Raw genomic sequence first — 130,939 nt, forward strand, 5'->3', positions numbered from 1 at the left:
TAGGAATGTAAAAATCCCCCTCAAAACAAAATTTTAAAACAGGAATAATCATCCGGAGCAGGTACAAACATGACAATGACTAATGCTGTCCTCCAGCCTTTCATCAACTGCTGTTATGTCATTTTGTTGAATTAATAAATGCTAAACATAAAAACTGCCAAACAAATCAGTCTCTCTGCAATGCGATGAAAAAACTGGCATGGTCGCTTAAGAAGAGAAAGGTTCCACAGATCTTCTGACCTGACATGAACTATTTTTGTCAGCGATTTCCAGTTTTCTGTCTCTCCATGATGTGATTTCTGTTTTCTTTAATGAGTGAACCAAGTGCTGACTGCAGGAGGTTACTCTTTACACACCCATAAGTCCACACATGTTCACAGGACAAGACAGTTAATGGGTATGGCTGTTTGTTACTGTCTGTTCTTCTACTTATAGCAAGTCTTGTTGTTGTTCAGATTTTGTCTGTCTAACTTTTTAATCATTGCACTGCTTGTTTTAACACTGGTTTCATCCTGCACTTCTCTGTTGGATCAACCATTTGAATGTTCGGAACTCATTTACTAGAGTTGGTGATCATACATCAAGACACACGCTTTCCCTTTACACTTTGATCCCAAATTAATCCAAGAAAAGTCAAATCAAGCCTTTACATTCAGCTGAATGACAACAGCTTTGTTGATCCCATTAAATGTGTGTGTGATGTTTCAGTGGGCCATACCTTTTTCAGTTTTATCATTGTGTTGATAAGTTTTCTCTCATGTGATGAACAGGATCACATAGCTAAACATCAGTCCTTATCCAGAGGAAGGTTCAAAGATGAACCTGGTACGATATACCATGAAGCCAGTTCAGCATAGCCAGGCTTTCTTTGCATTAATTTCCCTGACAAACCCTAAAACCCCAGTTGGAGACACTGATTTATTACTGATTTATTACTTATTATAACAGTCGTTATAGACTTTCCTAACTCATTATTTCTGCTCCAGGCTCTGTGTGCATATGCATGAAAGGGGTTATTTGACATGCTTTTTGACTCTTCTTCTACACAAAATGGATTAACTGAGTACTGCCTGTCAGAGACTTTATTAGTAGAACAGGTGACAGAGATCCATAAAGAATATAAAAAATATAACCATAAATTGCAAAACTCTTGCTGCAAATATAAGTCAATATTTCTCCAAATGATCGCTAATTTGGTAACTTCATCACCACAAGCACACAGAGCAGTAAAAAAAAAAAAAAAAATCATATATTTATTTTACTGCTCAGCACACTCTCCATCCTTCTGTTTATATCCAAAGTGAGAATTGTGTCTAAGAGTTGTGACTTTATAGACTTAAAGCTGGTCTCCTCCCCAGCTGGACCAATAGTGACACACTTAGCTACATGTTCTCCTTAAACTGCTGTCTTTCCGAGTGTCCAATAATGGGCTTGACAGATAACTGGAATATTTTATGGGAAAAACCAGATGTTATAAGGACAGATGGCTTCAGAATCACATCTCCTTTTGCAGATGATTTGATTTTGTTCGTTTCATCAGGTGGTGGCTTCCAACACGCACTGGAGAGGTTTGCAGCTGACTGTGAAGCTGTGGGAATGAGAATTAGCACCTCAAAATCTGCTGCCCCTACAGGAGGAGTTTAAACATCTCAGGTTCTTGTCCATGAGTAAGGGGAGAAGGGTGGGAAGATTGACAGACAGTTTGGGGTGGCATCTGCAGTGATTCGGGGACTATATTGGTCTGCCATGGTGAAAAGAGAGCTGATCACAAAAGCGAAGCTCTCGATTTTCTGGTCGATCTACGTCCCTACCCTCACCTATGGTCATAGACTCGGGTAGTGACCAAAAAGGGACAGAATAACTAAGCGACTATAGGACGTCTGGGAGTCTGTTCTTAGGCTGCTGCCGCTGAGACCTAGACCCAGATAAGCAAAAGAAAATCAATGGAAGGATGGGTCTTACTTGGGTTGGCTGTAACTCAGGAGGTAGCATAGCTCATCTATTAGGTGGAAGGTTGGTGTTTAAATTCCTGGTTGTTCCGGTCTGCGTACCAAGATTCCTTGGGCAAAATATATTGGCAATATTTATTTTACAAATATAAGAGATCTGTTTTATGACTAATCCAGATTTGTGTGATGATAACCTAAATATGTGCATTTCTCACACGTTCTGTCATCTTTTAGGGCATCTAGTTTTACTCCAGATGCCAGAAACGAACTTTCTGAGTGCAGTGTTACGATTACAAAGAGGGATAATGATGAAAACCTAAAAATGAGTCACAAGTAGTGACTGTGTCCTTCAGGAGAAATACTTTGATGGAATGAAATGATTGGATGATGGTAGTGATAGAGCCCTCACCATTGGATGTAGTGAGGAGAAGAAGGCAGCACTCCAACTGAAGCCTGCCACAGTTTTCTGCTTCTCCCCTCAGAGTAGAGGAGGAAGGTTGAAGGGGATGGGAGAGAGTGCGGGGGACAGCCATTCATCCTGAACTGAGGGAAGCTTTCCAAATCTCCCCCCTGACATTCTTCTGGGCTCAAAGAAGCCCAGGGACAGAAGTGGGCTAAAACTGGCACAGACCGCCTTGGTGTTGCCAAGGGCAGCCACTTTGCCGAGACGTTGCTGGGGCCCAGTGATGTTTTGTCTTCCCTTCTCACCTCACTTCCTGGTTTGGAAGTAGGCTGGAGGATCATTAACCGCCAGAGGCACCACATACTATACTGTATGTCCAGACCAACACAACTTCATTCTGTTAGCTCTTTATTCTTCACTGGCAAACAGCGGTGTGGCTTTTCTTATTTCACTAGAGACAAAATCTATTCAGGTTTGTTCTCAGGTTGTAACCTGAAGCAAAGAATGTTCATAGCTGACGTAGTTACACACACCCGTCAGTTAATAAACAGGGTCCCACTGTTCCATGTGTGCGCTCCATCGCTACAGTTTACAGAATACTTTTGAGATTAAAATTGTTACATTCTAACTAGTCACTGAATCAGTGGTGTGTTTTTATGTATGAAAGGTGCAAAGTGCAAAAGGTGTCACCCATCAGATTTTATAAACAGTTATTGGGAGACCTGTGTAAAAATCAAAACATTTATTACCGTAGAATCAAAGTTTTACCGTAATCCTCGGTCTATCTCTGCATCATGCTTCCAAGATCAAGTAAACTAACACCTTTTAAGACTTTTTGACTTTTTTAGTTATCGTGCCTGTCTATACCATGAGTAGGCATTTGCAGAATGAATTATTTAATTATACTGATATCTGAAACTTTTTAGAGTACAGGGTATGAAGGATCAACAGAGCTGGAAGAAAAGAATCAGACACTATCACAGCCAACTGTCTAACATACCACTGGGATCAGTTTGTCAAAGACGATTAGCTCAAATGTGTTGCTAATTGAGTCTGATACTGAGATTATAAAGATAGTGTCTGCGTGGCTGTTTAAAATGTGAGCCTAAATCTTATTCATTTATACAAAGTTTTCACAGTTGACAACCATGCACCATTCATTTTACACTTACACATTACACAAAGGCATCTTATTCATATGTCTGTGAAGGTTCTCAGTTATCCAGGTCATCGTAGTCAAAGGAGCTTGCAAAGCGTCTGGACTTCTTTAAGTTACTTGAAGACGTTTCACCTCTCATCCGAGAAGCTTCTTCAGTTCTTTGCAAGCTCCTTTGACCATCTTATTCATAGTATAGCTCTAAGTTATATATTTACACGGTTCTTACACAGCATTTAAACACTTGCCAGATAATGTGTAGGACTGCCTTACAGTTTCAGTTGCTTTCCTGTGAACATGGATATAGCACATCTAAACACGTGCTGTGGTTTCCTGTATTGGGGCTTAGGCAGAGGTGCCTTTGGGTCTTCAGGTTCCCGTCACAGTGTAGTAAGGTTTGGTACCAAAACTACAGGGTATGGTTTAAGAAAAGTTTATCCTCCATTCTACCACATTAACCATATCTCAGTACGTGTCTTTGATTGACTGAGAGATAGATGAATAAAGTCATCTACAGCTAAACTAAGAACTACAGGAAAAATGAAAAGAAGGCAGTAACACGCATCAGAAAATAACAAAACGCACAAGCACAAAGGTACAAAATAACACCCCAAAGAAAACTATAAAATAATACAGAACATGAATTTTAATCACTTCTCAAAACCTAAAAAGAATTGATGAGCTAAGAGAAAACCAGAAAACCAAGGGCCCCAGACTCAGGGACCATGACAGTTGCTCTGTGTAAATCTATGCATATTTTAGGTGGAGATAATCAGTGACGGTCAACACAAGTTTCTGAAATCTGCTTTTCCCTCACAGAAGCATCTGAAGCTGCTGCACCAACACAAATGAACTTTAATGCCTTTCATCATTTTGTTCTTAGACTGCACTATGGCAATACTGACAATATAAAGTACACAGTTACTACAGTTTAACAGATAATAGGCTGCATAGCACGTTCTATTAGGATATATTTATGTTTGTTTTTGTTTTTCAGATTTGTAGACATTTGTTCTGACAAATCTCTGTCTGAGCAATTTCAGGTGTTGAATAACTGTTGTCACATGATTCTTTGTCAGTTTCTCTTCAAATACCAAGGCAGAGTCACCGAACATGACTCAATGTGTTGGCCTACACATCTTCACTGTAATCACATAAATATACAGTCTGCCATTCTTTAGAAAACATCTTTAGATTCACTGTATTAACTCAATGTTCTGCATCATGTGAACTAAATCTAAGAATGAATCCTCTTAGCTCCAGAATCCTCTTAAGAAGTTTCCATTCTCTCTGCCTGCCTGAGCAGCACCAGACCATTGCAGTGTCAACTCCACTATAAGCGATAAGAGTTCAGTATCAATTTCAGGAACCTTCAGGAGGTTAATAGGAAAGGAATTAAGGAATCAATTTAACAGAAAACCAAATTTACAATTAAGAAACATTTCCCAGTACCACAGTCTGAACTGTCAGTCCTACAAGAATAACTGCCTTCTGTATGGATCCAACTTGAATTGGTTTGTTTCTAGTATGAAATTATTTTTCAGATAGTTGCTGTGTTAAAATGCCTGTGATAATGCCTTCTGAAGTCTCCTATAGTTCAATTCTGTTTTATTTATATAGTGCCAAATCACAAGAACAGTTGCCTCAAGCTGTTTTACATTGTAAGGTAATAATACAGAGAAAACCTTAACATTCAAATGATGCCCTGTGAGCAAGCTCTTGGTGAAGTGAAGGGATTTAAACAGGAAGAAATGTCTATAAGTCATCAGAGCATTTTGTAAAAGGAAACAAACGAAGCCTAAGCTCTGATTTTCAACTCTCACATGCTGAATCAAAACTGAATTCTAATAGAAAATAGCTGATTTTCTACTTTTTGTTGGGCACCAAACACAAAGGTTACATGTATTTCACTAGTGTCACTTCAATGAGACACATTCGTTCAACAACTAATTGTGTCAGAAAAGAAAAAATATCACTTTCTTTAATCACGAACTGGAATATTTTAATACGCCTCTCTAAAATAAAAAAAAGTGTCACTTTCCTTTGCTGCATCAGTAGAATTTCAAAATGTAAAAACCGATGGGCTCCATCAGCCTGATGGGCTCCATCAGTCAGCCTGTGACCCTGACTGATGAAGTGATAGAATTTAAAACACAGCAATGAAGCGTGACATTGAACCACTAAAGGTAAAATTTCTGTAATTTGAAATAAAATAACTGTAATTGTAAGATTCTTGGTTAACAACAATAATTAAATTTTACCATTAAAAATATAATTTTGTTTCCTTGTGTAAGGAAGCTTGTGCTTATTGGTGGATTAGCCATTACAGAAACATAGCAAACTATTTTAGTACTTATCAATGCTCTGCACTAAACCTTATATTAAGCAGCGGCCTGATACATTTTTTAATGACTCTAATGTGCCACTTTTTAAAATGCAATACTCGTGAGTGCAAAAAGCTGACTGACTTTATTAACCTCTAAGTGCAACTGCAGTGCTGAGTGATCATTCTGTGAGGTCTGATTATTGTTAAATTTAAAATAAATTATGCAAGAAATGTGTCAGACAGTAGTTAGACACAGCCTGTCTGTTTTAGTGTTATATTAATTTAACAGTGTGTTAAAGAAAACGGAAGCGCTATACACTATCCGGTTGTTCAGTCTGACGTCACTAGCCGTGTCTGGGCCTAAACTCTGCTGCAGGTCCATATATCAAACGATCACTATGGCATTACTGAGAGTTGAAAAACTGTCTAAAGTCTTTCATCTTTAATAAAATGATCAGCGTTCTCCTCTACCAGGTGTAACAATTGAGTTTAACATCCAGGCATCCATGAAAACGGAATTTATGACATTTAACGGAGTTAGAAGTTAGCAGGAAGTTAGCTCGCTAGCTTCTATCTAAATACAATATAGCATGTCCTGACTGCAGGGTTTTGGAAACAAATTCAAACGTACTGTTATCACTTCCAGCATAAATGAAGACAGAAAACTAAACAGCAGTGATGTTTGTAGGGTTACTGAAGTTTGGTTAGCTGGTATATAATGATGTGCTACGTGACCGCTAGCGACACAGCTATGTTAGCATAATATAAACAAGCTAACTTTTTTTCCACTCGATAAAAGTTAACGTGAGTGTTCTCGGTCGTCAGGAACAAATGTAATCGCATGGCAGGATGCTGTAAAAGGACCAAACTTCAGCCAGGAGAGCAACTGAGATAATCCATCCACAATACGAGGTTAGTCATTCATATACTGCTGCATGGGCTGGGCTGTAGTTACATCCTAAGGTTTTAAAAACTGAGCTTAAATAAATGGTTAGCGGTAATAAAAGCTGAGGGAGGTCAACAGTGATCACTGACTGTTTTAGGAGCTTTTTGAGATTAAATAGAAGAAAATACAAAACATTAAACATGTTAACAACACAAAAGCCATATTAAACGCAGACTACTTTAGACCCGGAAGTAGGATTCGTCACGTCATCACTTAACAATTGGATACACAATCATCCACCCATTCACACAAAAATGTAGTTTAACTTTAAATCACTTTTTTGTAAAACAACACTTTTCATTGGTAGCCTGCCACCACAACATCCTGTTTGATCAATGAATAGATAGATGCTCAGCAAAAACTTCGCTTGACAGAGAGAACGTGTGTGCGTGTGTGTGCGTGTGTCCAGTCTTGAAATGGTAAATCTGGTGATTTGTATTGTTTTCACTATAAATAACGTAGTGGCCAGAATCAGATACAGATTATTGTATAGAGCGCTGTTGTTGTCTGACTATTAAATTCATGACATAGTTCCAGTAAATCCCAAGGAGACCAGGTGAACCGATAGTAGGAAGTAGCTTAGGCTTCATGGTGTAAACTGCTGAGTAGCTGTAGCTTAGGAGGTGGAGCAAGTCATCTACTGATTGGAAGGTTGGTGATCCAATTCCTGGGTGCTCCCATCTCCATTCAAGATACTAACCCCATATTGGTCTCAGATGCATCTGTTGCAATGTGAATGTTACATAAAAAATACTCATGTACAAAAAGTATAGAAAGAATATCCTTTGAGTTCTCAAATAGAATATAAAAGTCCTATTTACTGTTATTTTATGATATTCTATTGGAAAACCACATGTAATACCCAAATCATATGTTCCATCCATCCATCCATTCGCTACCGCTTATCCTTTTCAGGGTCGCGGGGGGTGCTGGAGCCAATCCTAGCTGTCATAGGGCGAGAGGCGGGGTACACCCTGGACAGGTCGCCAGTCTGTCGCAGGGCTAACACACAAGGACAGACAACCATTCACACTCACACCTAGTGGCAATTTGGATTATCCAATTAACCTATCCCCACAAACTGCATGTCTTTGGACGGTGGGAGGAAGCCGGAGTACCCGGAGAGAACCCACGCAAACACGGGGAGAACATGCAAACTCCACACAGAAAGACCCCGGCCTGATGGTGGAATTGAACTCAGGACCTTCTTGCTGTGCAGCAACAGTGCTAACCACCGTGCCACCGTGCTGCCCCTCCAAATCATATGTTACAGAACAAAAACATGGTAAGGACACCCCCAGCAGGAGTGGTCTCCCCAAGCAGGACAATACTGCTCGACAGTGTACGAAGGCAACTGCTCAAGAACATCTTGGACGCACAACAAAGAAGCTAAGGCACTATGCTGACATTCAGAATTGTAATATTCTGCTGTGACTTTGCATCTGCTGGATGAATAGGAACATGTCTGATTCACAGAGGCCCGGCCCCAAACCTAAACAAACAAAAGGTTCCACAAAGTCATGGTGTCAAAAAACACCGGATACCTATCAAATCTTTTTCCATGCCCCTATGGGTCTGAGCTGCTGACATGTATATAAAGCAAGGGTGTGCTTTAATAGTGTGGCTAAACAGTGTGTCTTTATACTGCATAGCTAAACTATAAGCAATATATCATTTGTTAAAGAGCTGTCTACAACATGTTTAACAGTGTAAATCAGTACAATGACTCTTTGGAACTATTAGTCTGCATCCTTAATAGTTACTCACCCTCACTCAAGCTTCTATTATGAAATCAGATTGTTTTTAACACAAATTCAACTCAACCAAATGATGTGTGAGCATTTGAAGGTAATGGCTACAATAAAAAAATGTGTCCTTCATGGGATAAATGCTATAAACCAACAGCTGCTTCATGAAAATGGAAATGAAATGTATGCGTCATTGCTGACAGAGGGACAAACACAGGGTTGTGATTTCATTTTTCAGATTTTTTAACATCTGAAAAATGAAATCAGATCTGAGTTCTGGACTTTTGGTAGAAGGAAATTATCCCATTTATGTTTTGATCCAGGCTACAGTTTAACACTTCTGTGTCTTGTTTGTCATATTTTTCTTTTCATGAGGCTCCAAATGTTTTCAGTTGGTGAAAGGCGTGAACTACAGGCAGAAGCTCGACACTTTTACCTACAAAGCCATACTGTTGTAACAGATGCAGTATGCAGTTTAGGATTGTCTTGCTGGAATATACAAGGCCTTACCTGAAAAAGCATCACCTCTAAAAACCTGTCAGCAGTGATCCTGTCAATTCTATAGACATTAATGGATTCTTATACTATCAGAGATAGAAGATTTAGAACTGAGTGCTGATAACAAGCTGGATGATCTCTCTGGTCTCTATCATATTGAGACTATCTCTGCAGTCTGTTACATTTTCATATGTATGGGGAATGACCCCCCCCCCCAGGTCATGTCGCGTGGATATTTCTCCTCCTAGGACATGGCGTCCACATATGGGGACATCACATTTTGGGTTGTCAAGATAACAATACTCAGTTTTGCACTTTCAAATTTCTTTCAATTGAGCCATATTGCTCAAAGGGACACAATTGTTGTTTCTCATTTTGTTTTTGTACTCAGGAAAAATGCTGCTGTGTTCAGACACCAAATAAAAAGTTTTCCACATGATTACTCAACTGAAATAGCAAAGAGAAATTAAAAATGCATGCCATGAAAGAGTTTGGGTCTTAGGAGGCTAAGACACTTGATCTGCACTTGTTCCAGTGAGTGGTTGTGTACTTTGTGCGGTACAGGGTTTGGTACAGTATGTGGTTTAGTGTGTGGTGACAGTGTGTGTGGTGGGGAGCCTGTTTCAACAGTCTCGCAGGATTTCTTTTACCCCTGGCAGGTTCTGGACACCCCAGCGATATAGGCAATCTGCAGGTGCCTCCGCTCACCTGGCTTCCCTCACGAAGGAGCCTGCTATCGCTACAGGTAGTGCCTTGGCCTCTTTGTGGGTGCTGCGGTGCCATCTTTGGCTCTCAGTCCCAGCTCCAGCTGGACGACCAGGACTTTCTGATGAGACTGTCTGTCGACTCTGCAGTCATGTTTGGCCCAGGGACAGCCCAACTCCTGCAACAGGCTCGAGACAGCCACGGTGTTGCACAAGAGATAACAAGTGGCCTGCTCAGGCGCTCTGCAATTAGAAGGGAGCCCAGGTCTTCCACACACCAGGTGGCTTCTAAGGTTCCAGCATAGGGCCCTGGGGACCTCAAAGGTGGAGATCTTTTACAGACATAGCATCTGCATGCACCAGAAACAGGGAGGCATGTGCAGCTGAGGCTCAGCTTTCCTCTGGCCGTTCCCTCTCTGCCGGGCAGCACAGGGTGGCTTGATCTGCTCTGGGGGTGTATCTCGCGTCGTGCTCATGACCCAGGGCATCCACCTGCAGTTTCCCTCTGCTGGGAGGCCGGGCCTATTCTCCAGTGGCCCCTACCTTGCCCCTGTCCTTGGGCAGGAGACAGTAGGGTGGATATCAGGAGGAGGATGCTGACTCTGGTCTCCACTTCCCTGACATGCCTACGGCAAAGATGGGAAAAGTGGGTGTCTCACAGGCAATGGTGGATCAGCAGGATGGCTGTAGGACCCTATCTATCCAGTGCCCCCCCCCCCTGGCTCCACATATTCTCTGTTTCGGCGTTCTGTTGCTTTTGGCCGGGACATTGTGGGAGCTCCCAGTTCGGAAGGACATATTTGTCCCAGGCGAGCGGATCTCTGTCCTATCCCTTCCCCACAGGGCTCTGGCAGCTGCCTAGCCCCTGAGAGGGTGAAATTCCATACCCAGGGCTGCCAGCCCATGTGCTAAAGCTGCAGGAGCCCCGTGCAGATCCACCAGGGCTGCCTACTCCCTCGCTCAGGATTGTTATATTCAGGTGCACGGTCCACAATTGGACCCCCAAGAGACTACAGCGGATGCCATCCTGCAGTTCCTGCAGTCCCAGCCAGAGGCGGGCCGTGGCCTCGGTTTCCCCGTGGGACCTAGGCTAGGTCCTTGACGCCCTTCAGCACCCTCCTTTGAGCTGCTGAGGGGCACTGACCTGAAGTCGCTGTCCCTGGTAACAACCTTCTGCTGGCCATACTGTCTACCACATGGATTAGGATCACTGCAGGTGGTTTTCAGGCACCTGGTCTCCCTGCTGTCCCCTCCCACCTGTCCCAGTCAGTGAGCAAAGCTCACAGTTTTTGACTGTTTTGACTGTTTTTCTTGTGAAAACAGTCAAGATATAAGGTTTACCTTTTACTTTAACCTGAGTTCTAAATCTAAAGCCTAACTGTATTTGAAGACAGGCAAAACAGACTCAACCAGACTTAATCTTGTTTGTCTGTGAGTTTTTAATTAGACTGATTATTTCCTTTGTTCCCTGATTGCCAAGACTTGGGAGAAATATTGGCAATCAACTAAAATGACATCCTCTGATTGGTCGGGGATAAAGCTAGGGTCGACACCTTACACTTCATATGCTAAAGATCTTCTTCCCCATGAATCACCGTATCAGACTGCTGCTGTCATTGTTAGTCCAGTGGTGCAAAAAACTTGACCTGAGTCTTATTAAATATAGTAAACAATATAATATATAACTGTATTTCATTATTTTAGTTACATAATCACAATTACCTATTTTATTACTTTTCACACAAACACATGGAAATATTCAAAGAGGCTCAACAGTAATTGGAATCATCATACAATAATAATAATAATAAAAAAAAAACGCATCTCCACCAAAACACAATGAATTTCAAGGCATTTCAATGGGGGTTAAGGATATCTGCACTGTGGCTGTGCAGCAAACATATGCACGTCCACGTTATCAACAGTGTTTCTGGTCATTTTAACTGAACAAAAGTGAAATAGATTTCTTAACAGCAATTAAATATTTTTTTAAATGTCAAGAGGCTATTAATGTGTCTCTATGAACAAATGGACCTCGACCGCCTGTGATGCAGCTGTAATGTGCTGTGTAGGCTCAGAATGATGTGTCACCACTGCCATCTTGTGGGGAAAAAGGTGTAATACAAACTTTTATTTCACTGAATATAACAATATGACATGTTTACACTATAGTGTGGCATGATCGGGTGTAGGAACGATGACTGATCATGATCACGGTGCAGACTGAGATAACATTTTGCAAAGGCTGAACTGTCATCACAATTAATATAAAAACTCCACAGATTAATCATCTGTCACAGAACATAAACCAAAGAGATGATTTTGTTGTTAGCTACAAGAACAGACAAACAAAAGTCAACCTAGAACATAACCTGAGTGAGACGACTACAATATTACTGCACTACACAACATTATAAAACGCAGAGAAAGTGTATTGCTGCAGGAATAAAATGTCTACAATCATCCTGTAAGTCCCACAGGATTCCTTCCTTTGCTTATAACAGCAATTCAGTAACTAGTTTAACCACAAAAAACACGGTTATTTAACACAAGTCTCATTTCATGGATGCAAAGTGTTACATTTGGCCACAAATGTGCACTATTACAGCACGGAGGAGTTTTATTACAGCATTCTGAGTGTAATTACTACAACACATTACACTAGAAATAATTGAAGGCAAAGCTCCCACTCAGTGTTGACTGATTCAGTGCAAATGTTGTTACTGAATATTTTATTAACCAAACACTCAACTGTTTCTAGATCATATTAAATTAGAGATAAGGATTGCAGTTGTGTCATTTAGCTAAATTGAAATCTACCCTTGCTCAATAGTCGGCAAGCTACACGTAAATCAAATGAATGCAGATATGAAACCGCTATATATGCAATATAAATACATCTTCCACGTATCTTCTGTCCACAGGAATAGACACGATAGCTACAAAATAGTTCCTTCCTCAAGTATGCACTACAGTGTACAATGTAGAAGTGTTGCATACATAAAGGTATCAAGGATCAGCTCAGTAAAAAGAAAGAGCCAGCTCCTCCATTGTGCATCTGTGTGCTGACATGTGGGGCTCAGTGCCAGTTACGCCCAGCAGGGGGCAGTCTTATCCGATACATTACATCAGGCAGTCAGACTTGCACTCATTTCTCAGTGTTTGTGATGGTTCTTAAATATTGCACTACAGTCACAACGGGTGTTCGGGAAGGAGGAAGTGGAATCACGGCTCATCTGCGATCATCTGCGATCATCTGGGCGTCAGTCGCTACAGGCTACAGATACTCTTCTTCTTTAATGTAGAGGATCTCGTGTGCCGAGCTGGGAACCTGAAAGAAAAGACTGGCCGTCAAAGGCTGAAGAGATGTCTCCATAGAAACTAAATCCAGATATATGAAATAAATTAAAATACACATTTGGTCCCTGACTTCAATGTAATAATTTACTTTTCTTCCCATTCTTAGTAAATATGTACAGCATTTTAATGTAATATGATCTTTTTGGATGTGTCACAATTTCTAAAATGTCCAATATTGTCTGTCACGTGGATGAACCATTTTCACTTTCAGGTAATTGGTAGCTAAACAGAAACAATGTTTAGCTAAGGCTCAGCTTGCACTTACAAAACTGGGAAAGAGACATTTTATACACAAAACCTCTCCAACAGTTTTACACAGTGCTCCATTTTTCTATGTACAGGCTGACTTTCTTAAGCCACTCGAATCTGTCATCAATGACTGACAGCGTCTGGAAATGTGTGAATGAATTAATCTCTAGACTGGTCCAAAATTTCAACACAGCAATAAAACCCTCAGTTTTTAGTGCTAGTAGCTAAAAACAAAACACTAAAAATGAAGAAAATAAACAAAAACTAGCTAAGATATGTGCTGCTGTTTTAGTGAGTTGCGTCAGCCAGTCTAAGGAGTATTTATTGCTTATTTCTGTGACTGTGTATGAAGCACTTGTGCTGTTGTGTTGTTTCATTGTCAATCTCTTCATCTATTAACTGAATTGGAAGCATACATTTAAATCTAAACCTTCAGTACGTAGAAGAGGACAGGACTTTACATTGCCCCTTGGGGATAAATAAAGTCTTTTTGACTTTGACTGAAGCTCCTCATCAGATTTGGTGATACACGGACTGTTGAAACAGTTGAAAGCATATATGATGCTGGCTTGAACTTTGTGTATGTGCTGCTACTGAAGCGTCGCTCGTTCTTGCCAGCAGATGGTGCAGCTTGGACTGCAGGTATGAAAGTGCTGATGATGTGGCTCTGCTGTTGTCGGCCTGCCTTCACTGACATAATGTGCCCCTTTTCCATTTAGTGATGCTATGTTTATTAAATGTACTCTTTCCAGATCCTATCTCCTCCATCCAGGATTTAATCAAATGGTCAAAACTGATCAATGTCTGTACCTACCATGCCATTCTGAGTCTAACCTTTTCCAAGCGTAACCTGGAAACTGGGCATAAAAATAGATACGACTGTGTTGACTATAAATTTGTTATTGACTGCTACCTGACCCTCCTCCTCCCTCACCTGAAATAAACTTACTACCTTCAGCGGACATGTCCGCTCCTCCTAGCCTGCTGGTAGCGCGGTCCACTTCAGTGTTGACAGGCTATCACTCGTGAATTGGAGCTGCTTTTACAGAGCAGGTTACTGCTCAGGACCACAGACAAAGCAAGAGATGGACTTATTTTAAAGGTAAATAGAAGTAATACTGTGGCCTTTTTCCAGATCGGACTCAGCCTTCCGATGGGGCTGGCGGGAGCGTGACTGCACATGCAAGTCAGTCATTTTGCGTCGATCAGTGAGTGTATTACTTTATTTAACAGTTCTATGTGTCTCGCTGTCTTTTATACTTGAATACATCAAGAGTACGATTTAAAAAACTGGTTATTAAAAAAAACTGTTGGTGTTTTTTGTTCTGCTAAAACATCTTTTAGGTCTTTCTCTACGCAGGAAAAACACTGCACTGCTGTTTAATTGGAAATAATTGGAAAAATGCTGAATACTGAATCTCACAATCTGCTCCACTGACAAATGGTTCCCATTAATGTGCAGTGTACATTTGCTTATTATCAGCTAATACTATTTTCTTACTCATATTAACAGAGGTTGAATGATTTGGAGTCTACATATATTCTCAGACAGATTATTTAAAAGTCAAATAAATACTAGTGGAGTACGTGATGTAATATAACACCGCTAAATTAAAACTACATTTAAATGCATGCTGCGGTTAATAGATTTGTGGTGTTTGAAAACGAAACCTTTTCCTTGTTAAATACAGAGTTAGGCCCCGGTCACACAGGCCTAGAGGTGGGTCAACCTTTTCACTACCGAGGATCCCAACCCCAAATGTGGATGACAAATCCTCCAATACCTCTGAGATGGTGACATCGGAGAAGAGGGGGAGGGAGGATGGAGCAGTGAAACAAAAATAAATGGACGTTAATTAATAGATGCATCATTCGAAGTAGAGTGTTTGGAGGGCAGCCCAGCTCCTGAAATTCAGATAAATGATCTGCAGTGAAAAATGTTGGTTTTGCTTTGTTACTTTTACACTGAAGTTCTACATGCTCTGTTTCCGTCGTGTGTCAAACATCTTCAAGTTCCAATACAGCTTGAAGAGTAAAAGGTGAGTCCGGTCTGCATCTTTCATGCAAACTACAAGTTAACACTGCAGTCTTATAACAACCAAAGCAATCAGATGAGGGATTTTATTTGGCTGGTCTCTAGGCCTCTAAGGCAGTGAGCTCGTTCACTATGAACCTGATATTAAATAGTATAATTCTGCTTTCACTATTTAAGCAGTGGAGTTCCTGCCAGGGGAGCTTTTGCTGCTGTTTGTGGATTTGAATTCAGAACCTGACACACAACAGAGATCTGCTTGTTTTTCTGTTCACATTACTTCAAAAAAGGCTTTTTATAAAGTGCGCTCGAAGGGAAACTCCAGAGCTTTTACACATCAAAGTCTGTTTACAGGTAACAAGGAGTACTACTGCATGTGTGGAAAAACTTTGTAAAAAGTCATTTGAGGTCCCAGAGGGAGCTGCGTGAAGTCTGACAAATGTCCTCAGGTGATGCCACTGGAGCAGGAAAAGCAAAAAAAATATGGCTGCATTGTGGGTAATGTAGTCACCAAGTTTTGACAAGAAGAAGAATGCATGGAAATGCAAATAAAGATCTTTTTAACTGGATAGGGAATCTGCTAATAATACCAGTGTGAGCGGGGATGTTATTTTCAGCCCACTTACAGCTATTTTGTGTAAAGCAGGCTCAGATCAGCAGAGGCTCTATCTCAATGGGACAGATGTGCAGTGAGCAGGTAGTCAGACTGTTAAGGTCCTTTTCAGAACGTATTACTCACTAGTCCTTCACCACAGAGTGCCGCTCGGCATGAAATCACAGCTGCTTGCTGAGGTTTAGAAACAAATAAACAGGTGAACTGTGGGTTGCTTATGAGAGACAGCATCTGTCACTATGGATACCAACAGCTGTCCTGATTGTTCAGCGGTGAGGTAATGCAACTATTCTCTGGTTTACTCTACAGACTATACATAACCCTTCCACTTATACTAAGTCCATGTGTACCTGGTTGACTCCTCCCACTACCAGGAGGCGGTCTCTGATGACGATAAAAGAAGCGGAACATCTGGGGAAGTTCATTGGAGCCAACCTTTCCCACTTCTTCTTCTGAGCATGAAAGGCCTCCACAGTGTCTAGTGCTGAAGGCTCATGACCTAAAGAATGGAGAAGAACAGCTCAGCTAATAATCTCTATGCTTTATTCTAGTCCTCTATACATCCAGTTTACAAAGCTAAGACTAAAATGTATTTAGTCTGCAACCCACGTCCATCCCAACATGTCCTTTCATTCTGTTTCTGACTGAATGTCTTATCTGTGTCACTGATGGCTGCTCTGTACTGTGTTGGGATCTTCTTACTGCTGTCCTGGTATTTGGCTTTTCATGTATGCATGTGGAAGGGCATGGAGGTCCCACAAGAGAGCCATGCCAGTATAAATTACAGTATACTTTACTGCAAATGGAGATAATAATCTTCTCTTGATTGTTACAGTAAAATGTATCAAATGTTTGAACTTGCTTGTGAGGCCTTGTTATACTTGCTGGTGTGCAGGAGATTTCTCAGGGGGAAGCTCATGTTTACAGAGAAGTTTCAGGATTTTGCTTAGTTAACAAAACTGCCACTGATAATTTATTCAGACTATCTAAAGCCCAGCAATCCAAAGTGTTCAGGCAGTAAAAAGTGATTACAAATCATCAAGTCCTTGTGTGTAGGTTTTTCAATCAAGCTGATCAGCAGAAATTAGTTTGCAGTTCATCTCTCTTACCAAGTCCTCCTGCGACCACCATCCGTCCACGCAGGAAGGCAGCAGCAAAGTCAGCTCTCTTTGTTTTCATCGCCACTGTCTCCTCTGACTTCAGCCAGGTGCCTGAAAAAAGGGAAAGGATAACAAGCGACAGCTGGGGTGAGCATGTTTGTGTGTGTGCACAAGCTCATAAAGTAGATGAGGTGAAGTCTGGTGGCACCGTAGTCCACCTTCAGCGAGATAGGATGCTGCTGAGTTTTCAGAGGATGACCTACCCAAACAGGTCACCCACAAGGCAGCTGCAGCCAGGACAAGGATCGCACACACACAGGCAACAAGGACAGAAAAAGGTTATAACGAATTCAAAGTACAGGAAGGGAGAAAAGGAGGGTCAAAATAATGTTGGGAGGGAGTCTAGTTGAATGTGTGTTAGGACACTGAAAAAGTCAACAAGAAAAAACATTTATCATTTGGGCTGACGCTGCCGGAAACATTGTCATAGCCGTCATATCATCATATTTCACTGCAGAGCTGGTAAGGTACGTTGCCAAGCTTTCAAGTTGCTGGGAGACTTTGTTCTGTTTCAGTCCTCAGTGCATCTAGGAGGCCTTATCGGGCTGTAGCTCAGGAGGTTGGTGGAGCAGGTCATCTGCTGATTGGAACATTGGTGGGTACATCCCTAGCTCCCTGCCTGTATGCCAAATATCCTTGGGCAAGAAACTAACCCCAAGTTGCTCTCCAATGCTTCCATCGGAGTATGAATGTTAGTCGGAAGGCACTGAAAACAGTGATATGGCATGCAGTGAGTAGAAAAGCGCTATATAAGAATCAGTCCATTTACCATCTACACATATATTTATAATTGTGGTTGGTATGATCTGAATGTATACTAACCATTCAGACCATTTAACCAGATGCTTTTTAAATTTAACACCTATTACTTGTGTAACAAAATTACATGTAATCAAATGACTTAAAGTCAGCATTTTGGACACATTTGTTTGATTGTGTCAATAACACCACTGCATTCAAAACTGAAGCCTCACTGCTGGGAATTGAACGCAGGTGCAGGGTTAATTGAGCGCTAATTCTTATCCACCATCAAACAGCTATTGGCAGCTTTAATCCTAAAATATTGGTAACAACATTAAAATCATCAGACAGGTCACAGGTGGGAAAGACTTTATAATTTAATCTCCTTAATCACCAAAACTTAAGACGGACAGTGTTTTCTTCAGTGCTGTCTGATGTGGTTGTCACGGGGAAGTGACATCTGCGGCACTCACGATGATAAAATGTGTAGTTGATAGTAACAGGAAATGGAAATTCAGCCATGAAAACAATGTTTCTCTTTCCCCAACAGATTCTGCAAAAACTTCTCATTTTACTTTCAGGCTTTGTTGCTGCCAAGCTTTGTTTATCTGAAGAAAACCCAGACAGGAGAAAATCGTGACAGAGGAAGACAGATAACTTCATTAGGGAGTGAAGGAAAGCGAGGGAGAATTAAAAAGATAGAGACAGAACAGGAGAGAAAAGGAATGTCTTACACTTTATCTTTGTCTATCTCACCTTTCTTCTCTCTCTGCTTTTTCTTTGCACTTGTTTTTCCCCCCATTCTCCTTCTTTACCTTCTCTTCCGCATTGCCTTGTTCCTACCATTTTTCTTTCTCCTTTCTCTCTCTCTCCCTTTCTTCCTACTCAATCTTTTTAAGAGGTAGAGACAAGGTCGAGAGCGACAAACAGAGGTAGAGAATGAAAACGAGATAAGAAGCCAGATGGTGAGTCTTGCTGTGTGTTGCAGCAGTGTGTAATGAAGAGCCGTGCTTCTCTTTCCAGCCTGGTTAAGTTAAACTAAAGGGAACAGAGCAGAGATCACAGCTGGCCGTCCACTCTGTTCTGTTTTCTCCATAGCAAAAAAATCCTGTCTTGGTGTTGAACATCATCTGTGCAATTCAAAAAAACCCAGAAGTTATTTATAGTTAGGAATCAGGTTAGACCACCAAAACATGGTTGTAATGTTGAATAATGTGATGCATAATAAGCAGATAAGCTTTAGCTTCTTTATGTCGCTTATTATCAAATTGCTTGTTAAAAAACGTTCACACACAATCACAGCTTTAAGGCTGTATGTGAGTCATTTCATAACACTAATGTCCAACAGACTTGGATCAGATGTTAATGGAGCTTTAGTGTTCCAGCTCTACAGTACTAAGTCAGTGCAAATTTCAATAGTCTGACTGAGCTTTCTTGCTGAAACCATTGATACTCAGGTACTCATCACGACTAAAAACAGCTACTGGATTAAATACTTATTTGCAACAGTATTGATATCAAGAGTGGCGCCTCTGCCTCCTCCAGCTGACATACAAACACATAAACAGTAGCCAGCAATTACTGACAGTCACAATAGCAATCTATTATTATTAAAGTAGTACGATTAATAGACGGTGTTCATTAAACAGGATAATACAGTTATATGTGTCTACAGTGTGACTGAGGCAGGAAAAACTCTCCCAGCCACTAACGACAGCCTTACCAACTCTATTTGATCAGCAATGAGACATGACGAGCGCGGGACAACCTCTGACAACCTCACAATATTGTTTTCAATTTGTTGTTATTTTATTTTATTCTTTTGGGCTGTACTTATGTTACTGTATTTTTTGGCACTATGTCAGACAACTTAAGTACAGTCCTGTGACTGACATTGTTGTTATTGGTGGTTTGGCTGTATTCAGGAGGTCGAGCAGGTCATCCAGTGATTGGAAAGTTGGTGGTTTGATTCCTGGCTGCTCTGTGGCAGCATGCCAGAGAATCCTCAGCCAAGAAACTAACCCAAAGTTGCTCTTCGATCATTGAAGTGTGAACGTTAGATCGACAACACTTAGGCATAAAAAAAAGTGCTTGTATGAATGGGTGAACGAGGCATGGTGTAAAAAGTGCTTTGAGTCCTCCACGAAAGTAGAAAAATGCCATATAACATCCAGACTAGTACTATTTTTATCTTTGTATTAAGAAAAAACATTCTTCCCCCGTGGTGTCAAAATGGCATCAAGTAGTTTAAGTGTTGGTACTGGGTTTGATATTCTAGTATTGTACCAACCCTACCAGTGCAAAGACATCTCAAGCAGATTATTTCCTGCTGTTTGCTGCATGTGAGAAAGGACAGTTGTGGAAAATATCCTGACCTGATTCACCAGAAATTGTCCAAAGCAATATCTAAAAACTGCTTGATTTTTGCATTGTGAAAGATTCTGGATGTATGCTCTGAATCATCGACATTTAAGCTGCAGCAACAGAGTCTTTTGATTAAACTAAACCTTAAGAAGATTAGTTATTTTGGGAATTGATGGTAATTTAGTCCAGTAATACTGGGTCATTTTTGTAGGATGTATTTTGAAATATTATATAACAAAAGTGCTGTATGACAGCAAAACAATCTCATGTAGTGATATGTAAATCGTCTTTACAAAACGAGCCACTTCAGAGCACAGTGCATTTCCTGTGTCTGCTTTTTATTTTTAGCGGTTGAATAAAAATATCTCTCGTCACTGCACTACATCGTCTGTTAAAGACTTCATTACAAAAGGGCAGTTCTATAACCTCGTCTTTGATGTTTTCTTCTATATTTGTATTCATAAAAACAGGCATCAATCTAGAAAGAATTCAGACAGTAATAGCTGATTTTCAAAGAGTGCTTACAGTGTTGCAGGCTGGGTTTTTGTCTTTAAATTACAGCTGTGTCAACACATCCTTCTACAGACTTGTGGTTCAATCCTTTGAGACTGAGCTGCAACTGCAGGCCTCGTTCCTATTTGCTTTGGAGGGATTACACAAGTCTTCACGCCAAGATTTTCTTTGTAGGATGCGGGGAAAACACCAGCATGCATTATTCTCCTCTGGTGGGAGACTGCAGAGGAGAATAAAGAGGCGAGAACGAGAGAGAAAACACAGAGAGAGGATTTCAGATAGAGAGAGAGCGAGACAATGGAATGAAGGAGATGAAGCGATTCTCTGAAGACTGGGCTTTGTAGTCTGTGTGGTGGTAATTTCGTCTGTGGCTCTCCTCTGTAATTGTCCCTCATGATTAAAACTAGAAAGGGATGGTGATTGGTTCTCGCTCTTTGATAGCTTGGGTATGTCACGTTTGAAATCTTACAGACTGCTGACCGCACAGATGATCCTTTTGGACAGAATGTATCTCACTATGATGTTCTGTCATTTCTAATAATTACAAGCTGGTCTAAGAAGCCAGTCTACTTTAGCTCTATTCTCATTTCTGCTTCATTCCATCTGCTTTGTTATGTTTTAGTCCCTTCTGTTTTTTTAAATTATCTCAAGCGGGACATAAATCACAGTCACAACATGGGAGTTCGTTTGTTATAAGTAGGTCTCGGGGGGGACTGCATCATTTGTGGTTATTGTTCATGTTGCCTGAGCTGTACGAGCTTTAGCAGAACAAAGGAAAGTGCTGCTTTGTTAGATGCAGTAAAAGCAGCAGAATTCATTATTCCAGCTGAAGGTTTGTAACAGAAAAGCAACTGAATTTGAAATTTTCAATCACACTGAAACACCAGCTGAGGTTTATCTGTAGCTCACAGCTTTTGTGCTTACTGAAGATTTAAACTTTTACCATTGGTGAAGACTCAAGCACAAATCTCGACTTATTATTTGGTTAATTTAGGAAGAATCAAGAGGTTTATTGTCATGTATGCCGCACAGCAGTGGTGCTTAGCAATGACATTTTTACTTTATGAGTTCCCCACACACAAATAAATGAAAATAAATAACTAAACTAAACAAAAAATAAAATAAAATTCAATACAAAATACTATACACACAAGGCTAGAGTGTAGTCAGAATATAAATTGCAATTAGTATGCAAACTACTTTAATTCAAAGACATCCAGAATGTTTTAGCGTTGTTATATAAACTGTATTATTTAATAACATTTTATAAGTGACAGTAGGAATCAAACAAACATAGAAAAAGGTGTAGGCCACACCTACTACTACTAGAAATATTAATCTCAGTTTTTTTATGCCCTCTTTTCTGTCTCCTTCCACCGTCTCTCCTCACCGTTCTAACTGACCCATGGCAGATGGCTGAGCCTCCCTGACCTTGGTTCAGTTCCTTTTAAATGAGAGTTCTTCCTCCCCACCATTGCCAAGTGAACAGGCACCTTACAAAGTTGTTGTCAACTGATGTGATATAAATAAAGCTGAAGCTGAAAAGCTGATTGGATGGTTCATATGCAGGCTGAGAAGCCCACAGATGTTGTTTTTCCACCCAAAGTAACTTTTTCCCTTCAGGTTCTCGTATGTCTGCATTTCTACTGCAGTGAAGATCCGTAAAGATTAGACAAATTAGTCAACTGGCGTAGTGACAACTGTGTTTACAAGCAGGATTATAAAAACATAACAATCACATTAAATCTCAGCTGTCTGCATCTCTTTTTCTGTTCTCCAATTTCATCACTTTTTTTTGTTAACATCACTCTCTCTCTCTCTGTTCACTTTCTAGCTTGCTTAACCACCGCCACTCATCTCTCTCTTTTATTTTCACTCACTCTCTTTCTCTAAAGCTAAATCTCTCGGGATTTGACCAAAGTCATATTAAGCAAAAAAACAAGAAAGATGACTCGAGTCATCCAGCACAACAACACTACTGATTTACCACCGGGCAACAAACTGTTTTGAAAGCTCAGTCGCTGCTAACCAGCTAGTTCTACATCGTCCAAAGTAGGGAGACATGAGATTCAGGTTGGTACTGTTAATGTTCCTTGTGTTGGACTGAAGTCATTCTTTTCCTTTGGAGAGCCACTGTTAATAGGGGACCAATGCTGGAGCTCAGTGGGAATGCACAGCAGGAGAAGCACTACCACAACCTGCTGCAGTTCTAGATTGTAACGTTGGGGTCCATCTATAGTATAAAGAACGTACTGGAGAGGCATCTGCTCATCATTCTGTTACATACTGTAAAAATGTTTTGCTTATTAATAGGTTTTAAAAAACATGTTAGCCTCACTGGGTTGCACAGTGGTTAAGACTGTTGCCTCACAGCAAGAGAGCCCTAAAGGCAAAATGGGGTCCAGGTTCGTATTAGCAGCTGATGACAGGAGGGTGACTGGAATTCTTTGGGAAATTGTCTTGTTTCTGGTATCTGGATATTTTTAGTTGCATCTTGGAATGGATGTTTAACCAATCATCCTCAAGAGTTAGTCTCAGAGTTTGTCACCTTTAGTTTAGCGTATCTTTGCACAAATCATTTATTTGAACAATTCTGTTTCACAGAGCTGCTGTTAAACGATCTCCGATAGCTCGCCATCATCAGCTGCACCTCACCTCAGCACATCTCTGCTGAAGTTCAAACACCAGCAGCTCTGCAGCCAAGTATCACCTCACAAGCAGGGATTGTAAGAATGCTACATAAACTTAAGTTAGAGGATATTTTTCAAGTTGAATTCCATGAGAAATTGCTCCAGTAGCTCCAGGACCCTTGCAAAATATTTAAACAGCTTTTTGTCCAGTTTCTAAGACATGAGCCTGGGCCTTTACCCTTAACAATACTGTTAAAGTGAGATGAACGGAATTTTCTTTGTGTGGTGCACAACACTGAAATCAACTACTTTGGAAACTAAACAAAAAAACATGAAAAAACCTAAACTTCGAAAAATAAACTGTCCATATCAGGAGTTACCACTTGAAGAAAGTGGGAAAAATATTTCCTGAGTAATTTGGGTGCAACATTACTCAGGCAGCATGGTTGCCTCACAGCAAGACGGTCCTGAGTTCAACTCCACCATCAGGACGGGGTCTTTTTGTGTGGAGTTTGCATGTTCTCCCCATATTTGCATTGATTCTCTCCAGGTGCTCCGGCTTCCTCGCACAGTTCAAAGACATGCAGTTAGTGGGGATAGGTTAATTGGAAACTCTAAATTGCCCATAGGTGTGAATGTGAGTGCGAATGGTCGTCTATGTGTCAGACTGGTGACCTGTCCAGGGTGTACCCTCCCTCTCGCCCCAAGACAGCTGGGATAGGCTCCAGCCATCCCCGCGACTGACAAGGATAAGCAGAAGAGAATGCATGGGTGGAATTTGGGAGAACTGACACCTTAAATATTTTTTCTAAAACAAAAATGTGTCATTTTCAGGCAATTTTCTTGCCACAGCTTCGTTCTTTGCATTTCCTTTGTACTTGTTGCGTCTTGCCCACATTGCGACATTCGCTAACAGGCGTGTGTCTTAATACTGGCAATATGAAATGGAACAGTAATACAATATCACTGTGTGACAGCAGATTGCATGGTGTGTGTGTATGTGTGGAGAGATACTGCTGCAGATGGATGATAAAGCAATCTGTTTCTGGATCTTGTAATTTAAAGTGCTTCTCATCCCCAACCCTCCCTCAGCAGCTCATCTCCCATCTCATCTCCACCAAAATTAGATTGGAGAAACGGGGTATGGCTGTGTGTGTGTGTGTGTGTGTTCGTGTGTGTGTGTGTGTGTGTGTGTGCATGCACGCACGTCTGCCTGGATCAGTATCAAGCGTTTGTGTGTGTTGGAAGTTATTTTATTTTCATCTTTCCTCTTCTATCTGTCACACATAAGGCAAACTTTCTCCCCATTATCATACATTAACATTATCACGCCCATGTTCTGCTTTATTTGGCTTTCATTCGACCGATCCCAAAGTGTGACCACTTTTCCAGCTGTCTAAAATGACTTATTGATTTTTCTTCTCCCTTTTCTCCTTCCGGTCTCTTCTCAATTTGTTCACCTGTTACTCTGGGGTGCCTTTGCTGGATAGAGGGATAAGTCATGTCACTGTGTTTAGGGACATGGAGTGTGCACAGAATTAAGCAAGGAAAGAAACCAGCTATCTGCACGGTGAGGTTGATGTTAATCACTGCTTTGTAAGAGAGCAGGGTCTAATTGAAGAGGGACGCAATTGCAAAAACGAGATAATGACTTTTATTTTTAGGTAGAAGACTTGATGAAACCTCTGAGTGCTATGAAAACATCCCTCACGTATCAAGCTGAAGTCAAGCGGTGCTCAGTCCTCCAGTCTTCATTGTGCTCTGTAGGAATTAGCATTTCTTTTCTTTTTTGAAAAGCAAAATAAAGACAGGAAATGAGAGTAGAAGGATGGATGGAAGGTAATGTTTGAATGCATTACATTTTTCAGTAATGCAGTAATGTAACAAGTTACTGTATCGAAGTAACTGAATTACATTACAGCTACCATTATTTTAATTGTGACACAGAGGTCCTCCAGAAATTAGCTGCAATCAGCTGATTTCAGTTTGTGTGCAGGGAGGACAAACAGCATGATAACACAAAGCTAACAAAGATCCCAGAAGAATGTTAAAGCTGAGCGAATACTAAATTGAGCCTAGGAGCCGGAACCTTCCAGGTCTGTGTGTTCTGCCTTCAACGGCTTTCACTGGTTTTCTGTAGACACTATAAAATATCCTATGTGTCCTCATTAGGATAGGGATTGGTGTTAGCGTTTGGGACTGTAGCATTGGGTTTATATTATTAACTCTTCATTATATGAGAGTGCAATGTGGAAATAAGTGAGTAGTGTAATGAATTACTTTAATAGACAGATACCGCCTGACTGTTAGTTGTCAGCTAGCAGTCAGCCACTGGGAGTCTGTCCTCTTATCTACTTTCCACTTTAAATACGTCGTTTCACTCAGTTGCAGACTAGAAAAGTTAGCTATAGATGGTTTACTCAGTATAATTCTAGAGTCTTTACCTAATATATATATAAAGCGCATTAAGGCCACTGTTTTGATTTGGAGCGATATAAATAAAACTGAATTGAATTTCACATTCTTCTGATAGCTTTTGTTGTAAACCTCTTCACCGATTAAAATATAAAAACTTTGATTCAAGTTTTGAAAATGTAAAATAAATGGATAAAACTTCACAGTCAATTTGGGCATCATCATTTGCAGATCATCAAAACTATTTCCAGTAAACAGTTCTTCATTCATCCATTTCAATATAATCTAATAAATAGATGCAATTTAAAAGAAAATTAAATACACAGATGTGCAGACGTAGAGGTTAATTAATTCTGAGACAGGCTTTATGAAGGTGTTTCTTTGGACACTGGCTGCTTTGTAAAGGATTTTCAGTCCCGTTCTTGTATCTTAGAGGGGAATGTTTTTTTCAAGCTCTGTTTTAACCAACCATACAAATTAAAGTGTATTCAACCAGCGTTATTGTGATACATATGCGTAGGACAGCTTTTTGGGCAGAGTTTGATTGAGCAAATAGAAACAACCTGTCATGGTCCTGGGTCGGTGACCCAGCGCTTTTAGTTATCATTTTCTAGTTTATGATGATGATTATTATTGTTTGAGTTCTGTGTGTTATATTTGGTCTGCCTTTGAGTCTGTGTCTCTGTCTATGGTGTCACCCCATCTGTTTGTGAATCTGTCTGTTTAGTTCAATGTCTTGTCTGGTTCCATGTATCTGAGTTTCCTGTTTTATTGTGAAGGTCCGTGTCGTATGTGCGTGTGATCAGTTTACGTTTCCCCTGTCCCGTCAGCCCAGATTCCTCCCAGCTGTGTTGCCCTCCTGTCTCTCATCCCCTGATTACTGGTGTGTGTATTTAAGCCCTGTGTGTTCTCCTGCCTGTTGCCGGTTCGTCTGTATTACTCAGTGTCAGTCTGTGTATCCACCGTGTCTTCTCCCTGTTGTTCATCGTCATCCTCCTCTGCTCGTTTTCATTCAGGTTTGTGCTCTGTAGTTTAGTTGTTTCCCAGTTTAGTTTAGTTCGAGCCCCGTTTGCTGTTTGTCCACATTCTTTTGTGTTCAATAAATCACCTTCACTCCTGTACGACTGCCTGCGACTGGATCCTCATTTATTCCACACGGCTCGCCTCGGCAGCCGTGACACAACCTCATGGTGCCTTTGCGAAAACGGGACATTAGAAGACTACCAAAAAATGCCATCCATACTATGTGAATTCTGTAAATTTATGGTTTTCCTGATATTCAGTTTTTGTTGTTTCAGCTGAAACCGTCAATTTCTTTCAAGGAGGAGATTACATGCTCTCACAGTTACCACAAGATAAAAGAAAAAGAATGATATTCTTTTCAGCTGTGCGCTAAAAAAGGTTTCTCTGACTGAGTGACCTAAATAAACTAACCAGGCATGTTCTGGTTTGTCAGATCATTGCACCAAGTAAAAATTACTTCTATATATTTTTAAGTTACACTCTGTTATAAATTCAAAATGATGTCACAAAGTTTGCAGATGTATTACCACAGTTTTAGTACATATTCTGGACTGTACACTTTTAAAAACAATAATGTAAAAATCGAAAATCTTTTGTGATTAATTTTATTAACGGACAAAACACATCAATGGCATTCACTAAGAAAGTTTCACAGACAGGCAGAGACGGGTCTTGCTGCTTGTCTGTAGAAGGCTATTTGAGCATTAAGAGGTGCCAATAATTCCAGTGCCAATGAAGAGCGGCAGCTGAACAACAAGCAGTATAATAAGAAAAGCAACAATCCCTCATTTAAAGTTTGTATAAAAAGTTTGTGAACATACATTGAAAACGATGTAACTTTCTGTCAGTGATTCCTGGAATACCGCTTACATGTGTTAAAATCACGGCTGGCACAGAGAGGGTTATTTGGTCTGGAGGTCGTTGTCCTTCTGTGGGGAGAGATGTTTGAGCGATCACCTAACGCGTGACAAAGGAATCCGCTGTAACGCTAATGACGGTCTGCACTCTCTTACCTGTCTGTAAAAGTTGGTTTGGGCATTAAAATCACTGTAGCAACTTTTGAGAGATGTGCAGAGCACGAAAGGAGAGTTAAGAAAAAATCCAAAGAAATTATATAGAAACTGTATATAAAAGGATCAGCTGTGGAGTTTTTCCACCTATAACTAAATAAATAAATAAATAAATACTGCAGGTTGGATCTATTAGCTGGACATGTACTCGTTGTTGGATTTGAAGTGTCCCTTTCACAGCGCAGTATTTTTGAACCAGAGCATGCAGGCATTACTGCATGCGTTTAAATTTCGATTTCACATTTTATATAAGTACATTAGCAGTGCAATGAAATCATTGTTTTATGCCTTCATGTTTAAAAACACAAGCCATCAATAATCACAGAATGCAAGAAATGACAGTGTGAAGATGAGAGTGCACGCAGGGTCATGTAAATGGAGACGAGTGTGGTCAAAAATATGAATTATGATACGTTCATATTTTCCAAGAGGCTCTGTTCAAAAGTCCAGCAGATACTCTCCTCAGGTCGCTGACATTCACAGACTGATGTTACTTTTGTGTGCGATATATATAAGTCTGGTGACAGTTTGGCAGTCAGAGTGACTGACGGAATAAATTATAGCGTTGGGATAAAACAAAGCAAAAATGCCTGATTGACAGAACTTTATTTCTATACTTTGTGTTTTAATAGAACAACAACAATTTGTTAAGCTAACAAAAGAAACTAATCAAAACCCAAATGGATTTGCAGATTACATGGAGTAGTCTTGTGTGTGTGTGTGTGTGTGTGTGTGTGTGTGTGTGTGTGTGTGTGTGTACATATGATCTATATCCTGCATGTGCATGCAGCCGAATTTGTGTAGGTTCACCATTACAAACAGTTGTGTTTTAGAGCTGTCCATGGTGCTGAAATTCAAATAGTTTGAGTGCAATAAAAGTTTATGAAGGAAAAATGTGTTATTTCACGCTCCTGCCTGGACTTTTACGTGACTTGAAATTGATGTAAGTCTGTGTGTGCGTGTGTGTGTGTGTGCGTGTGTGTGTGTTTGGGTCTTTTTTAGAACCAGAAATTGGAATGGCACTATACTTAGGGGGCCCAACAGTCACTGTGGGGATCAAATGCCAGTTCTCATGAATTTGAAGGCATTTTTGAGGCCTAAAATATGGTTTTAGGGTTAGGTTACAAATAGGTTAGGGTTAAGCATTCATTTCTGGTGGTTAGGGTTAGGCTATAGAGCTGAGGAAAGCGTTTTGTCAATTCTTTGTCCTCACTAAGACATGAAAACGAGTGTGTGTGTCATTAAATAATAGAATGATGTGAACATTTTCTATCATCAAGTGATAGAAAAGAGGAGGTTATTTAAATTACAGTATTATGTGATGATCTTGTTTATTTCTTCTTCACTTTTTTCCTGCTGAGTGTTTTTGACAGCGAAAATCTCTGCTGTATGTGGGGAGGACAGTAAAGAGTGGAGCAGATAAACAGGAGATACTTTAAACACACACAAAAAGACTGGATGAGTTAGTAGAACTGCTGGTGTGAGCTAAAAGGGTAAAGACCGAAAATGTGTGACTTAACACTGTTTCAACTGTTCAGCTGAGATTCATCCACTTATGCTAACTAATTACAGTTAAGCTAAATCATTCATTTTTTGTGTGTTGCTCCTTCACCTGCACACTACTGAGTCTTTTAGCTTTTGAGCCCAATTGTGTGCAGTATGGAGGGTTGATAGCACTACCCTGGTGGGCGTACATTAACCTCTGGAGCCCTGGTGGCAATTCTATCAGTCAGTCAAAAAAGCAGGATGACTGGACTATAGTGCATATCGCCCAATCCTACTGTGTGTGTGTGTGTGTGTGTGTGTGTGTGTGTGTGTGTGTGTGTCTGTCTGAGACACCAGATGCAGCTGACAGAACAGTAGTAAATGATGCTCTGGAATGACAACATATTGGTTTAAACATGACTATAGGAAGTAGCATGCTGGAAGTATTTCTTGGCAAACATTAGCTTGACACAGTGACTGCATGCAGGAGTCTTGCTGTCAAGCTGGAGTTAACAGATTTCTGATATAATGTTGTTCGTTAAGAAATATTTCCCCCAGTCATAGTCATTTTGACATTAGGTTCAATCAAACGTGAGATTTCACACATTTAGCTGTCAAATGTTTTTAGGTTAGAAAATTCTTTTATCCATTCTATGCACGCATAAGGGAAATGATAACGGAGGCAATGAAGGGACTTGAGGACAGATTGGAATTGCTATTTCAACACTGAACTTTTCATCAGGCTCTCAGAAGGAAAGCAAATATGTATAATTTGCAGAATGTTGAATTATTCTTTCACAACCTGATAAGTTTTGGATACAGAGCTGCATGTAAAAGAGTATGACGCATACTTGCCTTTGAACGCCTCAGATCTGTTTCATGTTTTGCTCTCTGTTCAGCTCTGAAGTTGAGCCCCGCTTAAGTTTAGTGAAAGATTCAAACTTGAGCTGGTGTGTTCTGGATGTGCAGTTCTAATACGATTATCTGTCCTGATATGCAATGAATCCTGATATGCATATGGCAAGAATTCTTTCTACTTTTACTACATGTGAAAAACAAATTAAAAACTAGCATACAGGTTAAAATCATTAAGCGCTGTACCTTGGTTGGTGTCAAAAATATTGACGTTCTTGGTGAACTTGGAGCTTTGGTGTCCCCCGCCCTGCCGCAGTCCTCCTAACAGGCACAGCCTGCCAGCTGGGTCCCATATCACACCCCCATAGGAACGTTTGCATGGCATCATGGGTAGCGTAGTCCAAGATCGCGTCTCTGTGTCGTACACCTCAAAGGCCTTTAACGGTCGCTTACACTGACGGCCACCTTAAGGGTAAAAAAAAAGTTGTCTACTAGAGTGACAAATAAAGTGCAGACATAATAGCTGTGCTCGTGTGTTAGTACCTGCCACATAGAGCTTATTGCCAAGCAGATGTGTGTTAGCATCGTAGCGTGGGGTCGGCATGGAAGGAAGTAGCGCCCACACGTCCTTTCGAAGGTCATACTGCTGCAGGATACTACGGGGAAGCAGGTCTGCACACATTCCCCCAAGAGCCAGAGCACGGCCATCTAGACACATGCACAGAGACAGGACATTTCAGACATTATATCACGATGATTACAAAAGTGGAGCTACACTTCTCCACCGCATCCTAGCTGATGGAAACAACTTGTGGGCACTTCATGAAGTGCTAAAAAATCTGCTCATCCACAGGCAGACACGGATGAGAAGTTAGCTTGTGACAAGGCAAGAAAATCTGACAGACGAAGGACAGAAAGTACAGCAGTAGAATAAAAATGCAAGAGTCCACGTCTGGCACTTTGGCATGACACCCCAAGCATAAGAATCGAAAGCGAAGGCGAGTGTCGAAGCGTGAGAAAAGCAGCATTAATCGTCAAAATGAAGAGGAAAAGAGCTGCAGGGAAGCAATCTGCATTTTTATTGTGTGTTTACTTTAGTCAAGTGTTTCTTTACAAAGCCACTTGACTTCAGATTCTAACCTCAATGCATCTGCATTAGTGACAAGAGGGGAAGAAAGTTTGCAAAAACACTTTATATTCATTTGGGGAAAAGAATGTCTCATTACCACAAGTTCATTATTAAATATCCAGAAAATAACGATCCCACAAACGTCAATAAAAATGGCATCATTTAGTCAATGTGGTGGCTGACGCTCCATTCAGAAATACCAGATTTGTTTTAATTTGCTATTATTGATTATTTTGTCAGACGATCTGTCTCTTTTTCAGCTGCTCGGGATGAGCTGGGGGATGAAAGTGCGAGCAAAGGGCAGAGGATCGAAAAGTGGTCAGGGAGATAGAGGGAGCACAATGGAGCCCATACACAGCCAATAAGTCTATGTGTATACAGCATCTATCTGCGTTCCCTCGGACACTGACAGATGCACCGGAGTCATAGAGAAGCTCCCTGAGAAGACCGGTCATACTAGCTGCAAAATGTAGGAATAAATCAGAGCCCCCAAATATCGCTCCAATGACTTCAGACAGCAAAACAGAGCCGACTTTTTGGTAAAAATTAAAGTGCACCCAAGTGTTGTTCTGAAGTTCACACTGGAGAGCAGCTACTCTGATTATCTTCTTCACACTTTGCACAGTTAATTCTTGATGGATGCATCTTGTTTGTTTTTATTGCTCTCATTTTTAGGCACATAAAATTAGCCATAACTCTTTTATTTCCTATGAAATTTCAGAGTTTGAACTACACATGGGCACAGAAAATGTATGGTTTTAATTTTGACTAAAGTTATTCTCCACTGATGACAATAGATAACGTGACAATTGGGAGATTAACAAGGTGACAGATAGCTATTGTATAACTGAGCTCAGGGTGGCAATCATACATATGGACCTGGCATATGTGTGACTCACTCAACACCAGGAATAATACCAAGCAAGCACCACACATTGATGGAAATAGTTTTTCTGTCCTTTATTTACCCCAAATTACTCATTGAAAACTGGGTTGTTTAGTCTGAATAACGCTATAAATAACGGCCTACATTAGACATCAGTTTAGACCATATATAACCCAATACAGCCATAAAACAATCACCTCCAGCCAAAACCTATTCAAAAGATAACTTCACCAAACTGTGACTGATTCCCATTCATGCACTTAGCAACTTTGATATGTTTCCTTGATTGGCTGATGATGACCAGTGCACATTACAAAGGCTAAAATTGGGTTAAATTTGTCTTAAATGGAACGTTGAGTGGTTATTTTAGCCATTGTTTCAAAAATATAACTGTATCTTTCTTTGTTTCACTTAACATGATTAATTTTTTGCCCACATGCTAATGCATTCATATTTTCTGTGAAACAGCTGTGATCAGACAGCCGCACGTGAGTGATGTTTCTCACGGGTTTGTGTTTCATTGTATGTTTCAGGGAGAGCGTATTTGTCCTGAGCTGAGCCTCTGGACATCCATCATCCAAACACTGATGATATTCATTCAGACCTGCAGTCGACTTAAAATTGCCAGTTAACCTAACGTGCATATCTTTGGACATGCATGTGCGAGGAAGCCAGAGTACCCGCAGAGAACTCATGCAAACTGTGAAGCCCCAGCCGGCTTTGCTGTTAAGCAAAAGTTCTAATTACTGTGGTGTCCAGCCTGTGGGTAATAAAACTGTACCCACGTGCTACCGGAGTCAGATTTGAGTAGTCTGCAGAGTTTCTGGAGGTGTCAATGTGAGTGTGAATGGTTATCTGTCTCCCTCTGTGTACACTCTGAAGGAACAGTCTCATGTCCCCAGGGATTAGCTGGGCTGAAACCCTCCAGCTATCACGAATGTCTTAAACAAACACTGTCATGGTCCTGGGCCATGTGGGCCCAGTATTCTTAGTTTCTTGTATTTTTGTATTTCGTTCCCTGTTTAGGTTCTGTTTCCTGAGTTGCCCTGTTATGTTGTTCCCTGTGTGCTTTCCCTTTGTGACTCTCACCCCCTGTGTGCCCCTGTATGTATTCATGAGCCCTTGTCCCCTTTCGTGTTTTATTCCATGTTTTCCCCAGCCTGTTATGTCTGTGTTCTCCCCGTGCTCTCTCCTCCTGTCTGAACCTCTGTGTACTTCCTGTTTGACTCTGCCCGTCTCCCGTCAGTGTTATGTTCACCCCGCCCTGTCTCGTTATGGTTATCTGTGTCAGCTGTGTTCCCCGTGTGTTCCCACTTTCCTCGTTAACCCTCTGTGTATTTCTGTCTGCGTCTCCCTCTGTTCGGCGTCGCGTTCTCCCTCATGTTGTGTGTGTTCCTCCCTGTGTCTCTTGGCGAGCTTTGTATTTAGTTTTCCCAGTTTAGTTTTGTATTTCCTACGTTCTGCCTCTCCAGCATTAAAGCTGTGATTTTTTGAGTTCATCCCCGTGTCTGTGAGTTTTGCATTTTGGGTCCTCCTCCTGCCTGCCACACAACGAATCATGACAGAAGAACGCGACCACGAACTGGACCCAGCAGCTCACAACCCCTCCGCGGACCTCCAGGAAGACTTGGTCTACACGGTGGAATACCACTGTGAGGAATGGGCGACGCTGCCTAGAGGCGAATACCGGGAGACCGTAGCCGTCCGTCTTCAGCGGATGGTGTCCGGGCTCCCGTGGCTATTCGGCGCGCTGCGCCCCCACATCCGGGACTTTCTTGTGTCCGCCGTGGGCATCCGCCCGGGGCAGCTGTCCCAGAAAGAACCGGAAACGGTCAGGATCGGGGCCATGGGGCTCACCACCGTTACGCCGCCTGTTCGCTTCTCATCGGCTTCTACATCTTCGCCACCGCCTGTCTACACTGCGTGGCGCACGGAGATGCCAGAGGCCAGCGACTTCGGTGAAGAGGAGCGGCAGCAGGTGTTACGGGCGTATCGGGAGGACGAGCTCCGTTGGAAGCCCTGGCTTATCACCGAGGAAGAGCTCTCGTCAGCTGTCCCACTACAGACCGACCACCCACCCTCGCCGCCGCGATAGGGCTACTCGTCTCCTGCTTCCTGCCTGGCACGGATGTGGTCTGAGGGCGAGGAGCCGGTCGCCACGGAAGGCCAGGCTGAGCCCACTGCTGCCCCTAAGAGGAAACGGCGTTCCCGCCGCTGTCGCGCACCGCCACGGCCCGTTCTGCCCTCCACTGAGCAACACGAGGTGGCTGTGGGGGGCGCGGATTCCGACCTCGAGGAGCGGCAGCGCGCCGTATGCGCGCAACTGGAGGAAGAGCTACGAGGGGAGCCATGGCTCGCTCCCCCCTACGATGAGGTTTTCCGCGGGACACAGCTAGCCCTTGGGGGCCCTCGGAGTTGCCTGGGACTCCCGCCTGCCACTCCGCTTACTACCGCCTCCTCAGCCGCTGCGACGCCTCAGGAGCCTCCATCTCCCACGTCTACGGGGCCCACGGCCAAGAAGAAACGGCGTTCGCGTCGCCACCGCATTTCCCGACGCTCGGAGGTGAGTGAACCAGTTCTGTCACCCCAAGTTTCCTCTGAGCAGACAGCATGTGAAGTAACTACAGACTTAGCCGGTGATATGGCTAGCAATGAGCTATTCACCAAGCCACAGGCTAGAGACAGTCCTTCTCAGTCGATCACGACTGCTTCACTCAATCCTGCAGGGACCACAAAATCTACACATAGACTGAAAGAGACTTCCACTGATTCTCATGTTAATAGTGTGAGTAGTGGGGTGAAGGAGTTTCCTTTTGTGTCTTTTACCATGTCTGAGATTCCATCCAAGTCTGAGCTATCTGTTTCTGAGCCTGACCTCAAGAACTGTGTTTTCTCACCTCCGGGGCCCTCTGAAGCCACAGTAAGCAAGGATATTGCAGAGTTGGCAAATCATGAATTAAAGTGTAACATGACTAGTGATCCTGTTTTCCCTGCTACTCTTGTGTTTAATGAACTGAAAACGGTGAATGCCGATCATGAACTCACTCTAACCTGTCAAGATGAAAACATAAATGCTGATCATGGTAACCTGGACTGTGTAACGTCACTATATGAATTCTGTCTTCCTGAAGGTCATACACAGGGTTATTCTGAACTGTTTTGCTCCAGCACCATTACCTCCACTCAGGAGTTTGAGGCTGAGATCAGGGTTAATGTGACACCGTTTTCTCCTGTCTCTGTGAACTCATCACTAGATAAGATTTTAGCCTCGAACAATGGTGTTACCTCCCACTCTCAGCCTGAAGTGTCACCTGCTTCAGTTAATGGTTCAAGTACCGTTTTACCCGTATCTGTCTCTCCACTCAATATAGTCATCACTCTGACGCCACAGATCACTGCGGGTGCAGGTTCCAACAAACACATCCATCCAACACACCACAGTCATGCTACCACGGTGACATTGGTTAGGTCCATACCTGTGTATTTACTGTTTTTCCAGGAGTCAGCTCCTGATGATCTGAGCCTTGTTTTTGTGGATCGAGTGGCAATTCTTGTTTTCCGTATGGTTGTACCAGCTCCTCTGAGCCGCACACTACCATCGGTCAAGTCCAATCAGCTTATGTTGACCTCTCCTGGGGTTACAGAGACAGGGCCATTAACCTTTGAGCCACTTTGGACTGATGCAGACTCTGGGTACCCTATGATTGCTGGCTCAGAACTGGTGGTCACTACCACTGTTCACTTCATGGTTTTTCGTGCCAAGATGTTAAGCCCTATAGACTGTTTTCTACCTGCTTTCTCTCTCTCTGGGTTTGTGCCTCAGCAGCCTGTGTTTCCTCAGCTCCTAGTCCAGCCAGGGGCCTACATAACTGTTTGTCCTGCAGCTGCTGTTGGACTCCCAGGTGTGCCTATCCGGCACCCTGCGGCGACACCACCGCTTCACGTCACGTTAGCTGGAGGGTCCGAGGGGCCCGTCCAGCCACCCGTCTCCGCTGGGGGGTCCGAGTGGCCCGTTCAGCCTCCTGTCTCCGCTGGAGGGTCCGAGGGGCCCGTTCAGCCTCCTGTCTCCGCTGGAGGGTCCGAGGGGTCCGTTCAGCCTCGCGCCACGTCAGCTGGAGGGCCCGAGGAGCCTGTCCAGCCGCCACCTGCGGCCGCCTCATCCTCGCCTGCTGCAGCTCCAGCCGGTGCTTCGCCTGCTGCAGCTCCAGCCTGTGCTTCGCCTGCTGCAGCTCCAGCCTGTGCTTCGCCTGCTGCAGCCTCAGAGTCTTCGTCCTCGTCTGGTCCTGCCTCGACTGGTCCTGTGCCCACCGGGCCATGGCCAGCACGCCTAACACTGGAGAGCCGCCGCTGCCTTCCGCGCGGCCGGCCTCCTGAACTGCTCCGTCTCCTTCGCCCCTCCTGAACTGCTCCGTCGTCTCCTTCGCCGCCGCCGCTGCCTTCCGCGCGGCCGGCCTCCTGAACTGCTCCGTCGTCTCCTTCGCCGCCGCCGCTGCCTTCCGCGCGGTCGGCCCCCTGAACTGCTCCGTCGTCTCCTTCGTCGCCGCCGTTGCCTTCCGCGCGGCCGACCCCCTGAACTGTTTCCGTGTCGCCGCCGTTGCCGTCCGCACAGTCGGCCCCCTGAACTGTTCGGACTCTGGTGCTGCTGCCCTTTGGGTTGGCCCGCTGGACTGATTTCTGGACTGTCCCCTGTGCTTCTGGTGGTAGTTTTTGTTTTGGCCTTCCGTCCTGGGCCCCCGCCGCCCGCCCTGGGTTGTTTTCCGTTTGGTTTTTTCTGTGTTTTGGCTGTCTGGTGCCAGCCCTTAAGGGGGGGGGTGATGTCATGGTCCTGGGCCATGTGGGCCCAGTATTCTTAGTTTCTTGTATTTTCGTTCCCTGTTTAGGTTCTGTTTCCTGAGTTGCCCTGTTATGTTGTTCCCTGTGTGCTTTCCCTTTGTGACTCTCACCCCCTGTGTGCCCCTGTATGTATTCATGAGCCCTTGTCCCCTTTCGTGTTTTATTCCACGTTTTCCCCAGCCTGTTATGTCTGTGTTCTCCCTGTGCTCTCTCCTCCTGTCTGAACCTCTGTGTACTTCCTGTTTGACTCTGCCCGTCTCCCGTCAGTGTTATGTTCACCCCGCCCTGTCTCGTTATGGTTATCTGTGTCAACTGTGTTCCCCGTGTGTTCCCACTTTCCTCGTTGACCCTCTGTGTATTTCTGTCTGCGTCTCCCTCTGTTCGGCGTCGCGTTCTCCCTCATGTTGTGTGTGTTCCTCCCTGTGTCTCTTGGCGAGCTTTGTATTTAGTTTTCCCAGTTTAGTTTTGTATTTCCTACGTTCTGCCTCTCCAGCATTAAAGCTGTGATTTTTTGAGTTCATCCCCGTGTCTGTGAGTTTTGCATTTTGGGTCCTCCTCCTGCCTGCCACACAACGAATCATGACAAACACAGCTGAAAGCAAGACAAATGAGCAGCCCGCTGATCAATGAGGTCCATCAGCAATTTGACCTATTAATGTATGTTTATATACAAGCTGTCAGAAAAGGTTTTAAATGGCTCTTTGGCACACACACACTTATACACCCCAACTAAGGATGAGGAGTATGTCTATGTCTGTAACAGATCTTATTAATGTTCCCTACTTCACTGTGAATGCTCACTACTTGTTTTTTTCTTTATTTCTTTTACAGTGTAGGGATATACTAAGAAGATCAAAAGAGAATACAGAACAGTGAAAGCAGAGAGAAGAGTAAACAAACCTAAAAGCTCTTTTATATTATATTTCAGATTCTTCAAAGCAGCCGACTTTTGCTTTGAAAACATCTTTGCACACTCTTCAGTCTCATGAGGTCATCATGTGGAGCCTTTCCAACAGTCTCCAAGTTTTCTACATATGCTGAGCACTTACTGGTTGCTTTTCCTTCACTCTGGACTCATTAAACTCATTCTGAAATGTGTTGTTAGGGTTTCGAACACTTGTTTGTGGCAGCCAGGTGAGCTAAAGCTGCTGTTCATCACTATCCTACCTGTCCAAATGGCCCTGAGAGTATTTTGGTGATGAGTTTTGGTTATTGTAATGTTAAACCACATTGCTGCCTGGAATGCTGAATAAATCACCAGATGTGTCACCAGTGAAGGGCTATTTGCTGTACAATAACACTACCTAAGCAGAATACAACACATGAACACAGAAACATTAAGAAGCCAAAACTTCCAGGAGTTACTGTTAGCTTATCTGTCTAATGGTAGATCCGTAAGATAGCTTACCTGTTAACTGAAAACTATTAGGTGGTAACCTGATGAAACTGGTAAACATAAGGCCAGCTAGGGCTAAACTGTCATCAAAGCTAACAGTGGCCACTTTGAAAAACAGCAGCTAATCAAAAATATAATGTACGTTTTTACTTTCAGTATTTGGTTTGACTCTTTGTGCAGCAAAAGTTACAACTAAATTTTTCCAAGAACGCAGTGTGGCCTGGCAGCTTGGAGGAAATTTAAATGTGTTAAATGTGTTCTGAATTCTGTGTTCAGAACACATTTAACTCCAGGATGGTGTTTGGTGGTATTCTTCACATGTCTGCTCTGCAGCTGAAATCAACAACACTTACAGATTTTCTGAGTGGGATGGTTTAGTATTCAAATGGCATCATTGTGTTATTACAGTTCTACAATATCAACAATTCCCATGGACTGTACATATTCTCACAAAGAGATATAACAGTACAATCCCGATGTATGAATCTTGATTTTTTTTTTAATTGTTTGTTGTTTTTCCCTCAAAACTGCTGATTTCATTTCATTTCACAATCAGTCCTGATCAATAATACAACCTCTACTGCCAGTATGTAGTCACAACGTAGCTATGAGATGTTTACCAGTCACCATTAAACAGAATCCACAGAAGAACATGTTGGGTAATACAACACAAAATGACAAACAAGCAAAGCCAAAGACCTTTACAGAAGTCAAAATCTCTTAAAAGTATATGAAACTGAGGCCAAGTGCAAACTCTGGAGTAAAAGCTAGCATGTTGCAAGTCTACCATAACTATGAATAGTTGTTTGTAAGGGGGCAATTAAGGAGGAATATTCTAATTATTTTCAGTAACCATTACAAAGTAATTTTGCTTAAAATGCATAATAGAAACTTGCTATAGAAACAGAAACAGACGCAGTGTGTGGTGCATACAGTTTCTGTATAATCCATACCTTTCACTGTAATGGATACACCCATCAGTGCCTCCCGTAGAGCACTTCTCTTCCTCCACCTCCCCTCCTCTGTGTTATACATCTCCACCACCTTCAGAGGGCTCTGGTCCTCTCCCACTCCTCCCACCACCAGGATCTGCTTTCCCATAACTGCCACAGCTGCCCCAGCACGAGGAGTGGGCATAGGGGGCAAGCTTATCCACCGGTCCCCCTGAAAATTGCGAGGAGGAAGACACGTCAGCTGTCAAAGAACTGGGTTGTATTTAACTTTTTAAATTAGAGTTCTGTGTTCAGATAAAGTCCATGGCTCCTTTAGTTCAGGGTACATACACATCAAACAGATTCAATGCTTGCGTGTTTCTTATAAATTCATATCTGTTTCATTTCTAGCTTAAAAAAGTGTATTTGTGTCTTTAACGGACTGAAAGATTTTTATGTTTATTAATTCCTGCTCAGAAAACAGTAAACTATCAGCTCCGCTGTCCACATTGTTTACCTCTGGGGAGTAGAGCTCCAGAGATGGACATGGCCTTCCTGCAGCGTCACAGCCCCCCAGCATGTACATCTGCCCCCCCACTTCAGACAGAGTGTGATAGACACGGCCGCTGGGCAGTCGAGCCAGGCTCTGCCAGTGAAACTCTTGGGCACTGGGCACCGCCATGACATCGGCACCCAGTCGGAGACTCTCTGGGGAGCTGGGGAGCAGGTAAGCGGAGGCCCAGATCCAGAGAAGAGTTAAGGGCAGGATTATTCAGGGAACGCTGAGAAGATGAAAGGTGTGTTTCCTCACCTCTGGATGGTCTTCCACCTCACACTGGGCCCTGGAGCGGAGACAGCATCAGGCAAAAATGGTTTTAGTAATGCAACATAGCACAGCATAAAGATGGGAATCAGTGGCAGTGTTTAATGGTAGTGTACATGTAGCTTTCAGTTGAGTTACCAGAATGAATGTTTACAACAACATGTTAATTTTAGCGTCTAACATGTTAGACGCTATCTAAAATAAGTTAAGGCTTTCATGCAATCAGAGTCAGATCTGTTGTCATTGATGAACTGTACTTATCATGTTTTCATTTTTCTCACCCCAGTGGGGGAGTATGTAATCGATTCAGTTTGTTTGTCTCTCTGTCTCTGTTAGTGTCAGCAGTGCAGTCGTCCACAGTTTTCAAGAGAAAATAGATGCCAATAACAGCTTGAGTTTATTTAATTTTGCTAAAAAACCGGTCAGGTTCAAGGTCACACCAACTGTGAAAATCAGTAAAACTTTATATTACCCACAGTTCGTTATGGACCGTCATCAAACTTCACAGCAATACACAAGACCTTGGGGGACATGAATACCTCTGTTGGCTAAGCATCTGATCTTGTAATATATCATATGAAAGGGCATTGACAAAGATGTACAACACACTTAATATTTTTTTAAATGACAACCTATGATGTCATATGATGTCACAACGACGCCATAAAGTTTTTTTATTTGATAAAACAAAGTTTAGTGAATGGAAAAAGAAAAAGATTGTTGTTTACATTAGATTAGTGATAAGAAGTTAAAGTCAAGACACACAATTTAAGCAAATGTTATGAGTTAAATTCATTCAGGGATATTTCTTGCAATAGAATTTTGACATTTTTCATAGATTTATTCTTCCTTCTGCTCCTCGGTTTGTGTGTACTGTGTTATACTTAGGCTGCAACAAAGAACGAAGTCACACTGCCAACTGAATAAAGATTTACAAAGATTTATTAAACTTTAATTATGATGTGAGGAAAAATGGATCACTTGTGCAAAGAAGTCCATGGATAAATTGGCAAATGTATTGCATGTGACATATGTGCAAAAATCAAATTAAGATAATTAGATCAGGAAGAACAAAACAGTCGTGCTATCATGTAGAGACGGTGCAAGCACCTTCACAGGGAGGAGTAAAGTTGCAGCAGGAGAGGAGATGGGGCCACGGCCTTAAAAGGAAGAATTTAAATAGCCATGCATCACCTGCATCACACATGAAACTCTTGTAAGACTAAGCGCACACACATAGCAAACCCTGCATTAAGGTCTGAAGCCGTAATAACTGACATAGTTTAGAGCAGGGATGTCAAACTCAAGTCCTTGAGGGCCGGTGTCCTGAAACTTTTCCATGTGTCCCTGCTGCAAGACACCTGAATAAAAGTAGGTCAATTCCAAGTCTCTACAGAACTTGACTGCATGCTGAGGTGGCAACCCCTAACCCTGCTCAAGTACATTTAAATAAATGTAAGTGTTTGAAAAATGTACTTTTATTGCACCATGTTCATTCACTCATGAGCTGCTGTAACATGAATCAAATGGCTGAATCTTGCTAATGACCTAATAATTTTATTCAGCTGTGTTGCAGCAGGGACTCACGTACAAGTTTCAGGACACCGACTCTTGAGGACTGGAGTTTGACACCCATGCACTAAACAAAGTCTGTTGATGGGAAGCAGAATTTGTGACCTGGAGTCACTTTAATGTGTTTGGCACCCGATTGTTTTTGTTTCAGTGTACTTTTTGCCTTTCAATTATCCTTTCCACTGAGATGGACCCAGCAGTAGGTGGAAGAGTTTGGTTCACCTTAGATGGATTCTAATGGATATAGGCGGTATGCCACTGCCCTGCCAGCTGGACTACATAATGTATATGTATATATGGCTGGTTTCAGTCATTATGCAAATGTACTGTTTATAAGATTGGGGAAACCTGCAGTCAGCTGAGACTGAAGAAGTCACTTGGATGAGTGACGAAACGTTTCTCCCACAAAAAGCTACGTCCAGATGAACAGAATCAACTTTTTGGAGATACATAATGTATAGTTTTGTCAATTATGGGAATCCCTCTGTTTAATGTTGTGGTCAATATTCAAATAGGAAGATTGTAACCTTCATTTAACTTTATTTTTTTAACCTATTAATGCTTTTTAAGGTTTTGCTGTTTTCACTGACACTTCCAAGTGCTTCCAAACACGTTATGATAAATACCTAAAAAGCACACTTTGCTGATAATATGCTCATCATAGGCTATTGTGAATAGAATTTTGAGCTGAAAAATTAATTTAATCCATTTTGCAACAAGGTTTAACATGACACAATGTGGAACAAGCTGTAAATACCTTCCATATGCACTATAACAAGGTGTTGATAATCAACTTAACTTGATTAATTAATGATGACCTCTGAGAGCCTATATAAAAGCACAAGTTATAATAGTTTGCTGATGTCTTTCCTTCTTGGCACTGTGCTTACACAGGCCTGAATGCTGTGGACTAACAATGAGAAGCATCTGCTGCTGCTCATTACTCTAGGAAGGGTTACAGGGCCATTACCAAACTATCTGAAGTCCATGATTGTATAGTGAAAAGGATTATTGTCTGAGGAAAACAACATTCCAAATAGTTGCCAGTCTGCCCTGGAGCCGATGTCCCAACAAATTCATCCTAAGGTCAGACCACTGAATGCTCAGAGAAACTGTCAAAAACTGAAAGATTGTCAGGTAGTGGTCAGGTCACCACGGGGTTTGCGTTTAAAAGGGAGACTGACCCACCTGTTCTCTGCTCAGACATTGGTTCCCTCATGTCAGGAGCTCTAGAACCCTTGCCACTGTCAGCCAGCGCGCGCCTCAGGTGCCATAAGTGTTATCCAGCTTTGTTCATTCTTCCATCCTGGTTCCACCGCTTCCAAAGCCATGATCAGTGCACCAGGAGTTAGCCTAACTTCCCTCTTGTCTGCCTGTGCCCAGGAATGGGCAGCGGCCCTTTACAATGCCAAGTCCCCAGCCTGCAATGATTATGCCCTGTTTGCGGAGGAGTTAAAGAAGACCTTCGATCCCCCTTGTAGTGAAGTGGAGGTGGAGTTGCAACTATATCATTTACGTCAGGGTAAGCAATCCATGTGTCACTTTTTCTCAGAGTTCCATATTGTAGCCACTACGTTAAACTGGGGCAATGCTGCTCTCCTTTCAATATTTATGGAGAGTTTGACCGATGACATCTGAGATAAGATGGCAGGACATGAGGCTTCCAAGACTCTTGATGAGCTTTGAAGATAGACCAACCAGTTATGTCACGACCTCGTACTTCTCTAGAACTCTTCCAGTTCCAGAGAGGTACAGCTCAGCCGCTTCACGCCTGGTTGACCATTTCATTCTGGCCACTTCAGTAGACGGCCACCTTCTCCAGTCCTACCCTATCTGGTTCCAGACCCAGCCGATTCGCAAGTCCATCAGGGACCACCAGGAGGAGCCAGATCCTGGGCTGGGGTACTCAGTGTCTACAGCAAAATGGATTCCACAGAACTCCCACTTCCGGAGTCCATTGATTTTTCTACCACAATCTCTCTGAGGTCGGGTGTAAAAAGGGATCCTCTAATCTACCCCCACATCGCTCCTACAACATGCCCATCGAGCTCCTCCCTGGAACGGTGAATCTCCACGTCTCTCTGCTCTTCATTCTCTTCACTCATTATCCCTTGTGTAGCCCCCTTGTGTTTTTCTCTGTGTGTCATTCTGTGAGTTTTGGTTTCAGGTTTTGTTTGTTACTAGTTTTCCCAGTTTAGGTCTATGTTTAGTTCTGTCCTCGCCACTCATACCATCAGCCTTTGCCTGCATTTTGGGTCCTCCTGCACTAACACAACATGGCTTGCCCCGCAAACCGTGACACACATTGGACCAGGAACTATTCCTACGCGCCCCCATTGGTTTTCAGCACCCTTTCGCTGGCCCCTGGTGGAATCCATTTGTGCTGCCCTGTCTGCCGAACCAGCACCTCCACACACCTCTGCAGGTTGGCTTTACATTCCCTCCAAATGTCGTCAGGAGGGCATGGTCTGAGCACACTCCTCCCTGCTTTTGGGCCATCTGGAACCCAACACGACCCTCCAACTTCTTTGATATGCCTTCTGGTGGATCTCTATGGGTTGGGCCATCCGTGAGTTCGTTTCTGCTTGTGACATCTGCTCCCGGGTCAGATCCTCCACCCAACATTCTGCTGGTGACCTTCAGCGCCTCCCTGTTCCCAGACATCCGTGGTCCCATGTTAATGATTTTGTCACTTCTATCTGTCTGTTAACAATCTCAACACCATCCTTACCCTTGTGGATTGATTCTACAAGGCGGTACATCTGGTCGCGTTATCCGCCCCCCCTTCTACGAAATGGACGGTCAAACTCTTTCTAGAACATGTCGTCTGGCTACATGGGTTCCCCAAGGACATCATCTCCGATATGGGGTCCCAATTCACCGCCAGGTTCTGGAAGGCCTCTTCCAGTCTCACATCTGGCTACCACCCTCAGAATAGGCAATATGGGCCAACCAACAATTGGGATGCTTTTGTGATGCTTCATCTCCACCTAATTGTCTCTTTGGCCATGTTATATACTTTCAGTGCTCAATATACCAAACAACATGGCTGTCAACATTTCCTGGACCATTCATTTCAACCACAGGACCGGGTCTGGCTCTCCACAAGACACCTGAATAGACATACCGAATCCAAGAAGCTCAATCCAATGTTTATTGGCCCATACGAGATCGCAGCCAGAGTCAGTCGGGTCATTTATCGGTTACATTTTTTATGAAGGTCCACTTGTCACAGCTTAAACAACACATTACGTCCCCGCTGGCACTACGGTCTCCAGCCCCCACCCATCCAGAATCATCAATTGGGGTTAAACTGTCCATGGAATTCTGGACTCTTGTCGCCGGGGCCAGGTGGTTCAGTACTTGGTGGATTGGGCTGGCTATGACCAGGAGAAATCCTTGTCAGATGCCTGAACCCTCAACTGGCTCCTTTTGATGTGAAGGAGCAGCAGCTATACTCTGAGCCTCTCCCGGATAGCTGAACTCCTCACCCTATCTAAGGGAAAAGCCAGCCTTCGGAGGAAGCCCATTTCCGCCTCTTGTATCCATGATCTCGTTCTTTTGGTCACTACACACAGCTTGTGACTATAGGTGTGGGTAAGGATGTAAATTGAGAGCTTCGCTTTTACACTCAGCTGTCTCTTCACCACAACGGACCGGTACAGCATCCACTTCACTGCAGCCACAGCGCCAATCCGTCTACCAACCTCCTGTCACTCGTGAACAAGACTCCAAGATACTTAAACTCCTCCACTTGTTCCTAACCCAGAGTGCCCACTACCCTTTTCCACCCTTTTCATCTTAAGTTGTATTTATTAAAAAGAACCATCCACCTGTTCTTATCTTCTTACATAGTAAAAAATATTAATTGCTTGCTTGAGTCATCTTGTCATATAATGTACAAGCCAATGACACAAAATACCTTGCTTCCATGACAGACTTTTGCAGAACGGGGATAACTGACTACAAGTCACACACCTTTCCCTGCATCACTTTGCTCATGTGTAACTGTGAATTTAAATATCCACCTCTTACAGGTATCCTCAGATGAGCAGCAGCTGTAGTCTGAAGTGAGTCAGCATCTCTCATGTTTAACTTTCCTTCCTTGTCGTTGTGAAGCCAGGCCCTGCTGTTGTTTTTTCCTATGTCATCCCTCAGGAGCTTTCTCTTTCCTGCGTGTAACCCACTTCTCCTGCCTACACACAGTTTCCAGCGAGGAAAGGGGGAGGAAGTCTGTGACAGACGTGGGAGGAAGCTTTCCAGAATAAGCCCACGATGCACTGCAAGGCTAATTTTGACTACATCACAGAGTACATCACCTTAAACGCACTCTGTCTCACAGACCACAGATGGTTATTGCTCCCAAACTCAGGTGTTTTGAGGTCACACAAAGGCAACTGTTAAATTATCCAGCTGTGATTAAACACACTCTCTAAGCAGTTTATCCTTTAAAGCTTTACATCTCCTTTTAAAAACATGCCCCCTCACCTTGGAAAGGTACACTCTCCGCCTCTCTGTCCATTTTACTGGCAAGCTTTATCTGTCACACCTTTGATCACCTCACAAACAGAGACGATAAAGGACAAAGGGTGAAAATACAGAGGACCATCCTTCAAAATAAAATCTCCCACATTTTATTGTGCAGGGATATGTTGCCATAGCAACAGTTAGGCTTTTCTCAAGAGGTGCTGCTTTTGTTTTTTGGGGTTTGTTTTTTTAACGTCGTTTGCCTGTGATTGCTTATCGCTTGGTTTGCTGTTAATAATAGCTTATGAAAACGGATGAAAAACAAATAAAAGCGGTTGTGTTCCTATAGTCTGACCCCAGCGGGGGGCGAGGGGGATTTGCTAACAAGGCTGGGTAGTTTTCATCCAGCCCAGCTCACAGAGTGCATTAATTGCAATCTGTAACCAATTTGGTTTGCCATATCGTTTTTGTTTTTTTGTTTTTCAATTAACTGCTTGAACAGCTTGAGATCAACAGTAAGCCTACCAGCATCATCTGAAGTCATTTACAATCAGCATGCCTCCAACTTGAAACTTTTAATTAGGTTGCCTTCCTACTATCCCTCTGCTGTCACTGTGCAGGGACTCTAATCTGAATGTAAAACTAGTGAAACCTTCATTCGTTAAATGAAACATACTGAAATGCATTTTAATGAAAAATTGTGTCTTACGAGTCATTATTGTGTTATCAACCATCCATCCAAGTTTGAATGACAATGAACATAATTTGTGGCAAACAGGTTATCACGAAGGAGAAACATCTGAAGTCTCTCCGCTGGTCGTTCTGCTCATAGACCTCAGAAAAATGAATATGCAAATACTGAGATTGCAAAAGCTAACCTGAAGCCAAGGCATGGATCCAACTGCTAATAACATTTGATACAACAAATTAGAATACTTGAGATGACTAAACTGGATCCAACTGTGCCGCCATGCGAGTTAATCCCTTCTTAATCAAACTTGCAAGGAAGAAATCCAGCATTACTTTTCCTCAGGGACTCTACTCACTTTACTTACACATTTATTTTCACATTATTTATTTATTTATTTCATTTTTGCTTTAAAAGATTATGTAAATCATTGATTTAATTATGTCCTGTTATTGAACACTGGGGCGAGCTCTTTATTCTCTTGAGGACAACCAAGGCTATGTGGGACCCAGCCCAAACATGTTCACATGTGTTTTGTAGACTTGGAGAGAGCATTATTACTGGCTATGGAAATCGTGTACATCATTGTTCTTTGTATGCTGCTGCTAAATGTCCATCTTTGCATATTCGCAGACTATTCCATTGGTTGATCTTTATCTATAAATCTCTCCTTGGGCTGGTTCCATCTTATTTATGTGTTTATATGTGTAAAAACCACAACCAATACAACCTTCGTTCGAACAAAATCATACAATTGATTGTCCCAAAAATCAGAACAGAACTGGGGAAAAGGGCTTTTAAATACGCTGCCCCTGCTTCCTGGAATAATCTGCAGAAGGAACTGAAATTATCAGAATTGGTTACCTTGCACACTCAGAAATTAAAGTACAGAAATGTACCTATAGGGGTACAATGGCTTGTCACTGGGGTGGTACCCTCTAAGGTACCGTTCTGTACCCTAAACTGTGGGTACTGATTTGTACCCTTGTAATTTGTACCTTTTACACGTCAAACCTGTACTTTAAAGGGCAAAGTTGTACCCTTAGTATAAAGTACAAAAAAGAACCCTTAAAAGGAGTACAAAAATGTATTTCTAAAGGTTCAGTATCTACACACAGATTTCCTATATTTTTCTTCTCAAGATTTGAAAAATTGAAGATACAAAGTCAAAAATACTTGTCACATTTATTACCTTCTTAAATACATTGCTTAACTGTTACATACAAACTGTTATCAACAGAGTATGTGTCATAAGCTGCAACATCAATTTCCTGTCCAGGTTTTAGCAACGTCCATTCACTATCAACTCTAACACTGTATGAATGAAAATGGTTGTCATATAACAGGAATGAGAATTTTTCCACAAAAGACCCACATTGTGTCAATATTAAATATGTACTTAATTTGCCAGAACAGAGGAATCTTCTCTGAATGCAGTACATCAATGACAAACACATCTCTTACACAGTATTTGACACTGTTCACAATTACTTCTGACACGCTGGAAAACTTTCTTAGCACTATCAACTTCAGAAAAGCCACAATAGACTGTCAGTGCTTGTTGCAGTTCCAGTGGTAATGACAAAAATGATGTAGTCACACTTTTTCCAAAAACATTTTCAAATTCACCAAGTAAACTTTTGTTAGAAAGCTCCCAGCACTGTCTGAACTGATGTCTGTTGCTCAAAGTTGTAGCAATGTTCATAAAATTTCTACAATTGCGGGACAACGTTTTGAAATACTGGTGCTTACTTTCAAATCTCATACACCATAACAAACGTAGAGGGCCGAACATTTCAATCAGTCTTGCATAGTGGATTAAATAATGACACTTTGGTGTAATTACATCCCCAAATACACTTTTCAGTTTTGTGAGAAACTCATGGACAAGCAACTTCAACAATAAAATATTCTCTTTTCGCACTTTTTTAGCCATTACAATCTCTGTTATTTCACGACATAGAAGAAAAACATGCCAATATTTACAATTAGGTGGCACACGGTCTGCCATCAGAAATGGCAGCAATCTGAACAGGCACCACTTTTGAGATGCTGATCCAACAATACCAACACTCTGAAGTCTCTCTGATAACTGTACTGGTTTGTTTGTTTTGTCATTCTGACCAATGGACATTTTTTGCAATTCTTCATTGATCTCTCTAATTGTAATATGCTTCTCAGTGTGGGCTTTACAAATCACTAGTTTCATAACTAGAGGAACTACACCTTCCAACAGATCATGCATCACATCAGGTGGTAAAGCTTGCGTAACACTGAAATAACTCAGTCTGTCAAAAGGACATGAACTATTTACACCATATATTGTTTTATCATCCGGAAATTCTTGGATTCGTGCAAGATGATACTGGTGAACCTCTGATGTTCTTAAAACAAAGCTTTCTTCCTCAAAGGATTGTTTCATATCTTCATAAGAAGCCATGCAATACCGACAAATTCTACCAGTGTTAAATGACATAGAAAAACCACCAATCATGTGAGCTGATAAATTATCAAAATTATAAAAAATTATAAAAAATTCATTTTCAGTACAAAATAACAGTGTATGAAAATGAAATAATCTAAAGTTGATATTAATTATGTATGGTGCTGCATAATTTTTTTTTTTATAGAATTTAACAACAATACTGTAAGAAGTTACATGAACATACAAAAAAAGGAAAGAGGGACAGATGAAGAAAGCAAGGTCAAGGGCAAATAAAATTTACTACTATAAACATGTTAAATGTGACAGCTATTTCCAAGTTCAATTCAGCTTTCTGACTTACACCAGTAGGCATCCCTAAGAAGGGGTACTTCTTCAACACATCTTCCACAGGCATACCATCTGCAATTTCTTTTTGCCGCCAAGCAAACGTTTGCTGCATACGGTTATGAACCACCATGGTATCTGGTTGCATCTTCTGATATTGGCACTGTAAGACCTTTAAGTGGGCGTCTATGGATAATAAATCCTCTCCTTGGACGCATGGTCCCTTGAAAGAAAGCAAGAGTGAGAAGAGAAAGTCAAAACAGATTAGAAACCCAACATAAGACTAAATATACAATTAGAGCTGACACGATCTGTGCATCACAAAGAACTCGTATCGTTTAAAGTTAACCGATACCATGAACCAATATTTAAAATATGGAAACTCTGAAATAATTTCACATAAAATCTTAATTGTTAACTTGAAATTTTAGTTTTGGAGTCATATTTAAAATGTTTTTTAAAATCTAGTTCACCCTCTTTTAGCGCCTTCCAATTAATAATATTTTGTGAGGTAGAAGTATTAGCACTGGTACTTTGTATTAGCAAGTGCTCTAATCCAAGTATTGGTATTGTTTCGGTTTGAAAAAAGGGGTACAGTTGCATCCCTAATCCTTAGTTTTAGATGCAATAACAGATGCAAGAACATTTTATAGCTCAAGATGTCCCTCACACCAACCTGACAAACATTTCTCTGACTTGTTCGTTGACATTTATTAGGCTGCCCTCTCCTCGTAGAACCAAACTTCTCCTTACAACGTCTCACTGTCTCACTGTCGACTAGTGGTGCCCGCTCTGATTTGAATTTACGTCTCAAAGACATATGCCATGTGTGCTTGTTAAACAGAAACATAAGTTACTGTAAAAACAATCTACACAAAATACACCCAACAAAGAATCAGTAAACATACTTCATACAAACCTACTGAGAAGGCTACAGATTGTCTTACTAACAAAACAAGATCGAAAAAAGCTTCACTTTTACTTTGTAATCTTGAAGGAACCTTATGCAAATTTAAAATTTAACTTACATAACCATTTCCCTCACGATCCTTGAGGAAAGGATACTTCATTACCAGCGTCTTCACAGCTTGCACATATTCAGAATTTGTGGGATACCTGTAATATAAGAAGAAACATAAGTGTTAGAGCAACTGCTGACAAACAAACTTTATCAAGTGTGAGTTTATTTTCAATATGACAGATTCAGCTTTTTCTAAAGCAACAAGCTAACATTACCCTGATTAACTTACATAGTATACTGTGCCACAGCTTCATATAGAACTCTGATTATTGTGTGTCTGTCCCTTGGATTTTTATGGCACGGTTCTTTGTTGTCCAGTTTTAGTTGCAGATTTTTGGAAAATCTTGGAATTTCAAAAGAGGCTGGCAGTCTCAAAGTATTTTCATTGCTGTGAAAACAGTTAAGTGTTTGTTTTTATTGTATGAATTGAAGTATAAAACACTACAGTAACAATACATATGGTAGAAACAATGATCATATTAACTAAATCCTAAAAGTGCATAACGGCCAACATGTATGCTTCAGACATACTAACTTCATTATAAATAAGAAAATACCTTATTGAAGTTGACGAAGTAGATGGTTGCCAGTCTTCTGGAGAGACAGTCTGTAGAGTCAGCGTCACTGAAGATTCCTTCATCCTTGACACAAATTGGTTGAATTTAACCTGCTTTTTGAAGGATCCTTGGAAAAGGTATGCAACCATAGTCTCAGTAAGACCGCAGTCAACTGTGTCACCATCAACCTCATTGTCTGCAAGATAAATGGTAGTACAAACTTTAAATTCAATGTAAGGATATTTATCACCACATTTTTACATGGGTAAAAACCGTATATCACACACATTAAAACCTTTTGTACAACTTCTTTCAGTTCAAAGAAATATTCATTAAAAAAATCTGTAAATTAAATAAAATAAACCAAATTTTTAGAGTGAATCCTCTCGATATGCAAAGTTTTCATTTTTAAATTTAGATGTTTGTTTGGGACTACTGGACACAGGAGAGCAGAGTCCTGCATGCTTTTGTGCCCTTTCAAGTTTGGAAGAAAAAAAAAAAGACTAGAATGCTGTAATGTGTTAATATTCACTACTAGGGATGGGTATTGATAAGATTTTAACGATTCCGATTCCATTTTCGATTCTGTTTAACGATTCGATTCTTTATCGATTCTCTTATCGATTCTTTTTTTTTTTAAAAAAAAGGAGAACACTAAGGTCGATTAGCTCAGAGCTTTGTTTTATATCTTCTCTTTGAACAAGATAGAAATTTAGGAGTAACATGGCCTTACAAACCCAACAGTGAGATCTTGAGAGATCCAGCCTACGGCTCTTCAATGGGGTGTCACAGGGTCCCCAGGAAAAAAAAATTGTAAATGTAAAATAATAAAATAAATATTCTTGTGAGACATATCACATATTGACGGGGTCGGGTTATGTTAAAAAGTATAAATTGTTATACTTTGTTCATTGGTTCAAAGGTACCCCACACTTCTTTTTTTGTTTGCTTGTTTGTTCTGGTGTATTTTTCATTTGAACTGTTACTCTGCCAGAGTACTCATATTTACAAGATGGCATTGAACGCCCCATTGGTGTATCAGGAAAACTATTTTGTACGTATGTTCCTTGAAGGGGATTGAAGTCGTTCTTTTTTCCACCGCAGCGAAGGGCTAGGAGTAGGAGAGGAGCTGCTGTATGTTTTTGTTATCGAATCGATCTGATTGTGAAATAAAGCATATGCAGTGAGAAAGCAACTCCAGGAGTCATCCCTGCCTTAAAGCTGCAACATTCTTCTGTAGCAATAACAAAGTATAACATAAATTGTTCTGTGGCAATTACACAAGAATATCCAGTAATGTCCCTGCCTACAATTAAACACATTCACTTACCAAAAATCGGGGGCATCTGCTGTGGCAAATGGGTGCAAGCCTTTGACCACAAACTTAGACACTGCTCGGTGACATTAGTCTATCCTGGCCTGAAAGGAGACGCTACCGGTAGACTGCAGCGAGAACTGCCAGCGAGCGCCAGCCAGACTCTGTCTGTCTCTCTCATCATGGTCACCTACATGTACAGTAATGGCAGGTCTTGTAATAAGGCAGATTGCACTAACATAATATGCACTGTTAGTTGATTATTTACCTGCCGCATTAACGGGAGAGGACGTGCAAACGTTAGCGCTGCTGCTGGGTTGAGAGTCACGAGTCCGGAGCGGAATTAAAAACGCGTGTCATCGCGTGTTTTGTGAGCAAATGCTTTTGCATATTCGTAGTGTTTCCTCCCTTAAATGAAATATCTACTTTGCAAGTTGCCCTGTTGTCATCGGTTCTCATAAAGTATAATCAAACTTTTGAGCGTTTGAGCCGCTTAGGCGCCATGTTTCCTGCCAGGTAAATGACGCTCCGCAACGTGGTGACGTCATTCGGGGCGTCTGGAATCGATAAGGGAATCGTTTGCAAAAATGGCAAACGATTCCAAGGAATTGAAACAGTGGGAACCGGTTCTCAACAAGAACCGGTTTTCGATACCCATCCCTATTCACTACTAAGGTGACTCCTTTCTCCAGATTTCCGACAGTTTTTGCCGTCTGTTCTTTCAGACCGATTACTTATAGCGATAACACCCGCAGGACCGTATTACAAGCTCAGATTACATGCTGAAAAAGTTCCCACATTGCTTAAAACGCGACTATCAAACCCCAGCTGCAACACCCTTGTTATATTTTAAACAAGTGCGGCGTCAAGATATTTCCTTTAAACGTTATATTCAGCCGCCCATGTGTGTTGATGGCCTTGGAATGGATGTAAAAACGTGATTTTATTAAACCATTAATACACTAATGGTAAACTGCATTCAGCTACCAGGGAATCAAATTTCGCGCCGTTCCGCTGCGCAGGGGTTACCGAACCCATAGACTGTGGCCGAACCACATATATAAGTTCAAACTTATACAAATACTATGTGTACACATTTTTCATTTTTCAGAACTGTGACCTCAACTTTACACATGAAACGTTTGTAAAAACGTTTGTAAAAAGACATAATTTGAGCTAAGAGAGTGCCGAAACTAGCTAAATTGCTAATATACGTTAAGCTAGGCTAAACCAATAATTAGTAATTACGCTACATTTTTCTTTAAATAAAACTTACCTCTGAAACGCTGAGCTTCACCTTCGGTGACATCTAAGCCCCACTCTTGTATTTTTGTTAAGAGTTCCTCGGTTGAAAGTGAACAGAGCACACCAGGACTTGCAAGTTCGTCATCCATCTCCGTCCGTTGATAAAACAAAATGGCACCTGCTGCATTTACAGAAAATTCTAGAATCCACCAGCTATTCGTTGAGTTTCTTCTTCTACTTTTTGTTTGATGTTGTGAGGATGGGCTCAACTCGCACTCCGAGTTCAATAAGGGTGCTTTTTTGTAATTCATCCAAATAGTTATACTTTTAAAAAAAACACTCTCTTAAAAAAATGTTTAAATGCATTTTTACTTTTTTTTCTTTCAAATAAATTCATTGCTCTTAAAGCAGCTTAAAAATAAGGGGGGTTCAGGGAATACAAAAACAACAACAGCAATGAAAATAATAAAAAATAAAATAAAAACACTAAAATATATGCTTAAATCAATACAGTTGCAAATAAATTACTGTCAAAAAGAATAAAAAAAAACTCTAATCAAAAAGAGCTTAATCAACCTGTACTTTATCTTTTGAAAGAATGGGTACAAATAAGTACTTTTCACAATTAAGGAACATGTATGTACCTTTCAGATGCTAAAAAAGGTACAGATAGTTCCCCCGAGGTCCAATATTTGTCCTTAGACTGTATTAATGCCATTTTTGTACCTTGGGGCACAGTAATGTACCCCTTCCGTACCCCTATTTCTGACTGTGCAGTTGTGTGTCTTATTTTGAAATAAATATTTACGTGTTACCATAGCAACCAGAGAGCATTAAGGGGCAGAGAGGAGGATGTTATGCTCAATGTTGTTGGCGCATTTCCGGAGGACACTGCTAATAAAGTTACAGAATTACACAGTGAATTCGGCCTTTATTATTATATTTACAAAATAGCACAGTTTTTGTCTTGGTCGTATCATTTTATTTTGTTGGATTTATCTGCAACACCCTAAAGGCTGGTCTGTGAAAATATTGTCTGACATTAAACCGGTACGTGGCGCAAAAAAGGCTGGGGACCGCTGGTGTAGAGGGTTGCTGCGACCCATGAAGATTCTAGGAGTAAGGTGAGATGAAAACACAGGATTTGCTGTTTTCATTATTTTCAAAACTAAAAAAAAAAACTAACTAAAATCTAAATTCTACCTAAAACACTTTAGTAGAAGTTAATTAAAATGTTTTATCACTCTTAATTCTAGTTTTCAGCTTGGTTTCAGTTAATTGTAATAACCTTGGGTGTTAGCCAAGTAGATATGTATGTATCTATATGTATCTATAGTAACAGTTGACCACTGACCCTACCAAGCAGTTCCTTCCTGTCTCTCTCTCCATCGCTCTCTCTCCCTAAACTCTCACAGTTTTCAGCTATTTTAGGGCCAATACATCAGGACAGTCATTGGGAGTTTATAGAAGTGTACCTACTTACTTACTTATGTAACACTCTCATTTTAACATTTAAGCAGACTGTTCAGAGCTTACACTTCACAAACCATTTTCCTTTAAAGCTTTTAATATTCACTTCTCATGAATCTCCACAGTAAAGACAGTAGTTCATGCAGAACTGATAGAGGGAGTGAAAGAACAGTGTATATGAATGAATGTCAAAAAATAAGGTTTAAATATGTTACAAGCACAACTCTTAGTGATGGAGGAGGTAGTCAGTTGTAGAAGTAGCAATAAAGCAGTCAAGTTTCAAAGATGAAAGTGCCTACTGAGCAGCAAATGTTTCCTAGGGGAATTTTACTTTTATGTTTTTGGGTTACTGCAATAATATGTGTACTGCATTTGACTGCTGCAGATGTTAAAGGTTCAGTTCAATTTTTTATTCCTCTCACATATTTGTTACGTAACATTTTTAAAAACTGTCTTATCTGTCAAATTACACCTATTAGTATGACTTAGGCAGATGTGAAACATCTGGGTCTAAATCTTACAATGACACGTTTCAGGCATCAGTAAAGTTTTTTTTAGGATTTTGCATTAGACGGACTGATTTCCTCTTATTACTTATGGTGAGTAGTGTGTCAGCTTCTTTAGACTACATATTTGCAGCAGCATCCAACAAGCAGGAAAAGTGGCAGTGGAACAGCAGAAGTAACTACATAAATGTTGTATTTGTCAGGATGGAAAATAATGTTCAAAGTTCTTTTACACATTTGACACAGGCTTCACATTTATATGGTGGACTTACTCGTAGTAAAGCAGCCCTCCTTTGGATGAATCCTGTGCTCCATCTCAGCTGTCAGGATTCATCCACGCTGCCCTCACACACTGACGGGAAACAGGTAGGATAAAAATTTCATCTCAGTGTCTGACTGAAGTTTTTGCTCGTGTATCAGAACATATCAGTTCTTTTTGGCTGCCCTCTTCGTCTGAGTGGGACAACAAAATACCCTTAGTCTGTATGATGTTTGCCAGATTAAGCAACAAGCTCTGTGTGTGTTTGTCGATTATTCGCACTCTGCTTGTTTGCAGCCCACATATTTGTACTGTCTTGGTGGACGGTGTTGGTGATTTCTGATCTAGCTGTCTAGGTTCATATACTGGTGACCACACACAAAGTCTTTCACATATACACATATTAGTGCTTGGTCTTTTTCTTAGGCTAAACTAACCACATGAGTTTCAAGCTTTGACGGTCTCACTTCTCATTCACCTGATTTGGTGTGACACTTGCTGCCAACCTGAAATTTGCATGTAAAAGGCTTAACCTTTCAATCACCACCACAGGCACCAGCTGGTACAATCCACATCAGATCATTTAAATACTCCAGCTTGGTCGCTTGATGAACAAAGCATTCTCTAAGAGAGAGGGTTGCTTCTGTAAGCTGTCATTTAACATCAAAACAAATGACAAGTTGATCAAAAGAGTGATTAGCCTGTTTCATATGGTCAAGGACAGCTACATTAACGTTAGCCGCTAATTGAAGCTTTGTTAGCTTACCTCTGACTCTCCACATGTTGCTGCCATTGTCCGTATCTCCAGCACCTGTGGTACCGTTAAAAAAAACAAACAAGCGCTGCCACACTTTCAGAACTTCGTCATCAGCTTGGTACCAAAGAAGCAGTTCCCTTATCCGTGTTATCAAAAAATCCTGTGTTCGACCATATGTCTTTCACCCAAGAATCAAACCACACATTTTAACTGAACCTAATGGTTGTAAACACACCCATGGATACGCTGGCATCCAGAATCCAATAAGCTCAGAATAACAACTGCCTAAACACGTCTGTCACAGAGACACTCCTTCACCGTGACAAGGTGCCGCTAGGACAGACTGACAGGACACATTATCACTATAGACAACGGCATGTTGTTTCATGCTGTGCTGGGAAATCACAGCAGTTAGCATGCACACATACTATCTAGGTTGTTACCACAGTAACCAATGAAAATAGTTACACGATGCCTGAACAATTGAATCTGACGTGATCGCACGCTGTAATGTGGCACGGCATGCGTAATCACATACAGTACATTCACAGCTAAATGTATGTGGGTGTGACATGCAAATTAGATTAGAAACTGGTGTTGGGGAGTTTGTGTTTACCAGGGAGAAAGGGTCTAATAAAAGAAATGCATTGAAGGAAATACAGGATGCAACAATCTGGTGTTTAAAAGTCAGGGATCTTGTGGATCCTGACATTACATAAATGCCATGCTGAATTACTGGAGTACCATGTTAAATGTATGTGAAAATGTATGTGAAAAAGCCAACTGGATGCCAAAACAAATGCCAACATCAAGCAGCTCCTGTGCCTGATCTGCATAAATATGTTTGCTTCAGCTTGTTTTTACAGGATAATCTGCTTGGGAGAAATCCTGCAAATAGACTAAAAACATCTATATTCATCACCATCATGGTCCTGCAGATTACAAACGGGTTGTACATTTAGAATGAAAGAGACTGTCATCTTGGCTACTGCACCAACAACATTACAAGTGAAATGCAGCAGCAATCTTTGAATGTTCTGAAAAAACACATCATGTGATTTCTGCTTTAATCCTCCTTTCAAGTCTGTCTTAGAGGTTGGGCTAAAATCTGGGAAAAGGCTTCAGTAACCTCCTACACCAGGTTGTTTTTCAGTGGAGTAACCTATTTTTCATTATTTAGAGGTGAGATCAAACACATGGTGTGTTTATTCTGCTCTACAACTGACCCCGTGTGTACCCTCCCTCTCTCTCTGTGGGTGCACATAGGCATTTAAGCAAGGCATTGTTTATTGGCCAACAGCTCTCCCAGCACAGTCTGAATCAATCAGGGTTTGGCTCAAACAAGCCTTATCTGGTAAAATCCTCTATTGATATGCATGTTTGAGTTCAGAGAAGAAAAGACAAAGAAAAAAGACACCTCAGGAGAGAACCAGCTATTAGCAGGAGAGCTAACTTAACATGGAGGAAGCTAACAGCAAATAGTCAGTAGTTTATAAGTATTTCACCCGCTGCACAAACAGCTTTTCCTTCTATCCTCTCAATACTTTTTGAAGGATGCACAAACTGGACTCAAGTGAGATGATGCAGCTGAAAAGGGTGGATTCAGTCGCTGCCCTCTGGAATGCACTCATGCTAATGTTAAGTCTAATACTTTCATTACACTTATAGTGCCTTAATTTGCTGTCAGTCAACTCAATTAATATTATTTCATATCATCTCTCTTGTTAGCTCCGGTGAATACGAGGACTGCACTCACAGTGAGACTGAGAACAGGGAAATAGTGTGGCTATGCTCTGAAACCCATTCTTCTATATAACTCGGGCCACACAATAACAGTTTAGTGCTAGGGGTGGGTTTTAATAATCGATTCATCGATTAAAATCGATTCTGGCTTGGATAACGTGATATCGATTCATTAAAATCCTGAATAGATTTTTTATATAAATGTATTTTGCCCAGAATTCCAGAATCTCAGGTGAAACGTCACAAATTTTTGACAACCACCAAACATTTAAAACAGTAAATAAGAGCAGGAGCACGGCTTCTGCACAAAGACGTAAACACAAAGCGTGGACCTGCGGATCAAAATCAGTGAGATGTCGCCTTTCTCACCTGACAGCACGGACACGGTCGGGGCTGAAAGCCGACAGCTCGCTGATTCTGATGTTTCGGCGGGTCCGTGCTTTGTGTTTACGCCCTTTTTGCACTGATTCTAAAGCTGTTAGTTTGATCTCTCTCCAAACAATATTGATTGAACCAGCAGCAAAAGAAGATCCAAACTAAGCTTCACATAAACATTGTCATGGACTCCCTCTGACTTTTGCTGTTTTGCTTCCACCACAATAAAATCACACTTCATGCACAGCTCTCTCTCTCTCGCTCTCTCTCTCTGAACAGTTTCCCGTCTATCCCCGAAATCAGTTTTCTGCATTATTTTCTTGCTTGTTACGCACAAGTCTACCGTTCTTACAGCGCTGTCGGCCGCTTTTTTTTTTTTCCTTTTACTTACTTCCGAAAAGAAAACCTAATTTCTCCCGTTCAACAGGCTTCTGAACAAATTTAAACTTTTTAAAATTATGCAAAACGCTTAGCTGTGTCTCTAATAAAACTGCTGTAACTTCAGAGGTAATATTCATAAGTTGATTAATAGTTTTCTTTCGTTTTTGATCTACTGCAGAATATTTTTATAAAATCCCAGAACAGGAAAACCACCTACATGTTTTTCTGTGTTTTATCTTCAGCTACTTTGACACAAAGGCATCTGCTGTGATGCTCACACCTTTGATAAAGTCTTGCGTGTGTCAGCTTCCTTTTTATAGATACAAAAATATGTAAATGTACTGATCTGAATTATAATATTTCTGACTGTCTGAGGCAAAATTTCCCAGATTAAAATCAAATTGAATCGAATCAAATCGAATCGAATTGAATCGAATCATGGATCGAATCGATTCAGGACCATGTGAATCGGAATAGAATCGATTCTAGAAATCAGTGATGATACCCAGCCCTCTTTAGTGCAGCGTTGAGTGCAAGCACGTTTTTGGGGAGCACTCCTACATACTGTGAACTTAATGACACCAGTTCACATGCTTATAGGGACAGCAGTACTGGTGAAACATTTTCCAGTAAATTGGGCGGGTTTTGTTTAAACAGAGATATAGCTTGTTGTATCGTAGGCTAGTATGTGTAGTTTAGGTTTGTGAACTCAAATGACACTTAAATACTTTGGTTGATATTTGAAATAATATAAATGTTACAATGTTATAATGAACACACTTTTTTCAGCTATAATAAAAAGACATGTCAAGAAGGCCCCAGACATTCAGCATCATTCAGTGGTTCCAAATTCCACCACCAGGAAAAGGTAGCTTGAATTCATAACAGCCAGAAGCACTATCGAGTATATTGCCTTGTAATTAAAATACTGGGAAACCTGGGTTATGTGGTGCTTGGATCACTGCATGTTTCATATCTATTGCCCCATCACAGTTGGGGAGATTCCACTTCTCTCAAAGCCCAGAGCAATCTCCTTTCAATCAGGAGCTTTTGGCACAGGAAGACATTCGTCCACCAGTGTCACAATGTTTGAAACGGACTCAGGCGCAGACCAGAAATCCTTGGCAAAAGAGAGTGCGTTTATTTACAGTGAGACACCAGGTGCAAATATATATACAGTGTGGCAGGGAAAGGGATCCGGGGCTCCAGGGTCCAGGGGAAACAGGGATTAATGTTATACAAGCTCCTCTCCTCGGCAGATTCCAAAAACACACACGCTCTCTCGGGTCCAGGGCAGATCTACACACACACACACACACACACACACACACACACACACACACACACACACACACAGAAAGTCTCCAATCAGCTGGGATTGGCTGCAGGTGTGCCGGTGAGCACAGGTGCGTGGGCCAGGGGCGGGAGCCCGTAATGAGCACCGCCCCGGCAGAGGAGAGAGAGAGAGAGAGCAAAGCAAACAAACAAAACATGTTGCCTATCACAGAGTCAGCCAGCGAGGCACGGGGACCATGATAGCCAGGGTTTCCTATATCGCCTTGGTGACATCTGGCACAATGTATATCACAGTGGAGATGCCCACCCCGTAACTGGAGCCAATCATGTTGAAGGAGTCACCAGACTAACAACATCATTCAAGTTCAAGTTTAAAAGCTTAGAAAATTGTTACTTTGTTATACCTGGAGTCACCAGTATTATTACCTTAATAGTATCAATGAAACTGACTCCTACTAACCACAGTCATTTAGTAGCGTTTTTATATGGGCTATTTTATTTAGGCCTATTAAAAAAATAAAATCACAAACAAGTGTAACTGCTATTAAAACAGAGCCAGAAAGTCTTGGTAAACAATTTCAATTCATGAATAGCTTCTCAGTCGCCTAATGCTAAATGCATTGCTTTATTCTAAACAGACTTAACAGGAGTGTTCGCTTTTCACATTTTATTTTTACATAAATTACCCACCTCAGACAAATTGCTGAACGTTTCTTTGGAGAAATTGCCTCTCAGAAATTTGACCGATCCCGACAAATCCCAGTCCAACTCTCACCAGCAGAATGTTTATTGAATCGCTCATTGCTAAGTCGAGAGTACACTCGGAACCTGTCGGAGCTCCTTCACAAACCTGAGTGGCTCATGCAGGAGCTGCAACCTGTTTCTTGTAATTCACCTTCTTCTTTATAGATGACAGGTTCATGTTGAAAGTAGTGGTTGTTCTCTTCAATATTTCAAACTTCCACTTTATGTCCTGGTAACAGATGTTTTTTGACTGTACTTAAATACCATGAGTTTATTGCTTTAAGCTTCAAACTGTCGTCCCTCACCGTGAGTGTCAGCATCACAGCTGCTCTCTGTTTCTTTTACCTGATGTTGCCATGACTATTATTTCACATTTAGCTCAGCAGCTTGGTATGCCTGCTGATCAACATGCCAGGTATAAGTAACAATCAAACTTCCATTTTTTGTCCATCGTCTGACAACCGAAACGGTAAAATATGTTATGAGAACAACATCACCGTGAATCGGACTCCATTAAATGATTTCGTAAATGATCACAGAGCTTTGGGACATCTTACTCCTTCACTTTTCTGTTCTTTCGTATTTATTCTGCTATGTATGTAGAAAGACATAGTCCCAAACTAATGAGTAGAATCATTAAGATCCAAATACTTCCTCAACCATACTTTAATTTTAAGTCCAATGCCTACAAAAGGGAGACAGTCGTCATGGCCCAGGTTGGCACACACTGGCTAGAATGGCAGTGCTTATTTCCTGTAGTGCTGATTGAGTCTGCAGATATATACAGTATCCAAGATGTAAATACAGCTGAGCATTTTGCCATATCCATCTTGGTGTTTTGAAACTGGATATCAACAGACAAGGTCTGACAAACCCACAGACACTGCACACTCAAATGCAAGCTAGTAGATAGAGTCACCCCAAAGCACAGCCTGCTTTAGCCTCCTTTTTGACCCTAATGGGACCATCAAAAACATTGTGCTGTATTAAATAAGCCTTGCGATTGATACCATTAACTCATCAGAAAAGGCTTCTGATACTGCCATATTGAAGGGTTGTGCTCTCACACACTTCTTGACAAAGACTATAAATAAATAAATACATTCAATGTTTAATTTCAATATCCAGCTAATATTCATTCGCTGTTCCTTGATTATGCTAGGCTAATCATTAACCACTCTCCCTCTCTACATGCAGTAAGAGCTGCACAGGTGGATACAGGTGGATGGTGCTACGTTAGCCTCACAGCAGTGCTGGCTACTACAACTTTTCTGGTGGGAATCCAGCTGATTACAGCTGAACAGTTTTTAAAATATTCAACTTTACAATTGAATTTTGAGTATCAGTTGAAAGCACTATTCGGCACACCTAAAGAATAATCTGTGCATAAATCATTTGCTACTGTAGTTTATACATAAGATTCCTTCTTTTCTTGCATTGTACAAATGAATAGCACCTTCCTTAAAATTTCACTAAAATAGTTGTATCAGTAAGGAAAAGTCAAATATCTCATATACAAATTCTGAATGATAAAGAGTTCAACCAAAATTGTAGTTAGTCTCTGCTGCCTTTACAGCATAAACTGTGACAGGATGGATAACTAACCTGTGATTGGGTTTGAAAAGCAAGAAGTGTACCTGATAATGGTTAACAACATGTGACGTGATGTTTTTGTGTAATGTATGTATGGTCGGAGGGTAAGATGGCGCCACCATTGCGTGCAATAGGTCGGCAGCCTTAACCCTCTCAAGGCAGGCATTGCAGATTTGCAACAGTTAAAAACTAACAACCTGATTACCCCACATACATATTTTATGAGGTTTTTTTACTCAGAAGTATCACTGCAGGACTGTGCATTAGCAACAAAAAGTTTAATTTGAGCCTGAGAGGGTTAACCTGAAATTTCCCCTGTGGGACTAATAAAGGTATATCAAATCAAATCAAACTCTTTCTATCCATTTATAATGCAGCTGGTGACATCCTTCCTGTCTTCTTACACCTATCGTCTAACTCAAAAGCACTCTGTGTGCTCACTGGATGAAACTGAACATTTAAACGCAGCAGTAGGGCTGTGCGATATGACCAAAATCTCATATCCTGATATAAGACATCTATCGTCCTGATAACGATATAAATCACAAAAAATTTACATTTTCTGAAAGTTCTGTGAATCTCGGGCAGCTCGACTTGCGTGAAGTGTTTCCAGCTGGGCGTTGTATACCTGGAGTCGAGTGTTTTAACCGATGCATGAAACTATACATTTTTAGACATAAGTTGTAACGGCCGCCGTTTTCTTTGTATTTATTACACGGCGTACTGCGGGGTAAAGCCTGTTCTAGCGTTTGATTCTAAGGTTTATTTTTTGGCACCTGGCGGCTCTTTTTTACTTCTCATCCGTAAACACTCTGCATCTTTCACGTAATTCAGTTTATTTTGAAAAGTCTCAACAGGATCTTGAGCTTTATTGTGAAAGGTTTATGTGGAAAATAAACAAGCGGAGACGCGATGGTTTTACGGTCATTGTTGCAAACTACAACCCATAAAAACAGGCGCTTGTCCGTCTGTAGTGTGGTTATATTAAATATAAGAGAAAGAGAGAACTTTAAGGAATTAATATAACCACTACAGTGACCATCAAAACCATGAAAAAATATTGCCGTAAACAGTTTATTTTGCGACACCACAAAACAAACGATAGTATAAAATGAAACGATAGATGTTTTTATATTGTCATCCGATATATATCCTTATATCGAACAGCACTGCACAGCAACACACAGTTCTCACTGTGACATTTTAATAAAACCAGTGCTGTTCCATATTCAACTGCTAAACTTGAGCAGCACACTACCTAAAAGCCTCTTTTAGCACTTTAAGTAATATTCTGAGGATCTGGTTTCAGAAGCTGATAATGGGTTTTATGTTTGTGGCTCCTTGTGGGATGATTAGAAGGACTGGCAGTAAGAGCTGCCATAGCTGAACTGACACTGACAGAGAAAGCTAAAGAAGCTCCGACTTCACATGAAGAAAATGCTAACACAAAGTGTGAAACACACTGACAGGTAATGTTTGGGGAGAGCCATGTAAAACTGCCATATTGAAGAGAGGTGCACACTTTGGAAGGAGTTAGTTAAAGAAAGTTAAAGAGGAACTTCCTTTGGATAGGAGTTTCCGGACAGCAGGGCCTTTGTCTGCTTTACTTCAAGCCAGCCACAGTATACTCTATCTGACATTTACATAGCCTCTTAGCTGTAATAGCTTGAGGTGCAATAGCTCTTCTCAAGAGAACATGTGGCAAATTCCAGTCTTACTATATTCAGCCTCTCCGGCTGACAGATCCACAGCTCAGCTCCTCGCAGCCGGCTGAATCACCTTGTTGTTCCCAGCTGAAACCCTGCCACTGATCAGCCTGAAGATTAGATGGGGCTCTGGCATTCCTGGCTGCCCAGCTCCATCTGATTTAGTGCTCCAGACAATAACAGGCAAATGTGCTTCTGCACAAAGCAGGGAAAAATGAACATGTCTGATGGCTTATGGGTTGCACTCTATTGTGTGAATCTGAGCTGACCTCTAGATCAATAGGCCAGGAGGAGGAGAGACTACATCCCTCAGCCTCCAGAGATGCAAAGGCTGCTCTCTTCACTAATCTTATCTCCGCTGTATGCAAACAAACACACCATGAGCTATCATTATTAAAATGCTTTCAGCAGACAGAGACTTCGTGGTAGGAAATCACAATGAGGTGTAATTATCTTGCTGCTGTCACCAGAGCTTCTTTAAACTATGCTGCTGCTTGCCATCATGCTATGCTATATTAGCATTTACATATTTTACACAAGACTGAAATTACAAAATGCTCCAGCGCAGCTGTTCCTGTGTCTGTGCTCGCACCCATGAAGTCAACTGGCAGCCTAAATCTGCCAGCACAGGGTCCAGGTCCTGTAATGAGCGAGCAGAGACTAAATCAGTTGTGGCTGATTGTTGGCTGAGGCTGTTGGGGAGCAGTTGGCGTCTCTCTTATCTGTATTTAAAAGGCAAACAGATCGCTTGTGTTTCCCTCCCTCTGGCTGTCCTTATGGTTTTTATGTGTCATTTATTCGAGTGTGTTTGGGCGTGTCTGTGTGCTCAGCTGGCAGATGCAGTAAAAGTGAGAACACTGCCGCTTTTAAGGGGGAGAAAATAGAGCACCTTTTTCTTTCTCCTGCTCTGGCTTTCACAACACTCCACCGGTCCATTAAAACCCAAACACACTGACCACCTATCAAGCAGGAAAAAGCTGCTCCATTGTGATGAATGGAGAAGTCACCTAACGTCAGGTTGCCTGCCAATTTTACCTGTTTAACGACAAAACTAATCCTTAGTGTCAAAGCTGAAGTAAATCCTTATGTGTGGTCGACAACATGACAAGATGCTCTTATATCAGGATGCAGCCATTCACAGCATTTTCCAGTATAGTATAACAGCTGGTTATAGCCAGTATCCGGTTGTTCAGTGATGACGCGACGAATCCTACTTCCGGGTCTAAAGTAGTCTGCGTTTAATATGGCTTTTGTGTTGTTAACATGTTTAATGTTTTGTATTTTCTTCTATTTGATCTCAAAAAGCTCCTAAAACAGTCAGTGATCACTGTTGACCTCCCTCGGCTTTTATTACCGCTAATCATTTATTTAAGCTCAGTTTTTAAAACCTTAGGATGTAACTACAGCCCAGCCCATGCAGCAGTATATGAATGACTAACCTCGTATTGTGGATGGATTATCTCAGTTGTTCTCCTGGCTGAAGTTTGGTCCTTTTACAGCATCCTGCCATGCGATTACATTTGTTCCTGACCACCGAGAACACTCATGTTAACTTTTATCGAGTGAAAAAAAAGTTAGCTTGTTTATATTATGCTAACATAGCTGTGTCGCTAGCGGTCACGTAGCATATCATTATATACCAGCTAGCCAAACTTCAGTAACCCTACAAACGTCACTGCTGTTTAGTTTTCTGTCTTCATTTATGCTGGAAGTGATAACAGAGCTGTACGTTTTAATTTGTTTCCAAAACCCCGCAGTCAGGACATGCTATATTGTATTTAGATAGAAACTAGCGAGCTAACTTCTAACTCCGTTAAATGTCATAAATTCCGTTTTCATGGATGCCTGGATGTTAAACTCAATTGTTACACCTGGTAGAGGAGAACGCTGATCATTTTATTAAAGATGAAAGACTTTAGACAGTTTTTCAACTCTCAGTAATGCCATAGTGATCGTTTGATATATGGACCTGCAGCGGCGTTTAGGCCCAGACCCGGCTAGTGACGTCAGACTGAACAACCGGATAGTCACAGGATTCCATGAGTTTTGTCATTTCTTCTTATTTTGTGGTCTGCTTCCTTAAGAATTTGGCTAGGTGCTGGTCACCAAAAGGTGGTGGATTTTCTGTTAAGCTGTGTTGAGCAACAGTCAGAGCTGCACACAACCATCTGGACACTGCTCTAACACAGAGCATCATGTATGACTAGTAAGTGTAGCGTCATGTAGATCTAGTATCACAGAAAAAGGACATTCTTGTGTTGGACAAAAGGTTGAGCTAACTTAGCTAGCTGACTGTGTTTGCTAGCTCTTTACCAACACCAATACCATCACTTAAACTGACACATTACAGACTGGAAACCGTGCTTATTAGCATATTTTACCCTCACTTTTTGTTCAATTTAAAACAAAACTGACTGTTGGACTGACAGTGGCTGGTTCAAAACTGTGAACATAGTCTCCAGTTTCCAGTCTCATTGCTATAGGTATATAAAATTAAGCACCTAGTGATGCAACAGGTTCTCATCCCAACGTGTAAAATAGCTACGATTGTGACAAATCGTCACTATTTTACGCATTGGGAATGAGAGTAGGCGGGAATAGGGCTGGGCCATATCATATCGTTCACGGATATCGAATATCGGTATAATGTTGCGCAACGATAAGAAAATGAAATATTGCGATAGAATATGGGTAAAACGTGCATGAGCGCACTACACATACTCGTTTTCATACGCACATTTTCGCACATTTTCATACATGCATGGCGGCGACAGAGAATGAGAAGGGTGAAAGCAGATCGTTGAATGAAACGGATGAACCAGAATCGGTTTGTAAAAATGCTGCAACTGCTGCTGGAACTGGTTTAGCTTTCGTCCGTCAGATACACAACAAAGCACTATTTTTGGTAGAGCATGCTAGCGGGCCGTCGTTATTACCGTGTTTTTTGGAAAATGCGGCACACTTAAAATCAATCCTTTGATTTTTCTGAAAATCGGCAGTGCCCCTTATAATCAGGGGTGCACATAAGTGGTCCGCAGGTGCGCATTCACTGTCAAAATAAAAAACGTGCACAAGATAAGAAGTTGCAACGCGCGTTTGTGTACATAAGATTTTCTGGAGGAGGACAGACATTTGTTTAAAACTCTTAAAGATGTCGAAGAAGCTCCTTTAAGCAGTTACTTTGGTGTTCCTCCACCTCCAAAGAAATGTCAGAAGGAGTCCGAACCGCAAAAGAAGCGCGTATTCTCGGAGAAGTGGTTGCAGGAGGTGAGCTGGCTTCAAAAAAAATGATGAATGCACAGAGATGTGGTGCAGAATATGCCGTGAAAATCCCACTCTAGCGGACAAAAACAGTGCCTTTTATGTGTACGCAAACGCGCGTTGCAACTTCTTATCTGGTGCACGTCTTTTATTTTGACAGCGAATGCGCACGTGCTTATAATCCCGTGTGCCTTTTGTATGAATTCTGGTTGTGTTTACTGACCTCGAAACAATTGTATGTACACGGCGCTCGAAAATCTGTCAAATGTTTTAGTACGACTTTGCTAAGCTACAAACCCGCACCGCTTGATGGATTGTCGGAGCATTATGGCTATCGTAGGCAGGAGCCTCGCGGAGTGATACGTACTGTGTTTCAACATAATATTACCGTATTGTGTGTGTATAACCTCTTTGTAAGTTTTGTGGATATTATACATGGTTATGCTGAGGATATGTCGGCCAATTTCCACTGGAAATGCCTTTTGGTTAAACTGTCAGCAAAGAATTTGCATTTGCACTGTTACATTTTTATATAACTTTAATGCACATAAAAATCAGCTGCTTGTTTAAGTGAAAATACATTGATGTTTTTTTTGCACTAATAAAGTTGTGGAGTTGTAAAGTATTTTGTCTAGTGTCAATTATATCGTCAGTTATATCGTTATCGCAAATTTTCAAATTATATTTGAAAAAAAAAATTTTTGGTCATATCGACCTGCTCTAGGTGGGAATTAATCTATACATGAGAAATAAAAATAATAATAATAACAAAGCACTATTACCTTAATCTGTTCACTTTCAGATCCTGAATCAGCTTGGAATACACTTTGTAACGGCCACAACATGAAGCTATTTTACTGTTGATTTATCATGTGTTTGTGTTGGAATGGACAGCTTGAGCCTCTGCTATATTGGAGTATAGTGAGAACCCAGGGCGCTTTATAAGGACGTGGACGGATACCTTTTGCGTTACTATGAGACGCCTCGGGTGTGACAAATCGTCGGTATATTACGCGTTGGGAATGATAATGCCCTGAGTCATGCAGTCTAAAAACTGTGAAAGAATGAAACTGCTTATGAAATGATTGAGGGTGAAAGACTCCTGAATACCAGTAAGTTGCAGTGAAGTAGAAATTCAGACAAGGAAAATGTCAGTCAAAGCAAAGTAGAGAGCAAATGAAAAGAATGAAGGGATAATTAAAATGTACATAAAACAAATGAAAACAAAAAAAAACAACAAATAAAAACAAACACAACCCTAGAAATCGGTACACATTTCCTGCTTTTTCCATTTTTAGGGTGTTTTTTTTCCAGTTACAGAGATAGAGCTACACAGTCCTTAGAAAAGAATACTTTTCATTATCTTCATAGGTCAACTAATAAAGATGTTTGTTTTTAACTGAGCTATCAAGACTCAAATACAACAAGGAACTGTTCAAAAGCCACCAATAAGGAAACAGCGGACTATGGAGTCAACAAAGAACAGGACACAGATCCCAGGGGACGTTCATCACACACAGTCGTGCCTTGATGCTCAGATGCACAAACGTCTCAATGTGTTTTCAGCTGAGAGTTGGAGTACGCTGAAGCTGTGGATCAACTCATCTGAAGATGCAACTGCATTTTGTATGTGGCTGCGACCGGAGCCATGGAGACAAGACGGAAATAGACGCAGGCACTTAGGAAACAGCAAACATGATCAGAGCTGAGAAAACGAAGCACGATGCATGCTTGGACATGATGTGCCTGCACCGAAAAACGTGGCTGATTACGTAAGGCCAATGCATATTGAATTATCTCTGTACTGTATTGTGTCAGTGAAGACGCACCCCCCACCCCGAACCCCCACTCCCCGAACTCAAACACGGGCATATTCAGGGCATTGTGGTTCTGCTTCCTTTCACTGCTGTGTAGGAGTAGAATTAGACCAAGCTGATGCAGTGTGGCAGTGGTGTGAAGGCTTGAGTGAAGAAAAGAGCAGGAGCGAGAAGCACAAAAACAAGACAGGAAAACTGAAGGAGAAGCGAGAGGGGGGAGGGGTTAGTAATGGTGAGGAGTGGGTGAAGTGGGCTAAGTTAATAGTTGGAGGATATTACATACAGCGATAATGAGAGGGAGGGACAGCTTAATTAGGGGGATGATAGACACTGGGAAGCAAAGCTAAAGGGTTATATGGAGCAAGAGCTCTATTACAGAGGGGAGTTGGGGACATCATAATCCCTGTGGCCTTATAAGTAATTACTATGTGATAGTGAGAGAGAATGGTAAAACCTATCTACTGTCAGCAGAATTGGAATTAACTCCCTAACGGTTCCTTTACTGCAGCATCGTTTAATATGTGTGTGTGTATGTGTGTGTCCGTGCGCGTGTGTTAGCTGCACTTCTAGCCTTTAAAGATTTAAGTGGGTGACTTTCAGAGTGAGCGCATTTGTGCATATTGAGGGCATTTTTTTTCAGGCTGCACTTCTATAAAGAGTGAAACGGTTTAGGTGTAGGAGATGCGTTTAAGGGTGCAGGACTGTGTAACACCCCTCCTCTGGGCATATGGATATAAAATCAGCAGGAGGTAAGGTTAGTGTACTTGAAAATTTTAACCCAGCAAGCAGGCTGGCATGTTTTTTCCCCCTGTCCCACAGACCGATGCGCAGTAACACGCTGCTCACCTGCTGTGGTACAGCAACATTCACCTTGTTAGGCAGAAGAAGGCTTAGACTAACATTACAGGTCCCTGACGATCACTAGCTCCAGTGCTGCACACAGTAATTTAGCAAGCTGTGTACTGTGAGTTCAAGCAGACCATTTTTACTCACCAAAGTAAGTCTCTGACCTGACCTGAAGAAATTCAAATTTCTTCCACTTCGTGTTGCTGTGGCTGAACCAGGTCAGATGTAATTACGGACCTGCTGAGCGGCAAAAGATTTATCAGCCACCGACTAAGTGCAACACCCTCCACTGAAACGCTCGGAAAAGAAGTGAGCAACACAAAAATAACGTGAGACTGTGTGTGTGTGTGTGTGTGTGTGTGTAACCGCTTTATCAGGTGTGTTGGGTGTGGCACCGTACAAAGTGTTGCATTTAGAGTACTATATCCTTTCTCAATAAGCTGTCAAGCCGAAAGTATGGGTTTCACGCCACAGGGTAAAAGACTCTGAACAAACTACACTACAAAGTACTCTAACAGGTTACCTGTGGTAAAGTAACTACCACTGCTGTGGTTGAATAAATATCAATTTTTGAAAGCAGTAACACAAGCTGAGCACACCAAGCTTACACAGAACTACTGGCATCAGCTGCAGTCCACAACTGTTGATTGCTCTGTAAGTAATCTAAATATCTATTATTTTACTTCATAATTCATTAAATAAAGTACGCTGTGTACTTCCTGGGTTATTTCTGGCTTACTACCATGCTCAGTCACCACCGAAACACTCAGAATTACAATCCAACAGCAATGAGTCTGTGTTGAGTAAATAGACAGAAATTTGCATCGTTCTGCTATTTGTGACTATTACTGAATAGATTATACACAAACTGCACCTCATCAAACACAGGAAGCTGTGGTACAACTTTGGTAACGATAAAAAAGCATCTTTGTCAGTTGAATAAACAGCTGTGAAAATGTATTTATAACTAGAAAAGTTACATTTTAGAGTTTTGAACACACTTGTGTCTTTATACTGTACATTGCTGCAGGACCTTCGTTCAGCCTCTGTCTGAAACGCTCCATTTTAAACTGTTACTCAGACAGTTCATGACCGATGTAGAAACCTAAAGAACTGTTGACTACAAATCGTCAGTACAGCCGCTAACAAGAAGTTTTATCCTGATAGGACTTCACACTGTGCCTCTGAGTGAAGATTCAACATGTGAATACTGCTGAAATCACAGAATCACCAAGACTTTAAAGTGTGGCCGGAGATTTTGTCAGTGAACCTCTTTTTGTTATAAAATCAGGATTTAGCAGTGAAAAAAAGAAGCCTGGAAAACGGTGTGAAACTAGAGAGACTATTAGTCTTCAGTTCAACATTTACGATGTTACGCTGGTGCTGAAACATGGAGTTTGACATGAGTGCGTGTTGGCCACCTTGTAATATACTGCTGGGAGAAGCTGGGCTCTAGTGTTTCTAATGAAGCACTCAGGTCACTATCAGTGTAAAAGTGGGACCCTGTCAAAACCAGATCACTACATCTGTGCTTGCTGATCCACCAGCTGTGGGATAAAGAAGAGCTGGCCTCTAAGAAGACCAACACACCAAGTATGTGCTGCTTGTTGAATGATGTAATTAAACACATCTACACACCGCTTGATTTTTGTTTGTTTTTTTCATTCTAAAACATTATCACTTTGCTGCTTGTGAGTTTTCTTTGGTGCTGGTTAAAATGCCTTTGGCAAGCAAAATTATTTCTCTACAAAGAAAAAACCTTGACCTCTTTTTGGGCACACACACTCCACACTCCACACATGGACATGCACCACAACTAAAACCACCAACAGAGCCTAACTGTGGGAAATATAGACTCAACTGTGACCCCATGACATTATTTTAAGTGAATACAATACTGTTGCCAGCCATGTATTCAACAAACTAGACAACTACCATAGGTGGAGACACTACTTGTTTCCATATCACCGCTAACTCAGCTGCCATGCTACTCAGTATGAAGACAGTGCTGAGAGTACAGTAATCAGATATACTGACTTGTATACTGGCTGACGGGTATACAGTTCGGCCTGAAATGTACTCGGGCACAGATAATGAGGACAGCAACAATGAGCCAAAAACAGAAGCAGCGCAGGTGCATGTGAGGCTGCAGCAGAAAAACAGAGTCATGTAAGCCAGGCTACACTCTGGTTTCAGTAAACTGCATACATAACAGAGCAGAACGAGGCTACAGGCCAATATTACAAAAAGAAAAAAACAAAAACTCAAAAAAGCAACCAATTTGTGTCATCAGCAGGAAAGATCTAACCTGGGGACTTTTGTGCAAACACACACACACACACAGTTCATTACCTAGTGTTTGCTAATCCTGCTCCCGATGCTTCGACTGTTTAGTTAAGATAAGAACCTTTTGTTAAAACATGTGCAGCCCTGCAGTTTTTCCCCTGCTTATTTTCTGATTTACTAAAGAGATGTGAAAGAATCCTGCAGTTTCACTTTATATTTCAGAAAATCATTCACAAGATGAGTGAACGTGACATGAAAATGTTTCTCCCAGACACAGTTTGTGAGGCATTCAAGGCACTACAGGACTACACTGTAAAAAAATTGTAATATAAAAGTATTTTATTGTGCATTTTACAGTTTTGTAGTGTTTTTCTAGAATATCATTAAATTTACATAAATAGACAGTGATTTTACATTTCAAATGTAAATTAACGTAAAATCACTGTAAATGTAATAAAACATAATTTTCTTGTTTTTTAAATATATTTGTGTGTACATATGCATATTTAGATTGTTAAAATACATTCACAAATGTATCATAATTTCACAAATATTTGTCCGTTATTTGAAAGATTGAACTGTTAAATTCAAATGTAATGCTATGGAAAAATATATAAAATGATTCTTATGAACTTTTTTTACATCAAATAATGTTATTTAGGGTGATCGTGGCTCAAAAGTTGGGAGTTCGCCTTGTAATCAGAAGGTTGCCGGTTCGAGCACCGGCTCAGACACTCTCGATGTATCCTTGGGCAAGACACTTCACCTACCACCTACTGGTGATGGCCAGAGGGGCCGATGGCGCGACATGGCAGCCTCGCCTCTGTCAGTCTGTCCCAGGGCAGCTGTGGCTACAGCTGTAGCTGCCTCCACCAGTGTGTGAATGTGAGAGTGAATGAATAGTGGTATTGTAAAGCGCTTTGAGGGTCTCGAAAAGCGCTATATAAATGCAATCCATTATTATTTAAACCAACTGTTAACTGTATATTTCTGTACATTTAAGTATTATTATTCATATTGCCGCATTCATTGACCTTGTTTATAGGTAATTTCATCGTTTAATCACATTAAAATGTTCCTAATTTAATGTTTAAAAGCACTTGAAAAGGGCAAAATCCCATGTAAAATTAGGGCAACAAACTGTATTGTCATTACTGAAAATAACCGTATTTTCATGGGAAAGTTATTTTCTGTTATTTTATGATATTATTTTGGCGCCCCAGCTGCCAGAATATTACTGTTTTTTCAGGATTTTTTTTTACAGTGTACAGTGTCCTTACTGTTACTATCAAGTTAAAGAAATGTTACCTGCAAATGAATTTTTGTTTACTTCACAGCAAAAATGACAAAAAAGACTGACTCTGTGCTGAAGTGCATACAAACTAAACTAATGTGACTATTCACTGTTACATTGATTTTAGGCAAAATGTTATTATCTGTTGTTCATTTGGTGAGTTTCTTCATACAGCTGGTGAACAATGTAAAATAGTTCACTCTGCATAGACATACATGTTTACTGTGTGTTTTGTAACACAACCATATCACCCAAAGCATGTGCTACCAGCTGTCAAACAAAACTGTGACTTTGGAGACCTACTGCCAGACTGATATTTTTAAGTGCCATTTGCCTTGTCAGGCTGTTGGGATGATGAGCCATCATCCCAACAGCACTCACTGACTGACACACACACTGACGCACACATGTGTGCACACACAGTATTATCAGTTGTAAATTTCTTGCTAACATCAATAGGAAGGAGCTCTGTCCTTAGTTTGTCTTACGAATAATGGGTGTGCTGGTGTTACAGCGAGGCAGGCATTGATTTAACATAATGCACCACTGCGAGCTATGCACAACAATTGGCTGAAATGCTATTTATGTGTGTGTCTGAGCATGTGGGTGTGCGCACACAAGGAACCAATCAATGCATGTGTAGACAGGAAAAGATGCGAGCAGGAAGAGAAGGTGTAGTGAAAGAAAAGCAGAGGTGTTGGAGGTGAGGCCTTCCAACTAGAAGAAAACTAATGGCACTACCTTCAGTTTGGAATCCCACAGAGGAAGCTCTGGGTAATCTCTCAGCCTCACCTGTGAAGTCAAGAAGTTGGCACTTTAAAACTCTGCACCTCACTGTCTTATACAATCCTCAGATTTCATGACCTGTTCAAAGATTGCACCAACTCAAACTCGTTTGTCTGTTTAGTAGGGACCATGGGACCATTAAAATAGCATGTTAGGCAAGTGGACTGACCATTTGCAGGCCATTTGGGCATGTGATGGGCTTTCCATTGATTAAGTTCACTGGTCCCTGGCTGGCTACAATAGACACTTACAGATGAGTTGTCAAAAACAATCTATGCTCAAATGTGAATCAATGCTAAAATTAATATCAAATTACTATTTTCATTTGCAACAATATTGATGCTAACAGTGCCATTTTTGCCTCCTCCAGCTGACACATAACTTTACAGCACTGCTGCACACAGACAGGCACAGAGTAGTTAATATTCATAACACTGAACAACACAGTAGCATTAATTTAAAGAGGTCAGTAAAGCTCCGGTTTCAACAACATTGAAGTATTAAACAGTAATCAGAAATGTTAACCTGGCTGATGCACACATTTAAGTTAGTTTTTTAACTATTAGCAATTATCCGATAGCAAAATTAGTCATCAGTTATCACTAACGTAGTAGCTAGTGGACTGCAGGTCGCAGATGGAACATTGAGCCGTGACAGAGCAGATTAAAGACACACGAAGGACGTGTGTCTTTAATCTGCGGTGTGGTGTGGTTCTGGCTCTGTGGAGCAGCAAGGAAAACATAGCTGAGTGTGGAGAATTGATCTGAGCAAATAAAGAGTAAAATGCAGAGCAGAAATCAGATGGGTTTCAGGCCTGAAGAGCAGAGCTGAGGAACTGAAGGGCTGCAGATTCAGGGAGAAGCATGACAGGTGGATAAGAAAGAGGTTGCAGGCAGATGTTAATAAGATGATAAACCTTAAATTTTCAGTTTTAGAATGCAGTAAACCTGTTTATTTTAGTGTAACTAAAACTCAATTTTAGTCAAGTTTTTCCATAATGTTCTTCTTCGACAGTATCTTAATACATGCTCATCCAGGTGAGTTAATCCCAAAAGGTTGATTCTGTTCATCTGGACGCAGCGTTTTCAGTGGGAGAAACGTTTCATCACTCATCCAAGTAACTTCTTCAGTCTCAGCTGACTGCAGGTTTCCCCAACCTTATAAACAGTACATTTGCACAATGACTAAAACCAGCCCCCTGAATGAACAATGGGTTGTCATGACCACTGACTAACAAACACTGATCAAAGATCACTGATCATGTCCATGGGGAAATCAGGTTTCCCCAAACTGTTTATAAGGTTGATGAAACCAGCAGTCAGCTGAGACTGAAGAAGTCACTTGGATGAGTGATGAAACGTTTCTCCCGCTGAAAACGCTACGTCCAGATGAACAGAATCAACCTTTTGGGGTTCTTCTACAATAATTAAATAATTAAATGTATTGTGTTGTTTGCTATACTCTTAGTTTATTAGTAGATTCTAAAATATATTTTACCTTAAGGATGTGTAATGAAATGTTCTATTTTCTTTCTTATTTTTTAAAATCTAACTTATAATTGGAAGAATTAGTTGAAAATTATGTTAATTTTGGAAGAAATTATCTCTTTACTATAGTTTCTCTTGTTACAGGATGGGGTCAAAGTCTTACTGTGGGATTGAAAATGGTATTGTAACAAAATAATGGCCTAACCTTTAACAAGCTGTAGCTAAGTGAAGGGCAACTGGTTGGCAAGTGGTTGCAGGATGTTGCTGGCAGTTGATAGCTGAAATTGGTCACGAAAAGGTACAAGGTCCTGCAACAAAAACCACCTTGCAATTGCTTTGGTCATTGACTGGAGTGGTTGCGCAAACCGGAAACTGAGAATGCTTCCCTTCAAACTAAAAGTTGTAAGTTGAAATGTGCTGATTTCTTTAGTAAGGCACATTTGTACTTTGACGAGGAACAGTCTCTGTTTCAGGTTTGCAATATAATACACAATACAAGATTCACTACACCTCTGTGGTTAGTTTTTGAGTGTTTGCAGACAAGTTGGCATCTTCTACGCAAACTATCGGCAACCACTGTAATCTGCTCGCAACCAAAGCAATTACAAGATGGTCTTTGGTGCAGCACCTTTCTTGCAACAGATTTTACCTGGCAGCAACCAGTAACCTCCAGCAACTACTTCCCAACCAGTCGAGGAACACACATTTTTCCCTAGTGTCTGGGTTGGCAGGGTTCGTCAGCTAGTCTCTGGGCCCATGTGACCTGCGTGACCAAGTCTAAACTTGCAGCCTCTTCAATGGCCACCAAGGGGTGATCACTCTTTAAATAAATTGTCTTCTGCCAATTGACATGGTAGTTGTTAGACTTGAAACAGTAGTTAACACTGAGCAAAGGGACCAATGTCTCTCCTGGGGTTTTTCGACATTTATGTAAGTGTAAGCTGAGCTGAGAATTTCCAACTTTGGAGCAAAGAGTAAAATAGAAGAGTGACAATCTCCCTGGGGGAGAAGGGAAGCGAAAGAAATGTCATTCTTCCTCCTTTACATCTGTGCTGAGCCTGAACCTAGACAGACTGAAGACAGACAAGCGTGGTGAATATTGAGTAAGTGACCTTTTGAGATAAGGCCTGGAAGGTCGTTATATTCACTGTCATCACTGTCATGAGGACTGTAACAATGGATCCATCATCATCAATCATTATTTCACAGACTGTGGAAAAAGTTTGGGGAAAGAGAACTAGTGAACTTTGAAAAAACAGGTAAACAGTCCAAGTCAGTTACAACTTTATGGGAACCTAATAATACCTCAACATTAACCATACCTTGATGGAGGTTTGAGTGTACAGCTTTAGGTTAAAACTAATTAGAGAAGTGCAAGAGAAGTGTACTATTAGTATAGTAACATTTCATCCACTAGTTATAGCCATCTATAAGAATCCCCAGTCCATACCCTCATAACCTTTAGCTTGGCAGGCCTGTGTGTGTATGGCAACTCTGTCTGAGTAGGTATTTGTCTATGGAGAGGGGTTTTCAAATGATGCAAACCTGCTCCTGTACAGTTCTTCAAAATCCCCAAATAACTCCCAGTTTTTTATCTAGCATGTTTATCTTGCACTTGATGCTACTTCATGCATTATGCATATTATTATGTGTAATATGAAAACTGTTTGTTATGTTTACATGTGTTTATTTATTTTACTGCAGCAAATAGGAGCAGAAGTTCAAATTTCATTGTATTCCTAAATACAGGGACAGTAAGGACTTTCTGATTTTTGCACTTTGCTAAACATGGATGATGCTGTGCAGCTGTCGAACGCTGACTGGTTGACAAGTGGGCCACAACAGGGAAGGGAACAGCAGAGTTCACCAGGAATGGGAGAAGCACACAAAACAACACATCAAAGATTTAAAAAATACAGTTCGAACACACTGTGACTGCACTGGACACTTTTCATTGTTTTTAACACTTTGTTTCTCTTCACCCCTTTGTAGGTTATAACTTTGCTCTTCTCTCCAACTGGCTGATGGCCCAACAGCAGCACAAGCAACAGTAGCCCACAGAGTGCTTGTACCACATATTTTTTACACTGGCCCCATTTGACAACAAGTAAACAGGCTGTTCATAAATGCTAAAGAAACCAGGCACCACCACCTCTGAACCACCGCTTCTTCTTTAGCCTGCATCAGTTCTAACCAAGTTTATCCAATAAATTGGCAACTTGGGGTATATTGTTGTATGAATGTGCACCTTACAGCACAGGTTTCCACTCTGCTGCCCATGGCTTCACTACATTACTTTTTAAATAATACTGGACTCTCATTCACTGTTACTCTGTGCTATTCTTTAGTGCTATATCACCAATATCTCCCCTTTCTTCAAATCTCTGGACAACCATTAGACAAGTGCTGTTTTTTAGCTTAAGGATGTACAAAAAACTATATTTCAATGTGTAAAGTCAGGGTTTGGAAGAAGTAATAAGTTTGGTATAAGACATAAAAGCACCTCAGTTAACACAACAGTTACTCTCAAGGGACAATGAATGTGTGAGGTTCTCTTAAAATAGTTTTTATGTTAGCCTACCGGACACTATGGAGCCGCTAGCCTACTTATACCCAAGTCACAGCCACTAGCTGAAGTTAAGAGCAGGTAACTTTCTCGAGGTTTCCATCGTGTCGCCTGAATAATGGAACGAGTCCTGAAACGGCGCTAGCTAAAGTACCAGCATTACTTCCCAACTGAGCCGGGAGTCACGTCTATCAGGGAGAGCGATAACGCTTCCATTCATTTCCCCCTCCGGAGCTACTTACTTTTCCCGTTTCCGTCGCCCCTTTTCCCGGCGTGTGTCGCCTCAGTTTTTCCCTCCTCTCCTCCCTCTGGTACCGAGATGGAAAGAGGGAGAGAGGAAGAGAGGATGGAAGAGGAGAGTCAGGTCCAGGCGGAGGAAGATGAGAGACGAGGCGCGCCGCTAAAAGCTCCCACCGCACCGGGAGCTCACAGCGGAGGAGCAGGCGGTAACACGGCTCAGATCCGTTTACCCAGCCTGATATATCGCCATTATGTGGGTCAGAGATGAAGCATTCATCTCCAGTTTTCATCGCACAAGTTCATATTCATTCCGTGTGACGGTATAATCCGAAAGGGGGGGGCATGTGTGTTAACCTATATTTGGTACAGGAGAGCCCACTGACACACTTGAAGTGTTTGAAGTGGAAGAGAAAGACATTGCGTCTCTTATAGACAGGAGCAGAAGATTAGCTGAGATGAGGAGATGGTCTGAATACTTTATGGACGTGGCGCTGTTATAAATTAGGAAATGCAGTTTCCAGTTTCACTGATATCTATTTGATCTCCTTAAAGCATACTTAGATCTTATTTTCTAGAGCAGACATAGCCCTGCACAGACGGACTAACATTAGCTGATCTTTTTTTCTTATGATATTTTACATCAAAGCAGGAAATGCAGAGCTGGAATCAAAATAATGAATGATGGCTGCATTCTGTTTAGGTGTGCTGAGCTTCTGCTCAACTCAGATAGGCTTAGAAGCAACGCGCTACACTTTTGTGCTGCTATTGATGTTATAATAAAAGAAATGCAACACAAGATTGTAGGTTAGGTCACAATATCTTATTGCGCCAAATATATTGACATTTATCACACTATACTTAGCTCATACTGAGTTAGTTTCAGTACTTGAGGCGTTTTCACACCTATAGTTCATTTAGTCTGGTCTGATTCGGTTTTTACTGTGATTTGGTTTCTTTTCACAGCGAGAAATCCAAGCAAACCAAAATGCATCACTTAAAACTACATTAGAAATTCAGTCTGGTTTTTGGGACAGATGTGTCTGGGGCAGGAGGAGTAAAAGTGAAAACAGGAAAAAGGTGTTGTGTTCAGAACTATCAGAGAACATGGAGAGTTTAAGTTCATTTCATGGCTTTTTGCTAGCCCAACAGATCTTTTCATGCATGTAGTACCTTGCTGAATCCCAGAATACAAAGCATGCACAGCATATGGGAGGTTGAGGTCTGCAACTGTTTGAATCAGTTGCCAACTTCAAAGTAACCTTGCTGCATCGAGATGGCGAAAGAACAGCAATGCGAATGACTCAGTCGCCTTTCGGTCTGCGATCAGTTTGTGATTGAATGGGGTCAAGTTGGCAGTTACATTAAATCTGTTTGCGATATTACAGTAATTAACTGATAAATATACCAAAATCACAAATCTGTTACACAGACATTCACGTTAACTGCTTACATTCAGAGTCCAGCCAGAACCTCAGAGATCTGAAATATAAATTCCTTTTTACAAACAGTACAGTCAAAGACCTGATGCTGTGACAAACACTGTGGTTGCAAAAGCTTTTTTTTTCCCTGTAGTCGAATAGAAAAAACAGTTTCTGTCTCTATCTCTATAAAAACACTTTCCTGATGAATTTATGGGCTCCGTAATTTGTTTTGGGTCAAGTTGAATAAAAAATAAATAAATAAATGCTTAAATCTTGGTCATATTATGTTTCAAGAATTGTCTGAGAATTGTCTGTGGCATAAAACCACATGCTCTTTGGCTGATGACTTGCCAATCACAAGTCATTAGTCAATAAATATGCAGTTTCACAGTTAGACCCACTGCTCATCGTCACGTCTGTGTTATCTGCTACTAAGATGGGGACAGCACATCCGGAGAATTTAATACTGTCTATGGTTGCCTCCCACCAGAGGGTTGACAGTGTTGCATGCTCAACATCTGGTCTCTGTAAATGCTTGTAATTAGTGAAAAAAATGAAAGCAGTCACCAGGCAACCACCAATTTTTCCTAGTCACAAGCAGGTTACCATCCTATTTTTACTCTAGTGTCACAGGAACTAGTGAAGCCCTGTTGAGAAGCCTTGAGCTGAGAGTTTTCACTGTTGCCATCTTGCATCTTGGTCAAATGGATATTACAGGTGACGTGTTTAGCTGGATGTCCAGGATGTGGTGCAGGGGTTGGTCAGCATCAGTTAGCTATCCACAGATTTCACTTAGAGCTACAGACAAAACCTTTTCATCAGATGATGGAGGAATCTGAGAGAGTGCAAAAATGAGTTTGTAATTGTTTTAAATTAAAAACGGTGACTCTCCAGTCACCATACCCTGATTTAGCTTTCTCCTTGACTATAAACAAGATCTTATATAAAAGAACATCATATTGTGCTTAATAAGACTTAAAACTACTGACTGAAATCTGTAAGAAAAGTGTTTCTTCAGATTAACTATCCAGGGTGTCGAGGGTCATGTTCTCATAAATTTCTGTACATCCGCAGGTCTTTTATAAAATGAAGAAGTCATGTGTTGCTGGTGTAATCCGATTACTTTTTTCAAGTAACGAGTAAAATGAGGTATTACTATTGCAAAACAAGTGATTAGATTACTGTTACTTTCCCGTAAGCGTGCTGCGTTACTGTGTTACTAAACCATAATTTTGTTTGTGCGACGTCCGTGGTACCAGACGTGTGCAGATCAACAATGGGTAATATGGTGTGCAGGAGAGAGTACGACCGTGCAGCATTTAATGCTTGGAAGTACTGACATTACTTTGAGTTTGACTCTGTAAAAAGTGACAAAAACATCAGCGTCTGCTGTTCACTCTGCGTGGGAAGAAAACTTTTTTCTACCGCGAAAAATTTAACTTCAAATCTGAGCGAGCACCGAGCACACTGCCATGGGAATGTGATGTTCACAGAGAAACCCCCGGATCCTCCCACTGACATGACTGCTGTGGCACCGGGCAAACCTTCACCCGCCCCACTCCTGCTAAACAGGTGACAATAGATTTAAGAGACAGGACTTAGTGCTGCTCAATCTTTGATTTTATTTATTTTCTGCTGTGTTTTACTTGAATCTATTTGAAAGAGTGAATGTAAACATAAAACATAATTTTAGTTTATAATCTGGAATATGCAGAAAATAAGTTTAACAATGTTCAACAGAGAATGTTGCATAAAATTAAATTTTTACTTAATGCAATGTGCATAAAGTTAAAAGATTCAGACTAATAAAAACAATTTCATATGATGGATTATGCAGAAAAATAGAATTGGGCTGAATGGTCTGTTGCTTTATTATGTATTCAGGTTGTGTATCATGTTTTTAAAAAGTAATAAAGTAAGTAACAAATTCTCCAAAAGTTGATTCTGTTCATCTGGACGTAGCGTTTTGTGGGAGAAACGTTTGTCACTCATCCAAGTGACTTCTTCAGTCAGACTGAAGTCAGTGAAATCAGTAAAGTAATGGGATTACTTTCTTTGAGAGTTAATCAGTAATTAGTAACTAATTACTTTTTTCAAGTAACTTGACCAACACTGGTCATCACACAGAATGAAAGTTTAAGGTTTTGTGGCTTCACTCTCTGGACCAGGATGCTACATGCATCTTTTATACAGTCTGTTCTGTGAGAGTGTGTTTGTACAGTTGGAGCCAGCGCACACATACCTGCTGATGCTCCCAGGAAAATAAAATATTAAAGTTGTTTGTTTTTATCTGTTGTACAAATATGTACAGTAGCCCTGACCAAACTCTTTTCCCTGTAGACATGAGCCACTTTTTGTGATTTTCAACAATATACCTTTTTAAGGTATGTTACAGGAAATCAAATTTAACATGAGATGAATTACGAATGTTTGAACTTCCTGTTTTTTCTATAATTAATATAGTGTCTTCAAAAATTATGTTATCACTAAAAATTGCAGACATGTAACTAGAAAACATTTGTAAAAAGCAGTGAGCATGCAGCAGTGTTATCCTTTGTGAACAGACCTCCTGTCCTGATGCATTATGATCAGCAGCTTCACCAAAACAATATGGAGGCTGTGTACATGTGGGCTCACTAAAAATACTTTCACGGAAGAGCGCTATCGTTAATGGTTTATTTATGCTGTGGTACAGCCTAATGTCTAATAAAAATGCTCTGTTTCTAACTTTTCCTTCTATTTCTTGCTTTACCTTTTTTCATGCTCCTGTTTTAATTTATGTTTGTTTTATTCATATCCATGTGACATAGAAACCTGCTTAGTCCCTTTGAGTCATGCCCAGCTGCGTGAGCAAATGAACCAAGACCACAATGGATCAAAAGATAGGTGAGCAGCCAGCAGTTTCATTTATATGACAATGAGCAGTAGCCCTTAGTACAGAGTGGCCTCACGGGGCCTGTCAGGGGGACTCCTCACAGCATCAGCTGCACTGTCCAGTACAAGCTGCGGATTTGAAATTGGTCCACACTGTGAAAGACATTTCAAGTAGACAGGAGACTTAAAACTGATTACAAAACCATCACTGCTTGCTGCTCCTCCACCTGGTGGCCTCTTAAAGGCAGCTGCATAGCTTTCATGGGCTGAAACTCTAAACAACGGCAAGAGCACGATCAGAATATGGAGAAAAAGTTTGAAATGTGCTGTTAGCAAGCAGTTTTATCTAAAAGACGATAAGTACACAGCATGCATTCACAACAGCCAGAGGAATGAAAGGTTACTGTCTACACTGCTAGAAGTCAAACTAATTATGTGATGGCAGTATACCTTTTTGAAAGCTAAAACATGTGTATGCATTCCCAAGTGGTAAAAGGGAGATAAATGGACACATTTCTGGTAGTCCGAGTTCAAAGAAATGAGTCTGTAATGAAAATAAATAGCTTTTAATGTATTTTGTCTTGTGTGAGCCACAGTGGTGCAAAGGTTAGCACTGACAGACAAAGATGGTACAAACAAAAAGGAGCCAAGGAAGGAAGGAGGGAAAAAGATAAGACAAAGACCAAAAACGTCACAGTTTATACGAAACAGCTTTTCTGTCTGATTTTAAGATAGAGCCACATCCACCACAGCGTTTAAAAAGGATTCTGAAACCTTTTCAAACAACCTCGTTTGTCCTTCAAAACATGTTGTTCTTTGTTTGACATCATGTGCTCTATGCAGTGGCTTATTCAGTGCAAAAACATAAAAAAATTTACTGCTGCTTGTTCTTTACAAACCACACCGAGCAGAAGCAGCTCTGGTTCTGGCTTTTATACATAATCTTCTCACATAGTGTTTGAATGTTTCTAGGCTATAATTCAATTCAATTCAATTCAATTCAATTTTATTTATACAGCGCCAAATCACAACAAGAGTCGCCTCAAGGCGCTTTATATTGTAAGGTAGACCCTACAATAATACATATAGAGAAAAAAAACCCCAACAATCATATGACCCCCTATGAGCAAGCACTTTGGCGACAGTGGGAAGGAAAAACTCCCTTTTAACAGGAAGAAACCTCCGGCAGAACCAGGCTCAGGGAGGGGCGGGGCCATCTGCTGCAACCGGTTGGGGTGAGAGAAGGAAGACAGGATAAAGACATGCTGTGGAATAACAAGTGTGATTCAGCAGAGAGGTCTGTTAACACATGTTGAGTGAGAAAGGTGACTGAAAAGGAAATACTCAATGCATCATGGGAATCCCCCGGCAGCCTACGTCTATTGCAGCATAACTAAGAGAGGATTCAGGGTCACCTGGTCCAGCCCTAACTATATGCTTTAGCAAAAAGGAAAGTTTGAAGCCTAATCTTAAAAGTAGAGATAGTGTCTGTCTCCTGAATCCAAACTGGAAGCTGGTTCCACAGAAGAAGGGCCTGAAAACTGAAGGCTCTGCCTCCCATTCTACTTTTAAATACTCTAGGAACAACAAGTAGGCCTGCAGTGCGAGAGCAAAGTGCTCTAATAGGTGAGCACTAACCCTATAACACAATTAAACAGTAATACTTTAGCCTCTGTGCCTTTAGCAGATTTCCTGTATGTACTAAAACACTGGGCTGCACACACAGCACTTCACAGCTGCCATGAAGCTCCTGGTGTGCAGTTTTTCTGCTGATGTTAATCCCAGAGGACGATTGAAACTGCATTTACTGCATTTACAACTTATATCTACACTATATGTTATCTCATATTGTTTCCTCACCTGCCATAACCATGTTACTACAAATATGTCCAACAGTTGACAGATGTTATAAAAGCCTTTTATGTGACCAGAGGCAGAGCTTCTGGTCTAAGTCATCATACTGTAGGTGGTAACACTAAAAGTCACCTTATATTTTGGGAAGCACCAAAACAGATTTTAGGTTTAGGGTTGGTGGTATTCACTAATCATGTATCACTAATGATTCACTAATGATGACTTAAAACTTGGATGGCTAAATGAAAACTCCCACGAGATGATGATGAGATGATGATGAGATGATGATGAGATGATGCCTCGTCTGTCTGCCCACACGTGACTACAGAAGCGTGTGAGACTGGTGATTACTGTTTGGTTTGTGGTTTTGTAGTTGCAGCGTTACAGGGTTGCAACTTGATGTGCATATTAGTCTGTTATTAATAGTTATTGATAAATGTAATTAAAACTTGTGTTTGCACTTTTTATATCCATGTGTGACCACTGTTTTAAATACAGTGCTCTAAAAAGGCATCAGGCAGCATGCTTGTAGTATGTGTGGCATAATCAGCTGGGATATGATCGTTTCAGACAAACTGCCCATGCGTTGATAATTAACTTAAAAGGTACGACTCTTCCAACTCTTTTTGTGTTACAGTATTTCTTTAGTTGCTGCTCTCTGGGCAGTGAAGGCCACAATTATCTTCATTCATCAGTCTACAATCTACATTCTGTCCGTCAGGCTGTGACAGAAAGATGGACAGTCCGGCTTTTGTTACTGTCAGTGCCTCTTGAAAATGAAGCACCCCTTATTTTATCTCCTTCGCCTTTTTTTCCTCCCCCCCACCTTTCTTTTTTTTTTTTTTTTAAAAAGGCAGACAGAAAGACCATGCCCCAGAAATTCAGCATTGAAGATGGGTACCAATTCGCTGTCAGCACTGCTGCCTGTCCTCCAGGGACCTAGCCTGAATACAGCACCATCATTTTCTTTCTTTTAGGTCTGGACACACACACACACACACACACACACACTATGCATACATACACACACACACACAGTTGCGGCTGTGTAGTTTGCAGCTCATTTACCATGCCTTTTCAACTGCATTATTATTATCTAAGAGCCTTGGATTTGTGTGGTCCTCTGTCAGTGCGCTGCATTTTCAGGCTCTCTGAAGCCTCAGTGAGTGAGACAGAGATGACTTTGGAGATGCTGTTGCTGATGACAGCTGGCCAGTCACATAATTGGCTTGTCGACATGTCACTCCCCATCACTGATGTTTCCATTGGAGCAGAACACTGGTCTTGGGGAAAGGAATCCGCTGCTACATCTATAATTCAACTGGGAGTCAAACTGTCTACAGCCAGCAGTTTTTACTTGGCAAAACTTGCAGCTTATAGTATTTGGCACATGTATGAGTTATAATGTTGCTGCGGGGTTTGTTTCATACCAGGTCAGCAGGAGCAGTAATTGGGGGGCTAGATTGCTTTTTTTTTCAGACTGTGAAAAACAATTGTGTACTTATAAAAGAAAACTCTGTTTTGTAGCAGAATCTCTACTGCGCAGTGTAGTGCTCAACTTACTGCTCAGAAGATGAAGCCTCAGTCAGCAAAATGATCCATCTGTCCATTACTGTCAGTGCCCGTCTGCATCACAATTTTCCAGTTTCATCCTATTACTGGATTAAATCTCTTCCCATGAGCAAACTGATGGGTTCACCTGGACAGGAGAAAAAGAATTCAAATGATACGTTTAGAATAACTTGCTAACACAGGATCCACCAGTATATCTATGTATGCACGTGCAACAACATGTACAGCTGTGGTCAGAAATGTATATGCATTCATCATGGCAATGAATATCATAATAATTTTGGGCTAAGTGATTTCTGTTCCTTTATCCAGAGAGGAATGATTGTACAGAAAAAGTATACATACAAGCTCAAATATATCAAACCACTCACCTAAGTTGTTTAAATAATTGCTGCTCAAAGTTCTATAGTCTCTTTTAACTTGACAGCACAAAGGCCTGTTTCACTTGGTGACCATGACCGACTACATCTGGCATCACTCCTTAGATTGACCAATGCTCAGAATAATAGGAAAGTCCAAGGAACTCAGTGAAGATCTAACAAGCAGGGCTGTAGATGGGGGTTGATTAGAGAAGGTCAACACACACTTTGGGCAACACACTCCTCTGAACAGCTTGGTGCCAGATACCACAGCACACCGGATGGAGTGAAGTAAGTGGTTCATTGGGTCAGGGCTGTTTTGATCTCAACAAGGGCAGGTGGTCATAATGTTATACCTTATTGGTGTATATGTCTGGAACACATTCGAGGGCCGGTGTCCTGCAGGTTTTAGATGTGTCCTTGATCCAGCACAGCTGATTCAAATGGCTAAATTACCTCCTCAACATGTCTTGAAGTTCTCCAAAAGCCAGAAGTCAAACTAATCATTTGATTCAGGTGTGTTGACCCAGGGTGAGATCTAAAACCTGCAGGACACCGGCCCTTTAGGCCTGGAGTTCCACACCCCTGGTCTAGAACCTACCACAGCATGTTAACATGTCAAAATAATGAATTAAAGATGTAGATTATAAGCTTTTCTGTGTTATTTTATACCCAAACGTGTGTTTCTTATCATTCATATTGTTTTTGTTTTGTTTTGTTTCTTTAATTTGGTGCTTTATATATTTGCCTAGCAAGTGATACGGAGATGCTGAACTTCATACTGATGCAACCATCAAACTACAAGAGAATATGATTTCATCACTGGGTCAAATAAACACACACTACCAAAGTCACTGATCCACAGCACAGTGTTTCACCAGAAATCCCATTTGTTAATTCTCACAGTGGTTAAGCACACCCTGCTGGTAATACATTGTTATACCACCTGTTGAATCATTAAAAATCATTTTAAAATAAATTTTTAACGAAATGAAAACATCTTAGTAATGAATTCAGAAAGAGTTCATGTGCCAAAAGCTCAGGCTCAGACTGTCCAGTAAGGACCAGTGGCATAAAATATGGATTATTTGGAATTTTGAATGTAGGCTACTCTGTCAGAAAACCGAACAGAAAAAGAAACAGAGACCTGGAAGTGAGAGAAAATGTGTGCTGTGAGCTTTACAATATGATGTAGGTACCATGATATTGCTGTGAACACTCCTGAAAACCAACTGATGGAGTCTGGATAATTAGGCTGATGCTGCAACAAGAGTGCAGACCACTGGCTGCTTAGCACCAGTTTTATCATCTGTCAGGTCCACATTTCTAAAACTGACCAGATCAAACACATGAGGTAGAAGATGTTGTTGATTACTGTAGCACAATTTTGAAGAGGGCAAAAGTGCTTTCTGTTTTCATACTTACAAAGGCTTATCAGTACAGACGTGTACAGAGTAATGCTTATGAGAGTAAGTTAACAGGTTTATTTTGCAATACTAGCACCCCCCGCTTTGTTTGAGAGATAGGGACCATACAAACTAGGGTTAGGGTATCGTCACTGATTTCTAGAATCAATTTGATTCCGATTCACAAGGTCCCGAATCGATTCGATCCACGATTCCATTCGATTCAATTTTAATCGGGGAAATTTTGCCTCAGACAGTCAGAAATATTATAATTCAGATCATGCATCAGTACATTTCCATATTTTTGTATCTATAAAAAGAAAGCTGACACTTGTGAGACTTTATCAAAGGTGTGAGCATCACAGCAGATGCCTTTGTGTCAAAGTAGCTGAGGATAAAACACAGAAAAACATTAAGATGATTTTCCTGGCCTGGGATTTTATAAAAATATTCTGCAGTACATCAAAAACGAAAGAAAACCATTAATCAGCATATGAACATTACCTGATGCTGCTGAGGTGAAGCAGAGCAAAGTTTTATTAGAGACACAGCTAAGTGTTTTGCAATTCTGCATGATTTTAAAAAGTTTTCATTTGTTCCGTATTGAACGGCAGAAATGAGGCTTTCTTTTCGGAAGTAAGTAAAAGGGAAAAAAACATCGGCCGACAGCACTGTAAACAACGGTAGACTTGTGCATAATAAGTAAGGGAATAATGCAGAAAAAAGATTTTTAGATGGGAGACTGTTCTTGAAGTACACTGAGAGAGAGAGAGAGACAGCGAGCTCTGCATGAAGTGTGATTTTATCGTGGTGGAAGCAAAACAGCGAAAGTAAGAGGGAATTCATGACGATGTTTATGTGAAGCGTAGTTTGGATCTTCTTTTGCTGCTGGTTCAATCAATATTGTTTGGAGAGAGATAAAACCTGCAGCTTCAGAATCAGCGCAAAAAGGACGTAAACACAAAGCGCAGACCCGCCGACGCATCAGAATCAGCGAGCTGTCGGCTTCCGTGCTGTCGGGTGAGAAAGGCCACATCTCAGTAATTCTGATGCGTCGGCGGGTCCGCGCTTTGTGTTTACGTCTTTGTGCAGGATCAGTGTACCTGCTCTTATTTACTGTTTTAGCTGTTTGGTGGTTGTTGAAATTTTGTGAGGTTTAACCTGAGATTCTGGCGTTTTGGGCAAAAATTAATTTATATTTAAAAATCTATTCAGGATTTTAATGAATCGATATCACGTTATCCCAGCTAGAATCGATTTTGATCGATAAATCGATAATCAAAACCCACCCCTAATACAAACCGACACTACCATCATTATGCTATCATTTGTTGTATTTTACACACCATTCTAATCTGACATTGCATTCAGTGCTCAATTGAACTGCCAAATGTACAATTATATATAGATGTGGCATTTATATAAAATATTTGTGTATGCCATATAGATGTTGGCCCTTGACCGTGTTTGTGTAAAGTTGGTCAGATGAAGACTGGTCCACAGCGAACATACCCATATGGAAAAGAAATAGTAAAAACTTATAAAGGACTTGCATATGTGGCCTACTTCATATAGTGACTCATATAAGGCTTATATGATTTACTCATGAAAGTGGCCACTTTCTCATTACTTTCATATATTGTTTTAGGAAGTATCCAAAGCATACAAGTTTCATTTATATAAATTTTCAAGGGATCTTACATCTGTTTTCACTCTTGTATGCTTTTCATACAAGTTTCACACAAGACAGATACAAACTTTATAAGATTTATATATATCTTTTCCACATACATACATATAGTCATTATGGATGATACTCTTAATTGTCTCTTATGTCCTAATTCAAGTACTTTAGCATGCAAATTGTGGAAATGTGATGAACTGTGTGTCAGAAGTTTTGGGAAAGTCTCTCTTCTAATTCAACATGATGATACACACATATACAACACCAGGTCATATTGGTGTAGAAGAAGACGACTGGTTGGCTCAGAGACTTTGGGTTAACTCTATCCAAACCCTGTGTGAGAAACTAACACCAAAAGCAAGCCAGGCCTTATTGTACAACGCCAGCACTGAATATTATGACTTAATTCCTGACAGCCCGGTTCCAAAAGGTAACAGGCTTTTTGCATGGCTTTTACAGTAATGCAGCTACATCGCTTAGTTGGAGTCTAGTGGAGAGGAGTGTAAGAAAGAAAAGTTTGTAAAGGTCTTGCACTGCTTTAAATAAAAGGCTAAAATGATGTAAAAAGTTGCAGAAGCCTTTATCAGGCTATAAAATGCTAAAAGACATTACAGTTATATTTTATGTTTCAGATGGGATCACAGTTGAACTCTTACGACTACTACTTCCTGCATTATTCATTGACATTTATTAAATTTATAGAAACATACACCACATAAGATTAAAATGCTAATAAAAGTTTGGCTGTGCTTAAAACTCCAACTAGTAAAAGTAAGTGGAGAATCCTAAGGCCTGCATGAGCTAGACAATGCTTATTCTGCAGAGCAGACGGTACGAGGCAGAGGAGTGTTTCTCCATGCAAAGACCAGAGTGAGCCCCAGGCAGAGCTTCACTTCTGGGGCCGTCTTGCTAACCGCCTGCCTTCATCCACTTTGATCACGGAAGCGAGCTGAGGAAATTCAGGGGAGCTCGACTTCAATCATCCAGCGGAGCTCTGTCTGTGAAGAGAGTCAGTGTAGTGTAGCATCATGTGCTGGGAGACTTTTGTATGGTAATTTGTTATGGAGGTGGTTGGGGAGGAAGAGGAAGGGTGTTTTTCAAAGAAACCCTTTGAAGTTTGCCAGAAGTGTACATGGATGCAAAGCGAGATTAGAATATACAGGAGTAATTGCTCTGGCCCAGGAAGAGATGAAACAATGAATAAATTCCTCAGTTATGACCTTCAAGTTTGAGTCAAACCGCTTTTGTTCCAATCTGACTTGAAAAAGTAATTTGACAGTTGAGACTCTTTTGCCTTTCCCTGTGAGGACTGATAGACAGCAGCCTGGGATCTGACGTCCTCCATTACACAGCAGCTGTCTGATTGTAGACACTTAGTCCTGACTTTGCGTGGAAAGATTCCTTACAAAGCAGCATGAGACCCTGACAGCAACTGTAGAATTACATGTAAACACGTAGTTTGTAGTGTATGTTCAAATACTAAACGCTGCAACCAATTTTTGTGGCCACTTGTGGAAATTTTGTTAGCTCACATATACTTACTTACAGATCCAGTGGACACTGAGCCAAGCTGTCATTCATGTCAGTTGTGCTTATAAGGCGATAAGTCGTGTTTTTATTTTTATTTTTATCTTTATAGAAATCCCTGAGTGATGCATACACATCCTTAGCAGAAAAACGTTCCACTCTGCACAACAGTTCACTGCTAACTTTGTTGATCAAAAACCATCATGATCATGTGTTCAGAGTACATCATAACTGGGTAATAGTAAAACAAAATGGGCTTCATCCTGAACTGGTCAGAACCAGTGAGCTAGAGCAAATGCAGAGACCAACATTCACTCGGTTATGACTGGCTTGGTTGTATCGTAGCACATCCAGCTCAGCAGCACACATGTATTCTCTTGGATGTAGAGTGAGCTGAGCGCTTACTTCCTCCCTTTTGCATTTCCTATTAGTAGTAGCTCTTAATCATATGGTTACACAATATATCAATCCTGTGAATCATGTGGTGACCACATGAATGTAGCGGATGACTTACAACAGAAAGGGATGTTACAGAAGAGGGACGTACATCAGAACACAGACAACGTAAAATATGAAAGGCACTGTTTGTTCTTCCACTTCTTCACAGTAAGCATTATATTTTTTGAGCCACTTGATGTAGATCTAATGGGAAAAGAAATTGTTTAGAAGCTTAAATGCTAATAGTCACTATAACTTTGCTGGCTGTGCACCAGAACGATTTAGCATGCCATAGAGAAAACACTTGCGAGTGTGGGGAGAACACCCCAACTCCCCAGAGAAAAGCCCGGCCAGCTGCTGGATTCAAACCCAGAAGCTTCTGTGTACCACCTTATCCACTAAATATAGAACAGCAACAAAATAGCAACAGTGGAATGATCTGTTATATAATGGCTATATCGTTTATTCTGGATAACTAAGGGAGGACTTAGTGTCACCTGAGCCAACCGTATCAAAAAGAAGTGTTAAGTTTAGCGAGAGTTTGTCTCCAAAATCCAAACTGGGAGCTGGTTCCATAGAAGAGGGACCTGAAAGCTGAAGCCTCCGCCTCCCATTCTCATTTTACATACCCTGAGAACCAGCAGCAGTAAAGACGTAAACCAGCAGTCTGAGAGTGAAGTGCTCTCTTAAAGTGACATGGTACTATCAGGTCTTTAAGATAAGATGGGGGCTGATTACTCAAGACCTTCAAGACCAAAGCCAAGCTTTTTCATATTTTCTGGGTTTTAGACTTTGGTGGTAACAGAGTCATAGTCATAGTTGTTCAGCATTTAAAAGCTGAACGGCCACATGTCTTCTTATCGATACTGGATGTGACCCAAGTGGCCTAAAAACAGGTATTTTACTTATTTAAAAAAGAAATCTTGTCCTAAATGGACAGTTGAATCCATTCAGCAGATAATACACAGCAATAATCTCACTTGGCGTGTATACCAGTGTCAATCAGAAGTATCTCTGAAAAGCTTACATATGTTCCCAGCATGCAGAAATGATCAAGGGTACCGTAAAATAACCAAGATGCTTCATCAAGCATCCTAATCAGCCCTGCAGCCATCTGTAAGTACACTCCACACTGAAATAGCTTGATGATGTGTTGTGCTGATGATTGCTTAGCATCTCTTGTTGTGTCCTGGTCTCTGTTTCCTAGAAATTGACAGTGGTAGTCAATATTCTACATTTCATGGTTTCATTTAATATGCATGGTGTAATCACATTCTCTGCTAATGCTGGGAAAGACAGGATAATTATGTAAAATATATTGGCCCGCTTCTGAAAGAGGTCCTCCAGCAGAGAAGAGTGCCTCACTGCAGCTGAATGAGATGCTATAAATTCACTGTGGTTGCCCAATTCAAATTTTAGGTCCCCTATCTGCCCACAAGAAGCGATGAATCACAAGTAAATCGCAAAATAGAAAGTGAACAGTGAAGTATCAGTGAGTGCTCTGCAGACTGGACACGGTGTACAGCTTGTCAACATTTTCTACCCTGAAAACATTTTTTAACTGACATGTTTTTGTGGCAAGAGCTCTGAAGTGAAGTATGCTGAAAGTTTGGTGCTTTGTCTCGATTCTACCAAGATCAGACCTTTTGTAACATTTCTGAAAAACTGTGAAATTAAATAAGAATAAATGATTCGTTGTATTGAATACCAACAAAAAATAAACACAGTTGTCCCATAGCCTGAAGTATAATAGACCTTTTTCACATCAAATAGTTTCACATGAGGTGGCATTAAAGGCACAGCCATCATTACTGATGTCAATATTGAAGGCAGCATTCCAGTTAGATGAGCCCTTTCCAGTCTTCTGTTGTATATTGTGCATGCTCGGTGACTGACACAGATTAATGGGACACTTAATGGAAGCCAGTCACTGTTAAGGTGATCCATTACACCTGAGCCTTTCCTGCTGTGACAAGCTCTATTTAGTGGAACTTGAGTCAGGATTATGCTGTCAGACTGTATTTCTGTTGTTTCAGTACGAATTTGTTCTGCTACGCTCTCCGTTCTTCCGCATATGCATTTAATAAAACTAGGGGTAGGTTGGCAGAGTAGAAGTCCTTCAACATGCTCTAATACGAACCTGAGGATAAAGTAATTTCTTGCCTGATTATGATCCACGTTTATTGACAGGGCAGTGCAACAAGCTTTGCTTCATGGCTCAGTTACTAGAACAAAAATAGGCAGTGACAGTGACCTTGCAGCAAAGAAAAAGCTCACTGGTCATCAGGTGTAGGCATTGTAAGCATTTTTTTGCATTCAGCAAACAACTGCAAATAGTTAAGGTCTAACTGATTACCCAGAAGTTGAGCATGGAACAATCGTGCAAGGCGATTGCAGAAGTTGTCTAGGCTATTTGGAGGTAACCTGTCCCCCACACAGTTACGGTCTGACTTGCACTGACTGTAATCCCTCTCAGACAGACTGGTGAAGGTTTGCAAGTTGGCTGCCAAGCGCCAATGTCATTTTGCAATTAAATTGCTGACATGCAGCAACTACATCACTATTGTGGAGGAATTCATAACTGCATGAAACAACATGTATCTGTTTCAGAGTCATGAGATTCTGGTTGAATTGTGAACGTAAATACTTAATATGAATTTCTGTGTAACAAACAACAGATGGCAACATGTTTGCAATTTTCACTACGTTGCCACAGTTGATTGTTGCATTATCACCAGCAGATTGCATTTAATTGCCAACCTGACCCCATTAATCATAGTCTGATAGCAGACTGAATCTGTCCTATTGCCTTTTTACCTCTGTGTAGATGCACCAAAGTTGCTTTGAACACAACTATAAAGGATCTCCAGGCAGTCCTTCATTTCTGTCATGGAGTTTTTCCTTAGTAATATAGTCCTGCTAATATTCTTTGTTACCTCTTCAGTGGCCCTTGTATATATTTAAGTTGACTGAGGGGGTAGGGACAAATAAGTATATACTTCTGCCTTCTCCTTTTCAAACAAATAATGGAAAGATATTTTGTAATGATTGTGAAGGCACATGTTTGAAATGTTTGAAATAAAAATGAACTGAACTGAAAGTTTGCCACTTGTGCTTTGCTTTTTAGGTATCTTTTGTATTGAGTTAGTCCTTAGTTTTCTATTGGTGGGAGTTGTTGCTTTAATTTAAAAGTACAGAAACTTTGTTTATTTTGTTATGATTTATTTTCTAGTTTTGTTTGTCAGATTTCCTTCTGTATTAATTCTTATCCAGTCCGTAGTTTTCTGATGACTTTGAGGTTTTATCTCATTAGTTCCCTTTGCATTTTCATTTTATTCCTTCAGTCTCGTCTCTGTGTTTATCTCTCGTCTTTGCCGACCTCTGTCCTCCCCGGGTTAAGCCAATCTTGTTTATTCCTTCGTATTTCCTGTTATATTTTGTTTGTTTGTTCTGTATCTTGCCTTCCCCCTGCTCCTTATCTAGATAGTTTTTAGCTGTGTGTAGTCCCCCAGCTGTTTCTTCTCTCTCATCAACTCATATGCAGATATATTGTCTCAGTCTTCTGTTCCCTAGTTCTGTTTTCCCTGTGATTCCTGGACATGTATTACTAGTCTTCTCTTGATATTTGCATTCCCTAATATTCCTGGACATCTCAGCAATAAATGCTCGCCTTGAGTTTGACTTTGTTCTTCTGTGTCCTCTTGGGTATGCAAAATAAAAATCTCCACATTTCTCCAACTGTCTTTGAAACAACTGTTTCTAAGACAGTGACTGCATGTTGTATGAGGTTCCAATGATTTTGGTTGTGCCATGGTCTTCAAGCTACATTTTTCCTAGCATGATTATAATATAAATGTCAACATAAAACTGCCCTGGTCCTTTCATTTGATTACTAACATTCTTTTGAAACACCTTATCCCTGAGACACATCAAAGACTGCAAGCTAGCCTTTGTTAAAACAGCCAGATGATTGAGCAAAAACCAACTGAGGCCATGAGGAAGCTAACCAAATGCGGGCCCCTCTCAGATTTAACCATGATCTTTATAATTAGGAAAAAAAACAATTAACCTGCTTAACATGAGGAAGAAGAGACGTCTGAATGGGTTAAAGTGATCGGAACCTTCAGTTAATGAGTATTTAAAGCTGACTGACAGATTATTCCATAATAGGGCGTGAGTAAATCCTCCATGAGCTGCAACCTGACATCACTTCTAACAATAGCATGGAGATACCTCACCTGAAATTAAAAAAATTACATCCCATACCTCACTCACATGCTCAACTCATTTATTTTTGTCTTCTCATTTCTTGATTCATTCATGGTTCATGTGTTGCATTCATTGAACTTCAGCATTGAGCTAGCAATACTAAAGAGGAGCAAGCATAAACAGTGTAAAACAGAGACGTGGGCCGTAAGTTCAAATGCAACTTTTCAATCAGCTCATCAAATATCACCAAACACAAAGAGTTACTGTGGTTTGTGTCTTAGCAGCTAAATGTACAGCTGCTGTGTTTCTCAGAGACACAAAAGCTGTTAGAGTGTGATACCATTGGAGATGGAGAAAGATGTAGAGATTACAGGAGAGGAAGATGAGATATTATTTTCAAAGGTAAGAACTTCGTGGAAAGTGAAATCTTCTGAACTGGAAATGTTTTTTTTACCTTCAAATTAGATATTGGATGCTGATTACATTCACTCACTGAGTGTTAGATTAGAAATTAGCTGAATAAGTCATGTAACATGTGCTTATATCTTGTTAAATTCAGTTGATTCGGTCCACAAATATCAGTGAATCTCAGAGCAGAGCTCTGACATAAGCCAGAGGATTATAGTTTGTTTAGAAAAGTCTGCTGGATTTATTTCTGAGTGAGTCCTTTGCCCTTTTTTTAACATTATATATGATCTTGAGATCCCCCACTTCCCAAATCCTACTTTAACTAACTTTAGCCAGGCTACATGTATCTATAAAGGCATGAGTGAAACAACTGATGACCTTGCTTGGTACTTTTTTGTATTTCTTTTGAAATCTCCTCCCCTGTGGAACTAATAAAGGATTATCTTTTCTCTTGTTAGTTTGCAATGTTAGAGTAGTTGTAATGAGGTGGACTGCTTGCCAATACATTTGTTGATCAACAAAGATACATAGGGTCATGGATACAAAAAAATACATTAAATGAAAAAACAAGAAATGGCATGCCATCTATCATTCACACACGTCCATAATCGGGATGAACAGATGCTTTGGAGAGCAGCTTGGGGTTACTATCTCGCTGAAGGATTTTTGGCACACCAACGATTGAACCACCAACCTTCCTGTTTAGCAGATGACCTGCTCTACCTCCACAGCCACCCCCCAGACCCAGTGACATACCTGACAAACCAATACATAATCAATGGCATGTGTTCAAAAGCAGAAGTGTACCACAACAGAATCAGCCATGTCAATGGAGTGTAAACCTTCCTGTATCAATTACTGAGCAGGACAATGATTAATTCATCTAAACCTATAGAAACACCACGAAAAAGGTTGTCATGTAACTGAAAGAAATGCTGGTTAAAGTTCCAAATGAAGGTAGTTTGGCACTAAGCTATGACTGGACAATTTCTTTTTAGAGGTTTTCTTTAGGGGCATCGAGTCAGTGCATATTCCATCCATCCATCCATCCATCTTCATCCGCTTTATCCGGAGCCGGGTCGCGGGGGCAGCAGCCTAAGCAAAGAGGCCCAGACCTCCCTCTCCCCAGCCACCTCCTCCAGCTCATCCGGGGGAACACCAAGGCGTTCCCAGGCCAGCCGAGAGATATAATCTCTCCAGCGTGTCCTGGGTCTGCCCCGGGGCCTCCTCCCGGTGGGACATGCCTGGAACACCTCACCCAGGAGGCGCCCAGGGGGCATCCTTGTCAGCTGCCTGAACCACCTCAGCTGGCTCCTTTCGATGTGGAGCAGCAGCTGCTCTACTCTGAGCCCCTCCCGGATGGCCGAACTTCTCACCCTATCTCTAAGGGAGAGGCCAGCCACCCTTCGGAGGAAGCTCATTTCCGCCGCTTGTATCCGCGATCTCGTTCTTTCGGTCACTACCCACAGCTCGTGGCCATAGGTGAGGGTAGGGACGTAGATCGACCGGTAAATTGAGAGCTTCGCTTTTACACTCAGCTCCCTCTTCACCACGATGGACCGGTGCAGCATCTGCATTACTGCAGCCGCAGCCCCAATCCGTCTGTCGATCTCCGGCTCCCTTCTCCCATCACTCGCGAACAAGACCCCGAGATACTTGAACTCCTCCACTTGGGGCAGGAACTCATCCCCGACCCGGAGTGGGCACTCCACCCTTTTCCGGCTGAGAACCATGGCCTCAGATTTGGAGGTGCTGATCCTCATTCCCGCTGCTTCACACTCGGCTGCGAACCGTTCCAGTGCGAGCTGGAGGCCCTCACCCGATGAAGCCAACAGAACCACATCATCTGCAAAAATCAGAGATGAGATTCTGAGGCCACCAAAGCGAAAGCCCTCCGCCACTTGGCTGCGCCTAGAAATCCTGTCCATAAAAATTATGAACAGAACCGGAGACAAAGGGCAGCCCTGGCGGAGCCCATCACCCACCGGGAACGAGTCCGACTTATTGCCGGCAATGCGAACCAAGCTCTTGCAACGGTTGTATAGGGATTGAATGGCCCGTAGCAATGGGCCAGACACCCCATACTCCCGCAACACCTCCCACAGGACACCCCGAGGGACACGGTCGAATGCCTTCTCCAAGTCCACAAAACACATGTAGACTGGTTGGGCAAACTCCCATGCACCCTCAAGTATCCTGGAGAGGATAAAGAGCTGGTCCAGTGTTCCGCGACCAGGACGAAAACCGCATTGTTCCTCCTGTATCCGAGGTTCGACTAGCGGACGAACTCTCCTTTCCAGCACCCTGGCATAGACTTTCCCAGGGAGGCTGAGGAGTGTGATCCCCCTGTAGTTGGAACACAGTGCATATTGGCTACCATAATGTTTTAATTATTTGTTTTGTTCTGGTGGATGTGTCTGAATACGACATTAGCCATGACCTGTAAATCAGGAGAAGAAGCTGTCAGTATAACACCCATGCTGCCATGGCGGCTTCATTCTTTCAAACTTGATGCAAAAACAGAAGTGACTGAAGCTATAGAAGGTGGTTAGAGTTTTAACAGCAGCGAACCTTGACTGTGTTTTCAAGTGCGTCTCAGATTGTCCCCTTTAAGAAATTCGAAGTCAGTCTTTCAACTCTGTTGTGTTCATGCACTGTTGAGTTAAAATTGTAAATGGATGGATGGTAGCTTTCCTACTCTACTTAAGCATTCAGACTGCTTTGATGTGGAAGTGTGGAAACAAAAAGGATTCTACAGAGAAGATGTATCCTAATTTATTGCTCAGAGGCTTTAAATTGTTGAGAGCAGAATGCATTAAAGATTGGCATCACCCGGGTTTATCGACCTTTCTGGTTGTCTCTGTAGACAACAATGAGTAGGTTCAACCCAATACCATTACAACTTAAAGGCTGGCAAAATTTTATATCAGTGTTCATTTGCATCGTTAATCAACAATAAAGCAAAAAAACAAAACAAAAAAACTGGTATAATGTGTTCTTATGTCCGCAACATGGCAAATTTGACAGACTTTCTAAGATTTTTTTTAATCCACTGTTAATGTTTGTGTTTCTCATGACAGAATTTGACACTGTTTTATTGGATTTTACTACACAAGCTGTGAGAATCCAAATTACATTAAAAATGGCAAATTTTTCGCAAAACAGATGTTAAACATCTAGAGTGAGGTTTTAACTAGCAGATTTCTTTAGTTGGATATAAAAGTGCTTCAATATTGGCTTCTTGATGGAAGAAATCATTTTGAGATTTTTAGGTTTTACAATAAGAATGAGGGCATCCATGTTCACAACTCTCAATTTAAAACCAACCAATGCCTCAACATATCTCGACAGAAAAACTCAAATGTTCGATTTTTGGAGGGAATTCTACTTAACACCCTTCTGTGAAGTTGACCGATGTGAGCTTCATATAACTGAGGGAGCAAAATAAATATTAATTATATATGAAATACGCACTGACTGTTAAATGTCTTTTTGTCAAAATCGCGCTCACCCTTGTCTTGAAAAAGTATTTGTCATGTCTCTAAATCATGAAAAGGCAAGACACAGTGACTATCACAACAGACAAAAGTAATGGGATGTCTGAACCCAGCATAAAATATCCAATGATTATGCTGTTTTCTATCATTTTGGTACCATTTTTCACTCTTATATCTTTTTTCATTTGATCTCTGTTGTGAAATAAATCCAACATAACCTTTGTTTACTTTCGTGCCATAATCATCTTATAAAAAGAACTTCTGTTTTCTTTCCACTGCTGGATATTTCATTTTGAAATATCCGTTGTGTAGATCAGGAATGCTGCCTTACCCTGCACTGGTGGATGCTGCTGTAATCCTCAGGATGCTGAGCAGAGCCCATCATGGGATTTCACGCCTCCTTCCCTCAGCTCCTCATTTCCTCACCTTCTCCTTCACTCACCCCCTCTCTCTATTCACGACTCCCCCGACCTTCCTACCCAGAGTGCTTCTTCCTCCCCATTTCCATTGGAAAGTAGCTGTGATGAGCTTTAGCTTGTTGAGGGTCAAGCTAATCACTAAAACAAGTAAACAAGTGGAAAGGTGAACAGAGAGCAGCGCAATCAATTGTGGGTCCTTGGTTGATTGGTGTGGTCATAATGAGTGCATGCACGCACAAACACACGTACACAAGGAGGTGATAGAGGTCAATGTGAACCAGACAATGAGGAGGTGGGATCAGCGTTAAATGGCGGTTGCTTGACACTAACAAACAAACCGGAATCTCTCAAAGTAGGTCTGCACCTCCTGTGACCTCAATTTTTCATTTCCCCAGCCGGCACACACATGCATGAGCACCGACCTGACTGCACACAGATGAGCATTTGTTACTCTTGCTGTTTTCCAGACACCCAACTTGAGCACACCTACACGCACACACAGTTATTAGCAGTTTCTCTCCATTAGGGAATACAGATGCTACTGCAGTGCATTTTGGCTACTTTACTTGATCAGTTAATGGCACTAATTTCCTAGAAAGAGTCTCCACCTGGCTTCCATGCCACTCCATCAGCGTCTGATTAAAAGCTGAGCGTCAACACCAGCGCTTTGGTGATCTGCAGCTCTCGTGTGTAAAACTCTGAATATTTGAAGAAGCATCTGAAACAGAAGGTTTGCCTCATTGCAGCAGCTTTTTAACACCAGACTCCTGGCAACCATTACAGTTATGGTTGGGGTACAAGTAATGCAGGCCTACATCCAAATGGATGGATGGTTGGATGAAAACAAGTGAGCAAGAAACTCTGATTCATTGTTCTTGGCCATTGATCAGCAACCTGTCATGGGCTAGGTTTAGGATTTGGCCACATGCTAAGTAAATATTGAAGTTATTACTTTCAAAATAAAGTGATGCTGCCACCTGCTGCCCTCCATTCAAATGGATGGCTGGATGGATGGATGAATCACGTGTTCATTCAAAAGGAAGCATTGGGGTACAAGTGATGCTGCCACCTGCTGCCCTCCATCCAAACCGATGGGTGGATTGATGGATAGATGGCTCACCCGTTCATTCAACAGAAACCTGTCAAGTGTTAGGGATGGGTTTTGGTTTACAGTTTGTTAAATTAAAAACCATACCCCTAACCCTAGATGGGCCATTGAGAGATTCAACAAGTTCAGAGATGTAAAACAGCTGAAAGGACGACCGTGAGAGATTCTTGTCACAGAGCGTTGCAGAAATGGGTGGGGGTGGTTCAGAGCCATAACTTCACCCTTTTTTAAATAAAGCCTCTGGTGTGTCTCACCTGCATACGAGGCTGCTTTTTCAAGGTCACCTCGCAACAAATCGGAGCATCATCATTACTTTTGTCGGCCCTCTGTCGTTCCCATAGCAACCCTGCTGAGCTGACAGATGAGAGGCGCGGGAGTGGGCCTCCCACATAGTTGGAAAAAGACACACAAACATGCACATGAAGGCATTAAGACAAATGCACATACGCAAGCCCACATGCCTGCATAATTACGTCTGGGGAAACATACGCTGCATTGTTTAAAATAAACCAGGCATCAGAGGCGAGGTGTTGGAGTGAGATTGCCGTACACAAATAGGCCATTACGGCAAAAGTGGAACACAAGGAGTCTCCTATGAAAAACAGAGCGTTCTCTCTCAGCTCCACTCTCTCCACCGCTCTCTCTGTGGGCAGGCCGTGTGCGCCTCGATGCTCGTTATCAGAACAAACAGAGATGAGGGTGGAAGAATGGGGGACACGCCATGTACCAGAGAGGGAGGATGAAAGAGTGAAAAACGAGCCAAAGTCAACACCAGGCATGAGGGAAACGCCGGGGAGTAGTTTCTATCGGCACCCACCTACTTCCAGAGGGAGCTTTACCATTTTAACGCATAAAAGGCATCGCCACAACACGCCAAACAGTCGGCCTATGAGAAAAAAAAAATTAATTTAACTTGATATCAGATGTACATTACCCTGAGGGGACTAAGAAATAAAAAGGAATGAGAGACCATCTGACAGCTGCAATAGGCTTGTAATGAATAAGGCATTGCATCAGAACTGGAAAGAGGGTGAAATCTCCTTCTTGTCAGCTTGCTGCAATACAAGGGATGTATCATTACCAACTCTGTCTTTTTATGTCCTTGGAAGTGTGAATCCACAGTGTAACGAGTGGTGAAACATCCCAATAAATCTAGCAGGCACAGAGCTGAGAGAATCAGCACAATAAAATCCAAATATCAGCTTTGTCCCCGGGCTGAGGGCTTAGGGAGGTTTTGGTGTTTAGAAAAGGCAATCACGATCGGATTTCTGCACACATGTACGTGTATTCAAAAAAGAATGTGTCTTTAAAGAATCAGAGTTTGGGCTTGCAACAAAGCGGAACAATGAATGCCATTTTTAATGCAAAACTGATATTATTTTCAGTTCTGAATGTGACACCATTGCAGAAGCTTCTTAAAGCTGTGTGCAGATTTAAATAGAGCCCTAAAATGCTAGTGTTTAGTAGGTTAGTTTCCTACTTCCCCATTTTAGCTTAGTGTTCAATGCCCTGTTAAACAGAACTAGTATAATGAAGCTTCTGACTAAGTTCAATAAGGAGGATCTATAACTCCTCAGCCCCCTTTCCTGGTTGTTCAGCTGTTAGTCTGTTCCTTGCAATCACTTCCACTTTCCCACGCTGTCGACCTCAGTGCTGACATCATTGCTCTGCTCCAATCATCATCTTGCTTATCTTTAAATCTCACTGGTCTTCTCTCATTCTGCCTTTCAGACTCGCATTCATGCAACCTCCCTCCTCAACATCTCTGCTACACCCTGGTCACTTGGAGCTCCATCCAAACCTCCATCTTCATCAGCACCAGCACCAGCCTCTAGACTCCCAGGGGTTCCATCCCAAATCCCATCACTGTTGAGATTCTGTTCTGCCATGATTGGTCATCGGAGTCTAATCACCAAACAGTTCAGCTCTATTCTGTGTGTTACTAAGTTATGTTCAGTTCTTCCAAGAAGTGTCCTGCATCATTATTTATGTCGACTGTATTTGGTTATAGAGACTTATAAAGTTCAAGTTTGGTAATTGTGCTAGATAAAAAGTGTTCACCAATTTTATGTATTCTGAAAGCAACATGAGAACAGGAGATCCTGACTCTGATGACACCCTGACTTTGTCTAAGCACCAGGAGTGTCGGCTAAATCGTGTTCAGTTGCTGCTAAAGTATTTTAGTCTGGGTCACCAGCTGGCAATGCTGGTCCTGCTGGAAATAGATGGAATTAAGTGCAACGTTTTCCAATTAATTCTCTGCTTTATGAAGCTCATATTACTCCTCACATTCAAAACTTTGCATCATGCAAATGAGAAAAGCAATCACCAAGTCATTTTATGCTGTGCTAATTCAATTCAATTCAGTTCAATTTTCTTTATATAGCGCCAAATCACAACAGTCGCCTCAATGAGGTGGTATTCTAATAAATATCTATGTAAATATATACAGTATGTGCTATATATGTTAAGATATAACATGAACACAAATACAATCAGTGTGTCTTTGTTTTGTCAAAGAAGAGGGTGTGGAGCAGTGTGCACCAACAGCCTTCAATTTGTGCATTTCAGTCACGTTTTGATTAAATCTCCCTCCATGACTCCAGACAACTTTAGTTTTTGACCTTCAGCTTCACAGATGAAGAACGATTTGCAGTCCAATGTCTTATCCTCGGCTGGAAACGGGCCCCTGCCATGCTGTGATACAGTCACCCATCAAGCTCCCTTATCTCCCAGGGGAAACACCCTCTGTCCTGATGTCTGGATATCTACGTAGCAACACTGTCTGCTCCAAATCCCAAGTGGCTGACAAAGCCTGCGGAGAACTGAGACGGCGGGACTGGAATCCAAATTCTGATAACGGTCAAAGAGCCTCGGGATTTGATAGACACACACAAACACGTACAGTTGATCAGAGGCTGGATAAAAGCAAGTTAATTACATCAATACAGAAGAGACATGGTTATTTTCATATTTGTTTACCTGAGTCACCACAACTTCAACTTCAACCCAGCGGATCTGTGTCAAAGTGACGATCTGATGTCTGAGGCAGTCGCAGTACTCCAAGCTGCCATTGGGTGTCTCTGCTCCACCAGTAACACCATCAGAATGTCAGTGCTGCTGAGGTTTTCTACTCCCCGGTCCTAATACGCCCGAGGAACAGGTGAATGGACTGCAAGTCCAATTTAAACGAGCAGCACTTGCTTTGATTTATTCTTCTTTTCTCTGTTTGTGTCTAGTCAGGTGCAAAAGTGTAAAAAGCAAAAGATCCCCAGTTTGATCATAGGAGGAGACGTAAATCCCTTGGTGGTCGAGTCAGGAAGGGTATCTGCTGCAAAAAACTTGCCAAATCAAATGTAGCCCTTCTGACAAAGTAGCATGCTTTCCTATCTTCAAGGCTCCTGATTGGTCCTTAATTCATTTCTCTAGAAGCCCCAAACACTTTTGCAACCTACTGTATGTGTTTTTGTACTTCTGCATTCATCTTACTTGGCTTATCTATTGCTAGGATGATGATATATGTTAGTAGATGTGGTTACTTTAAGTGAAAGATGTTGCATGTCATAGCAAAAGCTATATAGAACTGTTACATGAGTGTACGGCAGTTCTTTAAACATCTTACAGCTAACTGCTCCACTTTCTTTGCCCTACATCAGTGTCTTGGTTCATGCACAGTGCTCTCTCGAAAGATGCTCCAGGTTTTATAGAAAAGCATCATGCCCTTTGCCAACCAACGACCGCCAACCAGGGTATAGGTAGCTACCGGCTGGGCTGGTACTGGAGGATGTAGCAGCTAAGGTGCTGAATATTTTCTTTAAGGTTAGTGGTGACTGAAACACATCTATGGAGTTCATTGACTACCACATTGCAGGGCTACAAGATGAAGAAAACACAGAAACGTTAATGATCTGCAGTTCCTCTAATGGCCACTTGAGGCTGGCCGTACATGTGAGTCAGTTCTCTCAGATGCTCATGTCAAAATACCCAAATAAACAGCAGTTATAATCCACTGGATTAAAAAAAAACGTTTCCAGGTATAAATTTAGCTGACCTGGTTGAGGAGGCAATCATATGCTGCAAGGCTTAATATAGCAACCTGGGTTTGATTCAAACCCATGGGCCTTTGCTGTGTGTCTTCCATCACTTTCCTGTCTAAAAAATCTTTACTGTCCATCAAATAAAAGTAAAAACTCATTCATGTGCATGCTGGTTTCACAGCCTAGGGGAAACTAAAGCGCGACACAAAAGTGACTCCCCTGCTCCAAGCTTCAGGTTTTCAGTTCCATACAGAATAGTTTATTTCTCTTTAGAGGTAGAAAACATCAGAGTGGGCACAGCCAAACAACAAACAAAAGACTGTAGAAGGGAAACACAACTTACCTTAACTACCCTACCTTTCCAAACTTATCCAAGGTTAGAAGTTAGGAATATGGATGTGTAAAATGACAACTGTGCCAACACGGCAGCCACAGCCTCCCCTTTGCTAATTCACCAAACTGAACATCAACGTGTCTAGAGTCCAGAAGACAACAACCCATCTTTCAGTTACTTTTCAGTTACCAGTGACTTTTTCTTTTGTACTTTTGACCACCGACCTGTGTGGTCAAAATAAATAACCAGAGTGAGGAAAACGTTTTCCTCACTCTTTGCTTCTTCCCCATTAAAACTGTAAACAGTAAAAAAAACCCAAAAAAACCAAAAAAAAAACCAAAGCCTCTCACTGCACCGTACTTCATGTTTTCACCAGTGTCAGTTATTCAACCACCTGCTACTGTAAATTCCTGCACTATATGGCAGATTCTTTCACATTTGTAAAAGTTCCCAAACCTGCTGTTTTTCTTGTGAGGACAGTCATAAAAAAAGAACAAAGATATAATCTATAAGTGAGCATTGTCAGTTCCACATTCTGTTAAGCAGCAGACATCGTCAGGTTCTTTATGGAGGTCCATTAAAGGCAGTTGGTGAATAAAATACCCAAATACTTTGAAGCCAAACACTCCACACGCCAAATGACTGCGCTGTGGGTCCATAACTCCAATATTTACTTCATTATCCTCTGTGCAGTCCTCATTTGTGATTCTCATGTTGCCTTAAAGTGATTTAGAGGAAGAATTTTGTAGCACCCCAGTGTGTAAGTTCTGTGTGCAACTTGTGGCAACCTCCTTGTAATTAACAGAAATACGTGGTTGCCCAGTGATAGCACTGAACTTTTTTAGCTGGTAGAGACTGACTGCAAGTAGTTGCAGTGAGCAGCTGATTAGCCAGAGGTTGACGCCCTCCACGTCCACCAGTGTTGCAAAAACACACTGCAATCAGATCAATCTGTGCTGATCAACGCATCTTTTCTTAGACACATCTCTTTATCACAGGGAATCAACTCATCTTGATGCACAAAAGTCACTTTGACAACAACTGACTGCGATCTCTTTGGTGACTAATGCCATTTAAGTCATGTAACTTGTACAGCATCATTTATTTGGTCATTTTGTTTTATTACACCCGAGTGATCCGAGAGTGCTAAGTGTCACAACATCAGCACTGAAACAGCTGGGCCTGCAAAGTAATAATAATAATAATGGATTGCATTCATATAGCGCTTTTCGAGGCCCTCAAAGCGCTTTACAATTCCACTATTCAGTCACTCTCACATTCACACACTGGTGGAGGCAGCTACAGTTGTAGCCTCAGCTGCCCTGGGGCAGACTGACAGAGGCGAGGGTGCCATGTCGCGCCATCGGCCCCTCTGGCCAACACTAGTAGGTGGCAGGTGAAGTGTCTTGCCCAAAGACACAACAACCAAGACAGACAGAGCTGGGGATCGAACCAGCAACCTTCCGGTTACAAGATGAGCTTCCCAATAGGGGTGGGTATTGATTATCGATTTATCAATTAAAATTGATTCTAGCTTGGATAACGTAAAATCGATTCATTAAAATCCTGAATCGATTAATCCAGAATCTCAAATTAAACCTCACAAAATTTCAACAACCACCAAACATTTAAAACAGTAAATGAGAGCAGGAACACGGCTTCTGCACAAAGACGTAAACACAAAGCATGGACCCGCGTTTCAGAATCAGTGAGATGTGGCTTTCTCACCCGACAGCACGGACACGGTCGGGGCTTAAAGCCAACAGCTCACTGATGGCTTGCTTTGTGTTTACGCCCTTTTTGCGCTGATTCTGAAGCTGCAGGTTTTATCTCTCTCTAAACAATATTGATTGAACCAGCAGCAAAAGAAGATCCAAACTAAGCTTCACGTAAACATCGTCATGAGTTCACTCTTAGTTTTGCTGTTTTGCTTCCACCACGATAAAATCACACTTCATGCACAGCTCTCTCTCTCTCTCTCTCTCTTTCTCAGTGTACTTCAAGAACAGTTTCCTTGTTTACAGTGCTGTTGGCCGCTGTGTTTTTCTTTTACTTACTTCTGAAAAGAAAGCCTCATTTCTGCTGTTCAATAGGCTTCTGAACAAATGTAAACTTTTTAAAATTATGCAAAATTGCAAAACGCTTAGTTGTGTCTGTAATAAAACCCCTGTAACTTTGCTCTGCTTCACTTCAGCAGCATCAGGTAATATTCATATGTTGATTAATGACTTTCTTTCATTTTTGATCTACTGCAGAATATTTTTAAGGTTATCTGCTATAAAATCCCAGGCCAGGAAAATCACCTTCATGTTTTTCTGTGTTTTATCCTCAGCTACTTTGACACAAAGGCATCTGCTGTTGTGCTTACACCTTTGATAAAGTCTCGCAAGTGTCAGCTTTCTTTGTATAGATATAAAAATATGGAAATGTACTGATACGTGATCAGAATTATAATATTTCTGACTGAGGCAAAATTTCCCCGATTCAAATCGAATCGAATAGATTTGATTCGGGACCTTGTGAATCGGAATTGAATCTATTCTAGAAATCAGTGACGATACCCAGCCCCACTTCCCAACCCCCTGAACCATGGTCGCCCTATATAAGGATAGAGCATTTATACCAAAGAAGAACATGGGGGAGAATAATTGACCATTTCTTATTGATCATTTTCTCCTCTATAGTGAGTCATAGTTTCTGACTGACTTGATATGTTTTAAAAGCAATTCTGTAAAATATAAAAGGGATATACTGAGGTTTATACAGGACTTCATACAAAAGTAGAGCAAAATCACAATAAATGATCAAAAAGTAAACTGAATTTAAAAAGCCATTCAATACATTCCAAAAGAGTGATACAACAAAAAGGTGCAGAGAGGTAGGCATTCGAGAAAAAGGTCAGAAACACAATGCAGGAAATCCAACTAAGACAGAGATGAGACAGGACTCGATGTACACTGAGGTGGAAACAGTGAGGACGAGATAGGCAAGTCATCTCAGAAGGTAACCACAAGAGAGTTAACTAATACTGGAAACTGGAAAACAAGCAATGATCCATTCCCCTGCTGAACGCAGCCATCAGATGGTGTGTGTACCAAATGGACCTGGTCAGCAACAATACTCAGGTCGGCCGTTGCATTTAAATGATGCTTAGCTGGAACTAACAAGTGTACCAACAACAAAAAAACCCACATTATTACACCGACAACACCAGTCTAAAGAGTTGATACAAGTCAGGATGGATCGACACTTTCATGCAACACGTTCTCATCCCAGAACGTAACGTACCGACGCTATGTGACAAATCATTGGTATGTTATGCTTTCGGCCACCCAACCCGTCTGTATGTTACGCCTTTGGAAACATTGGAACCATTTGGAATGGTTAGGGCTGGAATACACGGCTGGAGTGTGTGTTACCGCCTGGAGCGTCATTCTTTTTTCTTTTTTTTTTTTGCCTGTCCCATTTGGTTCTTTAGCCGTCAGAATTGTTGTCTGAGGACCAACAAGGATACCCAATGGATTTACTTTGCCAAATGGATCATCACGGCCTTGCCGTATTGGTCCATTTGATCGACCTTTGTTGTTATTATTTATTTTATTTAATTTTCAGTTGTTACAGACGGGACAGACATGACTGAGGGATAGGAAAGGGAGAAAGAAAGATGAAGGAAAAGAAAAACAGAAGGGAAGAGGGACAGTGAGAGAGGGCACTTAAAAAGAGAAAGAGAGAGAGAAAAAACCTCCTGGATCACCTGTTGAGAGAAAAAGAAGAGAAAACAGGCAAAAAAAAAACAGAGCAACATACTGAACACAACACCATCACGTTAATCTAGCTAAGTGTAAACAGCAGTAAATACTAAATATTGAATGTTGTTGTGTAGCAAGCAGGACCAACAGCGCACAATATGCTTGGAAATATCAGCCAATAGAGGTGTAGTTTATGAAGCAGGCATGGACGAGATCCAGGACCCAGACATCCAGAGGCCCCAGAGTGCGAGACCCCAAGGAGGACCACCGGAGGGGCATCCATGCCACCCTCCTGGGGAGAGCTGAGGAGAGCCCCAGATGAGGGGTCACCCAGAAGCCACGAAGCAGAAGCCAGAGGGGGCTGCAGTGGTGTGCCCACCGGCTCTGCCGGCAGCCAGCTGTGCCAGAGTGAACCGAGCCGCAGGCCCAGAGGCCGGAGGCCCGAGGGCCCCCTACGCCCTGGAAGATGGTAAATGGTAAATGGCCTGCATTTGTATAGCGCTTTTCTAGTCCATAGGACCCCAAAGCGCTTTACACTACATTCAGTCATTCACCCATTCACACACACATTCACACACTGGCAATGGCAAGCTACATTGTAGCCACAGCTGCCCTGGGGCGCACTGACAGAGGCGAGGCTGCCGGACACAGGCGCCACCGGGCCTGACCGAGCAACAGGCGCTAGGCCCCGCCAAGTAGTCACCGTGGGTGAGCTGGTACATACCTGAGCGCCCAGCCCCGGACACCAAGAGCCACCAAGGCACCCCTGAGGGCATCATTTACTGGCAGGGAGTGTGGTGAGGGGAGACAGGCCTTTGGAGGGCCTGGGAGTTCCCAGAGAGGTGGAGTGTAAGACCCGACCTGACATATAGACACAGACAAACAGGCACACACAGACACAAACATGCATTCCCACCCTCATGCACACATATACAAATACTCAGCACTCACCCAACGTAGGGATAGACATAAATGGACACTGTACACACAATCACACTCCCCAAACATACTCTATACCCCAGGTCCAGGTACCCTCGCCCTGGAGGGGGAAACGGCACCTAGACCCAGGAGATGTTACCCTTCCCCCGGGGTGGAGGCAAGCAGACCGCCCCAGGCTCTGCAGCAGCAGGGAGGCCCCGCATCCCAGATCCCAATTGGACAGCCAACACCTCCTTCCAGCCCCCCCGCCCCAATGGCCAGCAGAGAACAGGGGTGTGTGAAGACCCCAAACCTCCCTCCTCTTGCTCATGTGTAGTGTTGCTGCGTGTTGTTCTAAGGTGCATTTAAAACACGGGAGAGCATGGTGCTGCTGCCAGAGAGCAGCAGGTGTTAGCACGGCCCCTCCCGAGAACCCTCAGTGTCTACATGGATTTAAAATTGAGAGGTGGGCACCGGCGCCAGAGGTGGGGTTGAATACACACACCGTCCACTGGACGCCGTTAACGTGCCCACCCTCAAGGCCCTATATGTATGTGTCATGGAGCGTTATTCTATTGGATTCCCTTCACAATCCGAAGCGTATCATAGGGACACGGAAGGTTATCTTTCGCGTTACTATGAGATGCCTTGGGACATGGCAAATTGTTGCCATGTTACGTGTTAGGAATGAGAATGCTCTGTTTCATGTTGTTTACAGCAAATTCTGACCGTACCATCTGAATAATGGGTAACACTTTATAATATGACCCATGACTAAGGGCATAATACCCTCTAATTAAATGGAATTTCAATGTTTTTTATTTGAAATTATAATGTAAATATACTTACAAGTACTTAAAGGTAGGTACACCAGAATTACAGGGTAACAAGGTTTTTACAGGAAACAAAGGAATAATTAAACTGTAAGTACAGTTAAGTATTGAGTAATATTACAGTAATTTTTACAGGAAAACAAAGAATATTTCCATATTTTACATCCTAAAAGTTCTGTACTTTTCAGGGCCTTATTATCAAGTAGCTTAAACTTGACTTTTAACATCTTTATATAATATTAAATATATTAAATTTAACTTAAGTATTTATCTGTAAAGATAATTACATTATAATTTTAAATATAACGCATTGCAATTCATGCACTTAGTCATGGGCCGTATTATAAAGTGTTACTGCAGAAATCAACACTAATCAGAACAGGCCACTTTTTTCCACTTTATTGAGCCTGTGTGAGCTGTAGCCTCAGTTTCCTGTTCTTTGCTGACACCACGAGTGTCTTCTGCTGCTGTGTTCATGGCTCATGGTGTTGGGCATAATATGTACATCACTGATGTAAAAAAAAAAAAAAACCAACCCAAACTGAAATACATAGACATAACGTTAAGCCTTTACCTTCACATACAATAAAAATGATTGTCATAGATGCATTATTCAAATGTGTTTACCTGAATATGTGTGAATTATTTAATATGGTTAAACCTTAGGCAATAAATATAAATATGGGGAGTTACTGCATGCATACAACAGCAAAGCATACAAATAGAGATAATATGTGTGCGACAGACATGTAGACTTACAGACAGAGACGCAGACTGACAGACAAAGAGGGAATAAATTCCCCACCGCTCTTGTATCTCCCTTTCAACTCTGACGTTTGCTCTGTTGACAAAGAAAGCTACTTTTTTTGTTGCTCCATTTTCGGGCTTCTGAAATGTCAAAGCATTTGCTGTGGCTGGTGCAGAGCTGCACAGTGTCTTTACTACTGGAGAAAGAGGGGGAGTGTCACTGTAATTGTTCTATGAAGACAACCGTTTCTCTCTCACTTTTCATCCCTGACTTTGCAGAGACTTCGGGTTGCCGAGGAGAGAATTTTCCTCCTCATTAAAAACTCTGTATGAAGTGTGGAGTGTGGCAGGTGCACGTAAACACACAGATATGGACTCACATGAACACACAAACATAAACCAGGAGCTACACTGAAGGTTCAATCACGCTAACAGAACCTGACAGAGCCATCACAGTCACATACAAGCTCTCTCTCTCGCTCTCTCTCTCATCGCTGCTTCATCTTCTTCACACCTACGTCCTCACATTTCTTCTACTCCACTCTCTCTTCTTGCTTCTTTCCTGCACTTTTCCTGTTTAGTTTAATTTACTTATTCAGTTTTCTCCATTTTTTTTTCTTTGAGTAAACTGGACAAAAAAAAGAAGAAGAAATTATTGAAAAGTTTTCAGTTTTCATTCAGAAACAAAGAAACTACAGTCATGTTGTTTTGGCTAAATCTCTACAAAGAAACTCATTAGAATAATGTTACTTTATTGTTGTAACAAGTAACGCAAATACTTATACAATGCAAGCAGTTATTTTGTTACTTATTTCATGCTTTTCCTTATTTTTTTCTGTCACATACATTCTGTTACAGTAGTGGACACCCACCCACCCATCCATCCATCCATCCATCCATCCATCCATCCATCCATCCATTTTCTGCTGTTTGTCCACTCTGGGTTTAAGGGGCAGCAGTGTAAGGAGAGATGCCCAGGACTCTGTTTTCCTCTTGTAGCTCCTTCTGGACACCAGGACATCCCCAAGTAATCCAGTTGAACATGCCTGAAACACCTCACCTGGGACATGTCCAAGAAGCATCTAGGACAAATGCCTGAGTAACTTCAACAGGCTTCTTCTGATGTGGAAGAACAGCAGCTCTACTCTGATAGAGTAGAGTTCTTTACCCTATCTCTACGGGTGAACCCCAACTCCTTTTCTGGGGAAGCTAATTTCTGCCACTTGTATCTGCAGTGTAATTTTTTTGGTCACTACCCACAGCTTGTGGTGAGGGTAGGAACCCTTTATATTCCTCACTGTAGCCAACACCTCCCTTCGTTTTTCCTCACAAGAGCCCAAGATTCTTGAACTCCTCCACTTGAGCCAACAACCCATTCCCAACCCGGAGTGGGCATAGCAGCCTTTTGCGCCCAAGAACTCGGGCCTCGTATTTGGAGGTTCTTATTCTCGTCATCTGCAGCTTCACACTCAACTGTAAAATGATGAAGTTGATTGAAGAATGAAATAAAGTAGAGCACATAGATCAAAGGTGGATGTGCAGAATGATACCTGTCCCCTGGACAATATAACAAACATTCACAAGCTAATTGAAAAGAGTTGTTGTAGTAATTTTAGTAATCACCAGCATCATTGAGTCTTATTTCTACTTGTTTTTTTTCTATTAGTGGTGCTGATTGAGTCTGGTGACTCACATGACTCACAAAGAACCAAATCTAAATCTCGTGATGAGATAGTTGCACATGACATGTAAAGAAAACCTTATTCATCCACACACATTAGGCATATGCTGTTTTGCGTGCCTCCCAGAATCTCTGGAAGGTGGTGGAGACAGTGGATAACTTCTTCATTGTGCGTTATCTGGTTGTTTTTCTGAACACAGCAAAATAACACAGAATAATGGAGTTACCCTGCAAGTTCAGGCTTAAATAGAGGGCAGTAATAATTGCTGTGTGGGCCAGTGCAACAACATTATGGTTATTGCTAAAGTATGTCTGTCATATGGCCATCGTCATCATCATCTCTAAAAGCCAACATGCAATTCCTGTGGAAAGCTGTGGACCTTGCAAACTCAGAACAGTGGACCTGCATGCTGCCGGTGTGGGTAAGGAGACACATTCCACACTGGAAGAAAGAGGGCTGTTTTTGGCCGGTACACAGCAAATCCAGCATGTCCAAATTAACACTGTCAGATTTGATTTCAACACTATTAAAGTGTCTATATGGGTCCACACCTACGGTGGCCCCTAGAGACAAAGCACGTACAAACTCCAAAACACTTGCAAACTCCAAAACACATGCAAATTCCAAAACACTTGCAAACTAAAAAACACATGCAAACTCCAAAACACGTACAAACTCCAAAACACATGCAAAATCCAAAACACTTGCAAACTCCAAAACACATGCAAACTCCAAAACACGTACAAACTCCAAAACACTTGCAAAATCCAAAACACTTGCAAACTAAAAAACACATGCAAACTCCAAAACACGTACAAACTCCAAAACACATGCAAATTCCAAAACACTTGCAAACTAAAAAACACATGCAAACTCCAAAACACGTACAAACTCCAAAACACTTGCAAACTAAAAAACACATGCAAACTCCAAAACACGTACAAACTCCAAAACACTTGCAAACTAAAAAACACATGCAAATTCCAAAACACAACGGAAGTGCTCCAGGACGCTAGGGGCAGTGTTGAGCTTTTGTTACCTAGTAACTACACAAGCCAGGAAGTACCAATGACCGGATTTGGGGTTTGCAGCCTTAGAGGCCGAATTTTAAGGCCGATTACGTCACAGCGACAAGAGAAGGCTTTCCCAATTCAAAGGCTGCTCGAAATGCGGCCCTCAAATGCGTCCATAATTTCCCTGAATTTTAAGGATGGGTTGGTGTAGCCTTCATGGCCCAACATATCCCAGACTTCATAGTGCGGTGGTGGTGTGGATAATTTTGCCGAAAAAAAACGGTGGAAGCGGAGCGTAGGAAAAGTAAACTTTCAGAAGTAAGTACTGAATATTATGTCACTTATTTATGCGCAAATATTTTTTTTAATGAAGAACATTAAACCATTATTGTTGGCCACGTGTCGGGAAAGTTATGTGACATTAGTCATGTCTGTACTCTCAGAATTAACTTGGTTTTAAAGCCTTTACTTTAAAATATATATATATAGTCGACCTTAATCTTACAGAGATTGTGATAATTTTGTGGATAATTAAAGTCAGTCATATATCCACAAACACAACAAGCTGAAAGTCAGTGATGCTGCTCGGTTTGCAGTCCTGAATATCACGGCACAAGCAGGATTCACTGCACTGTTAATGTTAGCTATGTTATATTGCTGCCTCTGTTCGGTGGTGTCGAGCCAAACGGACTTTAACGTGTGTTTGAACGAGCTGACGGTTCACTCGTTAAGCTGAAAGAAAGATGCTTTAATCACAGGAGTCACACATGTGTCCACTGTACCATCTGGGAACTCCTCTTGTTTCGTAATAACACAAACACTAAATCCTCCTTCTTTTGTGCTGTTTTGTAGCAGTGTGTACACCTGAGACTTTCACCTGTCTGTCTGTCCTGCACTCGCTCTCTGTTTCTTTCTCTCTGATTGTGGAATAAAAGTATGAACATGTGTTTATAAGTTACACTTGTGTTTGAATCCTGCAGCTTATCACACATTTGATTTCCATGTGTGACAACTGCAAGTGTCCAGAGTGAGGACAGACTGAGGGACACACTGCTGCACATCATCTGTGAGGCTTTGCACCCCTGATGATCTACCAGGACAAACTCAGCAGTGTGTGAGGAAGAGGAGGAGGAAGAGCCAGCAGCAGCTGACAGATGGAGAGAATAGACAGACTGTTCCCTGTTTGTGAAGGACTGCTAGAAAAGTTTAACATAACTAATTGTCTGTCCTGAATCAGTCTTATTAGGTAATGTTCAAATAATTTGATCATCCCAGTGTTTTCAGTGTGGGAGAAAGTACTCAGGGCCTTCAAGTTACACACTATGAAAGGCAGCAACAAGTTTAATATTCAGAAACCTAAAGTATGTATCAGCAGCAGAATGGAACTAAAAATAAAGGTTTGTTTCAGTTCTATGAAGCTTTGAGTATTTTGGATTAGTAGTACTGCTGTGTTTGTTGCATCATATTGCTGTAATTGCTTATATGCTTTATATATTCTGAGGTAAGTTGATCTATAGTGTTACATCCTATTCTATAAGGATGTTATGTGTTTGTAGACTTTCTGCCCAGTTTGACCCATTTAGCAGAAGTCAGCCTGTTTAAGGCTCTGATATCTATTCTGTATGACTTAAAGCAGTTATGACATGGTCTGACTTTCTCACCCAATAAAGGAATATTTCATATATCGGTCTACTCTTCATTTTATCAGAAACAGTTATCACAGCTTGTACATTTTCTTTTTATAAATATATGTAAGCAATGAGCCAAATTTAGTAATGCCAACATGAAGGAACAACATTTGTCTCTTATATATGATACACCTATATATGCACTGTCAAAGATACTTGTCTTTGAGTGAAGATTTAAGGTGATAAGACATGTAAATAACTGCAACTTGAATCTGTACTGAAGCTCAGTATTTGACACAAAGTTCATGTTCACTGCTGTAATAGCTAATAATGATTAATATAATAACTAGAATATTGGCCATATTATATTTACATTACCAAAGTGATATGACTTTAGTCTCATGAACAACATCAGCTAATTCTTATTTACTAATTAATCTTGAAATAACTGTTCAGTACAGAAATGAAGCCCAAAAATCATGTTTTACTGTCCTGTGGTCTCAGCCTCAGATACTTATCAAATCACACAAAGCTCTTGTAGAAACAAACAAACAAATGAACAAAATATGTTCTCCCTCATTTCTGTCAAACCAAGTTGTATGACACGTTTTCAGCGGTTAGTATCATGGTTGCTAGGCAACCTGGGAAGCGCGACGGAGACTAGACCGTCCCATACAGACAAACTTGCCGTTTATTTTGCAAATCGAGCTCAACACTGCCCCTAGCGTCCTGGAGCACTTCCATTGTGTTTTTGAGTTTGCAAGTGTTTTGGAATTTGTACGTGTTTTGGAATTTGCATGTGTTTTTTAGTTTGCAAGCGTTTTAGATTTTGCAAGTGTTTTGGAATTTGTACGTGTTTTGGAATTTGTACGTGTTTTGGAATTTGTACCTGTTTTGGAATTTGCATGTGTTTTGGAGTTTGCAAGTGTTTTGGAATTTGCATGTGTTTTGGAGTTTGCAAGTGATTTGGAATTTGTACCTGTTTTGGAATTTGCATGTGTTTTTTAGTTTGCAAGTGTTTTGGGTTTTGCAAGTGTTTTGGAGTTTGCAAGTGTTTTGGAATTTGCAAGTGTTTTTTAGTTTGCAAGTGTTTTGGAATTTGTACGAGTTTTGGAATTTGCATGTGTTTTGGAATTTGCATGTGTTTTGGAGTTTGTACGTGCTTTGTCTCTAGGGGCCACCGTAGTAACAGTATACATGTTCTCACTTTCATTAGAATTTTGTTTATCAAAAGGTCTGACATGGTAAATGCAAATAACAGCATTCTCATCACTTATTTCTTCAATACAATATGCATGTCCTTCATTCATCCCTTTGTGGAACTTCAACGCACTTCTTCTCTCCCCCACATTCAAACCTCACAAGCATATCCTGTGTGGAGATTGAAAAAAAATTAGTTGACACTAATTAATATGGAACTCCAAAGTGTTCAAAATTAAATAAATAAATAGGTCAAGATGAAATAAATAACTATGTGAATAAATAAGACACAGATATGTAATGTGAGAATGATATTGTGAAATCATGGAACACATTTTGAAAAAAATGCTCATTATTGTGAAATATATTGCATTCTGCTATATACATTTACTTATTATTGTGAAATATTATTTCATGGTCATTATTTTTCACAATAACAGAGATTATTCCTGAGGCATTTTATTTATTTCCAGCCGTTTATATTCCAAAATGTCCTTTTTTCAAAGTCAGTCTTTATTTCAAAATCCCGTTTTTCCCGATGGCCTATTTATTTCATAATGCGACTTTTCAGCAGAATGACTTTGTCTGTCAATCAAGAGAGACAGGGCGGAGCCAGTTGTGTGATTGGTTGCTCCTTTATTCAGACATAAGTAATAGCACATGAATTGTCGATTTAGGTTTAATGGTGCAATGCGTCTCCAATGCAGCTGGCGGCAGTATGCAGCTCAAAATAAACTTAAGGCACCGACAAATGCAAAACACTGGGCGCGAATAACGTTACAGGTGTATCAATTCTTGTGAAGGGCATGGCTGCAGGAAACAAGTCCGTTTCTGAGTTACTCAGAGAACTTGCTAACCGCTTAGACTGAACGTCTTCACCTCAGTCTGAGTATTGCAGCAGTGTACTGGAGATGAAGTGGTCCCTGGTCCAAGTTCTCATCACAACCGCACAGTGTTAACGTTAGCAAATGCTAACGCTATCACAGCTAGCGCCACTCCAGGAAACGCTGTTCAGGGTAAGCAACGATATGTTATTATTGCTTGGTTAGTCTGTCTGTCTGGCAAATATGAGCTTTTTAATCAGTTTAGTCACAGATTTTTTTTTAATACTGTTTTTTATCATAGCAAAGAATTCTATAAATTAGGTGAGAGAAAATAATTGTCTTCTGGGTTAATGTCTGTATTACTATTTACATTGTTGTAGGTAATAGTTATTCATGACTGTTTTAAAGTGGCTTATCTTCTGTGCTAATATGGAAGACAAGTAATCTATGTGAAAGAAAAGAAAGCAATTTTAGTTCAACGTAGTGATTCTGTAAGTGGGTATAATTTGAAAATGCTTTTACTAGTACAGTGGATGTTCTTTAAATATTTAACATTTAAAGTGTGTGTCACTTTACAGACTCCAACTTCAGCTTTGGTTTGGTCTCAGAGTTGTAGGTCATAACACAAACAAGTCGTCAAGTCAAGCAGCTGAGGAAAGGGCTTAAGGAAACCATGGTATGGCCGCTTCTGACAGAAAGATCAGACATCATTCCTCTTTTCTTACCAAGGGAATCAGAGACTGCTCCCTGTTGTGAGGTAAGGTCAGGTCACATCTTTTAACATCTGAATAGTAAAAGGTATTTGGTTAATTTATGAAGGATGAACATTAATTGTTGACACAAAACACCAATATACTGTTTTGTATGCGTGGGTTAGTTGAACAGCTGGGTTACATTTAATAAAAATACACCTAATGTTGCTGATGCTCTTAAGACTACAAGATAAGTAAAGCTATAAAATGACTGTGGCCTGCCACAGAAGATGAAGATGAGGAAGAAGAGGAATGCTCTCGAGGATAAATGCAGAGTGGCAGGTTACCTTCGGTCCTTCATTGAAAATGGTAAGTCTGCTGCGATAGGTATTTTGCCATTGGTTTTCTCTGATTATACTTTGGTAAATTACAGTCCAGTGATCTTGGGTCATTAACAAAGTACACTATAGTAGAGCTGGGCGATATGAGATTTTTTCATATCACGATATTTTTTATTTTTATTTTTTTTATAAAAGGACAAGAGCGGTGAGGTCTATCACAATAGTTTAATTTTTCTATTGAGAAAAAGTTATTTCGCAATACATATCGTTATCGTTCTATCGCCCAGCTCTACGCTATAGTATAATTTTGTTTTGTTATTTGCTCCATGCAATACATAAGAGTGGTGGCATTATCAGTTTCACTAGAATTGTATGTAGACTACTTTTAGCTTTGTTAACATAAAAATATCTATAAAAGCTACAACAGCAATTTGAGTGGGGCAAAAATGTCTGGTGCCCTGTATGTAAGTGGTCATCTTTTATGGTAAAAGATTCAAAATAATGAATATAGGATGTCATTATAGTTTAAAACAATCTTCTGTTGCAGCATCTTGTGCACAACAAAAAGCCCTCATCAAGTTTTGGACAGGATGGGAAGTCTTGCCGAGAAATGACTGTGGAAGTGGTCAACAGCAATCTTCCAAAGTCTTCCACCGGTTTTGAAGTACTACGTCTTCCTGCACACTACTGTACCTATGAGTCATTTCTAATGGACATTCAGGTGTGTCTCAACTCTGACTCAGGTTTTGGTCTGGTTTACGATTGATTCCATAACCACATGGTAAAATTAGACCATTTCTTCTTTCTTGCATCACATTACTGTACTTGGTGTTCAAAGAAACGGACAATCTAGTGAGTTCTAGTTCTTTTTAATACACTTGACAGTGAAAAATACAGAGTACAGGTGTGCATTTATGGCTTTTTTTAATATAAACTGATGAAGAGTTCAGATATCAAAATCAGTTGTTCACTGTACATTATAAATTACACAGTATGTTTTGTTTATACTCGCTACTGATACAAAAAAAATTTCTAGAAAAAATTATTTGAATTAAGATGTTACACTACTGTACTGTGTTCATTGTATTAAATCTGCTCAGAGTTGACATGTACTGTATATCCAACCAAGAGATGAATATCATTAAAGTGACAGCTGTATAAAACAAATACTGTTTTATAGCCACTCACTGTTTTGTTGAAAATGAAATTGGTTATGCTGTTTTGAGTCAGTATTAGCTACAAAGCTGTAGAAATTTAAAAAAAATCCTCCTGACATAGAAACTGATTAAATGTAATAATGTCTTTCTACAAGTGATTTTGAAGTATTGGTAGCACAGCAGGGTCTTGTTCATTCAGTGCATCTGGGAGCTGAATCTCAGGAATGGTGATCTCATTTGATGGGCGGCGATTATGTTGTCCTGTCCAGTCCACACCATAATCCTCATCAACCTGAAAGAGCATGCACATGTTTTAAATCTAAACCGAAGAGGTGTTTCCTGCAGCTGTTCCTAGATGGACTTATTGAGTCTGCCAGGGCCTATGTGAGTTGCTTAGGCATTGGCTACCAACTAATTATTCATTCACCCATTCTAGGTCAGGATTGGTTCTCTTCAGGTATAACAAATTTAACTTTGTTTAAAGTATTGCCATCTATACCTGACAGGTGGGATAAAAAAGAATGGCTTGGGAGACACACAGCAAATCTCAAAGTTTTCCAATTAATGCTGAAAGAACCAAGGATGTAAATGTATTCTTGTTTTAGCTTTACCGAAGACACCAGAGAAAGTATGATATCTATAATGCTGCTGAAATAGACAAAACCATTTCAATAAACTCGCTATTTAACATCAACCTTGTTATGCGTTATCAGAGAACAATCAACTGCAAACAGCAATGAAACATTCAACTATGTACTATTTAAAGCACTAATGACCCTGTTGTCTAACAAGATGTGATAAGTAAGTAGACTGTGGAAAGCTGGTGGGTCTACTCTCTGTGTAAAAGGTTCCTACAGGCTCCACTGACCCCAGTCTCCGAGTTAACACACTAACAGCTAACACTGCTAAACGTGTCTCAACGCCGAGATGGCGCCGATAGCTTTAGCCGTAGCTGCCCCACTTTAGACAGTAACATAAAAAAGTAAGCGATAATAATTCATTGTCAAACGTCATAATGAAGGTCAACATCTAAACAATGCTGTGTACAGAATCACACAGGTGCTCAATTACAGCATAAACTTACCTTAGACCTTCCTCCGTCATTTTCCTCCTAATTGTGCTCGGAGACACAGAAAATGTATCGGCAATTACCCCGACGGTTATCCCGGACAGCACTAAAGTCCTGAGTGCTGCACCGGGATTTCTAGACGTGGACGGCCAACATTTGAAGACTGTTCTTCCTCGGCGTATTCCAAACGAACACGGTGCTGAATTGATCTTAAACCTTCGACAATGCTGTCATCGATGCTAACGTCTTGAAGAGCAATTATCATCCAGGCATTTTAGTACATCATCTAAACGACTCAAAACAGTATCTACAGGTAAATGATCCCTCTCTATCTGATTTGCTTAAATGAGCAGAACTGGCTGAAGTTCACACCAGTCCGCCATCCTCCGTGACTTTTGACCTAGCACGCTGTTGCTAGCTGCAGTAGCCGTCCGCGGAGCCGGTATCCAGGAAAACTAGTCGATGGTAAACGATAAGCCAATAGGTGCAAAGGTCCAGCCCACTTACATTGATTGACAGACAAAGTCATTCTGCTGAAAAGTCGCATTATGAAATAAATAGGCCATCGGGAAAAACGGGATTTTGAAATAAAGACTGACTTTGAAAAAAGGTCATTTTGGAATATAAACGGCTGGAAATAAATAAAATGCCTCAGGAATAATCTCTGTTATTGTGAAAAATAATGACCATGAAATAATATTTCACAATAATAAGTAAATGTATATAGCAGAATGCAATATATTTCACAATAATGAGCATTTTTTTCAAAATGTGTTCCATGATTTCACAATATCATTCTCACATTACATATCTGTGTCTTATTTATTCACATAGTTATTTATTTCATCTTGACCTATTTATTTATTTAATTTTGAACACTTTGGAGTTCCATAAATTAATGGCACAAATAATCCAGTAAACAATTGCAGCACAGAAAAAAAAAATCCTCTTTGAGCCATTACTTGTGTAAAGTATTTTCCCAAAAGACAAGGACGCAGACAACAGGTAATACTGAAATGTAAATGTAAAACCTCAACCTTTTTCATTTTTACCTAAACCGTGTGCACAAAACTCTGGAGGGATCTATGCTAACGTAGAATCCAGTCAGGACGTCTGCTACTTTTTTTTTTTTTTTTTTTTTGCCTGTCCCGTTTGGCTCTTTTGCCATCAGAATTGTTGTCTAAAGGCAAAGAAAGATGCCCAACGGATTTACTTTACCAAATTGACCATCCCAGCCCTGCCGTAATGGTCCATTTGATTCACCTTTTATTGTTTATTTTATTTTCACTTACTCAATACGGGACAGACTTGACTGGGGGAAAGAAGGGGAGAAAGAAAGAGGGAAAGAGAAACAGCTGAGAAGAGGGACGGGGGAGAAGGGCAAAAGACAAAAACCAACAGAATGGGCAGAAAAAAAATGCATATATCGATCACCTGGATCACCTGTTGAGAAAGAAAAAAGAAAACAAGCAGAAGAGAACAAGAGTAATAGAATAAACAACATCACAATGATATATGGGAATATGACAGTAAATACTAAATATTAAACATTATTGTGCGGCACATAAGATCAACAGAACACAGTGTGCTTTGAGGTACGAGCCAAAAAGGGTGTAGTTTGTGGGTGTGATCACCCGTGTGTACAACTGTGAGCATGGACGCGCTTGTTTTTAAAAGGTTCCTTCATGTAATGATCTGCTAGAGGGTGTGGGGGGGCCACAGCCCCGTCCTCCAGGGCATGAAGCAGGTATGGAGGAGATCAAAACTCCAGACATCCAGAGGCCCCCAGAACACAAGAGACCAAGGAAGACCAACAGAGGGGCAGCCGCGCCACTGTCCCAGAAAGAGCTGAGGAGAGTCCCAGATGAGGGCTCACTCAGCAGCCGCGGAGCAGAAGCCAGGGGGAGTTGCAGTGACGCGCCCGTGAGCTCCGCCGGCAGCCAGCCGTGCCTGAGTGACCGAGCCCCAGGCCGAGAGGCCGAGGGCACCCCACCTCCGAAGTGGCCCGAGCAAGCCCCAGGCTCCAGGCCCCGATAAGCGGCTGCCAAGGAGTGAGCCGGTGTGTACCTCGACGCCCATCCCCGGACACAAAGAACCACCAACGCACCGATGTCTGAGGGAGTCCGCCACTGGCAGGGGAAGTGGTGGTAGGGGGAGATAGGACTCCAAACCTTGGAGGGCCTGAGATGTCCCCAGAGAGGTGGCGCCTGACACCCAACCTGACATATAAACACAGAAATACAGGCACACACAGACACAAACATCCATTCCCACCCTCATGCTCTCATATGCACTTACTCCACACTCAACCAACGTGGAGACAGACATAAAGAGACGCTGTACACACGATCACACTCCCCAAGCGTACTCTACGAACCGGGTCTAGGTACCCTTGCCCCTGGAGGGGGGAACTGCACCCAGACCCAGGTGGTGTTACCCTTTTCCCTGCGGTGGGGGGAGGCAGACCGCCCCGACTCCGCAGCAGCAGGAAGGCCCCACACTCCAGACCGCAGTCGGACGGCCAACTCCTCCTCTTAGCCCCCCCGCTCCAGCAGGTCGCAGAGAATGGGGGTGAGAGAAGACTCCAAACCTCCCTCCACCCGCTCATTGTAGTGTTGATGCATGTGTGTTCTAAGGTGCATTTAAAACCCAGGAGGGCATGGAGCTACCTGCCAGAGAGCAGCAGGTAAGCGCATGGTCCCTCCTGCTAGCCCTCAATGTCTACGTGTATTTAAAATTGAGAGGTGGGCAACGACGCCAGGGGTGGGGTGTACACCCTGATGGTAATTTGGATTCCGTGTATCGTGCCCACCCCCAAGATCCTATATGTATGTGTAATGAGAGTGTGAGTAATGTGAATGTCTAAGTTGTGGGATAAAATTGAGGCAGAGGCAGCCAGAAGGGGACAGAGGGGGGGGGGGGTAGCCTCCTCTGCTCCCTGGTGACATACCCCTACTCCAAGGTCCTGCATGTGTGGGTGGTTGTGGTGGAGCGGGAAGAGGGAGGCAGCTGGAGATGGGGAGGGAAGGAAGGGAGGGGCAAGTGACCCCTCCCTGGGGCCAGCTCCCCCGCTGACCCCAGTAGGCACCCCCATACTCCGCGACCCGCCAGGGAAAGGGGGCCCAGGCCCATCCAGACCGGGGCCCAGTGCAGCAGCGCCTCCCGGCCCCACAGAGCCCGGGACAGTCCACCCAACCCCACCACAGAGAAAACTGCACCCACCCCACCATCCACTCATCTTCCAGACTACATAAGACAATAAACACCCATGCTGAGATCTTCCTCCACCTCTCCTGTATCTCCCCCTCCTGCAGAGGGAGCTCCTGAGGAGAGGAAAGCTCCTGCAAGATGTGACAATCTCCCCCACCAGTTGAAGAGCCCCCCAGGTGGCTCGATGCACCGGCGGCACCCTGTTCCAGGGCTGGGCCCCCATGCACCCACCCGCCCACAACCCCGGCAACACACCAACCAGGACCCAAGCCCCCGAGGCCCGGTCCGGGTCCCAGCCCAGAGACGGAGCACCCCAGAACCTCACGCCCATCCCGGACCCACCCAGGGGCAGCCAGGCTACCAGGTCAGTAACCCACGTAGGACGTCTGCTACTGCTGTTTGCTCGGTTTTTTTGTTTTTGTTTTTATGGGAGATCCTTTTCAGGCTTCAAGTAGCACCATTATACCAACATTTCACATTCTAGACATTGTTTTAGGTGTATTTGACCAAAAATGTGACTGAAAATTCACATGCAAGCTTTTTTCAAGGTTGTGATATTTGCCTGCAAACAATACCTTTCAGCTAGCTAAAACAGAATATTATGCTATCACAGAGCAACATGGCTAATGCCTTTCACACAGCTTTGTCTCAACTCCAAAGAGCCACAGAAGTAAAAGCTCATAATAATAATTGAAACAATCTTTGAAAAAATGACTTACCAACCATGGCAAACAACTCAAATATGTAGAGCAAAATGTTCTGAAACGGCTTCACTTCAGCTTTGATTGGAGCCTATGGTGCTGGGGGCGGAGTCTGTGAATTTACTCTATTAGTGTCATAGCCCCTGTAGGAGTTCAGAGTTAAGAGGTCAAGAGTTAATGTTTCCATTGTAACACCTCCAGATTTGACATAGAAACACTCATTTTTAACACTCGATTTTAACTACTATCATTTTACACCTCAGAGTTACATTAAAAGAATGTGACTCTACTTAGAGTAAAATTAACTCTAAGACTACTAACACCAAAACATTTAACACTTTTGAATTTGCTGTGTACAAAGATGTGGCACAAAATACAAACATCACATAAACACAATAAAAATAAGCACTGCAGTTGAACATGCATGTTTGTTTTTTTCTGTGTAGATAATGTGAAAAATTACTTTCTATGGCTTTTCCAACATTGTCAGTTAACCAGCTCTGTAGCATTTTAGGGTTGTGCATATGCTCTGTAACATCAGCGCTACAGAGCATATGCACTCAATATCTAATAAAACATTATCTACAAGTGTTCCTTGTCCTATCTTGTCACTAGTTTTACTAGCAGAGTTACCAGTGCAAACAAGCATGTAATCTTCAGATGTTTTCTGCGGCCAAGCAAGCTGTCTGGCTGGCTGAGAGGAATTGATTTTGTGAGGAAATGTCACTGCAGAGCGTCACTTGAAAGAACTCGGGTCGCATACAAAGTGGAACCGGATGTTCCGCTGACATAGCATATTATTATCACTTACATAGTGTTTGTTAAAGTGCAGCCCCACACCCAGGAGACACAGGGATGGATGTTAACAACAGAGCCACCTCCCCCAAACTGCACAGTATTGACTGTTCTCCCTCGAGTCAACAAAGAACTCATATCCCAGCAATTTAAGTTGCTCTCACAGGCTGTCTTTGATGTTTTTTTTCGTCTTGTTTTTGTTTGTAATGTTTTTCTTTCCCTCCCGTTCTCTCTGTGCTGCTGGGTGGGTGGAGGTGGAGAAGTAATGTGATGCAGAGAAGCGACCGGAGCGAGACGGCGCTCCGAGAGAAAGCCCAGGTTCACACCAGGGTGGCTTACACTGCTGCTTTGCTCACACACATGAACACACAAACACCTGCACATGTGCACACACACACACACACACATGGATATTCACTAATGCACATGCAATACGAGGAGCATACACACACACACACACATTCAGAGCAGTTTACGAGTTGTGCACCTCAATACCAGCTGCAGTACAGCCCATCTGTGAAAAGGTAAATTGAATTTTACAGGCACAAAGCTGACTCCCCTGCGGTCTTTAGAAAAAAAACCCACTTTGTGAGTCTAAAGCTTTTCTAAAGCTTTCGTCTCTTCATCGCTTTCTCCTCCCCCCTCCCCTTGTATCCTTTTCTCCTCCTTCCTTTCTCTGTGGGGAAAATGAAGGTGTGAGAAACACTGATCAATATGCTCATTAAAGAGTTGTGTCTTTGGGAGGCCTGCGAAGGGTCTGCACACAAAGAGCAAGGAGGCAAATGTGGTGCTGAAAAGTCTTGTATACCACCACAGCGGCATCCAGAAACTGAACAGCATTGCTTTTTCTTGATCACAAAGAACGAACAGAGAGTGGAAAACAAACCCTTTTTCTCCCTCGTCTTCGTTTTTCTCAACTTTTCCCTCCTCCTCCTCCTGCTCTCCTCCCGCTGCCTCTTTGCTTACTCTGAGATGTAGTTAAAGCACTTTTCTTCTTCCTGGGCAGAGGATTTTCCAATCTGTCCATGTCTCTATTATTAGATACTCCCATACATAGCCTGTGTTTCTGTGTTGAATTAACACAAACAGCTATGCAGCTAGTCACTCTGCCCACACAATTAACCCCCCCACACACACGGAGGTACTGAGAAAATGCAGTTTGATACGTTACATTCTAATTAACTACAGCACTACCACCTCCGCTGTTCTCCCACATGTGTGTGCGTGACTGTGCGCCTGTACATGTCAGGCATAAGGGATAGACACTGACAGGTGGAATGAAATTGCCAGCATGAGGTATCCGTCTGTGCAGGTTCCACCATATGCATTTGAAAAAAAATTCTGCAAGGTTTTCATGCCAAATGATAGTGAGAGATTGACACAGTTCCACCTGGCAGCACGGTCTACAATTGAGGTGGGAAAGGTACGAACAGGGGTGGAGAGCTTGTTACAATGTCTCACTCAATGTGAAGAGCTGTTTGGCTGAAATGTCTTCTGAGAACAGAGTAAAAATAGCACATGAGTCAAATGTTTGTTAGAGAGAAGTAGCTCATCTCAAATAGAGACATTTTTTAAAAAAAAGCCACTTTAAAAAAAAAAATCGTGCACTGCTGAGGACTTTGAATGAATAGTTGGCTCATTCATATTTGTGCAAGGAGTAAAACCAGACTGCCTTTCTATTTTCTGTCAGTGTGTTCATGTTCGGTGCTACTGCCAGAAAGAAACCAGTTTAGCTTAGCCTAGCATAAACAATGCTAGCCGAGCCTAGTCACCAAAAAACACCGCAAAACTACCACAAAACTGCTTAATAAAAATACATTATTACTGTGCTTTAAGGAGATTTTTCAGGTGTCAATACTTCATTTGAGTATTTATTTTTCTGACAACTTTTTACTATATTTTAACATGAATATATATGTATGTTCTAATCCTTATATTTTTAAAGCACACCTGTCCTATACACAGGGGCTGGAGTGAAGCGGAATGGCATTTTTGTCCCTAAGTTGTGGTTGTGATACTTTAGCATTTAGCTAGTGTCTGAGAAGAGGAGCTAACCTAAAGGGAGTAACGTTTTTTTTATGTGTCAAGTAATTTAAATGCAACATTTCTAACAGTAAGAAAGACAGATACAATAAGCAAATCCTGATAAAGCAGCAACAGAGTGTGGCAGGAACTGGACCTGAAATTACAAACGAGTTAGCATTTTGCTCTTTGGTTTCTCTCTACTAAAATTCTCAAAATTTGTGGGTTGAATTGGGTTTTGGTTTTTGGGTTGTTGTTTTTTTAAGATACCAGGATATCTTTTGGGTTGACTTGCAAAAAATCATCATCCCAAACCATTAAGCCTGGACACCATCCATTAAGTTGTTCTGAATGATTGTTTTTAATGTGTTTCAATGTGATTTTATTGTTTTAGCTTCTAACAAGGGTTTTAGCCTTTAAAACAGGAAAGCGTTATTTCTAGCCTGATGTCACTGGTATCTTTCAGAAGAACCGTTTCTTACAAGCCACCATGTGCTCTCATCCAAGTTAAACACATGGAAGGTTTTTGGAATGATGTGTTTGACGGTGCTCTATACAACTGCCATCATCAAAACAAGAAAATATATATCTTCAAGAAGAAGGTTTATCCTGTAGTGTTGCAGAGACTTGGAGAATTAATGTCAGGAGTGACTGAAGATGCCCTGGCTGCATGTGATGGTTAAAATCTTTATTACTTACCTTGTGAGCATGCGGTGTCCCTCACTTTCTCAGTCAGATCTGCCACCCTCTGGGACACCACAGTCTAACAGGTGATGTCACAGCGCTCTGTCTTTTACATACAGTTCATGCCAGCATGTACCTTGGTAGACACTGTAGGTGTCGGGGTGCTGAAGAAGTATCATTCACTCCATGCTACAATTAAAAATTGTGTTTTATTAACCATAATCGCAGTCTTCATGTGCTCTTAGTCACTTGGGGCTCAGCAAGCTTAAGAGAAAACAGGAACTCAAAAAAAGATTGGCACGGGTCGTGAGAAAGGAGGCTGATGGAAATTCAGGGTTTTGCAGAATTGTGCAATATGGTGATAAGGTTGCATTAGCATAAGACATTTTTGTGGCTTTTAAGGACAAAGGGTTATGTGCAAACTTTCGATGGCTGGCAGTTGATGTCGGAGTTGATTTTGGCTGGCATTAAAAGCGCTACTGAGTTTCATTACTGAAAAAAAAGTGAAGAGCATCTACACAGCGCTGTGTTTTTTCACCTTTTCCTCTTTAATCACATGCAAATTTATAACTTTCTGTTTCCTTGAGAAGAGGCTGCAGACACTTAACGTTATTCAAAATTCACCAAAGTCACCCATGTGATTCAGGAAACAAAAAATGACTACGAGTACACGTTAATGTATTTCTCACTTATGGTAAAAACTGCAAACCATTGCTACACCCTTGGGGCGCAAATTCGTTTGCTCAGAGCCGTGAGTACTGAAGCATTACTGTGAGGACTGGGAGGAGAGCTCTGTTCGTGCCTCTGGTTCCCATAGTTGGACCGGCCAGCTCTGGTTGCCTGGGTTACTGTATCCCTTGCGGATGGTCATCTTGCTGTTGCTATGCTAATGAGAGAATATCAAAGCCACAAGCAGCAGCGGCTGCCTGTCGAGTTTACGTGAGAGAGTTTGTGCGTGTGTGTGGTTTATTTACAGTCTGACACCTCAGAGGTCGCTGAGAGGCCAGAGCCTTTAACTTAAAATGTCATACCAATTAAGAATTTGTGAAATTAAGCAGGCAATATCAAACTTTGCATTTTATTCATTAGACATGGAGCTGCTCCTAATGGGGTTGCTCTCTCTGGCTCGTCTCTGCTCTCACCTCCCCTACTGACTCTTCCTTTTACTCGCTGCTGTTTCATTATTTACATCCCCATCTCTGGCTCTTTTTTGGCACAGTTTATCAGTTTAATCAGCTTG

At 41.4% G+C, this 130,939-nt stretch overlaps 2 protein-coding genes across 2 annotated transcripts; both read right to left on the bottom strand.

Annotated features, from left to right (window-relative positions):
* Window positions 1-11,831: 11,831 nt before the first annotated feature.
* Window positions 11,832-79,742, bottom strand: klhdc8a (kelch domain containing 8A). The gene is given in 11 exon segments (XM_026169014.1): window positions 11,832-13,061; window positions 16,335-16,483; window positions 17,094-17,195; window positions 30,487-30,705; window positions 30,784-30,948; window positions 39,438-39,648; window positions 39,934-40,132; window positions 40,228-40,258; window positions 74,950-75,000; window positions 79,290-79,386; window positions 79,389-79,742. Coding segments are annotated over 11 exon segments (1,467 nt in total). The 5' UTR covers window positions 79,578-79,742; the 3' UTR covers window positions 11,832-13,007.
* LOC113022997 (sterile alpha motif domain-containing protein 3-like) lies at window positions 49,577-54,230 on the bottom strand. Its single transcript, XM_026169015.1, is given in 7 exon segments — window positions 49,577-49,959; window positions 50,413-50,568; window positions 50,765-50,852; window positions 50,987-51,145; window positions 51,315-51,510; window positions 53,906-54,043; window positions 54,046-54,230. Coding segments are annotated over 7 exon segments (1,041 nt in total). The 5' UTR covers window positions 54,062-54,230; the 3' UTR covers window positions 49,577-49,671.
* Window positions 79,743-130,939: the final 51,197 nt, after the last annotated feature.

Source organism: Astatotilapia calliptera, chromosome 5, assembly GCF_900246225.1.
Source record: "Astatotilapia calliptera chromosome 5, fAstCal1.2, whole genome shotgun sequence".
NCBI classification, from domain to species: Eukaryota; Metazoa; Chordata; class Actinopteri; order Cichliformes; family Cichlidae; genus Astatotilapia; species Astatotilapia calliptera.